Source organism: Phyllostomus discolor, chromosome 5, assembly GCF_004126475.2.
Source record: "Phyllostomus discolor isolate MPI-MPIP mPhyDis1 chromosome 5, mPhyDis1.pri.v3, whole genome shotgun sequence".
Classification (NCBI taxonomy): Eukaryota; Metazoa; Chordata; class Mammalia; order Chiroptera; family Phyllostomidae; genus Phyllostomus; species Phyllostomus discolor.
Window position 1 is genome coordinate 32,900,892 of NC_040907.2, and position 144,179 is coordinate 33,045,070.

At 40.9% G+C, this 144,179-nt stretch overlaps 3 protein-coding genes, 2 long non-coding RNA genes and 2 pseudogenes across 7 annotated transcripts; 3 read left to right on the forward strand and 4 right to left on the reverse strand.

Moving 5' to 3' along the window:
- Positions 1 to 2,181: 2,181 nt before the first annotated feature.
- STIL (STIL centriolar assembly protein) lies at positions 2,182 to 47,221 on the reverse strand. 3 transcript variants are annotated; one of them, XM_036026048.1, is made up of 17 exons: positions 47,028 to 47,221; positions 44,812 to 44,898; positions 41,306 to 41,413; positions 39,516 to 39,628; positions 38,496 to 38,683; positions 37,005 to 37,252; positions 34,504 to 34,587; positions 32,176 to 32,262; positions 28,071 to 28,221; positions 25,832 to 25,941; positions 22,314 to 22,428; positions 19,950 to 20,918; positions 16,018 to 16,183; positions 11,837 to 12,068; positions 8,635 to 8,848; positions 6,620 to 6,870; positions 2,182 to 3,695 (listed from the first exon to the last, which is right to left on the reverse strand). In XM_036026048.1, exons 2-17 carry the CDS (start codon positions 44,820 to 44,822, stop codon positions 2,909 to 2,911), a joined length of 3,834 nt encoding a protein of 1,277 aa, XP_035881941.1. In that variant the 5' UTR covers positions 44,823 to 44,898; positions 47,028 to 47,221; the 3' UTR covers positions 2,182 to 2,908. The 3 variants fall into 3 exon arrangements, with proteins under 3 accessions (XP_035881941.1, XP_028368850.1, XP_028368851.1); XM_028513049.2 differs by having other exon boundaries at positions 46,843 to 47,221; XM_028513050.2 differs by having other exon boundaries at positions 8,635 to 8,845; positions 47,028 to 47,218.
- Positions 38,973 to 39,442, reverse strand: LOC114497341 (annotated as a pseudogene).
- A 5,548-nt stretch (positions 47,222 to 52,769) lies between the features above and the next one.
- LOC114497463 lies at positions 52,770 to 53,433 on the reverse strand (annotated as a pseudogene).
- Positions 53,434 to 60,849: 7,416 nt separating this feature from the next.
- Positions 60,850 to 94,830, forward strand: CMPK1 (cytidine/uridine monophosphate kinase 1). The gene is made up of 6 exons (XM_028512476.2): positions 60,850 to 61,136; positions 86,218 to 86,364; positions 89,545 to 89,697; positions 91,338 to 91,414; positions 91,681 to 91,777; positions 92,673 to 94,830. The coding sequence occupies exons 1-6, from the start codon at positions 60,966 to 60,968 to the stop codon at positions 92,712 to 92,714; spliced, it is 687 nt and encodes a 228-aa protein (XP_028368277.1). The 5' UTR covers positions 60,850 to 60,965; the 3' UTR covers positions 92,715 to 94,830.
- On the forward strand, positions 82,334 to 84,579 carry LOC118500609. Its single transcript, XR_004903183.1, has 2 exons — positions 82,334 to 83,024; positions 83,063 to 84,579. It is a non-coding gene; the product is annotated as an uncharacterized LOC118500609 (long non-coding RNA).
- Positions 94,831 to 95,551: 721 nt separating the features above from the next.
- On the reverse strand, positions 95,552 to 103,974 carry LOC118500610. Its single transcript, XR_004903184.1, has 2 exons — positions 102,874 to 103,974; positions 95,552 to 95,954 (listed from the first exon to the last, which is right to left on the reverse strand). It is a non-coding gene; the product is annotated as an uncharacterized LOC118500610 (long non-coding RNA).
- A 22,944-nt stretch (positions 103,975 to 126,918) lies between these two features.
- Positions 126,919 to 129,410, forward strand: FOXE3 (forkhead box E3). Its single transcript, XM_036027486.1, has one exon. The coding sequence runs from the start codon at positions 126,919 to 126,921 to the stop codon at positions 128,074 to 128,076; it is 1,158 nt and encodes a 385-aa protein (XP_035883379.1). The 3' UTR covers positions 128,077 to 129,410.
- The last annotated feature ends 14,769 nt before the right edge of the window (positions 129,411 to 144,179 follow it).

Genomic DNA, 144,179 nt, shown 5'->3' on the forward strand with positions numbered 1-144,179 from the left:
AGGAGGCTTAAACGAACTAACACCATGTAAGCACATGGTGAGTCCTAAAAAGATGGAAGCTATCATGATTACACTGCTCTGGCCCTTCAAGTCTGAATCACTAGTTTTGTCTTTTCATCATATACTGTTTGTGTAACTGTTTCCAGGATGCATCCCACATCTACTTCTGCAGGGCTCCGGCACAGGCAGCACAAGACAGAGGACAAGCGAGTATAGAGTAATTAGCCAGCAGGGGCTCAGAGGCTGAATGAGGGGACATTAGGTAGGTGGGCATGAGGGGTGCTGCAGTTGGCCAGGACCCAGACTAAGGGGTATGTTTCTAGACAGAAGTTCCATTGTTTCCTTGTTCCATTTGCAGCAGCACACCCATATCTATAAATAGCATCCTGGGGACTGGATGAAAAAAATTTCAGAGAAATGTCACTTGAGAGGCAATCATCTCCAAAGTCTTTTAATCCAATTTTCCCAGCACTAAAGCTTTTTCCAAAGATGCTTAAACACTACCATAGCAATTCGTTTGCCAAGTAACTTTCCATAGTAAAACACTCTTCTCAGAGAACTTTCTAGAGTAGGCTTCAGTGATGGTCTCTCTTCTCTGGATATGTATTTAGTAGAAAGAGAGACATGTTTTGCTGAGTTAATCTGCAGTCCAAATTCATTTCCCAAAACTGCTTAAGTGTTGTATCAGAAGCCTTAATTTAGATGTGGTAAGGGAAGTGATAGAATTAAATTTTGCCTAAAAGGCCTTAGGTTCAGTTTTTACTGTTCAGATAGAGAGCTTATTTGGTGTGGGTTCCCAGTGATAATGGTATAGTTAATGAAGCTGTCACTTAATTTACTAACATTCCTTGTTTTTTTCAATAATGTGCAATATAAATTGTACCTATACTCTCCTGGGTGATACACTGAGGGGTAAAGTTAAACAGACTACACAGTACACTTTGTTAAACGGTGGCAATTGACAATTCTGTTAAAGAATTTACTCCAATGAAATCCATGTTGACTTTTATGCTACTTATTAAAATAACCAAAGCCTCAAACAATGCCCATGAAAACAAAGGGAAACACACCACTGCCATTGTCTCATCCTAATTTTAACCTGAAAGAGCCATGTTGAAGGAAAAGATGCACAAATGGGTCCCCCACTCCAGTGAGGAATAGCAGAATCCATCACGTTGCTGTCCTTTGGCTTGCTAACTAGGAACTAATTTACAGATTTTACCCAAGAAAACCCCCGCTGGCTTGGAGATCCAAAGTCTATTTCTTTCCAGTTTATATACAAACTTTGATATAAGACAATGGCATCTTAATTTAACTTCAGCAGAAGAGCCTTCTCTCTCAAATGAGGGTTTTTTTCCATTTATATTCAGAAATAACAGTTTAAAACAATATTTAAGAAGGTAGGGGGAAGTGGAAGCAACTATTTTTTTTAAAGATTTTATTTATTTATTTTTAGAGAGGGAGGAAGGGAGGGAGAGAAACATCAGTGTGTGGTTGCCTCTAACTGGGTCACACACCCCTTACTGGGGACCTGGCCCACAACTCAGGCATGTGTCCTTACTGGGAACTGAACTGGTGATCCTTTGGTTCGCATGTGGGCACTCAATCTACTGAGCCACACCAGCCAGAGCAAGAAGCAACTATTGATACATTCAACAACTTGGACAGATCTCAAGGATATTATGCAGAGTAAAAACCAATTTCAAAAAGTTATATACAATGATTCCATTCATATTCACATTCTCAAAATAACCAAATTCCAGGGATGGAAAACAGACCATTGGTTGTTAGGAGTTAGGGATGGAAGGTGAGTAGAACTAGAATTTTTTTTGGGGGGGTGATGGAATAGTTCTTTTTGTATGCTGATTGTGGTGCCGATTATGCAAACCTATGATGGTGATGTAATTTTGAGATTTCATACACACCAAAAGGTAAGTCAATGAGTGTGCATAGAACCTTGTGAAACCTGAAAGGGATTTAGTTATTAATACTATATGCAATGTCAATTTTTTGACTTTGATAATTTCTCATGGTTATGTAAGATACTAATTATCATCAGGGTTCACTGGGTGAAGGGTACCCTTGAACTCTGTATTATTTTTGTAACTTTCTGGTGTCTAAATTTTTTTTAAGTGGAAAAGGATATGCTATAGCAGAGGACAAAGGAAAACAGTCAATCTAGACATTTTAATTAAATTTAATACATATTTTAGTTCTATTAAAAACTAAAACATTTGAAAAACTCACAAAGCTTATAAAACACACTCATACCCAATAATTTTATTCTGCAATAGTTAGAGCTATATGTTGAACATGGTACATTACCTCAACCCACTATATTGCTAAAGTTTTACTTCCATAGAATTTAACAAATAGACATCTTAATTTAAGAAGACATATACACTTCTTGTAAGAAAAGATCTCAAATTATTTTTTAAAAACAAAGCTTTCCTGTTAAATTCAGTAAGGGTTGATTTAGCTAATTTAGGCAGGGTCATGATAACTTTGTCCTTTTGGGCGATACTGGGTAGATGCAGAGCTGCAATGTGCTAGGAAAACAGACTTACTTTTCAAAATGCACAGTAGAAAAGAACAGTTCAGATTCAGAGCTGGAGAGTTTCTGTTTACCTAAGTTTGTTGAAATAACTGATTTCAGGGCTTATTTATTTAAAAAAAGGTTTCAGGGACACTGAAAAGCTCTCTAACAGAGGGAACTCAGCTCTCCCACCAGTCAGCCAACTCACAGGCAATTGGGTCACTCCTTCAGGTCTTTGCAGTCAGCTGTTACCAAAACCAGGGTGAGCCTCAGAGTAATTAGGAATCCCCAAACTACCAATAGGCTCTGGCTTCTCTAAGCATCTTCAGAAGACACCCTCTCCTCATATCAGGAGGGAAGGGAGTAAAAGGTTTAAAATAATTTTGGCAACTGCCTGAGACGCTTTACATCTAAGAAGGTGCCTACGGAATTCATACTATTCATTTGCTTTAAAGTTTCAGAAGGTTTCAGACTTTTAGGAAAAACTGGAGTGTCCCTTTCATTTTCTTTTTCAGGATGGTGGGTAAACTCTGCTTTTCCGGTTCGGAGGTTGACTACAGGACTTGATTTAAGGTTCTTTAATAAGACAGCTGGGTTTTCATTCAACTGCTGTGCTGCTTTTGGCGGAACTTCATTTGTAATATTTCTCAATACTGGCATATCTGTGTGGGTGCCCGAGGGTTCACAGTTATTACAACTAATTCTTTCACAGGCATTCCTAGAAGGCTCCTTCTGACAATCAAGTTGTTCAGGTATGGACGTGAGGTTTTGATTCAATAAATGTTCACTCTTGCTATCGGTGTTCTTCAGAGGCTCCTCTTCATCTTCACTATTGTCATTGCCTTGGATGAGTCCGTATCTCTTCATATATTTTTTGGTTGCGAGAGACATGTTGCTTGGTGAAATTAAACTAAGCCCCACTGTGCTCCTGTCTGTATTAATATGCAGAAGGCTAAAAGATGAGTCACAGTTGTTCTGGTTTGATCGAGTGAGAGACAGTTGTGACAGCTGATTTTCATTTAGGTATTTCAGAGCTATAGCATTCGCCTCCATGCTCAGATCCACACCGTTTGGGCTGAAGCCGCTCATGCCAGCATTAGAGAATGACACGTAGTTCAATCCGGAGATCACCGCCTCAGGGCTGATGCAGGCCAGCACACTGCAAGACACAACAGAGCGGCCGTCACGTACCTTATTTGGGGTTCTGAGTAGCGTTATTCTAAATGTGCTCCCATCTATGAGGTAGCTATAGGGCTTCAGCTCTAAGCCTCATGGTGCTCTGTATCTGAGAGCTCAGACTTCTAAGTCTTGATGATCCAGATACATTCAAGGGATAAAACTGATAACTTAGAAGGTAACCCATGACTTACAGACTGAAACTGGAACAGAAATTAATTTTTCTAAACTTAAAGATCACTCATGGTTTTAAAACAAAATATAGGCCCCCAAATGTAAAAGTTATTGGTAAGGTAAATATTTGTAAAGTAAAACAAAAATAAAAAAATAGAAAACACATTTGATAGTATAACATTACAAGCTCTGGTGAGTAGCTCAGAATATTAGCTTGTTCATAGCTGAAGAGATTCTATTTGTAATAAATAAAAAACATCAGCCAGCCTCTGGACACGGACTATGGTGTGTGTGCATACACTGATTTTCTTTGATTAGATACAAGCTTCAACTCACTTTGGCTGGTATTACCTCACTAATGTTAACTAATTGACTTGCCTTTCCCTTTATATCATATATACAATAATAGCTGCTAATTTTGATGGATGCCATATTATATGCCAGGCACTCCGCTATGCATTCATTATCTTATTTAATCCTCACAGAAACCTTTCTCAGAGAGGTCATCCATATCAAATATCTCAACTTGATTGTCCATTACAATTCCTCACATTTCCCATCCCCTACTTTTCTGTTTTCTTCTTGGCACTTAGGGTTATCTATATCTGCTTAACTCACATTTCTTGTTTATTGTTTAGCTCCCTTGTGAAAGCCCATGAATTTTTGTCTATTTCTGTCCCCCACTGCAGTATCCTTGGTGCCTGGGAGCAGGCACTGAATTAATACTCACTGAATGAATAAAAGAAGCAGGTACTATTATTATCTTTATTTTACACTTGGGGGAACTGAGGAATAGAGGTTTTTAACTAATTTCCTTAAGCTGAACAGTAGTAATTGACAAACAGAGGTCAGGTCTGCCTTACTCTCTGGGCCTCTACAATAGTTTTCACTGTACGATGTTCAGCAATGTGTACTTTGCTATCAGTTTTTCTGTTCCCTAAAAATTAGAGTCATGTGTGTACTATTTGTTATGGCAAACAGTATATTCTAGTCAAAGAATGAGCTATGACTTTCCATATCATTCAGTGAAGAAATTCAGCTGTTTTACATGTGCCAGCCACTGGGCGCCCTTACCCCTGCAAAGCCCAAATAACTACCAGGTAGTTTCATTCTCATCATTAATGTTCCCTGAGACCAGCGAAGCCACCACCCAGCAATGGGACAGCGTGCTCCGTAATGATGGTCTTTACAAGGACTTCTTCCTTAACCTTCTTGCTAACTTTAGGAGACTGTTGGAGTAAGATGAGACAGTATCAATTTATCCAGACATTATTCTTTTATGCTATAGTATAGTGATAACATTCTGAATATACAGTCCTTTTCTACTTTCTTTATTTCCTAAAATTATAAGCAGTTTGCATATTGAATCAGAAAGTGTGTGCACACTAAAAATATATCTACAGATAATGTTAATGTAAATAATTTGAAAAAGCAAATAAGAACTTCTAATCCAAGTTCATTATATACTAAAATGTGTTAATTTCAGTGTTTCATACTAGAGACATTACAATAGGGTGGCCACTGTGAAGAAATATAGTACTCCCCAAAGGCAGCCACACTGAAAAGTAAGGGCCCCGCGCAGACCGCAGGCTGCTCTGTGCAGTCCAACAAGTATTGTACAGCCTCTACCTCGCAAGTGCTACCTGCCTCATGCTCCTGCCCTGTGGGAGGAATATAACGCGGTACAAGTACTCTGGTGTGTAATGGCAACATCTGCCAAAACCTCACATGCATACATTCTTTGAGCCTGTCTATCTGTAGGAATTTATCCTGCAAAGATACTTGTACCAGGACTTGTAGAATGATGTTCACTTAGCATTGTTTGAGATAAGAAATAAGAGATTCAGACTAAAAGGCCATTAACAGAGGACTAGGGTTCACTATATTATAGTACATGGGTCCCACAGAATATTATGCAGTTGTTTAAATGCATGAGAAAGAACTGCATATGCCAATAAGGAAAGGTCAGCTATAAATGTTAAGGAAAAAACAACCAAATCACAACACTCATCACACATGTAGATACTTGAACATTTCTAGAAAAACATAAAACAAGAGGAGTAACCTTGGAGGAGTCAGACTGAAAAGTTTGGGGAGTGGGGGCTTTTGTATTTTATCTGGTATTTGTGTATGATTTGATATATATTTTTTAAATAACAAGACTATTACTTTTGTAACTAGAATACAGCAACAAGAATAATTAGCAGAAAACAGGCTAACCTTAACAATATAATTTCCAGATTGTTATCCTCTTTAAAAACAAGCAGGTGCCAAGGTCATCTGTGATGTAGAAGAGTCTGAACAGAAGAACACGGCCAGCTGGAATATTCCTGAGCAGTAGGTAGTGTTCATGTAACTACTTTCTTGCCGTTTAGGTGGCACAACTTCATAATATCCAGACGCTGGCACAGACACTATCACCTCCAGCAAGACTTTCCAGACACCAGAAATGAATCAAAGCTCATTTCTCTTTCCCCAAGACTCCCAGAGCATTTCACTGGCATCTTTACCCAGGAGACATCCCACAATATCTCTGTAATTACTTATATAACCCTCTCTCCTGCTAAAATGGAGAATCTAAAGGGTACAGATGATTTCTTATTCATCACACATATAGCAGGCCCTGAATAAATGATAAATCAATTGAACTGAGTAGCAAGTGTATGCCCTTTCTCATGAGATTGCTGCATACATTTAAAATTTATTCATCCTTTAAACAAATTTTAAAATTACCTAGCATGATCCACTGTATGTGCATTTTTCTTCACTTTAGTGGGAGAATCAATTTTTACTCCAAGGCTTCTTAGTTGCTTAAGGGTTGCATTAAGAACACAATCTTTGTCCACCAGTCCTGAATCATGTTTTTTTTTCTTTGCATGGTAAACGTTTTGGGTTCTGGTACACTCGTGGCTGACAATTACTGCACTGGTAGATGGTTGCTCAGTCTCTTTGGGAGAGTTATTTAATAGGTGGTTCACTTGACCCTGATGAAAAGAAAAGATATATTTTAAAAACCACTATTAACAATTTTAAGAAACAAAAATGTAAATGACAGCATAAGTAAGGCCAGGGAATAGTAAATTAATATCTTCCCAAATCCTACAAAGTATCAAGTACATTTACAGATACAGCCATACCTCGGTACTCATCAGCTTCAGAACTCGCCAAACCCTGTACTAGATGCAATTGGACAAGAAAAAAAAGTTTCAGCACTTGGAGCTTGCTTGGGACTCGTTGCACTTGTATGAGACATGATGCCACCCCACAAGAGAAAATGCTTTATCATTTGTCACTTGAAAAATTCGTTAGGTACTTGTTAGTTCTGGCATTCATCATGAGTTCTGGAGTGAATTAACAGCAAGTATCGAGGCACCACTGTATTATAAGTTTTTTATAAAAGCAGTCCATCCCAATAAATGCTTTGACCAGACCCTAGAGGAAACTTAGAATGTCTGTTCATAGGTGGTAGTCACACAATATGATATACAGATCATGTATCATAGAAATGTACACTGAAACCTATATAATCTTATTAATGAATGTCACCTAATAATTTAATGTAAAAGAAATGATTCAGAGGGAGGGAAATAATAAAAAAACTTCCATTTTGCCTTTCACCAGCATATGTCAAAACTAAATTCTCAAGATTTATGAATAAAGTTTCCATTCTGATTTTTTTAAAAATATATATCTGTTCAGAATTTGTCCATTTTAAAACCAATAGACTTAAAATTGTTTGAGTAGTATTTCAAGTGGTTTCAGGATTTATAGAAAATTCTTTATAAACAAAAGTTTTAAACCATGCTTTCATCTGAAAAATAGTAATGTTTCAGTTATGCATGTCACAGATCTTTGTTCTTCCAGAATTTGACTCCTTTCTTTTCTCATTCTGAGTGAGAGTGAGTACTACCTCTGTCCTCCTGGCATTAAAGCACATGTCATTCCCTGAGCACATGGTCGGGCACACCAGCCTAGGACCTAGCAGGCAAATAACAAATGTGTGTTCACTGAGGAATACTAAGGGCTCTGTGAAGTAAGCTTAATTAGCCCTCAATTTTAAAGGGAAGAATCGAATGTTCCAAAGTCTACAATCTGGATGGAAGTGATAGCTGGAGTTATGTGACCTTCATGTCCCAGTTTACATTCTAGCTTTTCCAAGGCAACTATTTTCTCCAACCAGAATTATGTCTTTTTAATCTGTGCTGCCTTTGCTTACAGCACTTCTCCGCCTGCCCCAACTGTTTGTTACCGGTATCTGTATATTATTTCCCCTAGGTTCTCAATGGTCATATTCACATTTTACAGTATCTACTTAACTTAGCTCACTTTCTTAGACTAGGCTAAGTATTCAATTAAAATGCCACTTACCTAACCTGAAATCGGTAAATATTATCATAAATATTCTACTTCTTTCCAGCACTCAAACTTCCTGCAAACTCTTGCTTGTTTTCTATGGTACCAACTTCAGTTTGGATTTGACCTAATATCAATATTTATATTTTTAAAATAAAGCTTCTTCCCCTTCCCCAGCTATCTAAGTACCTGATAACTGGCATGCTTACAGTTTAATTACTGGATTTGGGTTATCACAATTTATGAAAAGCTAAAAGAAATAAATGATATATCACTAATTTGCATATCTTCTTATACCAAGGTCCCACTCAATTTAAAGATAGGAAAAGCTTGACTAGTATACCCTAAGCTAAATCACCATCACATAGAAGATGAAATGCTTTACATTTTCTTACCAATAAATCCTGGTATATTTTCTGGTTATCTGATGTTTGATGCGGTGAAGGTTGCATTACTTGCTCAATTTTTGGTTCCCCAGAAGTTACAGAGTTGTCACTAGCACCCTCTGTTGGTCTACTCTGTAAGCACATGTTTACGCTCTCTGCCAGCAGGGAATTCGGAAAGAACACAGGCACCTCAGGTTCTTTTCTCACCTCTGGAGAAGAGCTGCTTGAAAGGATGTACATATAATGTAAGTGTTAGTTATCAAAGTGTCCTTAACATATATTTGAAGTGCCGTAACTCAGGAAGAAAGAGGTAAGGTTCAAGCAGCATTCTGGTTTGTAATTTTAGCTCTTAGTGATGAGTATCTCATCTTGATAGGCTGCATATAAGCTGGATCACGACACCTTTTTGAGTTGTTATTTATAATGTATTTAGACAACTTTCTTGAAAAGTTGGAAAACAACCTGCTTATTTCTCCTGAACTTGATGCAATAAAATTTTTTAGTTTAAAGACAGAAAAGACTTAACTAGTATTTTCTAAATACTCTAAAAAATTTTAAATATATCATTTGTTTACTTTAAGGTTTTTTATATTTCATTTATTTATTTTTAGAGAGAGGAGAAAGGACAGAGAAAGAGATGGAGAGACACATCGATCAGGTGCCCTGACCGAGACTGGAACCAGCAACCATTCGGTCTGCAGGCTGACATTCAATCCACGAAGCCACACCAGCCAGTGCTCACTTCAAGTTTTAAAGCTTGTCAAATAAGAGTACCTAAGTTGTCATTTATAATCACATTACATACTTGGTTGTATTTTTCTTCTTTATGCTTGTATTTTTCAAATTTCATACAATGAGTATTTATTATTTCCAAATTTAGGATATGAATACGTATTTTAAAAGTAACCTTGGAAAGCAATATTTAAAAACATTACTTGTAAGAACAGTAATCTATGGCTATTGTAGAAAACAGAGAAAAGTAATAATAAATATTAACTAGCAGAAAGGGCCAGGCACTGTTTCAAATACATCATCTTATACAATCCTTCCCCAAAAGACCTATGAGATAAATACTACATTTTGTCCCTATTTGACAATGAGGAAATTGAGGCACAGAGGTTAGTTAAGTAATTGCTCAAAGTTATACTGAGTATAAAGAAAATAAAAGTCACAGGTAATTGAATACCTAGAGATAACAGCTGTTAACACTGCAGAGGATTTCCATCTATGCTTTTTTTCTACTGATATGAATTTTCTCTGAAGAACTGTACCATATTATATATAGCTTTAGAAGCTGCTTTTAAAAACCAAATATCATGTCATGAATATCTTCCCACTTCATTAAATATTCTTAAAAAAACAAGTTTTAATCTTTACATAGTATTTCATTTTAAAGATATTGTATGATTTTTCTAACCATACCTCTTCTTTAAAACTCAGTTTATTTTCATTTTTTTCCATACTATTTAATTTTTAAAAAGATTTTACTTATTTATTTTAGAGAGCAGGGAAGGAAGGGAGAAAGAGGGGGAAAGAAACATTAATGTGTGGTTGTGTCTCATGCGCCCACACTGGGGACCTAACCTGGCTGGCAACCCAGGCATTTGCCCTGACTGGGAATTGAACCAGGAATCCTTTGGTTCACAGGCCAGCACTCAATCCACTGAGCCACACTAGGTAGAGCCATACTGTTTAATTTTAACTTGATATGAAGTGCCAAGTACTCATTTGGTACATGAAAATATCAAGAAATTATTAGCTAAAATGAATCTTTGTAAAATGCCAGTCAAGAGATAATTTCTAAGAAAAAAAGTCAATAAATCTGACAATCTAAAGTAAAAAATCATTACATGGTAAAAAACATCAAACAAGGTCAAAATACAACTGACAAGCTGGATGAAAATATTTACAACATTTACCACAATCAGCGAACACCTCTGATACATGAAGAACACTTAAAACTTGAGGGGTAAAAGACATAAAACTAATAGAAAAATGGTATAAGAAAGACAAGCACATATTTCACAAATATTTTTATGATCCAACTCACTTATAAGTTTAAAAATGAAAGTTAAAACAATACCAAAATATCAGTTATCACTTAAGAGGCTGGTCAGCAGTGTTTCTGGCATGGCTTTGGGGAAACAGACAACGTCAGATACTGTTGGTGGGAATACAAACTTGCACAGCCCTTTTGCAGGGAAATTTGGCAACATGTAATGAAACTACATAAGCAATTAACTTTGGATGCAGGAATTCCACTTCTAGAATAATTCAAAACTATACATGAACAAAGTAACTCACTGTAGCATTGTTTGTAGTTGGAAAACATTGGAAACAGTCTAAATGCTCATAGATAGGAGAGTATTTTATTAAACTATGGCACATCCAAACAATGGAATATTATATAGCTATTAAAATGAAGATGATCACTAGGAACCAATTTGGAGCGATTTCCAGACTATACTGCCAAATGAAGAGAAAAGTTTAGGAGAGTGCTTATGGCACACTACTTTTCTATACTTTGTTTAAGAAAGAAATAACATAAAATACAGACATATCTGCTCATTTGTACAAAAGAAATACAGGAAGGATAATCTAGTAACTAGAGATTGGGTAGAAGAAGAGGTGGTAAAAGGAGAATTTGGGAACAAAGTAGCAGGGAGGAGAAGGAAACAATCCTTTAAGTGTATACCTTTTTATATAGTTTGGTCTGTTAGAATCACAGTGATGTTTCCCACACCAAAAAAAACAAAGAAAATCAACTAGAATATGGAGGGACTCCAAAATGGAATAGTAACACTTAATGGCATCACAAACAAACAGCATAACCATATAAGGGAATGGGGAAGAAAAAACCTAAATAACAGTGAAAAAAGATATTTTTGTTGGATATTGTAAGGCTAAAGATAAAAAGTATAAATAAACATACTCTAGTAAATTTGTTTCAAAATTCTTAGTCATTCTGAAACTACTTCATGTACACACTGAAGTAGGACTGAACTGCTAATAAAAAAGGGAGTGTAGGACTGGAATCAGAGGATTGGTATGAAGTCAAGGATTTTCAAGTACAGACAGATACTTATAGAAATAAATGTAGATGTAGATGTATTCATAGGTTAGTGTGCACATAGAGTTAGATCACCAAAAGAATCTTAGAATTTAAAAGAGATAAAGAAGTAGGATGAATATTGAATCACGGAGACCTTACTTGGATACAGAAAGTGGCTGATTAAGTTCTTCTTCCACAGCAATGTTGCTCTCTTCAAAACTGGGAATATCAACTGCTTTCAATGAAGATGCACTGCCTGGAGGACTTGTGACTTCATTATTAATATCGACAGAAAAATTCATGTCCTCACTGGAAATCTTGGTATCATCTTGCTTCAGCTGAGAGTTAGGCTCTTGATGATCACCTGCTGCATTCCAAAACAAGCTGGCACCTGGAGATCAAAAGTTTTAACAAACATTGAAACAAATACTCTACTATAAAAACAATTCCCTGACACACCTTTATGAAGTAAGACTAGCTATATTATTTTAACACAATTATCTAGAACTCTTTTCATATTATATTTCCTCAGCAATGCCACGAAGAGTGAAGTGGCAGGAGAAAAGATAGAAAACTGGGGTACAGAGGAAAGGGGGATATTCTGGGCCCTGATTCTTCAAGAGATGTGACTCTCAAATGATGCGTTTTATACATGAAAGTTTTGAATACAGTTCGGTGTGGTGTGTTGAAAACTGCTGTTCTGAAACAGTGGACAAAATATAAGATACAAATCCCTGATTTTGATACTTTAATGAAGCACTTATAAAGCCATATTAGGGATGTATCAGACATATGCAATATCAGGCATGTATTTAAAAATCAAATGTTTCCCAAACTTTATGGATCAATTGCACAATTATTTGCAGAACTATTTGCATGTATTATTTACTCGCTTGCTATTTTTCTTTGTCAACTCACTTTTTTTTACCTAGCATCATCATCTCCAAGAAATCATAGATTTCAAGTGTTAAATTTTTCCAATACTCCTAACAATAAATATATCCACAAAGTATAAAATATTCATCTGTATACTACTCCAAGTCATCTTCTGAACCTCAGTAGTATGCATTCTACAATTTGGGAACTAATGCTTTATAAAATGATTTTTAGCAATAATTAAAGCCAAAAAGTAAATCCAAGTCAAAATGGATTCTACTTTGAAGGCCAACTTGGATGATTTTATGAAAATAAATTAATAAAAGCATGATTTAATCTTGTATTAAACTAAACATTACAATCTTTTTTCTTTATTTTTACTGTAGACACTGTGAGAGATGTCCCCATTCCCCACACTTTGCTGGCTTCCCACCCTCCCCTCCCTCTGGCCACCACCACACTGTCGTCTGTGTCCATGGGTTGTGCATATGTGTTCTCCGGCTGATCCCTTCACCTTTTGCATCCAGCCCCGCTATTCCCACTGACCGCTGTCAGTCTGTTCTGTAGCCCATGTTTCTGTTTTGCCCATCAGTTTATTTTGTTCATTAGATTTCACATATAAGTGAGATCATATTGTATTCGCCTTTCTCTGACTGGCTTATTTCACTTAGCATAATAATCTCTAAGTGCTACTTATCCTGAATACATGATCACTAGATATACTTTTGGGAATTAAGTATTATTATAGAATAAATGTGCTTCTAAGAGCCATTTAATTCAAATGATTAATTCATTTTTCTGCATATAAGTAACAACTCTGAATATGAATCTATGAAGTTTTAAAATATTTGAATTCTATATATCATATTGAAAACTTATTTAAAATAATTTTGGAATATCAGTTCAAGCATGTGAATAACTTCACTCAGTTATCACTTATTCGGCACATATTGTTTTAGGCATCATGCTAGGTAATGAAGATACAATAGTGAATAAGGCAGTGCTCTAGATCCCAAAAGCTTACAGTCTAGTGACATACGGATGTTAAGCAACTATAATACACTTTATATATAGAATTTTATGAGAGAGCCTAGGAGGAAACTGAACTTTTTGGTACGTTTGTTTAGCTCACAATACCCATACTCCTTCCCCACCATCCCTCTACAACATACACATTCACACATGCACACACACACTTTCCCTGGGAACCATCACCCCTGCAATGAACACAGATGGGACTCCAGAAGCTATGTTCTTATTATGTGATTCTTAGCCCCCTTACCACTGAAGCAGGGAGTAAAACCTAACCCAAACTTGGCCATTCAGGTTCTCTGCAATTTGATACTGGGACTGATGGATAATAACCTGGTTTGTGCATAAGGCTAAAACTGTGCACACATAAACTTTGGAACTCTGGGTGAGCTATATTTTAAAATGTAAGGCAGTGAAGACTGTAGATCAATAAAACAGCTATGTAGAATAAGGGGATAGTCCTAATGGTATTCCAGTTTCTAGCTCTGATTTTTCCCTGAAGTCCAGCCCCATTCTTGGCCTTCACTTTCATAAAACATCCCCATATTCTTCCAGTAAATTTCCCGTCCTTGCTTAAATTACTTCAAAGTGGTTTACGTTGTAGACAAAGAATCTTAACTGAGTAATTAATACCCGAACGTGATTTATAAATGTGCGTGAAGTTCTTGCTACCCTCACTCCTTCCTCCCCTCTATATGGATAGTCCAGAAAAAGAACATAAAATTTGTCTTCAACCCACCCCCACTCTTTTGGGCATCATTATCTTCATTTGCAAAAGTAGCTCAGTCTGAACAGATGGGACCGTACTTATACTCTCTCCTTGGCTTCCCTAACTTGCCTTCTTCCGTTCAATCCTACCACCTTTCCCTCCATCATCCAGGCTTAAAATATTGGAATAACTTTTATCTTAATTGTGGAATAATTCTAGATTTATAGAGAAGATAATACAGAGTTCCTGTATACTCCTCTTCCAGGTTCCCTTGGTGTTAACATCTTACACTACCACGATACATTTTTCAAAATCAAGAAACCAACATTGTGCCCTGGCTGGCGTGGCTCAGTGGACTGAGTTTAAAAAAAAAGAATATAGAACACAAAATTAATAGCAATTTTAAGGAATTCTTCTCATGGTAATATATTTTTCTTCTTTTAATTGCCTCATTTTCTGCAGAGTGTATCTTCAAGTTAAAACTTACAGTTCATTCAGTAAAGCTGATTCATTCAATTAAAAACTGAGCCAAGCCTTTAACATGTCATTAGAAAGAAATGTAATTTAGCTCCATCTATTAGTTTTCTTGTTACCCATCCAAATTTCTTGTTTCATAAGTGATTTGATAACTGTGTAGCGGACTTTAAAAAAAAATCAGCCCTGGCTGGTGTGGCTCAGTGGATTGAGTGCTGGCCTAGAAACCAAAGGGTCACCGGTTTGATTCCCGGTCAGGACACATACCTGGGTTGAGGGCCAGGTCCCCACTGGGAGTCTCGCAAGAGACAACCACACATTGATGTTTCCCTCTTATTCTCCCTCCCTTCTCTTCTGTCTAAAAATAAATAAATAAAATCTTAAAAAAAAAAAAAAGAAAGAAACCAACAGTGGTACATTATTAGTAACTAAAACTGTAGACTTTATCTGAATTTCAGCAATTTTCCACTGATGTTCTTTTTCTGTTCTAGGATCCAATCTAAGATATCACATTGCATTTAGCTAGAGTAACTTTTGAATCCTTCTTCCTCAACTGCTATATCCAATTAATTATCAAATCTTATCAGCATCTTACTGACCCTTCCTCTTCATCCTTATCTCTACTACCTTGTGTACTACTCGTCTTGCTAGACCCGGAGGACACAAAGTTGTTCTTGAAGATTTCATGGTCTGGTGATGAATAAACATGTAAATAAATGTCATTTACATTGCTGATTTTTTTTGAGGCCTTTAATGTTGCTTACCAAATAAAGTAGATTGTCCTTTGTTAAAGATGTAGAAACGGCCCTGCATAGCACTGTAGAGTGCTGAACAATGCAGAATCCGGTCTTCTCTGAGCCCACACTATTTTCTCTGCCCAGTCTGTCTGCCATCTCTGAATTCCACCTACTAAAATCCTACATACCCTCCAGGGCCCAGATTCAGTAACAGTGCATAGATGAAACCTCCCCAGATCCCTCAAACCACAGATGATTTCTCTTATTAGAACTGGGTCCAACCTGGGAAAGTGGCAAAAATGATGTATTGTTATGGAGTTTCATACCTGTTTTCAGGTATAGTTTTATTTCATAAAGAGTAAAATTACATAAAGACTTTACATAGTTACACTCTTATTACCTTGGTGTTGGTTCTGTTTGTGTCATGCACCAATTTCAATGTAAAAATATTTCAAAGTAGATATGAAAAGCATTTTTAAAAATTCCTTACAAATAAAAAAAAAAGAAATTACCTGTGCTCACAGCAATGCTTACACTTTTTCTCATGTGTACACCTGGGGACGACTGTGCTTCCATGGAAACCCACTCCGCTTGTGCTGCAGCCTGCCCCGTGTCTCCCACAGTGGTTGTCTTAGGGGAGCAGGGCTGAAGAGCCTGTGCTTCCAACAAACGCTGAATCTGTATCAGTTAAAAACATATGTTAAACTGACAGTGAATCGCAAAAAATGGCTGCTGGGTTTAAATATGAATTAGTTCTCCAGTTATAAATAACTAAACTTTATATTTTCTCACATTTCAACTAGATAATATAAAACTTATTCAATGCAGAAAATCATTATCATTCATTATTAAGAAACTGGGCTATATGTAAATTTAAAAGTAAAAACATACAAGTGTTTAGATTAGCATTCATAAATTGACACTCATGTTGAAAAGCCTGAATGTTAAAAATTCAATCCTATATTTTTTCCTATTTCACTTAAAAACTCAAAAGTATGGTAGGAGGTATATTCTGACTCCACGTACCAAATATTACTCAAATATTTACTCAAGATTCTTTTTTTTTAAAGATTTTATTTATTTATTTTTTAGAGAGAAGGGAAGGGAAGGAGAAAGAGGGGGAGAGAAACATCAACGTGTGGTTGCCCTTCACATCCCACCAACTGGGGACCTGGCCCACAACCTAGGCATGCGCCCTAACTGGGAATCCAACTGGAGACCTTTTGGTTCGAAGGCCCGCGCTCAATCCACTGAGCTACACCAGCCAGGGCTCAAGGTTCTTCTTATAAGGTTAATCAGAATTGCCCATGTTTGACCATGCTGAAACTGGAAATATTAACAATTGATAACAGTTACTGAGTTCCTCCTATTTATATGACACTATACTAAGAGTTTTATGTATAATTTTACAACCCTGTGAAGAATATACTATACATATTAGATACATTTTACAAATAAGAAAACTTCAAGTATTAAAAATTAAGTTACTTGCCTAGGTCACATAACTAACAAGTAGCAAAGCTGAGGCTCAAACACCAAAAATGTCCCCTCCTCCTTTTCAAATTGAGATATAATTCACAAACTATATAATTCATCCTTTTACAGTATACACTTCTGTGGTTTTTAGTACGTTCACAAAGTTTGCATTCATTAATCCCCCAAAATCTCTGTATTCATTAGCGGTTACTCTCCACTGCCTCTCTCCCTAGCCCCTGCCAATGACTAATCTACTTTGTCTATAGATTTGCCTATTCTGGATATTTTATATACACAGAACCATATAATATGTGACTTTATATACTGCTTTTTTCACTTAACACAATGTTTTTGAAGTTCATCCATGCTGCAAAATCTATCAATTCTTTATTCCTTTTAATGACTGAATAATACCCCATTGTATGTATATAACACATTGTGTTCATCCATTCATCAATTGATGGACATTTGGAGTGTTTTCACTTTGGGCTACTATAAATAATGTTGCTATGAACTTCTGTCTACAAATTTTTGTGTGAACATTTATCTTGGATATATACTTAAGACTGGAAAAGTCTCCCTTTTTAAACAATGGGATTTTCTACTTCCCTATAAATTATACTATTGTGTTCATCTCATCTCATTAATTTTAGATTAACTTTATTAATATAGAAAAGTATTATTAATAAATTGTTAAAAAACAATAGAAATTTAACCTGATTAATAATACAGAGTAGCAAATGTACTTAGTGGTTTGGAGTACGGGACTTGTTACCATAAAGACACAGGTTTAATCACAGGTGGCAAACACAAGGCCCGCGGGCTGAATCTGGCCCTCCACTTTGTTTTATCCAGCCCGACACCTTGTTTCTACCTGGCGACAGTGCCCAGCTCTCGCTTAACCGTCAAGGAGTAGTTACATTTACACCGTCCCAAAATTACATTCGGCCCTTTGAAAGCAACCATGAGTCTGATGTGGCCCCTGGTGAAAATGAGTTTGACACCCCTGGTTTAAATCCTTCTCTATTGCCTTTTGGAAAAGTGACTTAACCACTGTGAGCTTCCATATCATGTAAAACTAGTTGTAAGGGTTAGGAGATAAACAAGATAGTTGTAATCTGCTTAATAGTTACTATAGCCAGGTCCTATACTGTGCTTATATATGTATAATACGCATGTCTACATATATGTACCAATACATGTACAAAAATATCTAATTAAGGCCAAACGATGAGGAGCTAGCCATTAGAAACAGAACAATGTTTCAGGCAGAGAAGCACATTTAAGAACTAGAGTGGAAACGCATTCATGTTTTAAAAGAAGAAAAAGCACACTATTGCAGTTGAAATGTAGCGAACATACAGAAAGTGACAAGAGATGAGCTGGGACAGGGGAGACAGGTGACAAATCTAAAGGGCTCTGAGTGCCAAGGTAAGGAGTTTGGATTCTGTTCTAATTGTAATGGTCTGCTATTCAGAGTTTTAAGCAGGAGCCCTATGATCTGACTTGAGCTCTAAAAAGATGGCTGTGGTGTCCCCAGACACAGGAAACATGAGGGGACGGTACTGGAGACAACATGTATGGGTAAGGGAAGACAATCTGAATCAGGGGGTAGTGTGAAAGACGGTAAGGAGAGGTTCAGGGAATATCTAGAAAGTAAAGCCTGGGTTCTTGACACCTGGGATTTTGGCTTGAGTGACAGGCTGAGAAGTGATGTCATTAACTGAGATAATGATAATGAAAAGATACTAACAGTTAACACTTACTGAGCACTAACTATATGCCAGGCACTATTCTAAGCCCTTACCTAGTAACTAATTCAATCCTGAATAATCCACACACATATGTATATCCTCATTTTGTAGATGAGAAAACTGAAGCCAAAAGTAAAATAACTTGCCCAAGGTCACATGAATTTATGTTACCCAGAAACTGGATTAGAACCCAAAGATCTGGTACCAGATACCAGCCATTTAACCATATATCACAGGAAGGGAGGATCTGGGGTAGGTGTGCGGAAGAAGGATGTCAGTAAGGAGAGAAAAAAATACAACACTTAAAGATTCATCAGTACAAGAGTATCATTAAGAGACTAAGAACTCTGCCACAAAGACCAGGGAAAGGAAAACGTTCAAAGTAAAATGAATGAAACAAATCTAGTATAGAAATACTTCTTTTCTAGAAGAGAAGAGGTATTTACCTTCTAAAGAGGTCAACTCTTCTCTAAGGGTTAGTATACATACCATTAGGTTTACAAACTGGAGCTGTATCAGAATCCATTGTGCAGCCCTTATAAAGGGTGGGGCAAAAGTAAGTTGTAGGTACACAAAATAGTTTGTTCTTGTATTATGATTATTTTCCATACGAAAAACTGTAAACCTACTTTTGCCCTACCCTGTATTTTGTTATCTATAATGGTTTAGTAACTTATATCGGCTTTTCATCACAGGCAAAAAATGAAAAGAAAAATACAATTAGGTTGTAAGGTAGGCATGCACAAAACAGAAAACAGAAGGCCTGTTTTCTAGTTTGATTCTACTTCCAATTAGCAATGTGTCATTAGGTAAGTTATTTTCTCTCTCTAATCTTCATTTTACTTATCTGTAAAACAAGGACCAGAATTCAGTTTCTAAGTCTCCTTCTAGTTTGACATTTTACAATTCTACTCCAAAAAATACAATTACTGAAGAGTTGCCTGTTATTTATTTTATTTATTTTTAGAGAGGGGAAGGGAAGGAGAAAGAGAAGGAGAGAAACATCAATGTTGTTGCCTCTCACGTGCACCCCACTGGGGACATGGCCCACAACCCAGGCATGTGCCCTGACTGGGAACTGAATTGGCAACCCTTTGGTTTGTAGGCCCAAGCTCAATCCACTGAGCTACACCAGCCAGGGCAAACTGCTAGTTATTTTTAAGAAACCATTTTAATACCAGGAATTAAACAGAACTAAAAATCTCCCAACAAACCTGAGCCTGAAGTAGTCTCAGCTGTCTGTCTTGCTCTGTGAGGAACCTATATGCATCCGGGGACAGTCCCATCATTCCGTGCTCTGCCCCAGTGTTGGGTGTGTGCATGCACACTGCACAAGGCCGCGGGTTACAGGAGTCCACGTGTGAAGGCAGTCTTGCCACAGGAGACGGTTCTACACTGCTGTGGGGAGAGCAACCGCCCATGCTTCCCTGTGGTCTCAAAGCTATGGGACTGCTTGAAGAATAGAATGCATTATGATACATAGCTGGACATCCAGTTGGGTGAAATAATGAATGTTTCTGAACAGCTTCAGACTGGAGGTCTTGAATGGATCCTACTGTATTCATTCCTTGCCAAGAATTTATGGGACTGTATTGAATATGGCCATGATGTTGACAACAACTGCAAACATTTGTGGAATAGTAAGATGGTGGTGGAGGAGTAGGTATCTGAAATTCCATTGGTTTTCCTGAATTATGAGGTGAAAAAATAAAATTGTGTGGGTGAGACTGTGCAGCAAGAGAAGACTGCCTGGAATTAAATGTGGAAGATCTTACAGGATACTCTTCCTTGGGTACATTTCCAGAAGAAACTGTTTGCAGCTTTTCAGATGCATCAGGAGATGGTCCACTGAGAGAAGATGGTTTAACACTGTTCTTTATATAGGGGTTCTCTTTCTTACAGGTTGATGGCTGTCTTACTTTACAGTGCCCCAAAGGAGCAGCGCCCTGGTTTAACTGAGTTGGTAGCCCTTCCGAGGAAGGCTCTCCAGCTCCAGATGCTGGGCTGTGCTTCCCATCATGAAGCTGGGGTTGTAGTGGTTGCAAGTGTTCAGAATGGCTAATCACTAAAGGAGGATTTTCATTATTCACCACTTCCAAAGTATGAGGCAGAGGGTTTGATTCGATGCAATTGCTATCCAACACAAGTGAAAGTTCTGGAACTGATGGTTGGATCTTAGAGACCTGTAAATGGGAAAGAAATGAAAGAGGGACAAGTATTTTTTAGGAGAAAGACATATGCTTCACTTTCCATAGAACCACTATCTCCCAAATTATATCCAGTCACTTATTTAAGGAGGTTTATTCCTTATCTAACAGTTGGTAAATATTTTCTGGGCACCTTCTATGAGCTAGACACTAGAAATACAATTGTGAACAAAATAAATAAAGTCTTTGCCCTCAAAAAATGAAACTAAGCATCTCACAAGCTTATATAAAGATGGAACTCCTTTTACGGGAACACTTTAATGTTGCTTAGATCAGAGAATACAATATGATAAACTGTTTTACAATAGATTTTTTTTACCCTCCCTGCAAAAACAATTATCACAGGCAAAATGCTTCAGCAGATTTAGTAGCAAATAATGTTTCTGAATCTTAAATAACAAAGAATCTTCCAATAAATATTTTCAAATATTTTCCACTTAGTGGAACTATTTATTCTTGGTACTGATATGAACTAAAAGAGTTGGAAAGCAGCAGAAAAGAGAAAACAAAATACTCACTGTGGCGAATTTGGTTATAATTTGATAATAATCTTAAAAGTCTTTCCCATTCCAGCCCTGGCCAGGTGGCTCAGTTGGTTGGAGCATCACCCCATACACCAAAAGGTTGTGGGTTCGAGTCCCTTCCAATCAGGGCACATACCTAGATTGTGCGTTTGATCCCCACTCAGGGCACATACTAGAGGCAAACAATCCATGTTTCTCTCTTACATCAATGTTTTTCTCTCTCTCTCCTTCTCTCTCTCTCTCAAAAAAAAAAAAGATCAATAAACATATCCTCCAATAAAGATTAAAAAATATCTTTCTTATTCTTTTTTCTTCTAATAAGCCATTAGTCCAATTATGGTATAATAATTCTAAAATAACTAGCTGGCTGGCTATAAAAAATTATGACAGGTTCTTAGCAATTCATCCCCAAAAGCAAGTAGGTTTTCTCAGAATATGGTAATAAGATGTAATGTCAAGCTTTGGTGATAGAGTATAGATGTTGGGTCTATATGGATTAAAAGCACCAGATTCTGAAACTAAACCTCTGCAATCAGAATTCCAGCTTTACTACTTACTAGATGTGTAATCCTGGGCAAATAATTTAACCAATCTGTGCCTCAATTTTTTCTGGGAATAATTATTATATGTCCTTATAATTTGTGTATAATTTGTGGATATCTATTACTACATAAAATAATTATATATACCTGTGAGTATATATGCAAATATCACCATATACATATAGATAGCTACATATATCTTAGAATAAAACTTCAGTAAGTTTTAGTCTATCTTATTGAGTAACATGAAGAGATTTTTAGGTTTCTAGCCATCAAAGATGAGTACTTAATAAGATCAGTGATACCTTCTGACTCACTGGATGAGGACTTGGAATTGGTCTTGGAGAAAAATCTTCATCTTCAACACCAGAATCATGATCATTTATTGGCATTTTCCCTGGAGTTAATTTTTGGGAAGACCTAAAGAGTGGAGGAGGAGACAGGAAAAAGTCTTCAGTAATCTAGTGTTTGTTCATTCTTTTGGAAGTTGAAGAAAGTCCTTTAGTAAGCTACAGTATATTTGGATCATTTAACATAGTATCTGACAATCATAAGTTATTTTATTTTTCATGTCAATGTTAGTCGCCCAGGACAGCTGGCCCAACTGGACCCATGCTTAATAAAACATCCCTTTGCCTGACCATGGCATGTTTAATCCAGTTATTCTTAATGTCACAATAAATCAACAGTTACTGAGCATCTTCTGTTTAACTACTTTGAGGAATGTAGAAATAAGTAAGACATAGCACCTGCCATTAAAAACTAATCATCTGGTGATAAAGATGTATTTTCACTGTATTAAAGAGGAAAATCAAGTAAGGAATTACTTTTCCTATGTACTTATATCTGTGATGGGAAAATATTGAAACATTAATTGAGGTACCTCCTCCCACTTAGTCAGTATCACAAGTGGCCCAGCAGAGAACACAGAGCTGAGATTGAATTTCAAAAGCTGAAATTAGAGTTTAAGATTAAAATTTGGAAGACTATGTACATCAGGTTTTTTGCATCCTAAACCAGAGAGTCGCAATAGGATGGGTTATGAAAGAGGAAAGAAAAGCCAGAATGAAGTTGAGAGAGCTTAGACATTAATGGGTACTGTAAGAAAGGGTCCTATAGCTTACCTCCCTAGCAGGAAGAACAAGAGAAACCCCAGGTAGATCTGGAAGATCTAACAGGAGAGACCTTTGCCCCAAACCCTGGTTGTCTAGAGAGGCAAACACAAAATTCTTTCTGTGTCAAGGTGCCCCAATGAAACAATGCCTGCAAGGTGCATTTAAACAGAAGGGTCTGGGCTGGTCCAGTGGTAGAGGATTATCAGAATTCAACTAAAGTCAGTGTGTCTAACAGAAGGGTCTGTACCAGTCCATACTAGGATCTGTACAAGGTTTTTCAACAACAATGTTAAAGAAATATGTCTCCTTAATTTGGCTTTGTCTTCCATAATATTCAATAAAATCTTGAAGAAAGCCTTACAGGGGTGTCCAACTTTTTGGCATCTCTGGGCCACAATGGAAGAACAGCTGTCTTGGTCCACCCATTAAATACATTGTGACCCGTAATCACAAAAGAAATCTCGTAATGTTTTAAGTAAATTTATGATTTTGTGTTGGGCCACATTCACAGTCATCCTGGGCTGCGTGTGGCCCATGGGCTACAGGTTGGACACCCCTGCAGATAGTAAAGGTGTTCTTCCAAAGCTGTAAGAATATAGCTTTTGGATCAAGACGGCGGTGTAGGTAGATGTGGCTCACCTCTTTGCACACCAACATCAAAATTACAACTAAAATATAGAACAATCATCGCTCAGGAATGTCAGAAATTGAGTTGAATGGGAGTCTGACAACTATGGAATTGAAGAAACCACATCCATCCAGACTGGTAGGAGGGGTACTCCCAAGCCCAAGTGTGGTGAATAAAAATTTGGGAAGGATATCTCAGGAGTGAGGAGTCCCAGCGCCATGTGAGGCCCCCAGCCCAGGGTTTCAGTGCCAGGAATATAAATCCCCACAACTTCTGGCTGCAAAAACCAGGAGGGATTGAGTTGGGGAAGAAACTGTTGCAGCCGGAGGCAGTTCCTTTAAAGAATCCACACTTAGGCTCACCTACTCAGACTCATGCCCTCTGAGCTCCAGCAGTAGGGTAGCAGCTTAAGAGGTACTGGCATACTGGGAGAAACTGAAGTGTCTGGCATCAAGGTCAACAGAGGCCACTGACTCTTTTCTAAACCCTCCCCAGCAAGCTGGTGCCATATCTGAGATTCTATCAACCTGGCTAACACTGTTTGACCCACTTTGGAGATCCCCAGAGACTCCACCCCAACCAATTTACAGGCCTACGGAGAGCAGAAGGTGGTGGTAAGTGGTCACAGCCAATCCTTGCAGCTAACTGGCCTGGGTAAATCCCTCCACTTGACCTGTCAACAGCAACCAAGGCTCAATTACAAGAGGAAGGTGTACTCAGTCCACACGGAGAACACACCTCAAGTACCCAGCTTGGGTGAGAGGGGAGGCTGTATCACTGGACCCTACAGGCCACCTACTACATTAAGACATGGAGTCAAAGCAGCTCTACCTAATACATATAAACAAACACATGGAGGCTGCCAAAACGAGGAGACAAGAAACATGGCCCAAATGAAAGAACAGACCAAAACTCCAGAAAAAGAGCTAAACAAAATGGAGATAAGCAATCTATCAGATGCAGAGTTCATGAGCAAAGGGACCGAGCTTGTATGTGTTTTTAATACCACCATATTCTCAGCCCTTGGCATATTATCTGACATATATGAAAGGGTAACTTTATGTGTCCACTTGGCAAGGTCACAGTATCCAGCTATTTGGTCAAGCATTATTCTAGATATTTCTGTGAAGGTATTTTTTAGATGAGTATCATTTAAATCAGCAGACCCTGAGTGTCGGTGGGCCTCATTCGACCAGGTAAGGGCCTTACCAGAACAAAGAAGACTGACCTCTCCAAGAAGACAGCAATCACCTTCGGGCTCTAACTGCAACTCTTCTCAGCCTGCCAGCCCACCCTGCAGATTTAGGACCTGCCAAGCCTCCACACTGTGTGGGCCAGTTCCTTAAAACCTCCCTCCACACACACAGAGTCAGTTCTATTTCTCTGGACAACCCTGACTAGTACAAAGGGACATCTTCTTTACCACAAAAGGTATACATCGACCCGAAAGGTCACAAGCCATTATGTAATTAATATTCTCCAAGTGTATTTGCTTTAAAAGTTTTAAGTATTTATTTATTTATGTTTCAGAGAGAGGGGAAAGGAGGAAGGAAGAAAGGGAGAGAAACATCAACGTGAGAGAGAAACACGGATTGGTTGCCTCTCGCAAGTACTCTGACAGGGAGTACATCTGACGACCCAGGCATATGCCCTGGGCAGAAATCGAACTGGTGACCTTTCAGTTCATGGGTCAATGCTCAACCAACTTAGCCACAAGTTTTAAAACAATTTCTTTTTTAGGTAGAAGAATTATTTTGTACAATAGTTTATCTGATAGGCTTAGGTTTAAGACTATAAGGAAGGGAAGAACAAACAAAAGGCAAACTAACCAAAACAGATGCTCCTTTATACTTTTTTCTCCTATGTAAAAAAGCAACTCAAATAAGAACCATATTAGAGCTGTCACTTCATTAAAATTCCCATCCAACTTCTGAGTATGAAGGGATGCATTTAAAGCACAGACATCTATGGCACATAAGACACACAAATAGTTTCATCAGAAGTAATTAAATTTAATTACTCATCAAAAACTAATAAAAATAATTTAAAAGTATACAGATAATAAAAATATATCTTTTACCTCTTAATTGAAAGATTCTTAGAAACTCTGTTGAAAAACTCTGTTTCTGCATTTTGGCTTTCAGCACTCAGTTCAAAATGTATTGGATTCTTGTCAGAAGGTTCAACATTCTGAAATGAAGTAGGTCACATTTTTGAGATATGACTTAAAACACCAGAGAATTCTATTTAGATGAAAAACAGCTCTGAAACACTGGGGGATGATGGTGGGGGAGGGAGACTTCTGATTTCTCTACCTGTAACCTTTTTAAAAGAGCTGTTTCATAGAGATACAATTGACATATATTAGTTTCAGGTGTACAACGTAATGGTTCGATGTTTGTATGTATTGTAAAATGGTCACCACAGTGTCTAGTTAACACCCATTGGCATACAGAGTTACAATGTTTTTCTTATGACGTGAACATTTAAGATCTACTCTTTTAGCAACTTTCAAATACAATCAACTCTTAAACAACATGGGGGTCAGAGGTGCTGACCTCCTGAGCAATTGAAAATATGGTACAATGATAGTTGACTTTCTGGCATACATAGATTCCCAATCTCAGAACTGACCCTTGAACAATGTGGGTTTCAACTGCTAAGGTCAACTGAAAAATATCTGCATAGAGGAGGACCCGCCCAGTTCAAACCCATGTTGTTCAACAGCCAACCCTATATAGTCACTATAGCCACCAATCTGTACATTATATCTCCAGGACCTATTTATTCTATAACTGGAAGTTTGTACCTTTATACTACCTTCACCCATTTCTCTTACCACGCCCCCCAAGCTACCAATCGGTACTCTGTATTTATGTGTGTTTGTTTTTTACTTTTAGATTCCAGTATAAACGAAATCATATGTTAGTTGTCTTTCTCTAACTATTTCACTTAGTATAATGCCTTCAAGGTCCACCTGTGTGGCAATTGGCAAAATTTCCTTATTTTTTTCTGGCTGAACAATATTGTATTGTATATACGTTCTACATTTTCTTTATTCACTCATCTATCGATGGACACTTACGGTTGCTTCCATGTCTTGGTTATTGTAAATAGTGTTGCAATGAACGTGGGGGTGCAGATATTCTTTTGCATTAGTGTTTTCATTTCTTTCAGATAAACACCTAGCAGTAAATGCTGCATCATATGGTAGTTCTATTTTTATGTAACCATCTTTTTTATACTGTCCATGTCCCTACTACAAAAGTGAAGTGTTAATCATCTATATTAAGTAACTCATTCAATAACCAGGGATTCAGTTAAAATAGCAACTTTGAACTGAAGATACAACCTAAACAATAAAATCAGTAAATAATATATGTCTCTAAAGTAGAAATAAATTAGACTTCATTTAAGATTATTATATTTATAATTAAAATGCAAGAACTTTATTCATGAATTGATACAACCTACAAGTATAGTGCAAGCAGGCATAAAATAAGATCTGAGTGGAAACACATGGTTATTCAGTTAATATTTTTGAAATAAAGTGCAAAAATTTTAAATTATTGGTCTGAGATATAAGATAACTAACCATTTTACTGAGAAGTGGTCTTGGAATGTTTTTACAAAACAACACATGTATTTTTATATGTTTTATTAGGTATAGCAACAATCTACTCTGATTCCTAGGATTATATATGATTAACACTGACTTTTAAGTATGAGAAACCATTTCTTATACCCCTACATTTTAAAAATAACAATTAGGGAAAGGAAAACACTAAAATTATAAATTAACTCTCAATATCATAAAATGATACAACATATAAATCCCTGATATATATATATATTTTAAGACTTTATTTATTTATTTTTAGAGAGAGGGGAAGTGACAAAGAGAGGGAAAGAAACATCAATGTGTGGTTGTCTCTTGTGCACTCACTACTGGGGACCTGGCCTGCAACCCAGGCATGTGCCCTGACTGGGAATTGAACCAGTGACCCTTTGGTTTGTAGGCTAGCACTCAATCCACTGAACTACACCAACCAGGGAAAAGTCTCTGAACTCCAAGGTTTTAGAAAAAACATTGGCAGGCTATTCTGTGGATAACCTCTGCCCCTGTATCATAATTTGGTTCTAGAGATATGACCTAAAGTTACTGAAACAAAATTAACCATAAATGAATAAAGTAATATTCAATAAGACTGATTATAAATACACAAAGCCTAATAGTTACTGTTTTAAAGTAAAGACCATTGGGCTTAAACTGACAACACAAAGCTTTAAACAGTCATTAGTTAAATCAAATCCCTTACTTTGAAAAGATGTAATGTTTCCTTGCTGGTTAGTAGCTGGAATCGAAGGTCTGGTAAGGTACCATCACAAGGGAGGCATTCATAAAACTCAGGATCCTTATGTGTTACAGAATATAGAACTATAATGAAATTTCCAGATTCTGAGAAAACCCTAGATGAAAAAAAATGCCATTTAATTAAAATTTACTGAAGATAACAAGAATATACTACAAGAACTCTAAGCAAGTTTCTCCATCTAGTTAACAGACTGACTAAATAGTCTAACTTTGGAAGAAAACCTGGAGCAAATTCACGCTTACTTTTTAATGTTACTGATTTTAATTTTTAAGTACATTTTATTAAGAAAAAAATTCCTTGTAGAAACTTTGAACAAGAATATAAAATAAAAAATGAAAACCACCCCAATCTACTCTCTGGTTTAGTATATATATGTATATATATTTCCAGATTTTCTCCTAAGCATACAAAAACATTTTATACAATTTAAGAAAAACAAGGCCATATGCCACACATGATATACATTTGCTATTTCTTATTTAACCATGCTCAGTTTCTTTCCACGTCACTATTCTATATTATACCTCAGATGTCCTAATTCTTTTTTAGAAACTACCAGTATTTTGATTTATAGATATGCCATTATTGATTCTCCTAGACTTCCAGAAATGTATATTCAAATTAACATATTCACAATGTTTCACTATAGAAACATTGATAAAGTGAACATTTATTTTATTATTCATTACATAACAAAAAGCCAGCAAGAGTCTTTAAAATACATACTGAAACCAACTATTTAGCCCTGACTGGTGTGGCCCAGTAGGTTGGGCATTGTCCTGCCAACTAAAAGGTCACCAGTTCAATTTCCAGTCAGGGAACATGCCTGGGTTGCAGGCCAGGTCCCCAGGAGGGGACACTCAAGCTGCAAAAATCCATGTTTCTCTCCCTTTCTTGCTCCCTCCCTTTCATTCTCTCTAAAACAAATAAATGAAAAAAATAATAATAAAACCAACTATTTAAATACTTTCAAATAGTTGTCCCTATTTTGTAAAATGTTGAATGAAAAAATAACTTGGGCCCTGGCTGGCGTAGCTCAGTGGATTGAGCACGGGCTGCGAACCAAAGTGTCGCAGGTTCGATTCCCAGTCAGGGTGCATGCCTGGGTTGCAGGCCATGACCCCCAGCAACCACACATTGATGTTTCTCTCTCTCTCTCTCTTTCTCCCTCCCTTCCCTCTCTAAAAAGTAAATAAATAAAATCTTTTAAAAAAAAGAAAAAATAACTTGGGTATATATTATAACAAAACAAAGCAGTAGAGGCTGAAGAGGCAGAACGTCTATTCTCAACTCCTATCTCTGGGATCAGACAAGGACAGTGCTGAGAATGCAATGAAGTACATACTAACCTAAGCTACATTAAGCAGTGCTGGCTCCTCTCTGGCTCAAACTTCCCTTGAATGGATTGGCAATAATTAAAGAGTTCACTATCAAAGAAATTCCCTAGTGCTTCAGACTGAACACAGAGTGAAAAAGCTCAAAAATAACTTTACTGGGCATTTACTGTCAATAAGAACTTAAAGTAAGACCAATCATTGATAATTAAACAACTATGCAAATACACTAAAATGAACATTTGCTTTATTATAAATAAACCTAATTGTCTTTTAGAGTTGAAATAAAATGTAAAAAGCAAAACTTTAAAAGCATCTGAAGAAAGCACAAGAGATTTTTTGTTTCAATCAACACTCCTGGAGTGGGCAAATACTTTCTAAGCAAGATAGGAAAAAGTTTTATAAATATGACTTCAAAAAAAAGGCTATTTGGGAAAAACACCATTAATCAAGTGACAATCAGGGGAGAAAAAAAGCTTCACCATATATTTTTATAAATATTATTTCTCTCTATATTTTACATATAAAACACACGCATACACACCTGGAGGCATGCACTGCTGAATGACAGGGATATGTCCTGAGAAACACATTGTTAGGCGATTTCATTGCCGTGTGAATGTCACTGAGTGGACTTACACAAACCTAGATGGTATAACCTATTACACACCCAGGCTGTATGGCATACTGTAGTCTATATGTGGTCCGTTGTTTGACCAAAATGTTGTTATGTGGCACATGAATGTATATAGAGAATGAGAAAGAGATAATGACCTATTTCAAAGCAACAGGAAAGGATGCACAATCCAAGAGAATAATGGCAAAAGACATGAATAGAAAGCTCCCAGAAGATGGTTATAACACATGAGAAAAGACCACCACCATTACTTCTCTGAGGTCTTGCTGCTCTCCCTACTTCCCTCACTCCTCTTCAGCCACATTGGCTTCCTAGCTCTTCCTTAAAGATGCAATGTGATATTTTGCCCATGGCCTTTGGACTTAATGTATGCCCTGCCTGGGACTACCTAGACAGCCCCTGTAAGACTTGAGGTGGCTTATTCCTTGAGGTGGCTTATTCCCTCACCTCAAATCTTTGCCTGCCTGATTACCCTATTAAAATTGTTACTATTTACCTGCCACTACCATCCAGACAGACAACATCCTCCTTTCCTGCGTATTTTCCCCCACAATACTCATCACCTTATAAAATATTATTTATTTTACTTATTTGTTCTATTTTCTGCCTATACTGGCAGAGTCTTCATTTTGCTTACTGTTTATCCACAATATCATGAACAGTGCTTGGTATATAGTTGGTGCTCAATAAACATTTGTCCCACAGTTTTAGTGAGGGGACAGAGAAAACTGGTACTCTCAAACACTGTTTGAAAGGGTTATAAACTGGCAGTCTTTTTGAAGGGCAACTTAGTAGTATCTACCAAAGTTTAAAATTACACTTTGATCAGAAAGACCACTTTTAGGAATTTATTCTACCAATAGACTAGGATATGCACACAAAGATATATTCAAAAGAGGACTAGTTTTTAAAGTATAGTATCTATTATTTACTATTCAGTTGTAAAATGTGTGTTAAATCTATAAGGAATAACGATATAGAGAAAAAGAACAATGTACAGAAGAGGAAGAATGGTATGCTCCCACCAGTGATTTAATTTTTACAAGCCATTGGAGGGTAGTATCTGTCTATGCATTGTATATTGCAGGAAGGAAGCACAAGATACTATTTAACAACGATTGTCTCTGGGGATCAAGTCTGAGGAAATGAGGTAGAAGAGAGCCTTATTTTTATTGTATCTTTATTATGTCTGATTTATTACCATGTACTTGCACCATCTTTTCCATAAAGTTTTTCTAAAGTGACTTATACACCCACGGTAGACAGAAACAGACCTTGGAATTTTCATTTAATGGATGGAGAAGGTAAGAGGCAAACAGTGGTATCATGTACAAAGTAACAAAATTAAATGAGCAATTGAAGTTAGAAATCAAGTTTCCCTGTCAGTTCTACTGCTTGTACTTTAGTTCCAGGAGGAAAATTAAACACTTCCTCTCAAAGGTTTCTTTGAGTTGTAATAATATCACTGTGTAACTTAATAAAACACTTGTAACAAATTCAAACTCATTTCAGCCGTTTCAATGACAATGAATCGTTATTTATACAATACTAGAGTACATTATCTCTAGGGTTTTCTCCCCCCTCTTAAAAAGTCTATCTTCTGTGTTACAGTTCTGTGGTTAGGCAAGTAAATTCCTTCATATTTCCAAATTTAGTGCTACCTCATCTTTGTCTGGTGTTATTCCCATTTAATATAAGGTTTATTTTTCTAATGTGCTTGTTCTGGTTTATAAGTATCATAAAATGTTATGGCTTTGCATGAATTTTATTTATTTATATTTTTTAGATTTTATTTATTTTTAAAGAGAAGGGAAGGGAGGGAGAAAGAGAGGGCGAGAAACATGGATTGAATGCCCCTTGCACACCTGCAACTGGGGACCTGATCCACAACCAAGGCGTGTACCCTGACTGGGAATTGAACTGGTGACCTTTTGCTTTGTGGGATGATGCCCAACCAACTAAACCACACCGGTCAGACCACAAAGATTTGTGATCTTTAAAACACAAATTTTAAAGATCAATAAAATATGAATAGAGGAAAAGATCAAAATAAAATATAGGAGAAAATACCACTTGCCTTTCTTGAATAGAAGAACTGAACATGTATCGCAAGCAGCAAGCCCATACCTGAGGACTATAGATATGTATAATGCCAGAGAGCCATCTAAAAGAAAAAAAATAGAAATAAAAACTATAGTCATTTATAAATTGATAATATTCTTTCTTTCTTTTAAAAGTCTTATTGATTTTAGAGAGAGAGGAAGGGAGAGAGGGAAAGAGAGAAAGGGATGGAGGGTGAGAATGAGAGAAGGTGAGAGAGAAAGAGAGAGAGAGAGAAAGTGAGAGAGAGAGTGACAGAGGGAGAGAGAGAAAGACTGATTTGTCGTTCCACTTATTTATGCATTCATTGGTTGATTCTTATATGTGCCTTGACCAGGGATGGAACCTGCAACCTTCGTGTATCAGAAGAACGCATTAATCAGTTGAGCTACCCAGCTAGGGCTGATACTTAATATACTTTAGATTATGTTCTTTTTTAGGGTAAGATTCTTGGTATTCACCAGCACTATACAATAAAAGCTTCATGAATAAGAAATCTATTAACACCAGGCTGTGATAATAATTAAGAGGGAGAATATATACAGATATATAGAGAGGGTCTTTCTCTCTGTCCTCTCCCACCTGAGATGAAGGGAAAATGGTAGGAGAGAAAATAGTTAACCTTAGAGGTAAAAGCAGGAATCAAGTAGAATCAATTAGCCTGGACTTGAAAGAACAGACTAAATTTGGGGAGAATGAAGTCAGCAGCTCACTATAGAGTACTGAAAGGGTTAAACATTGTTTTATTTATACACATACACACACACACACACATATATAGCATGAAACATAGAATGTTCTTAATAGTCACTTAGTGAGAGACAAGTACCATAGGATTTCACTCATAAGTGGAATCTAATGAAAAAATAATAAACAAAACAGTAACAGACTCAGAGAACAGACTGACAACTGTCGGAGGGGAGGGCAGTTGCAGGGCTCAGTTGAAAAGATGAAGGGATTAAGCAAAAAAAAAAAAAATGGGCAAAGAAACTCATAGACACAGACAATAGTATGGTGATAACCAGAGGGAAAGGGGACTGGGGGAGGTAGAAGAAGGTAAAGGGGGGATATATGGTGACAGAAGGAGATTTGACTTGGGGTGGTGAATACATAATACAATATATAGATCGGGTACTATGGAACTGTACAGCTAAAACCAATATAATTTTATTAGCCAATGTCACCCCAATAAATTCAATTAAAAAAAGATAATCACTTAGCATCAAAAGCCCATAGCCAATACCAGAAGCATAGCAAACAGAATGTAAGTAGATTTCATGACTCAGAACATTTGTGCATTCTCACTTTTTAATTTTGCATATACTGTTCCCTCACATGGGTTCCCTATCAATCCTCCCTTCTATGATCCAAATACACTAAAACTTCCAGCTCAAGAGTGCTTTCTCTAAGAAAATGACCCCATCGTTTCTCTTATAAGTACTAATAGTGCTCACTATTGATATTGTACATTTCATAGCAAATCATATACAGTCATACCTCAGTACTCGTTGGCTTTAGAACTCATCAAACCCTGTACTCATTGCATTTTGACAAGAAAAAAATGTTTCAGCACTTGGCACTTGCTCAGGACTGGCCACACTTGCTAGAACATGTATGAGACATGATGCCAGCCCACAAGAGGAAATGCTTCATCATTCAGTACTTGTTGGTTTCACACTACTCTCAAGTTCTGGAATGAATTAACGACAAGTACCAAGGTACCACTGTACTTCCTTATTATTTACCTTTCTATTTGTGAATATTTGAATATTTTATCACCTCACCTTGATTATAAATTTCTTGAGGAGCTTTAAATCTCAACACAATATCAAAATAACACTACACATATGGTAAGCATTCAATAAATATGGAATGAATATGAACAATGTCTAAATGTTATTAACTACTAACTCTAAAGAGAAAGCCATTAATATTTAGGGGAATTTCTGCAAAACTGCCTGATACGGAATTTTAAAGTGTTATCCTCGCCCTGTGTTCCAGGTGACTTAAGGACAGCAAGTAGTGAAGAAAGTTAAAGGCAAAGGGTTCTAATGCTTCAACTTCAACTAGCAGAACTCAACTTTCTGTTTTATACATTGAAATTCTTCCTAAGATTGAGCAAAATCTTGTTTTAACTAATTCTGCTATTCAAATAAGAAAGCTTAAGAATCATTGGTCATGGTGGTTTTGTAAGGTGCTCTAAGTTTCAATCACATTGTCATAGCAAAACTGATTCACATGTTTATCATATACATTTGAACACATACATGGCTAAAAAGGTTTTCATAAATAATGCAACACTTACATTCCCACTAACGGTAGAGAACAAACTTTGGGATCAGATTCTAGCAAAAGTAACAACTTGCGCGTTTCATCCATAGTAAGATACCTAAACAGAAAATATTCATGTAAAAACAAATGGAAGTATACACTTTTGACCTTTAAAAGAGATCAACTGAGTGCTGAAGCACATTTTAGTCAGGGGAGAAAATTCAAATGAATATTTTCTCTCTCACACACATAACACAAAGAAAACAGTTCAAAGTGTAAAAAAAAGACTCCAATAAGAGGAGATTAAAGAGAGTCAGTATCTTAATATTCTATCCATTAAAATGGTCATTGAAAATTACACACCCTTTTAAAAAGTTTTGCTCTAAATGTGTCAACTTACTTTAATCAAAAGCATTAAAATCAAAGCTAACGATTTCAGAGCCATACACATTTCCCCGGAAGAAGTGAATTTCCTTTTACTGCAAGTGTTCCGCCATCCAGGTGACCTGACAAGGCTGCCACAGATACGACTTCCCCCAAAGGAGGCTGGATTAGGAGAGTTACAACATATTCAACTTTCTATGTACTAAGTCCTCCACTACCAAAGAACTTTGGAACCATCATGACAGAACTCAAAAGCTTACTATTCCCTAACAGGATATTATACTATATTTATACTTTGTTATTACGTTTATTACTGACAGTTAAGTTTTGGGGATATGAATAACTACAATAGAATTGTGGAAAGTTAATTTTATTGTTATGGCTTTAAAATACAAAAATAAAACAAAGCCATTTGTAAAATAAAGTCTTGATAGTCCCACTGAGGATATATTTCGTTGCTATAATAACCCTAAAAAACAAAGATAATGAATTTATCAGGCCATGGGACAAGACAATTAAGCCTGGGTTGGCAGGGGATTTATCAATAACACTTACTTACATGTGTTTTGAAAACTCTTCTCCCTTACCTACCTGATAAATTTGTATTCTCTAAAAGCAGTAGCTCAGGCTTTCCATAATTTTCCCAGGCAATTTGGACATAACTTCCTGCCTTCCCTGCACTGTATATAAACCCCTATTATCTTTATCCACATCATGTCTACATGCTTATATGTAAATCATGTTAATAAGTTATGCATTATGTTAATATACTTAGTAGACAGAAGTATGCTTTTTGAAAATCTATTTAACTTCACTGTCTTAACATAATACCTATTCCACAATGGATCCTAATAAATAGTAGGGTAAACAAATGATTGTGGTCAAGGAAAATGGCAAATCTCACGAACTTAATACATAATTATGGGTAAGGGGAATAAACAATTAAAATGTTGCATCTTGGGTGGCATGCCAAGGGATCACAGAAGTATAATTTAGAGAAAGGTAAATTCATATTTCACTAGTAGATGGGCATCGGTACTAAGGAGAACAAATTAATATTTTGGTTAATTTTAACACAAATTCCCATGTCCCAATTGAGAACCACTTTACTACTCCAAGGGCATTAAATGTTACACTTAATTCAAGCATTTTTATCACCATCGCATTTAGCCATTCCATGATTCTGGAGTATACCAACACTTGTTTTTTATGCCACTCCAACCAGAAAGGTCGCCAAGTGGGACTCAAAATGGGATCTTTCTTGCTATTCCAGGGACCCTCTGAAAAGAAAATCCTCCCTTCTCCTTACCCTCTTTTGAAAAGGCATTTTTTAGAGAATGGGACTTGGAGTTGAGTGTACTTTGGCAAACATTTCTAGCTCTAGAGACCTAACAGGAACTAGGGTGGAGTCTAGCGGGAAAGGAAGCCAGAAGTGAACTGCTTAGACTTGAAAGCAGAGGGTGCTTACATTTTCTAACCTGGCTCAGTAGACAATGGATAAAGAAAGTAGATGATTCAGGGAAGCAGCCCCACTGAGGAGCAGAAAGTATGCAGTTTGGCTTATGTTTCCTAAGAAACTAAGAGTGGTGATAGGAAGCTGGAGAGGATGCTGCTCCAGCTACGTGAGGAAACCCCACCCTCCAGTGGTTGACAATCTGGTAAGCTAGAGTACTATAAATTTTTATTTATCTCCTTTCTCTCTAACTGCAGTGCTCATTCTTCATAATTAAAACTGCATATAATAAAGAAATTCTCCAGCCTCTTTTAGGTTTATAATCAGTCAGTTATAATGAAAAAAAAAAAAGACAAAGTTAAAAAAATGATGACCTATAACCAAGGCAAAATACAAGGGGACAAAATGATATAGAGAATAATTTCTCCTTGTATTTTCAAATTACAGAATATAACCAATTTTAATATAATTTTTAGTACCAATTTTTCTTGGGGTGGTAGGCACAACTCTTTGAAAGAAAGCTACATTCAGCAAAAATTAACAACTTCATTTTTCATCTTCCTTGGTTATTTACATAGTACTGCAGACCTCTGGCGTGTAAGCTGGCTGCACAATTATTTCATATTATATGGATATCATAAAAATAGACTAATATGACCAATATTTTAAAAATTGGCTTAATAGACTTTTTTACTTACCCATATTTATAGGTACCTTGAACTTGAGAAATATTCATATTACTGCTTAAGTTTCTTGCCAGAGCTGTTGGAATAATGGGGATGGGCTTCACTGGTGTGCATTTGAAGGTATTTGCTAGAGTTACTGCTGCCCAGTGTAAGTCAAAATCCACAGCATCCAGACTCTCCCTGGAAGTGATATGAGCTCTTACAGAAAGCAGTTTACCACAATCCAAAGAATCCTTGCTACATACATGGTGCTGCAGAGCCTGAGGAATAAATAGTATACAATTATTTTAAAACTTTGTAACATCTCCAAAGGTTTTATTTGATTCTGGCACATGCACTTATATATTGTACACTAACAAAATTAAACAATTTGACTTACAGCATTTTTTTTATTGTTTATATCCATCATTCTTTTATTTTTATTTTTTTAAGATTTTATTTATTTATTTTTTAGAGAGGGAAGGGAGGGAGATAGAGAGAGAGAGAGAAACATCAATGTGTGGTTGCTGGGGGTCAAGGCCTGCAACCCAGGCATGTACCCTGACTGGGAATGGAACCTGCGACACTACAACTTGACTTTACAGCATTTCAATTATCTCATTTCTTTTCTGTGAACAAAAGGTTACATGACTAATTTTGTCAAAGCAATTAAGATTGACTATATTAAGCTCCATCCCATATTTCCAACTTAGATGTTTCCACAGTATTTCCAATTCTTATTGGAGAATGTCACTTCTAATAAATATTTATTGCATGGGGGAAAAATGGCTGCAAATTAACTCTGACTCAGTCCCAGAGAACTGAAGTCCATTCCTCTTTCTTTTATTATCCCAAATTGTCAAGGAGGTTCTTCTGTAGTTGCTCATGCTGTGTCCTTTCTAGTCTGCCACCACTCTACTACAGGCTAATGCGCCCCTCTTTAACAACCAGCTGACTCTGCAGTGGTCTGACTACACTGACTTCCTGGGTCAGCCTGCCCTATCAAGTTAACCACCCCTGATTTAACAGTATTTCCTCTTTTCAGAAACTTTCTATGCTGTTCAAGTCACCCTGAGCCCTGGCTGACATAGCTCAGTGGATTGAGCACGGGCTGCGAACCAAAGGGTCGCAGGTTCGATTCCCAGTCAGGGCACGTGCCTGGGTTGTGAGCCAGGTCCACAATGGGGGCCACACCAAGAGGCAACCACACATTGGTCTCTCTCTCTTCCTCTCCCTCCCTTCCTTCCCCTCTCTAAAAATAAATAAATAAAATCTTAAAAAAATAAATAAATAAAGTCACCCTGAGCTGGTACTGCACTTTGCTACCCTGGACACACTGCTTCTTGTTCTGGAACACTACCTGTATTACCTATCCAGGATTTCTGCCCTTAGAAACCAAGTTTAATTGTAGTTTAGGTCAACAAGTTATTATGAATACTTAGTATATACTGATTCATTAAAATACAACATAGCACACAGTTTGATTCTTATGTTAAGAATAATTAAGTTACCAACAAATCTCACCTTAAAAGCTGAACTGAGGTTATCTGCGTTGTGAACTATTATTTCTCTTGAACAAAGTCCATGAGTATGAACTTTGCATGGAATCACAAAGTCCCCAGGAAGAGAAGCAGTAGGTGTTCTTTCAGAGCACTCAGATACTTCTTGACCAGGATCAAAGCGATCCACTGTCAATTTCACACTTTCTTCATCTGAAGAACAAAAACAGCAATTATTACATAGTATGCCAATTTAAAACATGAAACCAAACATACATTATAGCAAAACACTGTATTCATACTAATTGTAACATTAAGCTCTTTTTTAAAAAATGACTTGCATATATATTCTTCCTCCTGACCAGACTAAAATCTGTGATGGGTAATGCCAAATTTTACTCTTTTTCATAACCTTGGTATATAGCAAAGAAAATCAGCACAAGTACATTACAATAATTGGCTGAATTACTAAATATAAACTTTATTGCAGTCATAAAAATAATTTTTGGTGTATAAACTATTTATTAACAGACAAGGCCTACAGATTTACTTCTTCTTGGACACACCCACAGTGCGACCCCAGTGGGCCATGGTTTGGGTGTGCTGCCCTCAAACACAAAGACCCCAGAACTGCTGCAGCCCTCTGTGGGCCCCAGATTTCTTCAGCCACTCCAGGTCTTCGTGAAGCTTGCTGTCCAGACGATTGGCCAGCACCTGGCTATATTTTCCATTCTTCATATCTTCTGTCTGTTCAAGAACCAGTCTGGAATCTTGTACCGGATGGATCCTGCATACAGTGATCATGCGTTCCATGTCATCCAGTGAGCTCTCCTGCCCTCTTGGTGAGGTTGATGTCTGCCTTCCTCAACACCACACTCTTAACTGTAGTGATGAGAAGGCTATTTTCTCTTGTCCACCAATACTGGTGTTGAGTACTCACAAAATGTGCTAGAATCGCCCAGGAATCACTAAAAACAAGGCAGGAGTGCTGTGTACACCTCCTGAGGAAGAGCTCCTAAAAATAATATTTTAAAAAATATATTACCTTCATCTACTGTGAGAGAACCAAGTAAAAAGCATGGCAAGTTCTTTTTATTCTGCTTGGCATGTCGACAAGCAAGTCGGATGGTCTTTTCAGTTACCACAAGCTTTGGATTTCTGTAAAACAACAAGTGTTTTATGAAGGTAGTGGGTCTAATATCCTCAAAAAACCTCCTGCCATGAAATGCTGCCTAAAATATAACTCGCGTCTTTAAAAATGTACAGAACAATCATTGTGAGGAAATCCTAGGGTCAAAGGCAGGGCACAGAGAGGGCTACCTGGAAGTCGGGACTCCAATAAGCACATGCTGGAGTTACAGTTGTTTTCCAGGCATTTGCCTGACTTATGAACCAGAACAGGGCTTGAGAAACTATGAACCCAACCTCTTGTTTTTGTAAAGTTGGAATTAAATAGTCACATTCATCGGTTTACTTATTGTCTAGCATTAATGAATATAGAATATAAATAAATATTATCTAAATGTTTAAAGAAATATAAAAGGAACCCTAAAATATGAGCAAGAAACAAAATAATATTAAATATACTAGCCAATTTAAAAACGAACCACAAAAAACTTGTAGAATTAAAATATAACCAATTAAACTGTGCGTATATAAAATCTTTCATATATAGGTGTAAGGTTCCACATTTAAAAAAACCTAAATGAACAGGTTAGATGGTAATTAAGCACAGCTAAAAAAGAAAATTAGTAGAGTTGAAGAACAAAAGAGATTACTCAAAAAGTAGCACAGAAAGAAAATAGAAAATATAAAAGATAAGAGACATGGAGAAAAGAATGAACAAGTCTAACAAATTGTACTTCAACAAGACTTTTTCTGTTAATGATACCCCCTTCCTCTGCCAACTGGTTTAGAACTTAAATACTTTTTGATTTGTATCTTCCCTTTAGTTCCTCTGTTCAGTATGTCATCAAATGCTAGAAATGGTTTCTTTAAAAACACCTTGTTTCATTCTTTCCTCTTAATCTCACTACTGCTCCAAACCCTTGTAATAGCTACCATTTACTGAATACTTCCTATGTTACAGGCACTGTGCCAACTGACGCTTTTCAGAGTCTGTCTCATTTAACCCTTACAAGAGTGCTATGAAACGAGTATCATCTCCATTTTATAAATAAGAAAACTGGCCCTTAGCCTTTTTACCGAGGTCACAGAAATAAGAAATGGTAGAATCAGAACATGACCATCTAAGCTATCTAACTTCAATTATAGCACCTTAAACCACTATTGCATAAATCTATGCTTCTTATATTACAGAAAACCCTCTCATAGCTAGGCTGACTCTAGGCTCTTCCCATTATGATACAGCCTTAGAATTCTGCTTTTAACAAGTAACTCCCTTATATTAAAAAACTCAATTAATCTCTGTTTTCTATTACTTTAAGCCTAAGTTTCTGTGTCTTTCTTTCAAGATTCTGGCCATAACCATAATATTTTATATTCCTTCTAATATGGTCTACTCACTCAAACTCAGGTCAATCTTTTCAATGCTCTACAAAGACATCATGCTGAAGCATTAAGAAAAAAACTTTCAGTGATTATTATTTTGTCTGTTGAGTTTTTATAATACTTAGAACTGTAGGTTGGCAGACTATGTTAACTGTAAAATGAAAATCATTTCTCAAAAGCATGAAGAAAGATTTTTTTCAAAAAGCAGAGAGAAGATTATAAATAGAAAAGTAAAAAAAAAAGTCATAGTAATCAATTTTGCCTTAGACATCTTTCTGACTCCTGTTCATACTGGTTTGATCTGAAAAGAGAAACGTCTCATACCTGTAGTAATTAAGATGTAAATAGATGAAATCTCCAATTGGCACTGGGTTCCAAAGTGCACACTTTGATGGAGGAAAGTAAAAAGGTACCATCCTGCTTGAAGAAAACCTTAAAAAAATAGTTTCAAGTCAAAGAACAATGAAAAGCAAACTGAGTAGAAAGTTTAAAAGAAACAGTTTAAATGATGAAGCTTTTCTTACTACTTTTGTTATTTTAGAAGAGTTGAAAATATTTTTTAAAAATGAAAGAAAAATCACTTATAACTACTAACTACCATCAAGAGAATAAGCACTCAAACTTTAGGTAAAGCTTTTTGTCCTTTTTTTTCTTATGATACCTAAATTTATACACACACAAGCTTTAAAAAAAACAACCCAGTAGCACTAATCCTATAAAATCCTATTTAAGAAAAAAACGTATATAAGCCATGAATTTACATTGAAATTTAAAATCAATTCTGTCCCTTAGAACTAATTTCTAGTTTATACCTATAAAATTATGAAAAACACAGAAACTTAATACTCTTTATTTTTCAGTTTCCAAATTTGGTATATTGGGCCCTATCACATAAGTTAATTATTGAAGCATCAAAAGCACCTTACAAGTAATTCCTTGACACAGATCCTAGGGGTCAAATAAAGGTACCCTAAATCATATAGGGTACCATCACAAAGATTTTATTTATGTAAGTGAGTAATGTAAGAAAACCGCTATAAGAAAAAGACAATGGAAAGAAAGGACAAGAGTTGCATGTAGTTAAAGCAAGAAAGCTTTGACAGTGAGTTACGGACAACGTGCCTTTGCCTGGCAGTAGACTGTTAAGTAGTTGAACTGAAAGAATATTTATCGTATCATAAACCCTCTTACTTTCTTGGATCATTTGATGAAGCTTCTCAACTAGTGCCAGTTTACTAATCACCTACTAGGTATATCAGGCATCCTACCGGGCACTTCACCTACACAGTATTTCTAAACTGTTCCAGAAACACTTTATTGTCTACTCTATTGATAACAAACTGTAACTTTCCTAGCTTCATGCAGCAATTAGGTAGCAGAGCTAGGATTTGAAACTAAGTGTAGTTGATTTCAAAGCTTATTCTTCTAGAAGTTCAGCGGTATAATACTTTAGAGCCCAGGTGTGAACTCTGGCTCCACCACATTCTAGCTGTATGCTTTCAAATCCTGGCTTAATTTGAGTGCATAATATCTATAGGAAGGGTGTTTAATCTGCCTGTTTTGTAATGAGAACATAATCTGAGACTAAGAAATTTGTTCATGGTCACAAAGCTAGTAAGTGACAAACTGTCAGTGTATCTATGTCTCTATATCTAACATATAGGGTCCAGCAGAAGGCACACCTGCTTGAGTGTGGTTGGTAGGGTAATAATATGGATGTAATAATTTATAGTTTTAATTTAAACTTGCCACCTAAAATGTCATACGGTATGCTTAAGTGTGACATTATTATGTTACAGAATTATATGCTTATGGTTTTATGATAAAAATGGGGGGCGTTACTTGTGCCAGACCCCGTATTTATCATTTACCAATGGATGAAAGGCAGTAGGATGCAAGGGCTAAAAGCCAAAAGTCTGGACATCAGCTGGATGGGTCTGAATCCTGGCTTTAAAATTTGCTAGTTGTGTTAACTTGATCAAGTTATTTAATGTCTCTGTGCCTCAGTTTCCTCACCAATGAAACAGAATTAATATAAGCATCTCTTGGCAGTTATATTGAATATTAAATGAGTCAATATATGTAAAGCGCTTAGAAAAATTCCTGGCTAATTGCAAGTATTAATGTTAGGTATTTCTTTTGCTCTCAGCAGTCCATAATCCCTTTAAAGGCCAACCTACACTACTTCAGGTTTACTTTACTGCAATATAGAATAGAAATAATATCAGGTTTAAATCCTGGCTATACCACTTACCAATTGTATAACTTTGGGTTTGTTAATCTCTCTAGGGTACAAGTTTCCTCATTTAAGAAAAATAGAAGGGAATAATAATGGTATTTACAACTCATAGGTTTGTTGTGAAGATTAATTAAGAATAATGTATACAAAGCACCTGGCACTACAAGATTTTAATAAATGCTGTTTAGTCTTTTTCTTAAGGTATAAACATAGATATTGGAGGGAGGTGAAATAAAAACACCCTTAAATTGCACACAAAACTTTGCATGTATGTATATAAGTACTTTTTCTTAGGAAATGATATTCATGGCTATCAGATATTCAAAGCAGTGTGTAACCCCAAAATATTTCAAAATTGCTAAAGCCCATAGGTTACTAAAAACCAGAGGTTTCAATAAAACAAACCCCCCCCCCAAAACTAGAGATGAATATGATTTTTTAAAACACTAGAATTAAGTATACCAGGAGTAATCAGTTTAAATCACATGGGTATATTATTTTACTTAGAATATAAGGAATAAATTTGACCCAATAATAAGTTAAAAAAGAAAAAAACTTGTTGACAAATTTTCAAAGAATAAGAGGTGGCAGTAGAACAAAAAGGTCAAAATTAAGCAAAAGAAATAAGATAGCCTCTTTGGGTCATGTTTCCCATTGTCTTGATCAAAAGACATCTGGTACAAAGAAAAGCAATACGAAGAATAAAGGTAACTCATGGATGCAATCCTAATTTAGATGAAAAAATTCATATGTCAGCACTAATTGTTCTTCCCTAGAGGAAAAAAAGAACAATAAAGGATCCAAAGAAGCAAATAACACAGATAATTTAACGGTCCCCTTCGTATTGACAGACTGAGAAATCAGGAAACAGGTGGCAAGCTCCTCCTTCCTATCCCACGAGTGGGAAAAGGCTTAGGGATATCTAAGGAAACTAGGTATATCCAATCTGAAATTTTTACCAGCAAGGAATTAGGGTTTAGAAGAGGAAGAGAATCCAACCACTTTTCCACTTGTATAAAAATTTATATGAATAAATTTTTAGCCTTAATAGTTCAGGTACTATTTCCATCAATAAAACGATCCTTGCCCTGGCCAGGCAGCTCATCCCAATACAGCAAGGTTGTAGGTTCCATCCCCCATCAGGGTACATAGAAGAAATCAATCAATGTATGCATAAATAAGTAGAGCAACAAATTGATGTCTCTCTCTCCTTTCCTCTCTAAAAATCAATACATAATTTTTTAAATATGCAAAATAGGCAACAACCTAATTTTAAAAAATCTTCTGTGAAACTAAAATAAGGAAAGGAGGGAATGAAATGAAATGAAAATTTACCAAGTGCCTATATTTAACCCTTCACAAAAATCTTCTGTTGGATAGAAATTACTATCCCCAACTTACAGATGAAGAAACTGAGGGTTAGAGAAGTTAATTAACTTGATCAATGTCACCCACCTAATAATTGGCAGAGCTGGGATATGAACCCAGATTTTTCTGATTCTAAAGTTTTTTCTCCTTCTATTCCAATATACCTTCCCAAGTTATGTGAGTGATTGTGGGGAAAAAAATTATATAAAAAATATTTCTATACCTGGTATTCATCTGGGACACTGCAAGAGGATATGGAGGCTCTATGATAGTTGGTGAATGATTTATTCAATTTCAAATGCTCAGTATCCTAAAAAAGAGGATATTACTAATGAGTGACACAAATAAAAAATAAGAAACATGATTTAACCACTTATTAACAGACAAAATTAAATTACAGACAAAATTAGGTTACTTATATAAAGTGTCTTCATCTATAGATTAATAAGATAAAATCCTTGTGGGTTCCAATTATTTTCATGCTTTATAGTCATTCTGCCTACAAATTAATATTAATATTTATCCTAGGCATCAAACCCTACCAATGTATCTATTCATTAAGGAAAGCACAGATTCTGCCCCAAGATCATTATATCAACTAAGTGAGCTGGATATGTCAGGTAGTATTTAATATATAAGATTTTGACCAAAAGCTGCAAAATATTTTTTAAAAACCCACAAGGCATAATTTGGGTTAGATGTTTATTGGGTCTATAATGAAGTCAATGAACCTTCATCCTTGTGCATATGGAAGGTAAATACTGCATCCCCACAAACTGATTTGAATCACTTCAAAATCAGTGGTCTCTTTTGGTTCCACCAGCCCTCTATGGGTAGTCTCATCACTCCATACCCATCATTGTTTCCATACCCATCTGTGTACAGCAAACTTGCAGCTTTCACCTCTCTTCTGAGTTTCAAACCCATTTTTCTAATTACATACTGGGTATCTACCTTTAAATATTATTGAAGCAAAATATAGACCTCAAAGTCTTTTCTTTACAGTTCAGTATTTCTTATATTCTTTTATTTTTGCCTTAAGAATTTTTTTGGCCCTATACCTTCTATTTCAATTCTAGCAAAAAGGAATTGTCAAAATTAAGATAAGTGTGGAAAGAGTTAATAATGCAGGTACAGAAGTCATTTAGAAGAGATTTTTTAAAAAGATAAAGTCAGAGGCTGAAAATATTTACAAGAATAAAATCCTATTGAAAGCACCCTTGTAAGGCTGACTAAAAAGTCCTTCTTGGAGGTATGTGGACTTCATGAAGAGCTCTATGGATGCAGGTTTTAAAATATAAAGCCTTTCTGTGCTGCTTGGTTGTCATGGGTAACAGTATTCAGCTCCTTGATCCCTGTAACCCCAAGAAGTATACAGAGTGCCATTTTTCTTCATTAAACAGAGGAGGTTTAAAACTCCATATATGTCTCTTCTTTCTTTATGACTTAGGGTAAAAAATATAATGTTGATCCTCTCTCATTTAAAATGATACACATGAGACAGTTTGTTCTGACAGCATCATGCAAGCAATTAAAGCCAATGAAACCAAAACCACATAACACCTATACCTGGAAAAGCTAGGAGGTATCATGTATCAAATAGAAACCATCAAATCATCCTTACCTCTCCTTCCTCTTTCTTCCCCCATAAAATGTCTGTGTTTCCATCTCCACTTAGTTCCTGACTTCATCGACTAACCAGATTTACTCTAAGTCCCCACAGTTTGCTAAGTTACTTCTATATAAATCTGATTTAATTATTCTCTTGCTTAAAATGTTGATGGCTCTTCCATACATACAGAATAAAAAACAATCACAATCTGGTCCATTCTGTTCCAACTTTATCCCTTATCCACTCATCCTACATCTCAATCAAACTGAACTACTTGCATTTCCCCGAGTTTGAGTATCTGCACAGGCTGTCCCCTTTATTAACAATGCTTGGTAAACCCCCATCATCCTTCGCAATCCAACTCTAATATCACTTCCTCTGTGAAACCATATCCTGGACACCATGGTAATGTTATTTCTGCCTGTGTTCACACACATCGCATTTTCAGACTTGCTTGTTTACACATTACTTACAGTAGAACTCTAACTTCAAACATTAACCGATCCTTTACTATGTAGCTGACTGAGCTAGATAATGTGAAGAATGCAAGATCGAGCATAGAAGGGTTCAGTCCTCCAGAAATTTTCACAGTGAAAACAAATACAAATGGCATGTTGTCGACTGAAAACCTCTTTCACATACCTAAGCAAAGATGATTCTCAAGGAATTCGTGGTCCACTTATTTCTCCCATTAGTTCCCCTTCGCGCCATCAGTCCAGGCTCCTGGAGGGCTGAACCCACTACGGGGCCTTGAACGTTACCCACCGTCCTTTCCCGGTCCCCACTGCAGCCTCTTACTGAAAGCCAAAGCATAAAGTGCAACTCACCGCAACCTCCGCCAAGCCCAGGTCTGTTTGTTAAGCCGGAACAGAGGTAAGCTCCAAGGAGCACCTCCACCGACCCCGCCCTGGGACGTTGGGGTCGCGGGAACCCAGGCGGCAAACACTAGCTAGTGAAACCGAAGCCCGCGCCGCGCCTGCTGAGTGGTCAAAAATCCGACCCATCAGGGTGCAGGGTGAATACTGGAGGTTTTACCGGACGTCTCTCGACGGGCTGGTACGCCAGCCAATCAGTGCCCCGCACACGGGCAACGCTAGGCCAATCCCAAGCCTCCTTGGAGAAACGAAGGTGACGCCGGCGCTCCGGGATCAGGTTCCGGAGGATTTAAACACTTAGTTTTTTTGTCAACGGTTAAGTTCCGGGATGGGGCGGGCCTTGCCTACGCACTATGAGAACCTCAGCTTGCCAGAAATACGCGAAGCAAAGGAAGCGATTGCTCCTTTTTGTGATCGCCCGGTCGTCCCTCCGAGAATAGAAGAGAGTGAAATTCTTGACTTGAATGGGCAAAAGAGAGGGCAAGTTAGACTTCTTCCAGTTTCTTTCCTAAGAAGCGTCCTCTCTTCTCGATAACAAACGTTTTTAAAAACATTTCTTTGTATATAGCCGTGACTGATGTTGGTTGTTGGGCCTCCCCCTGCAAATCGAAAGACCCTCCAGGTTCTGTTCTGGTCGGGGCACCTGCCTGGGTTGCGGTGGGGCGCATCCCCTCCCCATGTGTATGAGCGGCAACTGATGGATGTTTTTCTCTCACATCATGTTTCTGGCCCTCTCTCTAAAAGTAAATAAATATTTTTAAAATTTCTTTGTACATAGCCCTGGCTGGTGTAGCTCAGTGGATTGAACAAGGCCTGTGAAGCAAAGGGTCGCAGGCTGGATTGCCAGTCAGGGCACATGCCTGGGTTGCAGGCCAGCTGCCTGTTTAGGGGGCGTGTGCGAGGCAACCACACATTGATGTTTCTCTGCCTTTGTCTCTTTACTTTCTCCTCTCTCTAAAAAGAGAAAAATAAAATCTTTAAATTTTTTCTTCGTACATAAAGGGCATATGGTATAAATATATATGGCACATGTATATATGTGGCATATGGTATTAATATTGGTGTAATAACTTGTAACCTCCACAACTATTGTTGGTAACTGGGCCTTCTCCGCTCCTGTCTATTACAGTCCTGTCAAAGTAGAGAGGAATAATCCCTAATCAACAAGGGAGGAAACAAGATACTACACAGCTAGCGAGTACAGAGTCAAGATTTGAAATGCCACTTACTTTCCTCTAGAGTCTACTTTTGTTAGTTTACTGAGTAATATGGGAGTGCCTTGAAGTCTGAACTGCATTTGTAGACTGTCTTGTTCTGAATGTGTCCATGGTTTTGACAGAGTGTAAATGTATCAAACTAGCCATGAAATATATGCTCCACAGAATGTCATTCTCTACTTTCCTGCAAAGATTTCCTGGGCACACATTTTCAGGGAAATGATGGGCAGTTCCTCAGCTCTGGTTTGAGAGCAGGAAAAGCCTCAGACAGCAATGCACGTGTGACAAAGTGTTGGCCAACTCAGTGGGGAGCTCTGGACATTAGAGGAGCCCCACAGTAGTTAGAAATGGCTAGAACTCTTGCTGTGCTCAATAGTAGCCTGAGGTTTCCTGAAAGAGCAAGCACCAAAGCTAAGGCAGATCCTAAAGGCCAGCAAGAGGCAGTCAGGCAAGTGTACTCTTTGCAGCTGATTGGCAAGTTCTTTCAGGAGAGAGGTACAAGTCACACACCCTTGATGGATGCAAAGACCCTGGGATGGGAGCCTCTTGGCATTTTTAAGAAAAATCATGAAGACTAGTATGTGCTGGGCAGAGTGAGTGAGGAGAGGATTATCAAGAGTTGAAGGGCTCCTATTTGTTTTGTTTTGTTTTGTTTTGGAATAAATGGAATTAGTCATTTAAAAAGAAGAGTTGAAGAGGGGAGGAGGTGTTGGTAGATCATTCGGGTTCTTCTAGGCCATGATAAGGACTTGGCTGCATTCTTGAGTGTGATAGGAAGCCATTTGAAGATTTTAAACAGGGAACCGATGAGATCTGATTTTTGGTTTTAAAAAGACTACTGTAGTTGCCCCACTGAGAATAAACTGGAGAGGCAAGGGCAGAAGTAAGGAGACTAGTTAGAAGGCTACTGCAAAAACCTAAGGGAGAGATTTATGGTGGCTTGAACCAGAATGGTAGCAATGAAAGTTGCTGAATTCTGGATGTATATTGCAGGTAGAATCAGCAGGATTTGATTAAAGATTAAATTTAGAATGTAAAAGAAAAAGACCTTGTGTGGGCCTTCTCTGTCATTATATGAAGGTCCTAATCGTCAAAGCAGAGAGGTATTGTATTATCCCTATTCAACAAGGGAGGAAATTTAAAAGATCATGCAGCTAGTTCATGTAGAGTCAGGATTTGAAATGCCACTTACTTTCCCCTAGTTTTATTTAGAACCACTTTAAGATATCTGAAAGGGAAATTAAGATGATACAAATTAGACAAAAAAGAAGGGATGAGCATAAAACATAAGTCCCTATTCCTTGGGTGTGGGCTGGGCATAGTGACATTCTTCCAAAGCAAACAGTATGGAAGGGTGGGAGCAGGAAGAATAACTTTACATTGGGGAAGTCTGTCCAACAGTGCTTCAGCCACGTAATCAAGGCCAACATTAATAGTCATGAGTCATGTTGATAGTATGTATACTCATTGCTGTGATGAAAATGGCATATTATCTCTATAGTCTTCTTTCCAATAACCTATAACCTCAGTCCTAAGAAAAACATCAGACCAATCCCAGTAGTGGGGAATCCTATAAAATACCTGACCTATACTCAAAATTGTCAAAGTTATCAAACCAAGGAAAGTCTGAGAAACTAGCCAAGAGGCACCTGAAGTGATAGGACAACTAAATGTAATGTGGTATCATGGGTGGAATTGTGGAACAGAAAAATGACACTAGGTTAAAAACTAAGAAAATCTAATAATTCAAGGACTTTAATTAATAATATTGTACCAATATTGGTTTGTTAATTGTAACAAATGTACCATACTAAATATGTTAATAGGAAAAGCTGTATGTATATGGGGTGTATGGGAACTTTGTATTACAATCTCATTTTTTCTATAAATCTCAAACTTTTCTAAACAATAAAGTCTGTTAAAAACAAAAAAAGGAAGCCCTGGCTGGTGTAGCTCAGTTGATTGAGCACAGGCTGCAAACCAAAGGGTCACCGGTTTGATTCCCAGTCAGGGCACATGCCTGGGTCAGGCTAGGTCCCCATTAGGGGGATGTGAGAGGCAATCACACATTGATGTTTCCCTCCCTCTCTTTCTCCTTCCATTTCCCTCTCCCTAAAAATAAATAATAAGTGAAATATTTTAAAAACATATTAAAAAGAAAGAAAGAAGAGGCAAGAGGAGAGTTGAAGCATATGCTATATTTTTAACAACACAATAAAATATCTTATTGTTGTTTAATAATAATAACTCACATACCAAAAAAGAACTTTAATTAAACATATCACTACTATTGGACTTCTAGACAGGATATACACTTAGTGCTATGCATAGAGTAAATGCTTTTTTAATTGAATGAAGATAAAAGTAGTCTTCATTTTAGGATTGGAATGACTCAGCCTTATATTTAGTACAGCCTAGAGATGCCTAAAGGGATTATTTTCTAGATATTAAACATTTTTAAAATTATGGTATAGTGTAACTAGCACTGGCTTTGGGGATCTGGCCCCAAATTCTGCCATTAAATCTAAGATTGATTTTTTTCCTTCACATATTATACATTATCATAAAAAAGATTGAATGCATAAAGAATATAAAAGTTAATTAAAAGCTGCCCATATATTATTAGTGCAGATGTACTAACGATTGGCATTGTTAATAAATGAGCAACACATTGCTGTAAATTCACAGAGATTAAGGGAATTAATTTGTTAATTACAAAGAGAATAACCTTAGTGAAATAAAATCTACAAATGCTATACCAAGGACCTGCTACACACTAAGTTTTGTGCTAGATGGAAAGGAGAATTGGAAGGATATAGCAAGCACAGAAGAAGGAAGGAACAACTTTATAGACAGGGTAATAAGAGGCAATTATCCAAAGCAAATATGAATTATTGTTAGATTGCTGGCCACTTTAAATAGATCGACTATATGCTATGCTATTCTTTGCTCCCTGTTTATATATATTCATGTCAGTTCAGGACACTGGAATTGTTATGGCTGTTGGCCCTAACAGTGAAAAGCTACCAGTCTTATTTTTCAAATTTGCAAGTGTTTTAATTTTCTTCAGAATGAACCATTTCCAGTGTGTTATACTTTTTAAAGTACGAATTTGTTGCACAAACAATGCTATAAGAAAATATTGCAAATGGAAAAATGCACCCAAAATTCTACATCCTAACACATCAACTGTCTTCATTTTTTTTTTCATTTTCCTTTTTAGTCACTAAGTGACATGATCTTTATGATTAGACCAGATTAATGTTCAGTGTTATAAATGCTGATGTGCCTTTTAATAGGCTGACTGTGGGAATTAAAGAGCTATTGTTATCACCGGGAACAGGGAAGTTGGAATTAGTTATCAGTTTTGCTACTCATTTACTGAATTTCTCCAAACACTCAACTTTCCCTCCCTCTATTTACACTTTTGAGCTAAGCTGGACTATTGCTTTGTAAACACAAGTACAACTTCACTTTGTTGCACATCGCTTTGATGTTCATCTTGTTGAACATCATTATTTTTAAGGGTGGTTGCCAGTCTTTCAATTTATGCAAAATTCCTTTGAGATTCTTAAGCCTCTCATTAGAGATAACAATAACAATTTATGAATTAAGTAATGTTGACTTATTTTATTTTTTAAAGCTTGGATTGTTTGGAATAAAAACTAGAATAAGTAAATAACACACACCAGTAAATTCTCTGATAGTATTTGCTAATCTGAGTTAACATACTATCATCCTGATTTTTCATTCAGGGAACTAGCTCCTCTGTTGTAAATTAACTGTCCATATACGCAAGGGTTTATTTCTAGCCTATTTACTCTGTTTCATTGTTCTATGTGTCTATTTTTATAACACTGCTATAATGTTTTAATTACTATAGCTTTGTAATATAGTTTGAAATCAGGCAGCATAATGCCTCCAGCTTTGTTCTTCTTTCTTAAGATTGCTTTGTCTATTTGAGGTCTTTTGTGGTTCCATACAAATTTTAAGATTGTTTATTCTATCTTGTGAAAAATACCATTGGGATTTTGACAGGGATTGCAATGAATCTGTATAGTGCCTTGGATAATGGACATTGTAACATTATTAATTCTTGCAGTTTATGAGCACAGAATATCTTTACATTTGTGTCTCCCTTAATATCTTTCTTTAATGTCTTGTAGTTTTCAATATATAGGTCTTTCAACTCCTTGGTGAAATTTATTCCTATGTATTTTATTATTTTTGATGCAATGGGATTGTTTTCTTTCTTTTTTTTAAACAAGTTTATTTAAACAACAAAATGCTGGATTTGAAGGGAAAACTAGGATTCATTTCTTTTCATTTATCCCTACTTAGAGGCAGATTGCCCTACGTGTAACAGCTACATACAAAAAAGTTATGAAATTGTCCTTGGTTTTACAATGATGAATGAGAAACATTAAAATCTCCAGTCAAACAAGATATGCAAGGATTTTTATGTTTTGTTTTTGTCTTTGTTAAACAGTGAGAGCAAAATAATTTACTGGAATATAAAGATAAGAGCTGAATGAGCATGCCACTAATGGAGAAAGGGGGTATTTTCACAGAACCAGTATTTTTCCCCATCTCATTTCCATTTGATGTTGATCAAAACATACCATCGGCTATTCAGTTAAAAAAAATGCAAGTGCTTGTGCACATACATCAGTTACGTTATGCACAATTAAAGGAATGGGGAAAGAGAAAATGAAAGAATAGAGAAAACTAGACTGTAGTAGTCAGAATGTGGTGGAACCAAATTACAGTTTACTAATTGAGAATGGCTTCTTGGTCTGGAGGGACAGAGTTCTGAAGTAAAGTAGCAGCTTCCCTTTTTAGCAGACACCTCCTGTCTGCTGCTGGAACACATCAATTATGTCTTCATCCTCCATTTCCAACTGTGCAGGTGTGTCTATTTCATTGATTGGCTGCCCGTCAAATCAGAATCTGATCTGCCTCACTAACAAGCCCTATGTTTTACAATAGGCTTTCACTAGTTTACTAAGTGGTGTATGCCTCTTAATCTTAAACTGCACCACACAACCATCCTGCTCTACCACCTTCAAATTAATATGATCGTTATTCTCAGTCTTGACCCCTTCCTTGGGCTTTACGTCTGCCATGGTGAGCACTGGTGTCTCTTCAAGTGCCGCTTCACAAAAGAGGTACCAGGTCTGTACCGAATGAGCACACAAGCAACACCAGGAGCAGCAGAAGCAGCAGATTGTTTTATTTCTGATAGTTTGCCACACATTTATATGTATTGATTTTGTATCATGCAACTTATTTACTGAATTTGCCTATTCTAACAGTTTTTTGATGGAGTCTTTAGGGTTTTCTATATATATAATATCATGTCATCTGCAAATAGTGACAGTTTTACTTCTTCCTTTTCAGTTTGGATAACTACTTCTTTTTCTTGTCTAATTGCTCTGGCTAGAACTTCCAATGCTATGTTGAATAAAAGTAGATGATGGTATATGATCCTTTTTATGTATTGTTGAATTTGGTTTGCTAATATCTTGTTGAAAATTTTTGCATCTATGTTCACTAGGAATATTGGCCTGTAATTCTTGTGTGTGGCATTGTCTGGTTATCAGGGTAATGCTGGCTTCATAAACTGTGTTTAAAAGAGCCCTCCCTTTTTTATTTTTTGGATAAAGATTGGTATTAATTCTTTTTTAAATGGTTGGTAGTTTTCACCAGTGAAGATACCTGGTCCTGGAATTTTGTTTGTTAGGATGTTTTTCAATACTGATTCCATCTCCTTGCTAGTACTCTATCTGTTCACATTTTTTATTTCATCATAATTTAGTTTTTGTAGGTATGTTTCTAGAAATTTACCAACTTCTTCTAGGATGTCCACTTTGTTGGCGTATAATTGTTTGTAATTGTCTCTTATGATCTTTTGTATTTCTGTGGTATTAGTTGTAACATCTCTTTGATTTCTAGTCTGATTCTTCCAGGAAACTTGGAGTTCCCTTAAAAGAGTGAATCATGTTATAACAATAAATACATTGCCATATTGTGTAAAGAGTGATGGGACACGGTCCCTTCCTTCAAGGAACTCTAAATCTAGTGTGGAGATACACAATACATCACCCAGTGTTACAACAGAAGTAAACAAGGGACAGAGTGAGTGGAGAGGTGGTATGTGTAGAAGCACAAAAGAGGAGCATCTAACCCAGTCTTGGGTTAGAGAAAGCTTCCTGGAGGAGGTAAAATATGAGCTGAATCCTGAAAAATGAATAGCATATACCACCAAAGAGGTGTGGTCAAGAATGGGAAAGTAAAAGTATGCAAACAGATGACCTATCTCTAATGGGCAATTATGACCAACAGGACAAATAAATGGTGACAAGGTCCAATTTCTGAAGCTCCTAGAGACTTCACTAGGAACCTAACTATATCCTGGGAATAGTATGTATTCACTGAATATATGTAAAAGACGTAATGTACTTGATGATAAATAAACACATATGGGTAGGAGTGGGTCTAGAGGATAGCTCTTGTTACACATCATTCTGAGCTCAGTCTTCTCATATGTAATAAAACTTGCTTCATCGGGATTTTGTGACTATGGAACTTTTTATGAGGCGTCAGAATTCTAGAGAAAGAATGCAGCTTTTGAATCCCAACATGCTGAGTTTGAAATTTACTTTGCTATCTACTGTTTATGTGGTCTTGAACAAAATATTTCCACTTCCTGGCTTTGTTTTTCCATCTACAAAATGGCAGCACTAACTTCAGAGCATTATGAGGATTTTATAAGGCAAGGCTGATTTTTTTAAAGATTTTATGTTTATTTTTTAGGGAAAGGAGAAAGGAGGGAGAGAGAGGGAGAGAAACATCTATGTGAGAGAGAAACACTGATCAGTTACCTCTTGTATGCATCCCCACTGGGGGCCAAACCTGCAACCCAGGCATGTGCCCTGTCCAGGATTGAACTGGCAGCCTTTTGCTTTGTGGGACAACACATAACCAACTAAGCCACACCAATCAGGGCAGGGCAAGGCTGATGTTTAGCCAACACACAACTGGTAAGACTCTGCTGGCAGATAAAATATTGAATTACTTCCATATGAGTTGGTATATAGCTACTCCCCTGAGCACTTGAGTACCGTTCATCCCTCTTCTGGGATACCAAGGACCTACCCATGGTCCACAATTAGAGGGTTGATGCCCAGCATAGCAAATCCTGGTACAGAAATCTCTACAGATATTCTGATTGTACTGATTATTGAAAAGTTTGAACATTATCACAAAATATAGGTTATATAAGTGAAGTGCCTGGTACATAGTGGATATTCCACAGATACTCATCCAATTTATTTAAGCTATGGATTCAATCTATGGGTTTAGATAAGGAATGGACCCCTAATGGGTAACATCCACTTACTCAATATATATTTATTGAGGCATATTATTATTGAAGGTCTGTTGTTTGCATCTAGATGGAACTCACTGCTTCTCTGCCATCTCCACAGACTAGGAGCACTGATATAAGGCTAAGACAAAATGACTATGGTGGGGAGAAAATAGGATTAAAGTGCTAATTGACCTTTGTCTGTGGACAGCAGAGGGGTTCAAAGTTCAAGCATCGGAGTAACATGGTGTCTTATATGAATCCTGGTCTCCTTGGCTTGGCTCCACGTGACTGCCTGGTGTAGTAAGGTATTTTGGAAAAACTCTTCCATGTGTCTCCTGTCTCTGTTCACAACACTACTCATACTAAACATTTCTGGTTACCAAATGTACGTGTGCCTTAGAGGCAGGGGACAAGGTTCCCACACAAATCATCTTTTGTTGTAAGCCATTTTGTTTTGGGTTTGGGTTGTTATATAGCAATAGATAACCAGGACAGGTCCAAAGAGCCAATAAATAATAAACTGTTCTTTGGCCTAGCTTTGTTCTTCCTGGAAATAACTCCCTGGAAAACCCTTGGCAGAGATAGATATCTGTGTTTAACTTTTTCTTTTCACATTAGATTTTCCTAGCATGGTTGGCAGAAAGAGATGGACAAGGTACAGGACTGTAAGTACTCAACGTACTGTGGTCATAGTTTTCCAGGGAGGCACAGAGGAAAAAGTCACTACAAAGTGCTATGTGTAGGTATACCATGAAGTTTTGGACCCAAATTCTTGTGTGGAATCCTTAGTTCTGGTAGACTCTATCATCAGAGCAAGAAAGACTTTATTTATGGCCTTAACTAAAAACATGTGAACAGGGCCTAGGGACTTCATTAAAAGCAAGTTTCCTAGACCCCTTTTCCACAGACCCATACCTTAATATCTTTCAAGTCTAATTGCCAGCAGAACCACAGAAAAGTTGCTTAAAAGAATGTACACAAAGGAAAAGAGAAGGCATATTTGCTTTGCTGTGCCCTTCTATTGTATTCCTAATTCTTTTAGTAAAATGACTGGCTGTTCTTGTTTTCAGCTGACCTGTGTCCTAACTTCTCCTCCCCAGAACATGAAGGTTTGGAGGCTTCCTTTGAGCTTGGATCGAACTTCTCACACTAGGTATTTTGCCAGGTCAGGGTTTAGCAAACTATAGCCTGTGAGTGCCTGTTTTGTTATAGCCTGCAAGTTAAAATGATTTTTGCATTTTTAAATAGATAAAAACATAAAAGAAAGTATATTTTTGGACACATGCAAATTATATGAAATTCAAATTCTAGGGTCCATATAAAAAGTTTTATATAACCATACTTATTATTAATTTATGTATTGTCTGGGTCTGCTTTTGTACCTACAGTGGCAAAGTTGAGTAGTTGCATCAGAGATGATATGACCCACAAATCCCAAAATATTTATTACCTAGGTCTTTATAAAAAATTTTCAAATCCCTGTGCTAGTTACCAGGGACATGTCCTTAAGAGGATTAGTATGAGCAATTGGATAACTGTCCTTTTTTTCATCAAAGAACATGAACATGGTAGGACCTTATAGATCATCCACACCAAGGCTTTCATTTTACCTTTCCATTTCCCAGTTTGAAGATGAAAATCTGAAGTTCAAAGATTCATAGGTGTTTCCTAAGTTTACTCTGAGTTATTAGTAGCATAGGGACTTTGCCTTACTCTTGGTAGGATACCCCTGTCTATTCATCCTTCCTGAGTCCTAATATCTAAAGTGTGGCAAGATCTTGGACAAGTTACTTACTTTCTCTGTATCTCTGTTTCCATGCTGTAACATGAAGATTCTGAACTTAGTTTTGCTCCTTTCAACCCTGATGTACACTGCTGTTTAACAAGATGATACCTAGTTCTATAACAATAACAACAAGAACATGAGACTTGGATTCAGAAGCCCAGAATTCCAGCTCCTGCTGCTTAATATCCTTGGATAACATATGGCTTCAAGTTTCCTTCACAAAATGAGCATAATAGTAACATCTAGGTCAATAAGATGGGAGTTATGATAGGGCTCAATAAACAACAAAAAAGGAATTCATGAAGGAATATGAATAAATATTAATAAGATTTCTTCACCTGTGATAATCTGAGATATTCTATTCCATCTTCTGTGGTGGGAAGGAAAAGGTATAAATTGGAAAAGAAGGAAGTAGGAACTGAAGAGGGAAGGGATAAGAGGGGCAAAGAAAAATAAGAGGGTAGACAGAAGGAGAGGAAAAGAGAAGTAGTTGGGGAGGAGAGGAAGTTAGAAATGGAAAAAGATGGGGAGAAAAGATGGAAAATTTAAAAAAGAGGAGGAAAAGGTAGAATGAGATTGGGAGGAAGCTGGAAATAGGGGAGAGACATAGTAGAGGGAAAAGACTGAGGATAGCCAGACAGAAGGCTATGTCACCATCTTCCCCTGCTGTTTGCCATCATTTCCCAGCCTTCTGTTCACTCTGCCCTCAGCAACTTAGTTCCTCTTTCATAGTCTCTTTCTTCACTCTAATATTCCCTGACTTAAGCTTCTACTCAGATGATAAACTCAGCACCCTGTCTTCTCAGTTCTAACAACAGGGCATTCATTCTGCCTCAACCTTCCACTTCCTATGTCTTACCCAGCATGGGCTCACCTTGGACCTTAGCATTACCAGAAACTCACCACCTCTAAAATCTCAATTCTAAATATCCTGTTCAGACCACCAGCATCTGTAATGCCAGCTCACTTGCTTAAGTATGGTACTGCAACCATTCTTTGACAGCAACACTTCTAATTCTTTGACCCCTTTCCAGGCTCATGACACATGCCAAAAATTGCTTTCTGTATGGTTTTGAGCCCACATACATCATCATAAACATTCTATTACCAATATCCTCTTGGCTCACTCTCCCTCTCTACTTGTTTGGCAAAACTCCTACCCTGGATAAACTCAACCACCTGTCTTCTCTCTGCCTGCACCTGAACAAACATCTTCAAATACTTTTAAATCCATAATCTTCATAAAATTTATGACAGAGACCTTAACCTGCACAAAATCAATAGGTAGGGCCTCTGGAGGAGCTAGGACCTATGGGAGGAGCCCTAAAGCAGTGCAATCTCTTACCATGGTCAGATGTTAACCTGAAGGTCAGGGAGGAGCTCTTGGGGGATGATGCTGAAGTTGAGTTCTGAACTGGCTTATGGTAGTTCATGTATATTGCTCGTGATGTTTGTACTACTGGATTACAATACTTCCCTCTTCCTGAATAAATCATTTTTGGTGACAGAATACCTAGCTGATTTTGTTTTATGGTCGACAAACTCAAACACCAAATGAGTTCCTAATATTGCTCAGAAGTCCTACTGATTAGTTTTCTTTAGAAAGCCAGTTTTCCACCCTCAAAGATGTCTACTTTATACCTTCCCTTTTCTCAAACACCCTAATCCCTTCCTTTTGCCCTTGGCTGAATGCTTCCTTATCTTCAAACTTTCCTGTAATGTACTCTTCTTGTAACTATTATAAATGAACTTCTTTATCTCTAAAACCTTTTTATTATCTAAGGCTGCTCGTGTGCCCTTTGGAATCCATCTGATTTTCTTTTCAAGGGGATGCCCCTCTTCCTTTCTTTCACATCGATCTTAGTAGCTTAAATATAAGTTCTAACACAGCATTTGCCCCATAGAACACTTAGTGATGATGGAAATGTTCTGTATGTGCACTGTTCAGTACAATTGCCTCTAGACACGTGATTATTGAGCACTTGAGATTTTGTTAGTATGACTGAGGAACTGAATTTTTTATTGTATTTAATGTAATTAATTTAAATAGCCATAAATGGCTGGTGGCTACCATATTAGACATTATCATTCCTAGTGTCATCCTAAGTAAACTAAGGGTTGACCCCTTATTCTCTCAATTGTCTTCAGCTCCTCATTTCCTATCCATTCCTCTTTCAATCTAGCTTCAAATTAAATATGTGTGATCTGCTTTGGGCAGAACTGTAGAATTCATAAGTCTAAAGTCTTCCTGTTGCCAAAGTCAATTGATCTATCCTTATCTGCTTTATTTATTTATTTATTTATTTATTTATTTGTTTGTTTATAGAGAGGGAAGGGAGGGATAAAGAGAGAGAGATAGAAACATCAATGTGCGGTTGCTGGGGGTCATGGCCTGCAACCCAGCCATGCACCCTGGCTGGGAATCGAACCTGTGACACTATGGTTCACAGCCCGAGCTCAATCCATTGAGCTACCCCAGCCAGGGCCCTTATCTGCTTTTAACACAGTGTTCACTGCTGCATTACCAAAATCCCACTCGAAATACTTTTTGCTGGAACACCACATTAATATGTTTTTTCTCTTACTTTTCTGGCTCTTCCTTTTTAGGCTCCTCCTCCTCCCTCCAACTTTCATTAAAGGTCTGTGATCACCAAGACTCACTCCTTAGACTCCTTTTCTCCTTTAAGATTGTTCTCTTTCATGCAGGGGGCAGAGAAACGGAGTTAGAGTTAAAGAGCTTCCCAGTGCAATTAGAGTATAAACCCAAATTCCTTTCCTCAACTAAAGCGCCTGAATGACCTGCCCCCAGTCTAACTCTCGCACCTTCTGTTATTCCCGTCATTCATATAGCTCAGGTCTTACTTGTCTTCTCTAACACAAGCCGTTTCAGGGATTTTGCACACGCTTTTCTGTTTTCGTGGGACACTGTATTCTAGTCTTTGCTTGGTTTTGCTCTTTCCTATCCTTATGTCTTTGCCCAAATGTCACCTCTTCAGAAGTCTTTTCTGACTGCCTTTCCCAAATTACATTCACCCCTGTTATTCTTCCGTTTTTCCCCATTCAAAGCTCATATTGCTATTTTATTTGTTCTTTGTTTGTTGCTATTTGCATTTATTTACTTATTCGTGTGTTGGCTTGTTCAGGTCGGCTGCCTCCCCACTGGAATTTAAACTCCTTGTGAATAGAGACAATAGGCTCTGCTCTCGCGTCACAGAATTCAACACAGATCGACCCTAGGATGCCTAGGATAAAGAACCGACGGTTTGAACCAATGAACGAGCGGGCAGAGGCGGAGGGAGGGGAGGGGGCGCGGCCCCGTCGGCCGGGCCCCGGCGCCACCGCCGGGGAGTAGTGGAAGACCCTCCTCTTCCGGCCCCCGCGAGGACGCCCCGGCAGCCCAGGCGGCTGGGCTGCTGCGGGCGCCGGCTCGGCCCGCCCTCTTCCCGCCGCCCCGCCCCGCGTCTCCGCCGGCCGGCTGCTGTCAGCTCCTTCAGCGTCCGGCCGAGACGCTGTGTATGCTGAGCCGCTGCGGCCGCAGGCTACTGCACGTCCTGGGCCTTAGTTTCCCGCTGCTGACCCGTCGGCCGCTTTTCCTTGGCCCTCACCGCCTCATGAAACCGCTGGTTGTGTTCGTCCTCGGCGGTCCGGGCGCCGGCAAAGGAACCCAGTGCACTCGCATCGTCGAGGTGAGGCCCGGGCAGCTGGCGGTCTCCTGGACTTGACCGGACGCTGGGCCGGCTTGTCCCGTCGCGCCCGCCGTCTGCGCCCCCCAGAGCCGCGGCGCCGCAGACTACGCGTCCCGGCGACCATCGCGCCACCCGCGTGATGGTGGTCGGGGGTCCCCAGGCGCACGGCATGTCGGGACTAGTAGTCCACGTCTGTCCGCCTCTGGGGGCCCCGGGAGTGGAGGGAGAGTGCTTGGACTTGCTTTCTTCCTGCGCCCCTCTTTGCATTTTGGGACAAAGTTCGTCTTGAGAGTAGGCACGGAGAGGAATTACGGGAGGTTCAGCATCCGGGGACTTCCTAGCGCGCAGAGTTCATTGTGGCAAAGTTCAACGTGTCGCTGGGTGTGGAATAATCACTGGCAGCAGGAGCGCGGATTTTGGTTAGAGGCAGTGTCGGTTTACAGCTGCTTGTCTGAAGGGCACGCCAATTTTTCTTTCTGTTCTTTTTTTAATCCTTACTCGAGGATTCGTTTATTGCTTTTAGAAAGGAAAAGGGGGAGTGAGAGTGCGGGGGCGGGGAGGAAGGAGAGAGAAACTTCGATTGGTTGCCTCCCATACTCGCTCCAACCTGGGGAACGGGCAACCTAGGCAAGTGCCCTGACCTGGAATGGAACCCTCAACCTTTTGATGTAGAGGACCACGCTGCAACCAACTGAGCCACCCGGCCAGGGCGAGACAGATTTTTCAACTCTGTCGTTTCCTGTGGGCTCTCTAAACTACGAACCTTCAACTAACCAGCTTTAACTCTAACTAACCAGCCTTAACCCTAGAAAGAAGTCCCAGCTGACAAACTGTTACTTTAGGTGTTCTGTGATCTGCCGGTAGCGCCTCTGGCCTCTACAATGGTCAGTGCCAATCCTGACGCAGTTCCTGTGGTTGGAAAAGCCGTGGAGCTCAGTGCTGAGATCACGCTGCAACCTCAGGCCTGCCCAGCCAACTCACGCTTTGTTCGTTTACTTCCTCTCTCTGAGTCTCAGTTGCCACCTCCGGAACGTAGCAGACCGTACACCCAGTTTAGTTTAGAGTCAGTGTAAACTACCTCCCAATTCTGATATTGTGGTATTTTTTCCCCCAAATTGTGATAAGGTTACCACTTCAATCCTGTTAAAAATTCTAGAACTGATACGTGGTTACTTGCAATAACACTGAAGAGAAATGCTTATTGGACAGTCTGGGGAATATTTCGGAGTGAAGGAAAACAAAATGTGTAGAAACAGAAGAGGTGACATGGGTGCTTAAAACACCACGAGAGTCCCTGTGAAACTCGGTGACCAACGAAAGTTTTGACCCCGAACTTTTAAAATAATTCCCTCTGTTGCATGATGTGGCTTATTTTAGCTTTGGGCTTCTACTTTTCTTCTGTGTTCACATGGTTCACTCCTGTCCTACATTTAAGAGCATGCAGAGGAAGTCGGATGGTAACATCTACTTCATTATGTGTTCTACAGCTGTTTTTATCTTTATCGATCATTTTTTGGAATAAAAGTGAAACTAATTCAACCAAAAAATATATAAATATTTTTCTTCAGTTTTATTGGTTCTTTTTTAGAAGCCAAGTGACAATGGAATGATTTCGAGTTTCTGTTTTATGTGTGAAATGATTCGTGTAAATAGCATGGTAGAGGAAAGAGCAGAGACTTTAGAGTCAAATGAATAGGAAGTCAAACCCTAACTGCCATTTACTTTTTCTTTAGTTCCAGGGAAGTTGTTATTTTTAGCTTGAGTTTCTCTGTAAAAAGGGTAAAATAATACCTATCTTGTATGGTATTTGTGAATATTAAATGAAGTAAAATCTCTGGCACACATATGCAAATATTTTTCTCAATTTTAGACATCCTGTTCTTAATTTCTGAGATTGGTTATTTTTACTTTGTAGTAGTGTTACTTTTTAAAAATTAGTTTATGACCGTTACATTGGAATGCACTTAAGTATTTTGTTTCTGAATTGTGAAGTGGCTTTTTTTTTCTTCATAAAGTGGCTTTAAATGTCCACGACCAAACTAATAATACCTGTGTTACTGCACTGGATTAAAAATAATCTACATATTCTGAAACTATTATTTATTCTGATCTCTGGGCAGTAAGGGCTGATAATATTTTATACCTGTTAATTATCTATTTTAAGATTTCCATAATGAGGTATGTTTTTTTTAACTTTTTTCCAAAATTCCATATATACTTTACGTTTTTTAATTCATTTTATTGTATTTTTCCATTACCATTTAGTCCCCCTTACACCTCTCTTGCCCCGCAGTCACCACACTGTTGTCCATGTCCATGAGTTCTTTTTCCTTTTTGCTTGATCCCGCCACCCACTTATAATTTATCGTCTTACTCCTTAAGATTTCAGCAGTTATATAAGCTTAAACTGTTTTAAGCTGTCATCTGTCATGAAAATAGTTACTGTTGATTCCAATTGCCTTAAACATTAAGTTGATATTTGCAAATTCCAAATAGTTTATAATTTAGTAATTGCTATCATCCAGTTGACTATTAAACAATGGAATGTCTATGGTCAGTTAAATCAGAGATTTTTTTTTTCTTTATAAGTCCCTTGTACTTTCAGTATTTCACTATCAGGCAAACATTAATTGAATTCCAAAAGATTGTAATTTTTGGAACTGATTTTTTTCCCTGTAGGGAAAAAGCTATATAAACAAGGCTAAATTTCCAAACTATCATGCCAATGCTAATCTAGCTCACAGGAACCCTGAAATGTGGTTGAAATAGAATTGTTTCTCTGTGGAAAGTACACTGATTTACAGATCAGTCTGCCTGCCTAAGTGCATTTTAGGAACCTGGCTATAGAACCTGCCACTATCTGGCTGTCGGATGTCCTGAGGCATTGCTTTTAGGGATGAGGGTATAGGTGGAGGGAAGATAGTACTTATTTTTCTTTCTGGAGAGGAAGGCTACCTCTGTGGCTTGCTCTCCCAAATCTTGAGGAAGAAAAGGCAAATCTAAAAGTGTTCTAAACTAAGAAAGAAAGGTTTGAGGGGTCTTAGTTTTGACTTTGCCTACTTATTTGTACTGGTCTTTTTCAGTTTTGTTTTATTTTCTAATTAATTGTTTCTATTTTCTGTCTCCTCTCATACTCAATTTGTTTTTGAAAATTAGCCATTTTTAAGATCAGTGCAGTCCTCTTAGAGCTAGTGTTCAGAGTAGAGTTGTTGTGGGATAACTTGTTACTAAAAAATCATGATGGGAATACTGCCTTATTTATGGATTATTAAAATTAAACTTTATATTGTTTTCACCCAAGAAAAATTGTGCCATATCCCAAACTTGTATTTGAAAATAACAACTACAATTTTGCATGTGTTAGCTGGAAGGGATGTTTAAATCTTTCTTTTAAAAATGGTGAATATTTTGCTTACATAAACAAATTATGCTTAAGCCATGCCAAATTGGTTTCTGTAGAACCAAAAACGCATTCTTATCTTTTGTGTCGTAACTTCCAAGTTTTGTGGGTAACTCATACTTTGGCCATCTTACCTGCTGTCCTTAGAAAGGTTTGGTTGATACTGACTTTAAGCATGTAAAAATCAGAAACTTGATTTTACTTATCGTTGTGTCTTTAGTGTTGAACATTGTGCCTGGCAAATAGTAGGTGCTTAATAAGTATTCTTTAAATAGTTTTAGAGGATACTAGTTTGTCCTAAAGACATAAAAATATTTTTACCCTGGCTGGTGTGGCTCTGTTGGTTGGAGCTTTGTCCTATAAACTGAAAGTTCTCAGCCTGCAGGTTCAATCCCCAATAATAACACATACCTAGGTTGCAGGTTCCATCCCTGGTCAGGGCACATATGACAAACAACCTGTGGATGTTTGTCTCTCACATCAATGTTTCTCTCGCTCTCTCTCCCTCCCCTCCCCTCTCTTGCAAGTCAATAAGCTTGTCTTATAGTGAGCATTACAAAAAATTTTTAAAGATGTAAACAAATTTAAAATTTGATCCCCAGGGGGCGCCCAAGTAGCAGTTAGTTCTCCCAATTTCAGGATAGAGGGATTTGAAGGAGACCAACCTCTGTCTTGCTGAAGTTTCTTATGTAACATTTCTGTTTACTCTCAGTGAATAAATGGTATGGTTGTGAAAATCTGACCATTCTAAAATTTCCAAGCTCCTGATTACAAATCCCTGAAGCAGATTACCATTCATAGATGAAACTAGATAGGAAGATCCACTGGACATTAAACTACTTTAAGAATAGGTTTCTCTCTCCTTTTGGTGGGATAGGGTAGAGTAAGAGATAGGTTGTTGGGTTTTTTTAAAAAGACAATTTAAATCATTGTAAAAGAGAGTTCACAGGATTCTTGACTCTTCTGAAGCACCACCGTTTCATTAAAAGTGGTTGTAGCATAGGATTTCTTTTGTTAAGAACATGGAGGAAAGACTATATTTTGATATTACTATCGTTTTTAAAACTTTCTTTTATTTTTGGCCTATTTTAGGTTACAAAAGTTACATACTATTTGGGAAAAGTTACCGTCCTCTAATCTGAGGTCACTGGTATTAACTGTCTGGTGTTAACTGCTTCCTTGTCTCTTTCTTAATATTCTTATAAATAAAAATGCATATGTTTATTGTTTTTATGCCCAGTTGGGAATATTCTGTTTTCTACGGAATGTATCATGGATTTTTTAAGGTCTTTACATGTAGATTTAATTCATTCTTATTAGCAGCTTCAGAATATTCTATAAAATGGATATTACATAGCACGGTTGTACCATTCCCCTATTGATAAACATTCATGTTTCCAGGAATTATTTTGCTACTGCAAACAGTGCTTAAGTAAACTTCCTTTTAAAAAAATTTATGTATTTATGTTTAGAGAGAGGGAAAGGGAGGGAGAAAGAGGGAGAGAAACATCAGAGTGTGGTTGCCTTTCACACGCCCCTACTGGGGACCTGGATGGCAACCCAGGCATGTGCCCTGACTGGGAATCAAATGGGCCAGCACTCAATCCACAGAGCCACACTAGCCAGGTCAGTAAACTTCCTTGTAAACATAATACTGCATATTATTTTTGTCAGTAAGGTTCCTAAAAGTAGGTCTTGGTTGCTTTTAACTCAAAATAGTCCACATACCACAGAGGTACATCTTGAAGTGATTCATTCTGAACTCCTACATAGGACCGTTGAGTCAGGATAGGTGCATTTCAAATTTTAATAGATAATTAATTGTCAGATTACTTTTCTTTTTTAAAATTTATATTTATTATATTTTTTCCATTACCATTTATCCCCCTTGTACCCTCTTCCACTGTCAGATTGCTTTTCAAAAACACTATAATTGTTATATTTATATAAAGTATTGATTCTTTGCCAGCACTGGATGATTATCAATCATTTCATTTTTGCATATTTGTAAATTTTCTTTATGAAGTTTTTGAGTAAACTTCCTTGTTTTTTTGTTTTTTTTCCAAAAAGCCCATTAAGGTGAAATGGCATAAGTAGTCTTTTTTTTTTTTTTTAATTCTCTGTACTTGTCATTTATTCAGAAAACATTTTTGAGAGCTAGACACCGTGGTAGTTGCTGAGATAAATAAGGCACAGACCCTGCTATCACAAGTTTACGGTGAGTGGGGAGACAATGAATTTAATCAGTGACTACTGTAGGATAAAGTGGGAAGTCCTGTGATAGAAATATACAATATATACTTTTTAAGTAAGGAACATACAGATTTCAGTCTAGTGGGTCAGGGAAGTCTTCCCAGGGCAGTTAATATGCATGGCCTCAATTTTGAAGGTTAGTGGAAAAGCAGCACTTGGGAGATGTGAGAGAGTAGAGAATACTTAAAGCAGAGTTACCCTTGCATAGGGTAATTGGAGCTTTCATTTCTGAGAAAAGCCTAAGGAGAATAAAACTATAAAAGTGCAGTTGACCCAGAAACACTTCCTGAGTGCAAACTGTGCTGTATTTGTGTGCTGGAATATAGGCTTTTAGGGGCTCTCGGTTTAGAGTGGGAATAGACACACACTTAGTAGACTCTTAATGAGAAAAGATATGAAAGATTTTTGCAAGTATTCAAGTTTTAAAACATTTTATCTTTTATCTTTGCCTCCTTAGCTAAATGTAACACCTTCAAGGATGGGGACCCTGTCTTTGCTGTCTTTTGCTCTTGCTACTACATGGTGTTTGAAATGCCTATTCATCCTTCAGATCTTAGCTTAATACAGAGATTCCCAAATACCAGAGATTTCCTTAGCATCTCAGTAAATTTTTTCACAACCACTCTAGTTGAAAAGAAATATCTAATAGTTCTATTAATTAAATAATTAGGTCAAAACAATACTTAATACGTATTCTCTAACAATTTTTGTAGCTGTTTGAAGAAATAATACCTATAATTTAAAAGAAGTAGCAATTGCCTTTCCACAATTACTTAACTAATAGGATGTAAATGCCTTTTGGGCACTGTAGTTTCTCGTATCTTGGAATCAGATTGTACACTTCCATCCTCATTTCCTTTTCCACATTACTTTTCATGTGGTACTTATTATCACAACAAGCACCTACCAAAACATTGGCATCACAAAGATATGTCTTCAAAAAGAAAGTGCCATGATCTAAAGTTGAAACTGAACTACCCTGAGCTGCTAGTTCACATGATATATAACAGACATCAAGTATTGCTATTTTCTTTAGAAATTTAAACCCAGGATACTCTGGTGAATTAGCTGCTGTACTCCAGGCACTTTGGCTTATAGTTTGGGAACCATGAGCTTAAATGTTTCCTCTGAAACCTGCCCTCCCAGGTTTAGACAAGGTCAGATTTCTGTACTGTATGTTCTCAGAGTACCTCATCACATCTGTTGGCTTGTAATTCTGTTGTCCTTTATTAATAGTTACCAGTTTTTAGATTTGTTGTTCTTTATAACATTTATCTGTACGTGCCTTTATTTTTATGATTATTTGATTGTCTTACTGTGATTTATAAGAAAAATACATATTTGGTCATGTAGATGACCAAATATATATTCCTGGTATATACAGTCATACGCCACATAATGATGTTTTGGTCAACAACAGCAGACATATATGATGGTGGTCCCCTAATATTACAGTGGAGCTGAAAAATTTCTATTGCCTGATGGTGTAGCCATCATGTTTGTGGTGATGCTGGTCTAAACAAACCTGTGCTGCCAGTTGTATGAAAATACAGCACAGTTATGTACAGTTCATAATACTTGGCAATGAAAATAAACTACTAGACTTATGTATTCACTATACTTTTTATTGTTACTTTAAAGTATATCCTTTATACTTATGTAAGAGAAAGTTTGCTGTAAAACAGTATGCTGTGGTCCTGGCCGGGTGGCTATGTTGGTTGGAGTGTAATCTCATGCACTAAACCGTTGTGGGTTCGATCCTCTGTCAGGGCACATACCTAGGCTGTGGTTTTGATCCCTGGTCGAGGTGCGTACAGGAGGTAACCATTTGATGTTTCTCTCTTTCTCCTTCTCTCCCCCTTTCTCTTTCTGTAAAATCAGTAAATATATTCTCTGATGAGGATTAAAAAAAACCCCAGTATGTATTCTATGTTATGCCATCAGTGGCCTCCCAACATTTCATGTTCACCTCATCTCTTGATATGTCATTTTCTCTTGTGCTTGATTTAATCTCATGTTTTGCAAATTTAGTGTAGCCTAAATGTACAGTGTTCACACTCACTCACCACTCACTCACTGACTCACCTTGAGCAACTTCCTGTATTTTAATGATTGTCCTTCTGAATTGAAATTAAGAGCATTTCAGAGACATTGCTCTAGTAATGGGACTTTTAGATCAGGTTAGAGAGAAAGGGTGGAGATAGTGAGAACTGTCTTATTCTTTGTATCATGTTGGTGTGATTACCCTGACTCTGTTAACCTTAAAGCTAATATGTTTAGCCCAGTTGCCATATGAAAATGTATTTGCTCTAACAATTCAGTTGCTTTAACCTGACAAATCAGAAACAATGTGATAAGAGCATTTAGGACTTAATAGAGAACTTGTGTAACTTGACATGCTCTCGAATTTATTGTTTGCCAACGGTGTTAGGCTGCATGGTGAACAAAGGTCCTCATCTGGAAAGTGAGGAAAAAGCACCATTTGTTACCTATCATTCTCAGAAACTTTCACTTTGAGGGAGTGGCTCCATGAGACAGTATGTTCCATGCCTGGGTTCCATCAGTCTTCTCCAGAAGACCCATAAGTTGGTTCCATTCATCATTAGCCTATATTCTATATCAACAAGCCCTAACTTGGGGCAGAGAAAAGACTGCTTCCTCAGCCACTTTCTGTTTGGAATTTCCATAATGTAGTAGTCATTGATGTTTGCAGTTGGGAAGTATTATGTTTAATTTGATCTGTAGGACTTACTTTTATGATTTAGGTTTAGGTAGATAACATGAATTTTTGTTTTCTTGGTATCTATGGGAGTAGAAAGACAACCCGGATAGTGTTTTGATTATGTAATTGGGAATTGACATAATGGTTAATTTAGGTTTTTAAAGAATGGAAAATTTTATTTGCTACTTCATTAGTGATAATTGGGTGAGACAAGTGGAAAGTGGAATGGTGTCAGAAGTGGAGAATGGCAAGAATGAAGCAAATGAAGCTAGGATGGTTGGAATCTGGCTGAGTGGTGGGTCAAATATGCCTGCTCTTGTATGTGGATAAAGTTCCTGATCTCATCTCCATTCTAGGATACAATAAAATGATCAAGTCCATCAACTCTGAGTCTCCTTTTTAATTTCTACCAATGGAATCTGTATTCAAAGACCATAGTAGCTTGAAGGCAAAAGAGTCCATCTCCATATCTGTCACGTAGGAATTACCTCAGGGACCCACTGTAGAGTAATGAGTCACTGAGAGTCAGGAGACCTGGTTTCAAGTGCCAGTTTCCTTTCCACTAACTGGCAAATCAGCTTATCTCAGTTTCCCCTTTTGTAAAATTCAGGGTATGGAAGTCTGGTAGGTGGTCTTGCTAACTCTAAAATAGATCTGTATCCTAGGTGTCAGAATAAGATAGTATATAATCCAATATAGTCACTCAAGAAGCAAATTTTCCAATCACTATGAATATGTACCTTCTTTGCCATTCTGTGTTGTATGAATGAGAGCGACAAAGTATTGTATTTATAAATTCTTGCTGTATTTCATGTTTACATAGAACTTCAGAATGGTAACAAAGAATGTGTAAAGGCAGGGAAAGAAACAGCTTTTTGAAATAGAACAATTATGTACATAATGTATTTTTTCCATTAAAAAGACTTAAGAAATGGGAGAGTAGAGCCAACTTTTATACAATATAGCATAGTATTAGAAATAATGAAGACTTTTGAAGTCAGATGTTTGTTATGTCAGATTTTGTTTAATCTGCTCATCTTATTGGACATGAGCTAACCTTTTGGCTTTTGTGCATAATGTTGCAATGAATGTTGACATACAAGCATCTGTTTGAGTCCCTGTTTTCGTTCTTTTGGGTATATAGCTGGGAGTGGAATTGCTGGGTCATATAATCTGTTTACCTTGTTGAGGAGCTAACAAACTTTTCCACAGCAGCTGAACAATTCTGCATTCCCAGTAGCAATGTGCAGGGAGGGTTCCAGCTTCTCCACATCCTCACCAACACCATTTCCTTAACACCATTGGCTTAATTTTAACCATCATAGCAGGTGTAAAATGGTATGTCATTGTGGCTTTGACTTGCATTTTCTAATGATGTGAGCATCTTTTATTTACTTTTTTGGCTTTTTGTATTATGTTCTTCGGAGAAATGTCTGTTCAAGCCCTTGACCCATTTAACAATTTTGTTTGTCTTTTTGTTGTTGAGTTACAGGAGTTCTTTATGTATTTTGAATATTACATAATGTGCAAATATTTTATGTTTAACCTTTCAAGGAACTGCCTGGCTTCCAAAGTGGCCATGCCATCTTACATACATTCCCACCTGCAGGGTATGAGAGTCCCAGTCAACACTTACCTGTTTTCTTTTTTTCAGTCATCCTAGTGGGTGTGAAGTGGAATTTTATTATGGTTTTGATTTGCATTTCCCTGATGACTAGTGATGTTGAGTAACTTTCCTGTATTACTCATAGTTTGTGTGTGTTCTTTGGAGAAATGTCTTTTTGGATCTTTTGTCCTTACCAATGCCCCCCACCCCCATAATACTACATTTTAAACCTTGTCTTTGCCCATTTTTAATTGAGCTATTCCTATTTTTATTGTTGAGTTGTAAAGTTGTTTATGTATTTTAGATAGAAGTCTCTTATTCAGATATATGACTGACAAATAATTTCTCCCATTTTGTGGATTGTGTGTTAATTTTCTTGGTAGTATCCTTGGAAGCCCTGAAGTTTTTAATTTTAATGAGATCTTCTATCTTGTGCATTAGGACATGGTGTGCTGTTGTCCTGTGCCAATTCAGTGCCAACAGGAGTCCCCAGTTTGGGGTGTGGTGAAGAAAGAAAGTTTATTCAATGCAAACAGCTCAATTATGATACAGCAGGGCTGTGAGAACAGTATGGTTATGGAACAGCTAAATAGTGTTACAGCTTAATTATGCAGCAGCACAGCTGAGGAGCAATACTGTTGTGAAGCCACCATGGGACTGGGCTCCTCTCCAACTAGACAGCTCTGGTCTGCTCTGATGTGCTATGACAGACATCTTTGCTGGTCCAGCTGGGGAAAACACTGTCCTGAGTCTTCAGTGGAAAGGGAAAGTAGCTTTCCAAGCCACAGGGGACTTGACTTGTATAGACAGAAGTCCCTGCCCCTAGTCCCTGATTGGTCTGTCCTCATGCAAATGAGGACTCCAATCTTTGCATTTTGGTCCAAAAGGCACTCTTCTGATTGGTGAGAATGGGGCTGCTCTGATTGGTTGGTGAGGGTGGTCAGATGGCAGAGACTCAGTGCTGGAAGTAGTTCAGTACGGGAGGCAAGCAGCTTAGTGCAGGGTTCTCCCTGAAATGAGGTTTGTGTGAGAGCCCCCTGTATAAAAATGGCTGCTAGGTTCTGTTGGTTTTTTTTTTTTTTTTTTTTTTTTTTTTAGCTCAGCCACTGCAGCCCTTCTTAGTAGTTATCTTGATTCTCATGGTCCACACTCTGTTGCCTATGGTGTAGAGATTAAAAGGTTGATAAGTGAATCAAAAACTACAGGAGAGGTGTAACTTGAAGTATCTGTGAGTTGAGAGTAGAAGAGAGAGGGGGTAATGGTGGACTGAAAGGAAGAGTGTGAGTAACATTCTTATTACTTCCTTGACTGATTCTAGAGCATAATTGGTCCAAGTTAAGTTAGATTACTGGTGCAGAAGAAGTTGCCTATTTTGCAGAGTGGTTTCCAGCATTCTTCCTGTTGTGTAGTTATAGCAGGAACATTTTTGCCCCCATAGCATTTTCTTATAAACTTGGGACTTTTTAGGACATTTCCCTTATCTGAAAAAGGTGAGGCTCTAATCAAGAACCAAGAGTCCCTTATAGTATTCTGCTCCATATTACATGAATGGGTACAGTTATCTATGGTCAACATTAAATCCTAGGCTGGGCTAGGACTTGATGGCTATGCCATCAAAAATGTATCTTTTTATAGATTGAAAAAAATGCATTCATGAATGTAAATTTTATACCACCATTTAAATATGTAGTACCAAATAATGGTCTTGCTCACACTTCCATTAGTACAGATTGATGAACTAAATATGAGGATAATTCTTTGTTGTCCAAGCAAGATTCATTTTCTCTAAAATATCAATTGAGAGAGGTTGCTTAGCACAAGAAAGTTCTGAAAGTGCTCCAAGGGGTTATTCTGGACATTAGAAGTAGTGTGGAGATATTGTCTTTGCCAGAGATGTCATTTCCAGAATATCTTACGTATAATTTTGAATTCTAGTGTCTAGAGTAGGGCTTCATTGAAATATGTTTCCTTTTAAACCTTTGCTGCAGTGCCTTTTGGATCCTCCCAACTTAGTGTGTCTCTAAATTCCCATCTGTGTCTAGGCTGTAAAACTGGACTGTTTTCTGTCTGCTATAATTCTTGACTTCATGCCCATGCAGTGTGTTTTTGTGTTGCTGTATTGTACTTTTGTTTCTCCTTTGTTTCAGGAATAGATCACATTCCAGGAAATTTTTATCCAGACATCTGAATTGATATTTTGCTGCTATTCTCTGTATTTAGTTTTAAATAAGATTTTGATTGTGCAAGTACTGTTTCCCTTTCTTCTTGAAGTTAGATGATGCTTTTTATATAGGGATTTGTATCCTTAATGTTAAGTTACTTTGGATTTCATTTTGCTGTTCTCTTAGGATTTGATATTAATAAAACATTTAAATCATTATTCTTTGTGGTATTTGCCACTTAGAGATGTGTGGATAATATAAATGCTTTCAGAAAAAAATTAAAGCTTTAAGAAGTTCATATGTGTGTGATAAAAGATTCAGTTTGAAAGTACATGAGGTCAAAAGTGAAAGTACTCCATAGTCATAATCACATCAGTTTTTTTGTGTGTGTACATTTCTGATCCATTTTTGATGCATTTATACACAGACATACTACATGTGTGCACACACGTTTCCTATTGTTTTGTGACTTGCTTGTCTTTTGTTGTTTTTTTTTTTTTTTTTTTTTGCTTAACAGTAGATCTTGGATAGCCTTCTATGTCAGAACATACAGATCGCTCTGCTTCATTCCTGACATATACAGTCATCTATTTAGCCATTCATATATTGGCGGACAGTTTGATATCTTATTTACAAATGATGCTGATGTGAACATTGATATACATTTATCTGTGTACATGTGCAATTATTTCAGTAAATACAACTCTTAGAAATGGAATTACTGAGCCAAAGGGTGTGCAAACTTTAATTTTGATAGACACTGCTAAATGACTCTTTAAAAAGGCTGAACCAAATTACACTCCCGCAAAGTGTGAGAAGGCTGGTTTTCCCCCAACCCCACCCCAACCCCTATCCTTGCCATAGCTAGATGTAACAGTCTCTTTTATTTTAACCAATCTGATGGGTGGGAAATGGAATCATATTGCTTTAATTTGCATTTTTATTACTACCCAGGTTGAGCATCTGCCTTTTTAAAAAAATTATGTTTTATTAATTATACTATTAAAGCTGTCCTGATTTTTCCCCCTTTGCACTGCTCCACCAGCAACTCCCACTCCCTCAGGCAATCCCCACACCTTTGTTCATATCCCTGGGTCATGTGTATAAGTTCTTTGGCTATTCCATTTCCTATGCTGTACTTTACATCCCCATGGCTTTTGTGTAACTACTTATTTGTACTTAATCCTCTCACTTCACCTATTCCCTCTCACTCTCCTGTCATCTGGCAACCATCAAAATGTTCTCGGTATCTATGATTCTGTCTGTTACTCTTGTTTGCTTAGTTTCTTTTTTAGATTCAATTGTTGATAGATATGTATGCATTGCCATTTTATTGTTCATAGTATTGACCTTCTTTTTCTTAAATAAGTCCCTTTCACTTTTCATATAATAATGGTCTGGTAATGATGAACTCCTTTAGTTTTTTCTTGTTTGGGAAGCTCTTTATCTGTTCTTCAAGTCTAAATGATATCTTTGCTGGGTAGAGCAATCTTGGCTGTAGGTCCCTACTTTCCATGACTTTGAATATTTCTTGCCAATCCCTTTGAGCCTGCCAAGTTTCTTTTGTGAAATCAGCTGACAGTCTTACAGGAACTCCCCTGTAGGTAACTAACTGCTTTTCTCTTGCTGCTCTTAAGATTCTCTTTATCTTTAACCTTTGGCATTTTAATAATGATGTTTCTTGGAGTGGGCTTCTTTGCATCCATCTTATTTGGGACTTGGGTGTTTATTTCCTTCACCAAATTAAGGAAGTTTTCTTTCATTATTTTTTTCAAATAGATTTCCAATTTCTTGCTCTTTCTCTTCTCCCTCTGGCACCCCTATGATGTAAATGTTGGGCCTCTTGAAGTTGTCCCAGAGGCTGCTTATACTATCCTTATTTTTTTTGGTAGATTCTTTTTTCTTCTTGCTGTTCTGGTTGGTTGTTTTTTTTGCTTCCTTATGTTCCAAATTATTGATTGATTCTTGGCTTCATCCACTCTACTGTTTTTTCCCCTGTAAATTGTTCTTTATTTCAATTAGCATATCCTTCATTTTGGATCTTTTTTATGCTGTTGAGGTCCTCATGAAGTTCCTTGAACATCCTTATAACTAGTGTTTTGAACTGCATCTGATAGGTTCGATATCTCCATTTTGTTCAGTTCTTTTTTCTGGAGTTTTGACTTGTTTTGTTTGGGCCATGTTTCCTTGTCTGCTCATTTTGGCAGCCTCTGTGTGTTTGTTTCTATGTATTAGGTAGAGCTGCTTTGACTCCATGTCTTGGTAGTGTGGCCTAATGTAGTAGGTGTCCTGTAGAGTCCAGTGGAAAATTTATCCACAGTTTTGAATCTTTCTCCTCAGAAACATATAATGCTTTCTTTCCTTTCCTTTCCTTTCCTTTCCTTTCCTTTCCTTTCCTTTCCTTTCCTTTCCTTTCCTTTCCTTTCCTTTCTTTCTTTCCTTTCCCTTCCTTCCTTTCCTTCCTTCCTTCCTTCCTTCCTTCCTTCCTTCCTTCCTTCCTTCCTTCCTTCCCTCCCTCCCTCCCTCCATCCCTTACCTGAGGACATGTCTATTGATTCTAGAGAGAAGGGAAGGAAGGGAGAGAGGAGAGAAACATGTATCTATTACCTTGTGTATCTGCCCTGATCAGGGATTGAACCCATGACCTGTGACCCTTTGGTTTACAGGATGACCTTCCAACTAACTGAGCCACACCAGCCTGAGCTTGTCCTTTTTTGATACTGGCTTTTAAGTGTTTCTAGTACTTCATATAGTTCTTATACATTAGTTTTCAGTTTATTCCTAAATTTAAGTTTTTTATTGCTGTGTAGAATAGGATCTTTAAAAAATTTATGTATAATTAATTTGAATAGGATCTTTTAAAATTTTATTTTCTAATTAGTCAGTTGGAAGTTACTAGTTTATTCCCAACTAAGTTACTTTATAAGAAGAGAGTAGGTGAATAGTTATTGGTTCTCATAAACTTTTTAATGTACTCAAATACATTTTTATGCCAATTTTGGGAGTCTCTGTGTTTGAGACTATTCACATAGTGAATTGGATTTTCATATATTATAACTCTACTTGCTCTATGGTTATTCTTTGACATTGCTTTTTCCTTGTATATATTTCATTTGCTCTTGAGCCAGTAAGGTAGTTCTGTACCTTTATTGGTATGTAATATGTAATTTAGTCACCGATTATTTTGGATTTTGCTTTAGGGCTAGCCTGTATGAGTTTGTCGGACTCCTCCCTGACCTGTCTCAGTACTCTGACAGTAGGTCTTGAATCTACTAGCACAGAGCACATTTTTAGGAGTATGTTCTTTGGGAGATGCTTCTAATAGCTAATAATATTAACTGTAATGTAGATATTATTTTTGGTTATATAGTGTATATTTTTACTTTACAAATAAGAAACTGGGATCTTAAGAAAGGTTAAATAAATTTCCCCATGTCACACTAAGTTGTGGCAAAATTTAGTTATTAAAGCTTATCTCTTAGCTTCTTTTAGTGTTATGAGTATATGACTGTATACAAGGCTGTGTACTTGTGATTCTTGCTGAATTCTATGTGTTTCTCTAAATGCACTTCTGTATTCATTTGATAACTTTGCAGATGCTCAAATGTCATGTTTGCATGTATTATTGAATTCAGAGTTTGGTGTCCTTTGTACAGTTTTCTCAAGTGCTGATTCATAAATCCAAATTTTAGTTCTCAAAGAGAACCTGAGCTATTAACATGTTGTGGTATTTTGTGATGAAGCTCTTTACAAATTGCATTCTCAAGTAGTTATTTTTCTTTATTTTTTTAAGATTTTATTTATTTATTTTTAGAGAGGGAAGGGAAGAAGAGAGAGAGAGAAACATCAATGTGCGGTTGCTGGGGGCCTTGGCCTGCAACCTAGGCATTTGTCCTGACTGGGAATCGAACCTGCGATGCTTTGGTTCACAGCCCGAGCTCAATCCACTGAGCTACACCTGCCAGGGCTTCAAGTAGTTATTTTTCTTAGAGTGACTTTCTTTTCATATTCCCAGGGTAAATGATATTCTCATTTTAATGTTAATTACCTTTTTAAAGTGAGAAAAAAAAGTACAGTAGGGCCTGCTTACTATTCAAAAAACCCTTTGTCATAAGGTGAAAGTGCAGAGGCTAGGGCTGCAGCTGAGTGGTTGGATGTCTGTCCTTTGAGTGTTCTTACAGTAACTGAATTAACTGATTTCCAGGCTCTTAGGCCACCTGCAACAATATTTGGGTTGTGGTGAAGTGAGTGTGTAGCTTGTGGGCTCTACAGTGACTTCAAGAGTTGATCATTTAGTTAACAAGATCAGATTAGTGTTTCCTAAGAGGAACAAGACCTCAGTGCCTATCCATTAATGTTGAAGTTTCCAAATCATTGCCTCTAAGTTCCTGGAATCCCTGGAGGTTCTGGGCCTGGTCTTTATCTTTGGCCATTTTCTATCCCCCTCTGGTATAGGAATGCAGATTGATTCAGAAGGGCTGAGATAAATTAAAAGAAATAAAAATACTGGAAATGACACACTGGGATGAAATTGGAATGTTAAATTCCAGTTCATAGCTGCTGTAGGGGCCATTTGATATATAAATCAGATACCTGAGTCCTCAATTATCTGAGAAGCTTTCTGTAAAATGTTAGAGATATCCAGGCCTATGCAAATGAGGAAACCACCTGTTTGGTGGCTTCTAACTCATCCTTTCTCTAAGTTTTATTTATTGTTCTATCTTCTTTCGACTGCCTTTGAAGAATCAACTTCTTCCTCAGGCAGACAGGGCTGGTGAAGACTGGATTCCTTGGCAGTATTACACATATATGAAGACTTGCCTTTATTAATTAATAGTAGGACTCAAGTCACTTGTATTTGCAAGTCACTATTACATCCTTTTGAATATAACCTTTTTACCTTCTCTGAAAGAGCACGTTGCCTGACACCTTGTAGACATTCAATACATATTTATAGATTTAAAATAAGTTCCATATATTGCCTGAATTAAGGTTTTCTTTTATGAAGAGCAAAGCATTGAGGAACATGAAATAGAGCTGTAATTGTCTGTAGTTGAATTCATTTATATTCCTCCTCTTTTCTGGTTTACAGGATGTAAGCTTTTAAAATATTACTCTTTAATTAGAGAAAGAAGTAAGCTTTGTGTTAATTTGGAGTCTGTCTGCTAAAGCTTTTTGCTTAAGAAAAGATTTAGCTGGGTTTGTAACTTCCATAGTTTATATTAATATGTAGATTTGCAATTAAATACACATGGTCAAATGCAGTGCACACATTTGGAAATCCAATGATGACAGACTAAAAATGAGATTGAAAATATGCCAGCAATTTAAGTTAAATATTACAGTTAAGCTTTTCTCCCACTGGATAGTGTTTTTTTTTTATGTTAATCTTTCTTTAATAGTGATTATAGGAAAAATCTTTTTCTAACCCTCTGAACAGTTGACCAGTTCGAAGTGCTATGTGTGCACTGAGTAGCTAGCTGTTCTTGCAGCAGAGAAAAGTAGGTTCCCCAAGACTGGCAGATACTGATCCTGGAAAGTCCTCACCAGACACTTCATTTAGCGTTATTGGAAAAAGTTCTGTTGGGAATGCCTTTGAAATAACGATAGCCTTGCATGAAGTGTTGCTGGGATGCTGTAGGCTCTATAGCCATTGTTTGCAACAAGTACCAGACTGGTGAGTGAGAATGGCTCTGAATAGTACCTGCAGCAGGTCCAGGTGTTCTGCTGATGCTGCATTGTTGATAGTACATAACCAGAATTTAGATTTTAAGGTTCGCCAATCTTCCAGGGAATGCAAACTAAACTTAGTCTTAAATGTTTCATAGATGTGTCAGCTATTTAAAGGACACCTAGTAGTTTTAACTCAGTCCGTTGTTATTTATTTATTTTAATTTATTTTAAAATTTTCATTGAACTTGTGTTATATTGGTTAATAAAATTATATAGATTTCAGGTGTATAATTCTCTAATACATCATCTGTACATTGTATTGTGTGTTTACGACCTTAAGTCAAGTTTCCTTCCACGATTATTTATCCTCCATTTACCCTCTTCTATCGCCCCTCACCCATCCCCTTTCCCTCTGGTAATCACCATACTGTTGTCTGTGTCTATGAGTTTTTGTTTTTCTTTGTTCAGTCCCTTTACCTTTTTTACCCAGCCCCTCAGCCTCCCCTCCCCACCTCCCGGCAGCTCTCAGCCTGTTCTCTATATCTATGAGTCTGTTTCTGTTTTGTTTATTTGTTTATGTTATTCATTAGATTCTACATTTAAGTGAAATCATATGGTACTTGTCTTTCTCTGACTGACTTATTCCACCTAGCATAATACTCTCCAGGTTCATCTATGCTGTCACAAAAGGTAAGATTTCCTTCTTTTATGGCTGCATAGTATTCCATTGTGTAAATGTACCACAGCTTTTTTATCCACTCATCTACTGACAGACACTTGGGCTGTTTACAGATCTTGGCTATTGTAAATAATGCTGCAATGAATATAGTGGTACATATCTTTTTTCAAATTGGTATTTCAGGTTTTTTCAGGTATATTCCCAGAAGTGGAATTGCTGGGTCAAAAGGCAGCTCCATTTTTAATTTTTTGAGGTAACTCCATACTGCTTTCCACAGTGGCTGTAACAATCTGCATTCCCACCAATAGTGCATGAGGGTTTGGTTTACTCTATATCCTTGTCAACATCTGATGTTTGTTGACTTATTAATGATAGGCATTTTGACAGGTGTGAGGTGATAGTTTTAATTTGCATTTCCCTGATGATTAGTGACGTTGAGCATTTTTTCAAATGTCTGCTGGTCATCTGTATGTCCTCTTTTGAGAAGTGTCTATTCAGGTCCTCTGCACATTTTCTAATTGGATTGTTTGGTTTTTGGTGTTGAGTTTTATAAGTTCTTTATATATTTTGTATTACTGGCAAATACATTCTCCTCTTCAATGGGTTGTCTTTGTTGATGGTTTTCTTTGCTGTGAAAACACTTTCAGATTGATGTAGTCCCATTTGTTTGTTTTTTCTTTTTGTTTCCCTTGCCTAAGCAGATATATCAGAAAAATACTGCTATGAAAAATGCCTGAGATTTTACTGCCATGTTTTCTTCTGGGATTTTTAGTTTCATGTCTATCATGTAAGTCTTCAATCTGCTTTGACTTAATTCTTGTGTATGATGTAAGAAAGTAGTCTAGTTTTATTTTCTACATGTATCTGTCCAATTTTCCCAGTATCATTTATTGAATAGACTGTCTTTACCCACTTGTATGTTTTTGCCTCTTTTGTCAAATATTAATTGACCATAAAGGTGTAGGTTTATTTCCGGGCTCTCTATTCTGTTCCATTACCTATTTATCTGTTTTCATGCCAGTACTGTGCTGATTTGATGACTATGGCCTTGTAGTATAGTTTGTTATCAGGTAGTGTGATTTCTCCAACTTTGTTTTTTCTCAAGATTGCTGTGGCTATTTGAGGTCTTTTGTGATTCTTTTGCAGAGGGGAGGGACCCTCCCCCCCTCAAGGAGATATCAGGAAGTGCCAGAGGTAGTGGGACCAAAACTACATGATAGATTTCCATACCCCCAGGTAAGGATAAACAAACCAGCCCCCATGGCAAGTGACATGCCAAGCTGCAACGGGACTAGAAACCCTCTCCTCCCTTTGGATCATGGTGGCAGGAGAAGGCCCCTGCAGAGGGCATGTGCCAGGCTAGTGAAATGTTTGGACAGAGAAAAAGACCCTCCTATTTACTTTAGGAGCACATAGGATTTGGGGCCCGGTCTTTTAAATGAAATTGCACATGGAGACTCATTGTTTTTTTTTTTCCTTGCCCTTGCTTGTTGGGTCAGGAATCGACTCATGAAGGCTGTCCCACACTGGCCTGTGTGCCTCGCTAGTGGTAGCCCATGGGACACTGTGGCTCCATGCTGCACAGCCCAGGTCCTGGACTGAGCCCCTTCTCAGCTCACGGACACACAGGCCGGAAAGCTTGCTGGCCTCAGGAGTGCGAGCAGCCCCAGGCACTGGGGGGACCCCCTGGGCACAGCCAGTGCACAACCAGCTGTGGTGATGTGGCAGTGGCCCAGGCAAGGGGAAGAAGCTTTGGCAAAGCAATGGCAATGCTGGCCCCATAAGTATGCACCCCAGGGAGAGAGAGTCTGATGGAGAGCCGTCGCCATTCATGTAACAGTCTTGGGCCCCAGGAGGACAAATAAGAATGGAGCAGAGTGTCTGGACACTGACTCTGGTTCTGGGGTGGCTGGCTTCTTTCTGTGTTTTATGGAAGAACTTGGCCTGGATCCAGGAAGTTCCCAGCTTCCTCCAAAATCAGGCAACATTTTAATAAAGACCTTTTTCTCCCCCCATTAATCTTTGTGTTATGCATGTGTACAGTGGCAGGCAGCCATATCCCACTTTGTTCAGTAACAGTTCCATATAAATTTTTGTAACATTTGTTTTAGTCTGTGAAATAAGTCATTGGTATCTTGATAGGAATTGGATTCTGTAGATTGCTTTGGGTAATGTGGACATCTTAATGATGTTAATTCTTCCAATCCATGAACATGGTGTACGCGTCCCCTTATTTGTATCTTCTTCATTTTCTTTCCTCAATGTCTTATAATTTTCCAAGTATAAGTCTTACATCCTTGGTTAAATTTATTCCTCGGTATTTTTTAAAATATTTTATTTCTTTATTTTCAGAGAGAGGGGAAGGGAAGGAGAAAGAGAGGGAGAGAAGCATCAATGTGTGGTTGCCTCTCACATGGCCCCCACTGGGGACCTGGCCCACAACCCAGGCATATGCCCTGGCTGGGAATCGAACCAGTGACCCTTTGGTTCACAACCCAAGCTCAATCCACTGAGCTACACCAGCCAGGGCTATTCCTTGGTATTTTTTTATGTAATTGAAATGGGATTGTTTTCTTAGCTTCCCTTTCTGATAGTTCATTATTGGTGTATAAAAATGCAACTGATTTCTGGATATTTATTTTATATCTGGCTACTTTACTGAATTCATTTATCTGTTCTAGTAGTTTTTTTTGGGGGGTGGAATCTTTAGGGTTTTCTATATACAATATCTTGTCATATGCAAATATTGACAGTTCCCCTTCCTTTCTGGTTTATTTAAAAAATATATTTGTATCTCATGTCTCTGCTGTATTCCCTCTATGTAATGCAAGACTCAGTAGCAGTACAGTGGCACTTTCTAATTGCCACCCTAGCAGGAAGAGGTGCCTGGCATTTGGATCTCGTCTTGCCTCCCAGGACTTGCCATTTACCTTGAACTCTTTATTTGTTGTTGTTTTTGTTTGATTGTTTTTCTTTATACATGACCACATCTACCTAAATTTAGAAAGAAGGAAAGACAAATTGCTAGGAGGTGAGAGAAATTGATCAAGGTGATTTGAGATTTGATATCATAATATTGTCAACATTTGCCTGGTAGTAGTAATGTAGAATGCCATTTTGTACTTGTTGAGAACATTGTGCTTTTTTCCTCCCTCCAAATCTTTGTGGGGGAAAAAGTTAGAGTTGTTTTTTAACTTCTTAAGAAAGAAAATGAAAATAAAACATTAGGACAGCTACTGTAAATGAACTGTTTATACATTCGTCACTAGAAAACTATTTTTCATTGAATAGTAGCTTGAAATTGTAATTATTATAGTTTATGATATTTATAACCTACTGTGGTTTTGAATATTGCTCTTAACACTGTAGTTAGTGACCCACTAGATTTTAATTGTTAGGACATTTCAGAGAATGTGAAAGTTTTGATTAAGCCTAGGACATACCCATTCTTGCTTTCCTCAAAATTGCAATCAGTGACTACTTAATGACAGCAAAATGCTTGAAAACAAGCTTTTAAAGCGTAGCTGTTACTAAAATACCATAATAACTACTATGTAAGTGATGGTTGCTTTTTTGCTGTAGAAACTTTGTGGTAAGAAGCTTCCACAAAATCCTTAAGAAAAATATAGTATAAAAAAGTAATTGATAAATGGAAGATATATTTTAAAGTGGAATGTGGATGAGAAGTAGACACATGTAAAGGTTTGATGTGGTTATATTTATTTAAATTTCTTGGGTTGTTTTTGGGCTTTGCAGATCAGGTGGTTTTCTTTCTTGACAAATGAATTATTTTTTAAAATATCATTTGTATACCTCTACAGTTTGCAAAGTAGTTTCTCTTTAAAAAAGTGGTATACCAAAACCCATTTAACTGCAAAATAAAGTTTGCACATTTGAGATCTGCAGTGTCAGGAAACAAACTGTGTATTCTAATTTCTAAATTACTAAGATGTGCTTCCAGCTGTCTCTGTTCATGTACAGCAAAGGCAGTCCCTGCAGAGCATTTGTACTGTTGGTGTTTCACAGAGCATTTGCCATTGTTTAGTACCATTTGTCTCTGCATTTATTCATTATTACCATCTTCTGTGATTTCTAGACCAGTGAGAGCATCCAGCAAGCTTAGACTTCCAAGCAGGAGCCCAAGTAAGCAGTGGGAAATGAAGCTGCTATAAAATTTTGTGGACAGTATATATGCAACATGCTTTTTAAAAATTATACATAATAAATGGGAAACCAGGTCACACCTTATTTTTTATGAAGTCTTTTCTACATCCATCTTTCAAAAATGTGCTTATAACTTGGTGATCAAAGTAGGCATTTAAAAATGGTGTGGTGTGGAAATAATTTTAACATAACAGTTTAAATAATTAAACACTCATATTTATTTCCATTTTCTATAAATGATAGGGATTTTTTAAAGGCCTATTAACAACTAAATATACTTTTGGTGATTTCTCCTAATGGAAGGAACTATATGATTGAGAGACATATATGATACTATAGTTTTTGTTTATTCTCACCAACCTTTATGCCCAATTTTAGTTACCAGATAAACTGTTTAGAGTTTGTTTTCCTTTGCTGACTACCTTACTGGTAACTTACTTTAGGGAGCAGGAACACGTTTAGTTAACAATTTTTGGAAATAGAAAAAGGGGTAGAGAATGTATGGCTTCTGAAATCTAAAAGAGAGAGAAATTCACTGTAGCTTAGGTAATTGAAAGAGTTTTTGTAAAATGTGTAATTGAAATGCTACCTTAAAAGGGGGCATGTGTATGGGCTGCCTCAAAACTTAACATTGAAATTAAAGATAAGATTTAAGTTATCAAATATTTATTGTACACTTACTATAGATAAGAAAAAAACCCACTTAGGGAGTCTTAAGAATTTGGGATGAGATGATTGTTGTAACTGAACATTGGATATGGTTCTGAGAATGTCCTCATGTTTGATAGTAAAAACATTTAAAAAATAGATTTTATGATTCTTTTTATTCAAACAAAGAGAATGTACAAGTTTGTGTAGAGGAAGCTTTTCAATATTCAGAATTATTTCTTAGATCTATAGTGTATTCTCATTCTGACCTTGGGGAAATGGCAGAACAATACCATAGCATCTTACATGACTTAGCTCAACTACCCTATACTGTGACCTATGACCTAAAACATCATATGTAAGTCCTTAATGATTATCACAGTCATAATATACTTATTGATCTTTCATAGGATATTCATATCTATTATCTCACTTAAGCCCCTTCATTAGTCTTTCTATCATAAATCATTAAAGTGAATATATACATATACATATTAAAATATAAAAACGGCATATATAAAATGTAAAAATGCTTCTGGATTATTTAAGATAAATATTTTCATGATGGCAAAGAGGTAATTGATGGCTTTTATCCCCTACTATGTGTCAGGCTCTCTGGAATGCAGTTGTCATGTATTACCTCATTTAATCATTCCACTAACTTATAAAATAGGTAACTGTATTCCCATTCTAATGTGAGACCTCACTAGAGAAGTATGAAATGGACTTTGGAGAGTAGGAAGGAAGATGCTCGTTTATTAGGTGGAGAGACAGTAGTACTTGGTAAGATACTTTTTGATTGTGTGCTGTTTACTGAGAAAGGTAACAAAACAGAAGAATGAGGGTTATGTAAATGCTGATGAGTTCAGTTTAGACATGTTGAATTTAAGGAAGGGAAACAGACTTTAAAGAAGGTGGGTACAGCCAACAGTGGTGAATTTTGTGTTTTGTATGTTTTTTTGCCTTGAATTTCTTTTTAAGATTTTATTTATTTATTTTTAGACAGAGGCGTAGGGAGAGAGAAAGAGAGGGAGAGAAACATTGTGTGGTTGCCTTTCACGCGCCCCACCCCTACCCCTACTGGGGACCTGGCCTGCAACCCAGACATGTGCCCTGACCAGGAATTGAACCAAAGACCCTTTGGTTCACAGGCTGGCACTCAGTCCACTGAGCTACACTGGCTAGGACTGCCTTGAATCTTACAGATATTTGTTAGGCACTTCTTTAAATGTTAATAACATTTAAATGTTGATTGTGTTTGTGACAGAATATAAAGAAATGTTGATGCTTTCAATAATTAGATAAATTTTGGGAGAATTTCACAGTGTGTGAACGTTACAGTTACCATGCCCTATGTAGGTAAAAGATGTGTTTTAAGCAAACTGAGAGATTGCATGAAACCTCTCTTACATTTTTATTATTTTTTGAAGATTATATTTATTTATTTTTAGAGAGGGGGGAAAGAAGGGAGAAAGAAGGAGATAAACATCAGTGTGTGGTTGCCTTTCGTGCACCCCGGACTGGGGACCTGGCCCACAACCCAGGCATGTGTCCCGACTGGGAGTTGAACCAGTAACCCTCTGATTTGCAGGCTGGCACTCAATCTACTGGGCCACACCAGCCAGTGCTAAATTTTTAAATTATTTATTATATAAGCAAAGCTTTTTATTGTAAGAAAAAATAGAGTATAAAAATTAAAATGAAGAGATAAAACCAATAGTCCTACTGGGTTAACTATATTCTAATTTTTTTCCCTATTTGTTGTTTCTTTCAGAAATATGGCTACACACACCTTTCTGCAGGAGAACTTCTTCGTGATGAAAGGAAAAACCCAGATTCACAGTATGGTGAACTCATTGAAAAATACATTAAAGATGGAAAGATTGTGCCAGTTGAGATAACCATCAGTTTGTTAAAGAGGGTAAGGACTGTGAATGCCAACCAGTTTAAACCAGCAAGGAAATGAGAATTTAAATCTACCTTTAGAGTAATGAAAAAAATCAGAGTATTGAATTTTTCTATAGAAGATGATCATGGTGTTTAAGAGTGGGAACTCCACTTCCACATGGGAAGAAATTGGACAGTAACAAGCATTCTTTGCTTTGGTCTAGGATCAACTCAACATTCATATGTGTGCACTTGATTATCTCTTTTCCATTTTTTTCTTCTTTTTCTTCTTCCCCTCTTTTTCCTCCCCCTCCTCCTTTCCCTTTTCTGTTCTTTTGTAAACTCCCTTCCTTCCTCCCACCTCCTTCCCTCCCTTTATCCCTGTCTTCCATGACCTTCCTACTGTTGCCATTCTCTTAGTCTTGGGAATCTCCTTTTCTGGTGGTTGCATCACCATCTTCAAAATGAAATGCAAAGATTAACAGCTATCAAAGTGAAATATGTCCCAGCTAAAAAAAAGATGCATTTTCATAACTTTCCACTTCTAGTCATTAATGAGTATTTGCACATGTAAGAAAAAGTTAAGGAGAAATGCAAGAATGGGCATAGCAAGGAATAGTTTATTGATGGGAAACTTGATGGGAAAGAGAGATATGAGCATCTGGATGGAATCAGAGAAACTTGAGGATGAAGAGTAGCTTATTCACACATACTCTTACCTCTTGTCTCAGAGACTGGAGTAATCTTCTTCTATTCCAGGGTAATAAATCTCCTTATTCTCTGGATGTAATGCCCTTTCTCCACTTTATAGCTAAGCATCATGAAAGACCCGTCTACACTTCTTACTTTTTCACTTTCTACTTGTAACCCTTTGCAGTCAGGTTCTATGTCCATCTTCATTGAAACTATTCTTGCCGTTGTTACCAATAATTTATATCAAACACAGGGGATATTTTTGTCATTTTTCTTGTAGCATTTAACTCTGCTCACTGTCTTTTTGAAACTCATTCCTTGTTTGTTCTCTGTGACACCATTTTTCTTGGTTCTCTTCTGTTTCAATAACTACTATTTCTTGAGTCTTCTTTGATAAAATAAATCTTCTTCTTCAGGTTTCCTAAACCATATATTTCTCAGGGTTTTATCCTGGGTTCTCCTATTATTTTATATATTTCTTGCTGGATGGTTTTAGTCATGCCTAAGGCTTTCCATGTGCTAATGGTGCCAAAATCTGTAGCTATAGTATGCTTTTGTTTTCTGAACTGCAGACCTACATTTCTAACCAACTACTAGGCATCCATCGGTATGTCTTACAAGTGTCCCAGAATCACCATGTCAGAGACTGAATGTATCATCTAAAATGTGATCACCATTATTTTCTGTCCTGCTTAATGGGTCTACCATCTCATCTACCCAGCTGCCCGGGCCAGAAATCTGGGTTTTATGCTGTATTTTTCAAGTCTGCCTCACTTTCCCACATTCATTCAGTGAGCAGATCCTTCCATTTATCTTTCTCTTAATCCTCTTCTATTTCATCTCTTTTCTTTATTATAACTGTCACCTTAGTTTAGACCCCCTTTTCTTCTTGACTATCACTAGAACCTCCTCCTAGTCTTTTTGCCTATATCATTCTTGTTCCTTTCGAATACATCCTTCATGGTGCAGTCAGGAGGACTTTTTTTTCCCTGAAAGGTGACATGAGCATATTCTTCTTTGCTTAAAGTTCCTTAGTGATCCTGTATAGCTTCTAGAATAAAAACCAGATCCTCTGTGTGGCATGACAAGTTCTTCATTATCTTGCCCCTCATACTTTCTGGTCACATCTCCCACCACTTTATATACATATCCTAAGATTCAGCTGTACCAGCTTACTTCAGATTCATCAGAGCTGTACACCTTCTCATTTCCGAGCCTTTATACATATGCAGTTTACACTCTCTGAAGTACTTGGGCCCCTGTCTGCCCACCACTTCACTATTCAGGATTCAGTTCTGCTGCCACCTCTTAGATAAAGCATCCAAGTTTCCCAGGTAGTTTGTGCGTGCTTCTTTGCTTTATCATAGCAACCTTTTATGCCTCATCATAGAATTTAGCACATTTAATTACATATTTGTTATCCACTGGACTGTGAGCTCCCCAGGGGCCATGTCCTTGCTCTTCATGTCCCCTGTGAGTTAGCCTTGAATAAATGTATGTTGAGTGAGTAAAATATTGACGAATCTCTTCGTATATCTTCCACTATCATAATTGGTATAAAAATGTTATAGCAGGGGCACAAGAGCATGCTGTGGAACTTTTGTGACTGTTGGAGAAGCTAGATGCTGGAATAAAGCCAGCCCTCAGATAAAGGAATCAGGAGTCCTGATGGCCGTTGTTCTTGAGAAACTAGAAAACAGTTTGAGCATTTACGGGACCAGATATTGATTTGTGACAGAATAGAGGCTCCTCTGGACTTTCTCAAAGTCGCACATCTGTGCTTATCCCATGGTGACTGGTATGGTAAGAATTTGGAGATTAGACATCTGCATCTCCCATTCACATATTCCCATGTTCTACTTAAATTCAGACTTGAGAAGAGGATGGTGAAATGTGCCCTTCTTGCTGTCTTTCTGAAGGTAGTGTTTTCTATGCTCCCTGTGTTTGGGGGTAGCCAGTGAGTGGCATTTAGGTTTAATTAGCTTCAATTAAAAGAAAAAAAAAAGAATATTGACTCCTTCACTTACAATTAATGCTAGCAATTGTTATAATTTTCCAGAGCTTTTTGCAATTGGACTTGAATTATTGCAGAGAATCTGAGTGCCTGTAGATGCAGCATACATACTTCCCACCACAGCAGAATGCCTTGGGAAGAGGAGAGGGAAGGGTCTCTAGTGGCTGAAGCAAAGATATTGGTTAATACTTATTTTTCTCTTTTGCTGTTTGTAACTTTGTGGATGTATATGTTAAAGCAATATATGCTTACTATAGAAAATGTAGAAACTACAAAAAATGTGTATGCCCATAAAGTCGGGGAACGGTACACATCCATAATTCGACCAGCAACCATGTTAATACATTGGATCATTTTCTTTTAAGTCTTTTTTTCCTATTCATCCTTCACACTTTACTTAGGATTTAAAGAATAGCAATAAAACAAGCACCAGTATATCCACTAACCTGCTTAAGAAATTGAATTTTGTTAATGTAGTATTGACCCTAAATCTTCCTTTTCTTCTAGGAAATGGATCAGATGATGGCTGCCAATGCTCAGAAGAATAAATTCTTGATTGATGGGTTTCCAAGAAATCAAGAGAACCTTCAAGGTTGGAACAAGACCATGGATGGGAAGGCAGATGTAGCTTTCGTTCTGTTTTTTGATTGTAATAATGAGGTAATGCATATGGTCATCTGTCCACATGGGTTTTAAGCAACTTGATTGTCAGCTATACAGAAATACAAAGTGGTTTTTTGAAAATATATAGTTTATTGATTTTGGAGAGAGAGGAGAGAGAGGAACATTAATGTGAGAGAGAAACATCAGTTGGTTGCCTCCCATTTGTGCCCCAACCTTTTAGAATACAGGACGATGCTCCAACCAGCCTAGCCTCACCAGCCAGGGCCAGAGTGACTCTTTGCTGATACTCACATTCTCTGTTGGCAACAGTGTCTTTTTGAATTGGAACATTGGATGGATGGAACAGCACTGTCTTGCCGTTGGAGTGCTACACACTTAATGGCATCAGCAACGTGGACCTAAAATTTGCTTTTTTTTTTTTCCCAGAAGAACAATTTGTCTTGTATTGTTTTTAAGTAGGAATTGACTTGTACAATAATGTTAGCTGATAAAGCTGCCCCCCATTACTTCTTAGGTATGAGCTGTTATCTTGCCTTAGGACGGTTGTTTACCGGAAAAGAATCACACATTTCTGGGAAGTTGAGAAAACTTCCTGTTTTACAGAAACATTTAAGTTGGTGATTTGTCCTCTCAGAGTAAAATGATCTTGGGGAAAAAAAGCAGGAAAGCATTCTTTATCTTGATGGCACTTTCAATAACATACTTAGATATACCTTTGAATAATGAAATTAATTTCTTGGAATCATTCAATTAAAAGGCCTGTTTCACACCTGTAAACTTCATTAAATTAATGCCAGCAGCCTTAAGGAGTAAGCATCTGAAGTGCTGCCCTGACCATCGTGGCTCATTTGGCTGGGCGTCACCCGCAGGGTGAAAGGTCACCGCTGATTGATTCCAGCCAGGGCACCTGCCCAGGTTGCTGGTGGTTGGGCGTGTAAGAGAGGCAGCCCTTCAATCTCTCTCTCTCACATCAATGTTCTCTCCTTTTTCTTCCTCCTTTCCCCTCTCTCTCTTATAAAAAAAAATCTGAAGTACTGCCTTGAAGGAAATTGGCTGGTTGAATTGCAAATGTCCTCTGGTGGAAGGACTCGCTGAAGCCTTTGAGTTGTTTTAAAATGTAACTGTCTTCTTCCAGCCCCCAAAAATATGTTTTCACTTATTCTTCAAAGTTAACTTTAGAATGTTACCATAGCTTTATAACCAAGGAATGTTTATTCACAATTAAAAAGGGGTACTTTATTACAATGCAAATATGTTGATTTTTAAATATTTGGATATTTATGGAATTATTGAAAAGTAAGCAGAAATAGAACAAAGTTTGAGGCCTGTAATTCATACCTAATAAGTTAATAATAATATATCCTAGCTGGAACCATACACATACAGATCTTTTTATTGCGGTTTGAAAACTAATACACAGGAAAAACTGAGTCATGAATGAATTCTTATTATGCTCTGCACTTATTTAACCTAGTTTATATAAATTGAACCACATGTTTAAATTTAAAAGGACTTTATATATTGATTAATGAATTAGACACATTTGGTTTAATGCAGGTTTTTTCTTTAACTCTTAAAACTTTATTCTCTTTTCAGGTTAAAAGAATGGCAGATTCATATCTCTCCTTTTTATTTTGTCCTTTTCAAAAGAACTTTTAATTTATTGATCTTTTCAGATCTGTATTGAACGGTGTCTTGAGAGGGGAAAGAGCAGTGGGAGGAGTGATGACAACAGAGAGAGCCTGGAGAAGAGGTACTTTGCCGTTTTTGTACAATAGCCACCTTAGCCTCAGTTTGCAACTTGAGTAGCAGGCTAAACACCTGCCTCGTTTGGTCCAGAGAACGAGAAAATGCCATGCTTAAATATGTGAAATGGCTTTACCTAAGATTATGGTGAGGGAATCGGTTGAGTCAGACCCAGTGTTTTCCCCTAAGCTTTCCTATAACATGCAGGAGGATGGAGAGATACTTAGAATCTTGCAATATTTCCTTTTTTTTTTTTTTTTTTTTTTTTTTCAGAATTCAAACCTACCTTCAGTCTACAAAGCCAATTATTGACTTATATGAAGAAATGGGGAAAGTCAAGAAAATAGATGCTTCTAAATCTATTGATGAAGTGAGTATCACTAGCCTGCCTTAAAAAAAAAAGTCAAGTAAAAATGTGATGGAGGGGTTAGGCAGGAGAAAAGAAAATACTATGACAGAATAGTTTGCTTTTCAAGACACTGGAGACTAAATGAAAAATTAGACTTTTTCTCTTTTTTGAGTAGTCTAAAATGGATTTTACAACTTCAGACTTGTTCTTCCTAAGAAGTGGATGATTTATTAATTCCAAAACTCATTCCTTAAACACTGGAAAATGGACACTTTGAGACTGTGATTTGGACCATGATCATTTTTTAAAAGTCTATAATGTGAATGGCAAGCCTTGTAGGTCAGGAGCCCCAGGCTGCCTTCATCTCTTCTATTGCAGAGCACACGGCTCCAGAGGTACAGGGTTTCTGTGACTCAGCACTGCTCTCTCCCTCATGAGTCAACTGTGGTTTGCAGGCCCTCAGTGCCCAGCAACTATTTCTAGTGCCTTTTAATTCACCCAGTCTTTTCCTGATTCTTGAATCTTCTTCCTATGGACCTTTCTTTTTTATTACATAGTCATTTCTGGTTTTTTATCCATTGCCGCTTTCTATAGTGGTGAGGTAATACATCAGAAAACTTACTGTTTCAGAATCAGAACTAGGAAGATAAGCCACTTATATCAGTTTTTGGTAGCTGATCAAGAAGTTTTATCCTAAGAACACTAATAAAATTGAATGCATCTTTTTCATAATTTCATATGTATTATTTATGGTGTTATGTTACTATCTAAAGTAAAATAGATGAAACTAAGAAATCCTAATATGTTTTTTAATTATCTATTTTGGAAATGAATATAAAATTGATACATTTTAAGGTTATATGGTATTTTAACAATATCTACTTTTTAAAATTGTTACTCTCTTTTTCCTTTACAGGTTTTTGATGAAGTCGTGAAGATTTTCGACAAAGAAGGCTAACTCTAGACCTGAAAGCATCCTTGAAATCATGCTTGAAATATTGCTTGGATAGCTGCTATCACAATCCCTTTTTAAGTCAATTTTAATGTTTCATAATTACATCACAATTACTGGCCACAAAGTATATAAGACAAATTAAATTTTTTTATCTTCTTTTCTTTTTTTTGTCACAGGAATAGAGAGTGAATTTGGATCTAATTTTGTCTTAGCTATGGTGCTCACAAAACAAAGAAGGGCATTAGCTAGTTCTTTGTTTTTATTCAATAAGAAAATCCCTTTTATAGTTTGTGCCTTCTGTGAGCCAAAGTTTTTGGTATGTGTATATCCCTTTAGTAATCCCTTTAGTAATTACAATGTGTCAGGACTAGGGATTCCTCATTTCCTCTTTTTCTTGCAGGTTTTAAATTTCCAACCTGTTAAGTAAATTTGTGGACCAAATTCCAAAGGAACTCTTTGTGTAGTCAGTTCTTGCATAATGTGTTTGGTAAACAAATTCATAAAATGAATTGCTAGGAGTATTTTAGTATTTGTCAAATAATTGGCCATATCCTATAGAAAGGTAAGGAAACTTAGGCTACATTTCCCTACAGCTTGTACAGAGTTGTGTGACAGGGCGTAGTTTCTGCTTCCAGGGATTGGGGTGGGGGCACCGGGGGGTTCAGAGCCTGACAGAATCGTCAGCTTTATTCTGACATAAATCTGAGGATAAGGGGCAAGGATCACTTCTAATGACGTGTGTTCCTTATGCTCTATTATATAGTGTTATTAGTGATTAAGTTGATCTCAACAAAATTTCTAGCAGTGGAATCTTGAAATGCATGTACTAGATTTATGGTAAAATGAGTTTTTTTGGTTTGCTTTCTAGACTAAATATAACATTAGAATAAAGTAGAAGAAATATAAAGGTTATATTTCCCATTTGTATTTTATTTTTTTGATTTTTTTCATAGTTATTGTTTAAGAAGATTTAAAAAATCACTGCACTTTGGTCAGAAGAATAATAAATATATCTTATAAATGTTTGATTCCCTTCCTGGCTACTTTTATTCAGTAAATTCTTTTTTCTGGCATCATGTTGAAGCGTGGAAAAGTGTAGAATAAAAGGGGCTATAGAGTCCAAAGAAATTTCTTCTTAAATCTATTCTTCCTTTAAAAATTTTTGAGAAATGTATTTTCTCCATTTTTTCTGCCATCACCAATGCAAAGTGGTATTTAAGTTTCTTATTATGAGACTTTTTAAAATGCTTCTCATCTTCAGCACATACACTGTTTGGTATACAGGGTTAAATTAGGCAAAATTTTTTACTTTATATAATTATTAATATAATTAATTTTTATATTTAAAGCCATTGGGAATAATAAGGACAATTTATAGATATTCTTATACAGCGGTGGGGCTTAAGTGGGTTTACACTTGTTTGTATGGAAAAAGACATGCAGGTCATGATTCTTACAGTAGCTTTATTAGCTCACAACTGTAAACCCACTTTTGCCCACCCCTGTGTTATAACAGATTTATTTATTTGTATGTTATGAAATTCACTTATTAATGATGGATTTTCAAACATACTTGCTGTTATAAAAACAAAGTGTTCATAAGTGCCACAACACATTAGCCACCAAAATTTGTATTGACCTTATCTTGGTTTCTTGGAAGAGATTGTAATGAATTCTTATCTAGTGTTTCGGTCCAGCCAATACAGCCTTCTGCACTGGGTAATTTAATTAAGCAGCTGTAGTATGGAGCAAGAGTAAAGGCTTAAGGTTGTGAGTGCATTCCTACTCACATAAGTGAAGAAACGCATGAGATGGGGATCTAAATATTTATGTTGGTATTGTGAAAGCAGCCTTAATTTAAGGATTTTAAGAAGACTGTTGAGACTAGGTGCTTTGCTTACTTCCATCAAATATCTTTCTGTAGCATAATTACTAAATTATGAAGCTCTGCTTTTTGTTTGCTTTTTAAGTAGAAAAACATGTTAGCAATATTGAGTTTAGGAGCTGATTTGATTGAGACACATCTAACTTTACTAGTTAGGTCATTCCATTTGTTAAAGATACAGTCACCAAGAAGTTTTTGACTTTCTTGAAAGACCCCAGTGGAAGCTTTGCCATTTAAAAAAATTACGTTATTTCCATTCAGTGACGCTGGATATATATGAATATTTAGTAAATAATCCCAATAAATTTTGTGCTATGGCCTTTGCTGTTTGCTGGTTCAGATTTCTGTCCTCTCAAGTATATTGAACATTTAGCATGTGGGTCCTCACATAGCAAAAGCAGAATTCATGATCCAGGAGGATTTTCTGCTCTGTGTGTTATGTTTGGGTGTCTTGAATTAAGCAGAAAGCATGACTTGATCCCAGTCCTCCAAGAGTAATCCGGAGTGAGGTACAAGTAGCCCGTTCCATTACCAGCCTGCAGCATCAATTCCTTGTCTCTCTGAGGGGAAATTGGCAGCAGGAAAGCAGCGTGTCTGTCTCAGGATGCGGTGGTGTCTTTTGTGGCTTTGTGGCTTTGCCCATGTAATTTAAGTGGTTGTCTGACATTTCAGTGGTCCCTGTAGATAATAGTGGCTGAAAGTATTGGCCATCTTTTCCCTGGAGGTTTCGTCTTTCATCTTCAAACATATTAACTGCACTGGCCGTAGAGCTGCAAACACATTCTCTGCCTTTCAGGAAATTTCTATCAAAATCTAACACTCTGATGCAGACAGACCTTCAGATGTCTTATGTTGGCTAATCTCAGTCATTCTTATGTAGTCTCCTTCACTTCTCCCTAGCCTACATGCATACTTCAGCTAAAGTAAGTAGTCCTTCAGTCTCAGTATTTTTTTTAATGAAAGAAAGAAATGAAGCTTATTTATTATGTAAAAAAGGAAAAAGCTAAAAATGGTTCTAATCTCCTATCCCTTCTTTCCCTCATCACAGATTCCAGTGTAAGAACTCTCTTGGATCCAGGCCTGCTTTCCTTTGAATGGGTGTGGTGGTTGTGATTGTGACGGTAGTCTGCACCTCGGTCAGGTTCTGCAGGTCACCATCTTTCCCACTGAGAGCCGAAGGACAAAGCTGAATTTTTGGCTACCACCCTATACCCAGTGTCAGCCATACTGACTGCAGGCTGTTCTGCTCAAACCTGATGGGATCCCTGCTGTCCCCATTCATTAGAGCAGAGCCTGCTTCTCTTGAGTCCCTCTTTTCCAAAGAAGCTTTTCTTCCATGACTGCGTCCTCATAAGGCCCTGGTGTAGGAGAAGAGGGCTTAATTACTTTCTCCTATTTAGGGAGATAAGGTTACAGATCAACCCTTCCCCAAGTGTGGTTCTTTCTGTCACAGAAAATTGTTTGCTACTTATGATACATTTTCAGGTAACTATGCAACTTCCTAACACTGGCCTTTGGTGCCTTAACCAACCAGAGGGAAAGCATCTGCAGGGGTACCACTGCATTCCACCCTACAGGTAGATCATGGAAGCAAACTTTAAGAGCTGTCTTCTGCATGGCAGAATCAAGCAGCTAAGCAGCATACTATATAAATAGCATATGTATTCCCATTTGGTTGAGTAACCACATTTAAAAACAAAGTAAAATTCAAATAAAGCCATGTATATGAGCTTTAAGGAATGCTCATATATCAATACTATGTGTTAGAAGGTTTCCTGGAAGAAATGTACTCTCAATAGCTGCTTCTAAGAAATTAAGGGAGCCCTGGTTAGTGTGGCTCAGTGGATTTGAGCACTGGAGTGCAAACCAAAGGGTCACTGGTTTGATTCCCCATGGGGGCACATGCCTGGGTTGCAGTTACTGGGTTTCAGGTTGAGAGTGCCTGGAGTGACTCTCATACAGACCCCAGCCATTGGGGGTGCATGAGAGTCAACCGATGCATCTCTCACACATCAATGTTTCCCTCTCTCCCTCCTTTCCTGTCTCTCTAGAAATAATTAAGGGTAGGGGGGAGAATTGATACAGTGGACTGAAGATGGACTTTCAAGAAAAGCCCTCAATTGAATAAGTTTCCTTGCTAGCTTGTAGACACTTGTAGTCCTTTGAAGACTCCAGGTGGAACTGGCCCTCTCATAGCCACCTGGCTCCAAGGGCTTCCAGAGCCAGAGGTGAAAGGCATTGAGTGAGTGTAGCAGTTCATACCTGGAAGCACAGGGAAGCACGGGGCTGTTGCGCATGGCTCACCCTAGGTTTTTCATTAGTTCTAAACAGTAAGTCCTCACATAACTTTAAGTGAAATGATATATAATGAAATCAATTTTAACATAGGCTAAGTGATAAAAACAAGAGTCATGTTCCAGCATTATAAATAAATGATACTGAATGAAACGTTTTTCAAGGACCAGAGTATCTATGGTGATGAGGCTGCATCCCAATGCACTTGTCAAAATGGAGACCTTTTTGCTTTTTAATTACCAGGTAACGTGCATAGTAGGCAATACCGCTATCCTGTCCTCTACTGGGACAGTGGTCAAGGTGGACACATTATTTGGAGGGAAATGCTCAAGTTTAATGGCTTTCAGATTGGGTCAAAATGTTTCCACATCAAAACAACCAAGTTAAAATAGCTGCATTGAAATACCACTGGTGTCAAATGTGTCAGAAAGCAGAGACTCTCTATTTCTTCCTCTGTTGAGGGTCTTCACTTTGGTCTGGATCAGTGCTGGCAGCTGCTGCTACTGTGTGCCCGTGGAAGCTTCAGAAGTTTAGGGGATGGGATGGGACAGGATGAGGGTAGAGAAAGTAAAGGCATTTGAATAGAAAAGCAAGAGTTGGTTCAGTCCAGTTCTACTTCATACATAGGGCTTTTGGAAGAGCTTACTTTAATTCTACCCATAATCACTCCCACCAAACACCATTTCTTAACCTGCCCGAAAGTCTTCATGATCATAGACCACATTCCCATTTCACCCCATAAGTATTTAGTTGGTGAAAATAGATTTCAGGAATGTGACTCCTTAACACCATCTACTTTCATTGGTCCTTATGGTTTGAGTTATTCAATAGCTATTTCTGAGTTTAGGATAGTGTATTTGACTTAAGGAAGTAGCTGTTTAATTTACAGTCATCGACTAAATCATTGTTTTATATGACAATACACAGATTTTGGCCAATTGCCGAAATAATAGCTAGATGCATAATAGGTAGAGGAGGCATTATTACAGTCTGTAATTACATTCATGCAAGATCAGCATCTTAATTTAGCTGACTGGTCACCCTAGCAAGCGAATTTCAGAGGTGCTAACCCTGTGACTGAGACCAGAGAGTTTGTTACAAGAAATCTGTGTATTCCTTTGGCAATATGTCTGTCACTAGATCGGGAGATGGCACTAGCACTGAAATAATGCAGTCACACAAAAAATTGGCTGGCCTTTCATTCAAAGTGTGAGTGATTTATTAGGGATTCAACAATCAGTCATATACAACCCTTGCCCTCAACGTGCTTACCAGCTCAAATCTAATGGTTTCTTAACTGTATTGTGTTTCTATATAGTACTTGTAATGCTTTTATGCAGACTCTTTTACCTCTGTAATCTGTTAGTTTCCCCAACAAGGTGGGTTAATATGGTAATTCTCCTGTTTCGTGGATGATTAAACTGAGGTCCAAGGAATTCAAGTCAGTTGGCCTATCTGCATACTCCAGCCAAATGAAGTACGCCTTGATTCTAAGCATTCTGTGTTTAAATTAAAGGCCTTGACTGCTAGTTAGTTGCAAATCTAGAACTGGAACCCAGGTCTGTCTCCTGCTTTTCTAACAGCCCTTGCTGACTGCCTGTAATAAAGGCCAATTTTAGGTGACTTCTAATGTCCCATCATGCTGGCCTATTAACTCACCTATTTTCTGTTCCACATGTGTGCAATTTGTGAAGTTACTTTGCTTGCTTATTGCTTTCCCTGCTAGATTATAAGTGCCAGGGCAGCAAAAACGTCTTTATTTCTTTTTCCCAGTGCCTGCATGTAATAGGCAATCAGTACATATTTGTTGAAAAAGTAAACAAAAGAAAAACTATTTTTTGGCTGTCACTGCAGTAGCTATAATTTGTGTCACTGAACTTTGGGTCCCAGTTGGGTCCATTTGCAGTCCCCTTAGGATTCTGTTTCCATTCACCCTGAAGATTGGAAGCTGATAATCATAAAGTACTGGGGTTGGGAGGAGAGATGAGTTTTTGACCCTGTCAGCCTCCTCCTCCTTTTTTTTTTTTTTTTTTGTCCTCAACCAAGGACATTTTTTTTTTCATTGCTTTTTAGAGAGAGAAGAAGGGAGAGAGAGGCGTGTGAGAGGGAAGCATGGACTGGTTGCCTCCCATACGTGCCCGGACCAACCAGGATCCAACTGGCTATCTAGGCACATGCCCTGACCGGAAATCAAACCCACAACCTTTCAGTTACAGGCCGATGCTCCAACCAGCTGAGCCACATCAGCCAAGGGCTCTCCCTCTACTTTAGCACACAAGTCGTAGAAAGTTGAAGTGTGAGTATCTTGGAAGCAAGGGAAGACGGACCAGAAAATAAAGTTTTGGTGAAAATCTCGTCCAGCCATCCATAGTTCAATCTAGCTGATCGATTTTTGACTTATTGTGCTTCCTCTATTTTAATGTTACTGTGTTATGACATGGAAAATCTCTGCTTTGTGCAGACAGTTTCTGGTCCATGTTACAGATCTGAAACCCCTTAGTGTACATTTCTACTGGAAGCCTTCTAAGACCACAGTGCATGCTCAGCACTTTCCCTGACTGTATTTATTGAATTGGGGAAGAATAAAGTGAGGTTAGCATTGCAGTTCTTGATCAATAAGAGTCTTTGGGAGAAAGGTTTTAGAGATCGTCGTTGCAGATCTGTATTCTGTTAATGACCTGGCACAGAATAGACTATTAATACATTTTATTGCTAATACATTGTCTATACATTTTATTGGATCTTAAAAGAAGGAGCGTGTCCTCAAAGCCCTTCAGGTAATTAGTAAGAGAACGAGGCTTAGCATCAGCGCTCCTGTCTCCCAGCTCTATTCCTCACACCAGCATGCTTCTACCTCCGTCATTCCTAACAAGGACTTGGAAAGCAAAGGGAGATCTTGCGAGGCTCCAGGGACAGTGCATTCAGTATGCCGAGCATGTATTTTAAACCATATTAAGAAAAAAATAGACCAATGCCCCACCCCCAGAAATTCTAACTTAAAGGTTCCCCAGGTGAATCTAAAACAGTGATTCCCAAGCTTTCCAGTATATACAAGTCATTTGAAGGGCTTGTTAAACCCAGGTTGCTGCACTCAACCCCAGAGTTTCTGGCTCTGTAGATCCTGGGTGTGGCCCAAGAATTTACATCTTAGAAAATTCCAGGTGATGCTGATATTGATACTTTGAAGACCACTGTACTAAACAAAGTAACCAGAGCAGGTACTTGGAGACTTGTAGCCTCACATCTTTGTGGGCAAAGGACTGAGTCTTCTTGCCTAGAGTTAATAGGTCCTTAGTGTTTGATGACTTGGTAACAACACACAGGAAAGCTCACTAACCAGACTTCTTGCCTAGTCTGCCATCCTGGAAGCTCATGGGTTGAGCAGGGAGAACTACTGCAAGGAGATCACAAATGTTCTCGCACTCAAGAAGTTGTCAGTGAGTACCCATGTGACATAGTAGGGCTGACTTCATCTAACTTAGCAGTTGCCATGGCCTTAAAAGAGGAGGAGAGTCCACCATTGGTCTCCAGACCTCTGATGGGAGATGGAGTAGATGTGGTCTGTGTTGGCCGGGGGGCAGAGCCAGGGCAGGGGAAACAATGCAAGGAAGACCTTTTAAAGTTAGAGCTGCCCAGCAGCCACCTGGGCTGCTTGAGGACATGATGAGCTCCCTGTCACGAGGTGTGCCAGCAGAGCCTGGGTACCTACTTGGCAGGGTGCTTTGGAGTCTTCGAGCCCCGAGATTCCGTGGTTTGGGACCATCCTGTTCAAGTTGTTGCTCTCCAAGTCTGAAGTCCACCTGGATCCCTAGCCACATTCTTGGGGTGTCCAACCTTTTGTATCTCTGGGCCACACTGAAAGAAGAGTTGTCTTGGGCCACACATTAAATACACAAACACTGATGAGAACTGATGAACAAAAAAAAGGTTTTAAGTAAATTTAAGTGATTTTGTGTTGGGCCACATTCATAGCCATCCTGGGCTATGGGTTGGGCACCCTGCTGGGTCTAGGCCCTCTTATAAGTCAGGATGCAGAATAGTGGGAGGAAAGGCTAAGGAACATTGTGAGAGTCTGTGCCTTCCCATAGGGACCCAAACACTGAGAACTTTCCTTAAGCTTCTGCTTTTGCTTCCCGGGTGCCCTCCCCAGTGCCTGGGACAGGTACTCTGAACAAAGTTTGCCGGTGGTCAGGGGGTGCCTGGTTTGTACTGGCTGAGAGGAGCAGTGTATTCTGGGAGAGGAAAATAGCACTGGCAAAAGGAGGGCAGTGAGGATGAGTGACAGACAGGGAGACCCAGGTATGTGGAGGGGATCCATGTTCAGTGCTGTCCATGTACTGAACAGTGGGAGTAGGAGCATGCAAAGAAAAGGTGGGAACATAGATTTAATAACAGGTAAAGGACTGGGGGTTTATCGTGTCTGTTTAGCTGGGTCCAGACTAGAATGCTGGGTAACTGCAAGGCTGGATGAGTCAGTTGGACAAAGGCGTCTCAGATTTTGGAGGCTGCTCTGCCTCCCCCTCTTTATTCTCTGTCTCTTCTTCATTGTAAGCTATCCCTTGAGTTCTATTCTGAACCCTTAATGTTTTTTCCATCCCACTGAGGACAGTTTGCAAACCGTCCCTGGCTTGGCCTGGGTGGGACTGGGCCCAGGGCCGGCTCGGGCAAGCTGGGGAAAGGAGGTGGCTCCCAGCAATAAGCAACCCACAGAATTGTGTCTGTTATTTAAGAAAAGTTTTGGGGTTTTCGGCTAATTGCAAAAATACATAATGGATGCTTTTCGCATCTGCTAGTTATTCTGGAACAGGCCAGCATCCAAGAGCAAACTTTAAACAAACAATAAGATTATGATGCTTAACTATTTCAATATGTAACAGAAAAGAAAGCCAAGGCCCCAAAAGTTACATGAGCACACATGCACTCAGACACAAGCAATCACACCAGTAGATACATAACACATGTAAACATACAGATGCACATTTTGGCACCAGTGCTCACAATCCCATCCTTGCATACTAACACCTAGTACACACATGCACGTGTGCATACTAACACCTCGTACACGTGTGCCCAATCACTGGCAACAACATGCATACTCTCATACACACCCAAATTCACATTCATACACTCGCATACATGTGTACTTACACAGTTGGGTAACACACCCCACGGCCACAGGCACATGCATTCTCAAAAATCATTTTTACTGCAACAAGTGGGTCTCCTGGGTGGGAGAGGGGATCCTCCAGCCCTGAGGTAAGTGAAGCATTCAAGTCAGCTGGGCACTGTTTGTCTGTGTGGTTCAGGTGTAGTTACTCATTGTGGCCACCAAGGGGCGCCCAGGATCCACCCTGCATTCACCTTTCGCTGCCTCTGCAGGCGGGTGGATTGTTTTCACACACAAAAGTGCACTTTCCGGTCCGAGATCCCTGCACAGAACCGGAAGGCTCTTTTCTCCCAGCCCCAGCCTTCTAGCACCCACTGTACTCATTCTCACCTCTTCTCTCTCCCAAACCACTGAAACAACAACTCCGCATCCCTCCTCCCTCCTAGCTGAATGCATAATTCAAAGCCCCTGCTCAGTCTTGAGACATCTCCTTGTAAAACTGGATCTGTCAGGTCTTGATCCTAATGTGGCTCCTGCACGAAGCTTTTCTTCCAGGAGCAGCTGTCAAAATCCCACCTATTTTTCAATTCTCTTTCAGCACCTCCCAATGATGGACTGCAAAAGTTAACAACTTTAAAACTACTGAGTGAACAAATCAGTGCCCAGCTGAGCACTGGACTCTGCCTTCCCCACTAACCCCAGCTGGACAGGCCTCTCGCCTTCAGCCCCTGCCTCCCAGCTTTTTCCTGTGTGGTCCTGTGAAGCAAATCCTGGCTTCAGAACACAAGCTTGGGGCTAGAAAGACCCAAGATGTCACAAAGTTGATCTCTTTCAGCATCCTTGACAGGTAGCTACCCTAGGAACAGAGAACTCACCCTCCCTGAGCAGTCTTCACTGGGTGGCTCAGACTTCTAGAAGGTTCCTCTGTGCTCCTTCCTCATAAACATTCTCCGAGCTTCTTCATGACAGGGGCCATGGCAGGCTCTGAGCAGACAAGGCTTCTGCCCTTCGACAAGCTAGCAGTCTGGTGAGGGCATTTAACCAGGACAGCATGCACTAGCACAGCAAGCACAAAGTACAGGGGAGGGCGTGATGAAATTTCCAGAGGGGAGAGACAGGGAGGCGGGGAAACATGTACTGAGGGAATGAGTGCAGAACAGAGACTCAAGGAATGAATAAGAGCAATAATTACAGTTCTGTTTGTTGGATGTTTGCTGTGTTCGTGACTGCTAATCCTCACAGGAAAAATTCTGAGCCAGGTCTGCCTGTCTGCAGTCCGAGAGATTAACCACTAGGCCAGAACACTTCTTGTGACCTAAACAAAATAAGAGTTTGGGGGCAGACTGGGAGGGGAAAGACATGCCAGGTGTATTAGTTTTCTGTTGTATAACAAGTCATCGCAAACTTTGCGACTTTAAACAACATCCACGTGTTAGTTACCTCACAGTTGTGTAGGTCAGAAGTCTTGAGTTCTCTGCTCCCAGCATCACAAAGCTGAAATGCAGATATCAGCTCGGCCTGGCTCTCATCTGGAGGCTTAGGAAAGAATCTACTTCCAGCTTCATCCACACTGTTGGCTTCCTTGGGATTGCAGAGCTGATGATCCCGCTGCTGGTGGTGTCTGTTCATACTGAAGGAGGGGAGCCATGTGTCCCAGGCCACTGAAGTGACTGGGGCACTCTTGGCAGTAGAGGTGGGGCTCAGGTCCTTTCCGCGTGTCCCCTCCACTTTCCAGATAACAAAGGCAGATAGAATTTTCCTCCTGCTTGGAATGTCTGACTTCCTTTTTGTCACCAGCTGGACAATCAAGTCGTCTGTGCTTTGTCTGTAGATGAACCCAAAAAGTTAGAAACTAATACATCGTGTTTTTTGTGTAATTGTGTTAGTATCATCCACTATAGAGATGATAGATAATAGATTGCATTTCCTTTCTTACACCATTTTTTCTTTCCTTCAGTTCCTAAGTGCGTTTATCCTTCCCCCGTGTTTATTCGGTTTTTCCTTAATGCTGTCCCCTTTCTCTCCAGAGACCTCCTTCCTGGCCCGCTGACCCACTGCCATCTGGCCTGCTGCTATCCAAGCCTGCCGGACCCCTGTCATCCTGACTTCCTTTCACAGGTTTCTGCACGGGGTTCTCTCTTTTGTTAGCTCAGGTTTTTTGCTCTTTCATGCTTTGTTTCCATATCTGTCCAGAGCATCCCCTCCACGTAACCACCTAAAGAAGGGTGCATGGGCCGTGAACCTTCTGAGCTTGTACGTCTCCCACGTCTTTATTATATCCTCGTAATGGATGGCTCAGCCTACGTGGAAGTCTGGGTTGAAAGCCATGTGCCCTCAGCACCTTGAAGCATTTCTCCAGTGACTTCTAGTGTCCAGCGTCGCTGCTGAGAATTCTGAAGACATTCCACTCCCCTCTGAAAGATTTTAGATCTTTTCTTTGCCCCCGAGTTCAAAAATCTCAGGATAATTGTGCTTGAGTGGGGGTCATATTTTCATTCATTTTGGGGGCACATATTGAACTCTTTTAATATGGAGACTTTATAAATTTTGTTCACGGGGAATTTCTTATGTGACATTTAAATCTCCATGTTAATCTGTTTTTGCTGGAATTCCTATCTGTTGGATTTTTAGCTTCCTTTATGTCTTTTACATTGTCTCTTACATTTTCTGCCTCACCATCATTTTTTCACTCTCCAAGAAATTTTCTTAACTTGAAAACATTCTATTATTTTTAAAGTAATTATTTTTATGTTTTAAACCTCTATTATTTTTAAAGCATGCGTACACACACACACACACACACACACACACGAGGTCTGTCTGGAAAAAGTCCAGCCATCATTAATATAACTAAGAAGAGTTTGCACTGCATCCATGTAACCTGGTAGCCCAGGAGAGTGGCCTGGAATGCACATGTGTGAAAAATGACGTTCATTGTCCTAGTCAGTGGGGACAGTAGATGCCGATGAGTGAGCATGTGTACTGCGTGGCCACCACATTCAAAATGACTGAGTGAGTAGAGCAACAAATCCATGTCAGATTTTGCATTAAGCTTGAACATTCCTCTGCAGAAACTATTCAGATGATTCAGAAGGCCGCAGCTGTGGGCAACTGGTGATTGATTGGCAGCTTCATCACAACATACCCACTCATGTGTCATGTCTTGTTGCAGAGTTTTTTGGCAAAACATCACATCACCCAGATGACTCAGCCTCCCTACAGCCCAGATTTGGTGCCCTGAGACTTCTGGCTTTTCCCAAAATGAAAATCACCTTTGAAAGGGAAGAGATTTCAGACTGTCGAAAAGATTCAGGAAAATATGACAGGGCAGCTGGTGACAATTGGGAGAGCTGTGAGGTCCCAAGGTGCCTACTTTTAAGGGCACTGAGGCATCATTGTCCTATGTACAATGTTTCTTGTATCTTGTATCTTCTTCAATAAATGTCTCTCTTTTTCATAATACATGACTGAATACCTTCTGGACAGACCACACACACACACACACGTGTGTGTATATAAACATTTTCAAGAGCCCTTTCTTGTTTTGTGGTTGTTTCTTTTTTTCTTGATAGCATCCAGTTTTTATTGATACAATACCTCCTCGAATCACTGTGAGGATACTATTAGAATATAAAAAAAATTTTTTTAGTTCTTTTTGGGGTTGGGGTGGTTTTTTTTTTTTGCACTTTTTCTATTTCCTCTGAGGTCATTTTATTTGTTTGTCTTACTTTCTTTCAGTTGGAGGCTTTCCTCAAGTGTTTGGTAGTCTTTGTCCATTCATACCTAAGAATGGAGAACTCTAAAGCTTGTTAATTAGCTAGTATGCCTCAGGTTGACAAGGCTTCACTCTAGCACAGAACTTCCTTCCCCCTCCCACCCCAATGCCAGAACATGAAGGTCTTCCTTCTGAGGACATTCGATTTCTCCAGAAAACCCTTGATCTCTCACTTGGACAGCAGACCCTGGGCTCTTGGTGCTCTGTGGCCAGGGGAGCGACTGTCCAGCAGACAGATTTTTGGTTATCCCTGTGTTTAAGCTCTGTGTATGGCTGGTTCTCCCCAGCTTCCTCTCTTGGCTCTGCCTTCCTCCCTATGCACACACTACGTGGGGCTTTCTCTGCCCACTGCATCTGTCACCACAGCCCCATCTGCTTTCAATTGTCCTGAAATTTGTTGTAACATCTTGCCTACTGAGGTTATTTCACCCATTATCTTGATGGTTGTGAGTTTATGATCCCTTTAATTCCTCAACAGTCATTTTGGAAGGCTCCCAATTTATCATCTCCTGTGACATGTCCGCCTAAGCTCCTTCCTCTGTCCCTCTCATTACCACAGTGGCCCGGTTGTGACATCCTCAAAGTGTGTCTCAGGACTGCTGTGTTTGCTCCCTCCTCCCCTAGCCCCAGGCCCCTCTTCTTCACCTGTCACGGCTCTCGTCTCCTCCAGAAAGGGCTGGAGACTCCTTAACTCTGGGGCTGCATGTCATACGAGGACTTCTGTGAACCTAGTCCCTGTTGGTTAAAAACTGAGAAGTAAAGAATAAATAGTGAAATTTCAGTTCTAGGACTTGGTTTGGGAAAGCTATATCTCAGGAATGAGCATGGTCCTTACATGTTTTAAGCCCTTAGAATGATCCCTTGTTATTCATTGGTGGTAGTCACACAAGAGTGGCTCTCCTGGCTGAGACAGGCCAGCCGAGGATGGAGAGAGGCTGCTGCTACCCCATACTATACCCTCTGTCCCCAGACCTGGACCCGAAGCCTTTGATTGCTGGAGGGGTGTGGTTGTCCCTGGCCTATGATACTGTAAGCACTGTTTACCCTGGATGTGGCTCTGCATCCCAGGCCTCTATGGGACGGACCTACTGGACCTGGGTGATAGTTCTGAGATGGGCTCACCTGGTGTCCCAGAGTCCTGAAGAGCTCCACTGAGAAGATCCCCAGTCAACAGGATCTGACCAACCATCCTGGTGTGCGCACTACTGAGGGTCTTCCCAGAATGTGAGATTTTTTTCAGTGCCAACACTGGAAAGTCCTGGGGGAAATGGTAAGAATTAATCACCCTCCCTGCAGAGGACTGTTCCCCTGTCCCCACCCACCCCGCCCCACCCCCTCCCAACCTCGGTCAGGTTTCCATAGGAGAAGGTTTGGAGCCTCACTGACTGCTCTAAGCTGATTGCCCCAAGTCCCAACTAGGCTCCTCTCATCAGCTCTCAAATTCCAGGCTCGCTTTTCTCCCATTGCTGAGCTGTAAAGAACAGTCCAGCTCCTCCCAGGGCCAAAGCTCCTCTGTAGCCTCTCTCATGGGGCCCCTCAGGTCTGCGTGTGACCCCAGAAATGAATGTGGGCCCAACCAGAGGCAGCTGTGTCCCTCTCAAAATGCCCTCCTGACACTTCTCCTTGATGGTTCCAGCCACGACCTTGGGAATCAGACAGATCAAGGTGGGTTCCTCTTCCTTATCTCAATAATGTGATAGAACAATGGTGATAAACAAGATTACAGACCACTTATATGTTTTAGGTCTCATGCTAAACTCATCTCATTTAATCCTCAGAACAACCTTAGAGGCAGGTATTATTATTCCTATTTGGTAAATGAGGAAAGTGAAGCTCAGAGAGGCCAGCTTGTTCAGAGTCACACAGCTAGCAGTAACTGCTGAGCCAGAACTCAAACCTAGGCTAGGTGCAGCTGATGCCACAGTCTAGGAATTTTAAGTGGTCTTGAAATGTTCAGTTTAAGTCCTATCTCCTCCAGAAAGTCTTTGACAGAAAGTCCAACTCATAATTGTTTAACCCTTTAGAACATTATGTATTTACTTAAGAAGTCCAGACGGAGCAGTCCTAGAACTGCACAGTGGCCCATAGATAACAAGGTCCATGTCACCTCATCATCACCCTCAGGGTGTGGGTATGGCGGAGTGCCTTTTCCAGAGATGGATGGAACAGTGTTTCCCTTGCTACTTGCTCTTTTACAATGTGACCTTCCCATTGAGTCATCAAGAGGCAGAGCTTGATTCCCTTTCCCTTGAATCTGGGCTGGCCTTGGTGACTTGTGTAACCAATAAAATGTGATGGAAATGACATTTTGAACTTTCAAGGTTAAGTCATAAGCCTGGTAGCATTTGTCTGGACATTTTCAAATGCTCAGTGCCTATGCATGTGCTCTGAAAAACCTACTACCATGCTGTAGGACACCCAGGCCACAGGGACAGGCCACGTGAGGTATCCTGATCAGGAGCCCTAGCTGAGCTCCTCTGGCCATCTGACACCCACTGCCAGCTCTGTGAGTGAGCCACCCAGAACGCCCAGCCCAGTCAAGCCTTTAGATGACTTCTGCCCCAGCCTCTATCACACTATAACCATATAAGAGACCTTAAGAAAGAATCATCAAGTTGAGCCCAGCCAACCTACAGAATGGTGACAGATAGTAATAAGTTGTTGTTTTATGATACTGAATTTTGGGGGCAATTTGTTACATTGCAATAGATAATTGGAACAGGTGGCTTTCTTCCTCTGGTATGTTGCTTCAAGTTACAAAATGACTACCTCAGCACCAAGCATCATTATAAATGACCACATCTAAAAGCAGAAGTGAGATGCCCTGATTGATGTGGCTCAGTGGGTTGGGTGTTGTCCTGCAGACCAAAAGGTCACCAGTTCAATTCCCAGTCAGGGCGCATGCTTGGGTTGCATGCTAGTTTCCTAGTTAGGGATCTGCAAGAGGCAACCTATCGATTGATATTTTTCCTCAATGTTTCTCTCCTTCTTTTTCTCTCTCCCATTTCCTCTCTCTAAAAATAAATAAATAAAGTCTTCTAAAAAGCATTTAAAAGCATAAGTGAGGGAGTAGGTTTGAAGCAAAGGCTCTCCCCTTGAGTAACTTGAAAGGGGAGGAAAATCTTACCCAGAAGTCTTTCAGCAGAATCCCCCATGTATTTCATTGGCCAGACTGGGGTCAGGCAGCCTCTCCTGGGTACAATCTCTTTAGAGAGAGGAACGCCAAAGGAAAGGAGGCTGGGAATGACTGTTGGGTGGACAACAAACAATGTCTGCTATACATTGCACTTGTTGCTATGGTAGCTGTCCTAAGAGAAAGAAGAATCAGGTGAAAAATAATTCTGTGCTAAAGAAGGAGTCTTCACTGCTCCTTCCAGAAGCCAAGGGGCCTCAGTGGGAACAAGTTTATTGGAAGCTCCCTCTTTCCATAGGAAGCATAGTGTAATGGCTGGCATCTTGCTCTGAGAGGCAGAACCTGGTGCTACTGCTTGCTAGTGACGCAGTATTGGCGACCATTTCCCCATTGTGTACTTCAGTTTCATCATCTGTACAATGAAAGGATTCCTCCCAATTCCTTCAGGCTAGGAGAAGGCAGGGAAGAAGGGAAGTGCTGGATGCTTAATGTGTATAGAGGCTATGCATTGCCCAAGTCAAACTCAGCAGAGCTCGCCTCCAGCCACAGATGTTGGGATTTGCCAAACAAACCCTAATCACTTAATGAGAAATGAAAATGGTGTCTGGTTTCTCCACTTAATTGCCCCTTTGAAAACAACATATAGTAATCACCATAATCGCCTCATAAAAACCCGAGAATGTGATGGCTGACACGCCTCATTTCTGGGAGGAATTAGAGGCAAAATTAAAGTGAGGAATTCCTGGCCTTCCTTGGCTCTGGCTCCCTGGAATCCAGGACTTTGCCCACAGAGAGTCTGCCACTCTGGACAGCCTCCTGGCCCCCGCCAAACAGTGCTCCAAACGCTCCACTGACAGTGTTTCCTAGCAGGCCTGCATCCCTGGGCCTCTTCTGTCATTGGTGCTGCCTAAGGAGGTGGACCAGATATATCAGGAAGGCCTGCCATTTCTGAGGGTAGGATGGAGGACCTACAGGAGGACACAGGAGTGCAATGCCTGAGCTAAAGTCCAGGAGGAGAGGTAAGGGGACACCGGCTTTCCCTGGCCTATGGAAAGCCACAGCTCATAGGTTCTCCTGAAGCCATCCAGTGTTGGCCTACAAGAGGTGTTCTGACCTCTGGAACATTTACTGAGATAGCCAAAAGGTTCACACTCAGCTCATCAGACATCTATTACCTTTCACTTCCTTATAACTGGACTTAGAATCACTGAATGTCAAGGTTAGAAGTGTCCTCTGGGTTTGCCTCTCCAGCTTCTCCCCTCGATAGTGACTCCTTTCTCTCTTCCCCCTCACTCTTGCTCTATTAATTCATTCAAAAATACCTCTTAATTCTCTAATGTGTGTCAGAAACATCAATTCTTACCACAGTAGCCAGAGTGGTCCTTTTCAAACCTAAATCAGATCATGTTCCTGCCTCATCCCTCTCCAGTGGCCTCCCAGATCAAAGGGAAGGCCAAGCCTCTCCAGTATCCTGTGTGACTCTGTGCTGCCCTTTCCTCACTCCGCCCCAGCACACTGGCCTCCTTGCTGTTCCTGAAAAGTGCCAGGGACCCCCCTGCCTCTGCACTTTATATTTACTGTTCCCTCTGCCTGGAATGTACTTCCCACATGTACCTAAATTGTCCCCTCCCATTCTTTCAGGCCCCTTCCTGTCCTCTCTATATAAAATTGTACCCCAACCTTCTCTATTATCTTCCCCTACTTGTTTCTATTCATCATACTTATTATCCTCAAAGACTATAAGATTTTCTTATTGCCTGTCTTTCCATGCTAGGAGGTAAGCTCGAAGAAAGGGCAGGAATTTTTGCCATTCCTATACTCTTTGTATCCCTAACACCTACTAGTGGCTGTCATGTAGTGGGCACTCAATAAATATTTGTTGAGTGAATGAGCAAGTGGGGATAGAACAGTGAAAAAGATAAAACCCCTACCCTCAGGGAACTTAGGGTAGAGGCAGGCCTTAGGTAGACAGTCCCCCCCAGAACTGAGAACTGCACTGTGATAAAGGCTGAAAAGAAAGTGAAGGCATGATGAGGGTGATCTGACTGTGGAGCCTTGGAGAGCTCTTTGAGAGGATGGGGCATGTAAGGTGATGAGGGTTTGTGGCCGTGAAGCTTGGGGAGGAAAAGGTACCCAAAACCCTTTAAAGGTAATGGGACTCCATGATGAGAGGGCAGCCATCTGCACATTGGGTTCAAGCTACTTCCCAGTCGTGCACCCTGGGGCAAGCCACCTCAGTGCTGGAGTACCTGTTTCCTTATCTATGAGATAGAGAAGGGATGAGGAGCTCTTCAGCTATTGAGAGAAACTCCAAAGTTGCCTCTTCCATATCTACAATGTCCTGTGGCTAAATGCTCTTGAATTCCAGTTCCAGACTATCTACTGACCTATTCTGTGGCCTCAGGCAAGTCCATACCCTCTTGGTGATGCAGTTTCTTCATTTGTACAGAGAGGAGGGTGGGACTAAGTAGTATATTGGGCTCTCTAACTCTCTGGGACTTTGGGGCTATTACTTACCCTCTTTGAAGCTCAGTTTACTCATCTGCACAATGGGAGTAATGAGATCCACCTCATAGAGTTATTCTAGGACTGTGGGCATGAAAATATCTAACATGGGTTGGGTACGGAGATGCTCCGGAAATGCTAGTGACTTTAGTAGATGTAAATTAGGGTGGGTTCCCAGCTCACAGTGCTTTCTCCCAAGAGTCATGCTGTGATACCCTCATATATTGGGAAGAGTTGTTTCCCCTCTAATTGGGAGCTGCCATCTCCCGACAGCAATTTGTCAAGGGGTGAGCATGGGTTCAAACGGGATCACTCAGAGTGCTTCTCTAGAGCTTTTTTTCTAACTGCAGCTCTTTTGTCTCCATTTGCAGAACTGTAAGGATAGGAACATGAAGCTGCCAACAGCCAGGTCCCTAACCTCGTGGAGAATGTGATCTGTGGAAGTGAATCTGACATGAAGAGGATGTATGAGCGGTATGTTTTTTTAAATTATATTTTATTGATTACGCTGTTACAGTTGTCCCAATTTTTCCTCCTTTGTCGCCTTCTACCCAGCACCCCCCACTCCCTCAGGCAGTCCCCCCACCATTGTTCATGTCCATGGGTCATGTGTATAAGTTCTTTGGCCACTCCATTTCCTATACTGTATATCCTCATGGTTATTCCATAACTACCTATTTGTACTTCTTAATCCTCTAACCTCTACACATATTCCCCAAATCCTCCTCCCACCTGGCAACCATAAAAACATTCTTCAGATCCATGATTCTGTCTCTGTTCTTGTTTGCTTAGTTTATTTTTTAAATTCAATTGTTGATAGATATATATTTATTGCCACTTTATTGTCCATAGTTTTGATCTTTTTCTTTTCTTAAATAAACCCCTTTAACATTTCAGATAATAATGGTTTGGTGATGGTGAACTCTTTTAGTTTATTTTTGTATGGGAAGCTCTTTATCTGCCCTTCAATTCTAAATGATAGCTTTACTGGGTAGAGCAATCTTGGCTGTAGGTCCCTGCTTTTCACAACTTTGAATATTTTTTGCCAATCCCTTCTAGCCTGCAAAATTTCTTTTGTGAAATCAGCTGACAGTCTTATGGGAACTCCCCTGTAGGTAACTAACTGCTTTTCTCTTGCTGCTTTTAAGATTCTCTCTTTACCTTGAAACTTTGGCATTTTAATTATGATGTGTCTTAGGGTGGGCCTCTTTGCATCCATCTTATTTGGGACTCTCTGTGCTTCCTGGACTTGCATGTCTATTCACTTCACCAAATTAGGGAAGTTTTTTCCATTATTTTTTCAAACAGATTTCCAACTTCTTGCTCTTTCTCTTCTTTTGGCACCCCTAAGATATGAATTTTGGAACACACACTTGAAGTTCTCCCAGAGACTCCTTACACAATCCTAAAATTCCTTTTTTTCTCATTATTCTGATTATTTATTTTTTGCTTCCTTTATGTTCCAAATCATTGATTTGATTTTCTGCTTCATCCACTCTACTGTTGTTTCTCTGTAAATTGTTCTTTATTTAAATTAGTGAATTCTTTATTTCTGACTGGACCTTTTTTATGCTGTTGAGGTCCTCAGTAAGTTCCCTGAGCATCCTAATAACCAGTATTTTGAACTGCATCTGATAGACTGCTTATCTCCATTTTGTTTAGTTCTTTTTCTGGAGTTTTGATCTGTTCTTTCACTTGGGCTATATTTCTTTGTCTGCTCATTTTGGCAGCCTCCCTGTGTTTGTTCCTATGTATTAGAGCTATTATGACTGCATGTCTTGGTAGTGTGGCCTAATGCAGTAGGTGTCCTGTAGGGTCCAGTGGCATAGCCTTCCCTATTACCCAAGCTCAAGGTGCATCCTTCATGTGGGCAGAGTATACCTTCTTCATGTAGTTGAAACTTGATTGCTGTTGGCAGGGCAATAGGAGGGATTTACCCAGGCCAGTCAGCTGCAAAGACTGGCTGTGACTACTGGCCACCAAACTCCACCCTCCATGGAAGATCAGCTGTGCAGGGGCAGGGTGGTGGTGCTCTGACATGATCTGTAGCTATCTATTGTGTGCACAGGTTCTGGGGTTTCCTAGGTGGTGCAGGCCTAGGTCAGCCCCCACCTGTGTTGTACCCAGGGCCACTATGCCTGAGCTATAAATCAATCTGAGATGGTTGCTACTTGTGCTGGGCTTGGAGATTCCCAGGTGAAGCTAAGCTGTGACTCTAGGCTGGATGCTGCTAGTGCCGGGCCTGGGACCATTTAGCAAGAGGAATGGGGGCTGGGGGCTCACTGAGGCAGGCTGTTGCTTGTTTGAGAGGATTTAGAAAGTTGTAAAGCATGAGCCAAGACCAGCCATTCATGTGGAAAAGTCACTGTTAACAGTTTGGATGGGCCTGTAAGTTGAGTGGCACAGAGTCTCAGGGTATCTCCAAGGTGGGTCAAACAGTGTTAGCCAGGTTGATGGCGTCTCAGATATGGCATCTGCCTGCTGGCTCTGTGGCTCTGTGCAGAAAAGGGACAATGCCTTCTGCCTGTCTTTCTGTCTGGGAAAAAACTGTCCCCTAGCTCTTGCCTTGATGCCAGACAGTTCAGTTCCTCCCTGTATGCCACTGATGCCTTTCAAGCTGCTACACAGTGCTGGAGCTCAGAGGGAGTAAGTCTGGGCAAGCCTATGTGTAGCTTCTTTAAGAGAAACTGCTTGGGACTCCAGAAATTTCTCCACCAATCCCATCCCCATTGGTGTTTGCCACCAGAAGTTCTGGGGACTTATATTCCTGGCATTGGAACCCTCGGCTCAGGGGACTGGTATGGAACTGGGACTCCTTACTCCTAAGATAGCCCCTGAATTTTTACCCACCACACATGTTTATGGGACCAGCTCATTCTGTGTCTCCACTCCTCCTACCTTTAGATGTATGTGGTTTCTTTAATTCCATAGTTGTCAGACTTCTGTTCAACTCTGAGTGATGGTTGTCCAATAGTTGAGTTGTAATTCTGATGTGCTTGTGTGAGGAGGCGAGCCATGTTTACCAACGCTGCCATCTTGACCAGAAGTTGGTTCCAGATATTTCTAAACCCAGTTTCATTCTTGCCATGATTTATGAGCCAACATCCTCTCCCATTTTTCTTAAGTTAGTTTGAGTTGGCATTCTGTCATTTGCAGGCAAATATTCCTGATAATACCCTCTCCTTTCCTTCACTAAACCTCTGCAACCTGCTCACTTCATCTCTGATGATTTATTACTATTGTCACCAATTTATTCATTCAATCAATCAGTTAGTCAGTAACGATTGGGTATCTATTGCATTCCTGACCCTAGGTTGGACACTGGGACTTCTGCTAAAGAAATAATTCACATTCCCATGTCTCAAGACTCACAGAGTTAGGTAGGGTTGGGAACTAAGTAAGGGGTACTTACTCAGTACTGAGTGTGGTAAATAGGTGTGAATGAGGGAAGCACAGGAGCTGTGGGGAAGTCAGAGATGTATCCCTATTTGGAGGGCTTCCTGGAGGAGGTCACCCAAGCCGAGTTTTTCAGATGGAAGTGCGTATGCAGGAAGTGGAGGAACAGCATTTCAGGCAGAAGGATTTACCTTAGTAAGGGCCCAAAGGAGAATGAGAGAAAGAGGCAGCCTGGAACCAGAGGAGAGGGACACCAGAGATGAACTTACTTGTATTTTCCACCCATGTAACTTCTGGAAAAACAAACACACAAAAAACAAAGCACTCCATTTTTTAAGCTTGGAAAGTCCCCAGGGTGGAGTCTTTGAACAGGGATGAAAAGAAGTGACTCTTGACCACAGTAAAGCACTGGCACGACTGATTCTCTTCCCTCAGTAGGCTGCCCCACTGGTCCTGGTGAGCCATGCTTGCAGTCGCATCCAGCTGCCTGCTCCTAAGTCTGTGGGACCCATCTAAAAATAGGAAGGCAGGGAGTCTAACACCAAGCAGACGGCAGAAAAGCAGCCCAGGCAGGCCTGGGATGAGCATAAATATCCCCCCCTCACAGAAAACATACTCATTACATTCTGAGCAAAGGCAGTTCACAATGCACCCTGGAGAAAATATGCAGTTATTGCCCCCAAACACGCCAAAGCCCTACTAATGACTGCACGCCTGCACTGAAGGCTAAACTGTTCCAGATGCTGCTTCCTGCCGCTGGGAGAGCTCTTCCCTTTTCCCTCCTGAAGAGTTCTGGGCTCTTCCTTGGGTCCTAGTCCCTCGGGAGACCTGTGGTCAGCTTGGGGTCTTGGGGTAAGTGATTGCTCTCTCTGGGCCCTCTAGGGATCTTTGCCTCAACTGACTGTTGGGAGGAGGGTGGCAGGCAGGAAGCCGTGTTTTAGGCAACTTGGGGGTGAGGGAGGTGGGCTCTAAACCTGAGTGTTTTCCATTTCTGTATCTATCAAGTGATAAGGAGTCTGTAGGGAAGCAGTAATCTGCAAACTCAAACAAAGCCCCGAACACACTCAGGGATTGGACAAGTGCCAGAGCTTGGAATGGCCTTCTGGCTGGGTGACTCTGGGCAGCTCCCTCCACCTCTGGGAAGCTCCATTCTCTCATCCGCAAATTTGGGATAGTTTCTGAAGTTAGCATTTCCCTCCTCTGATTAAAGAACTATGTATTCTTATTGTCTATTTTTTTACAGTTTAATCAACCCATCTTTGACTAGGTGACACACTCACATGATTCCAAGTTCAAAAGATGCAAATGGCACAAAGTTAAAGTCTCCCTCTCGCTCTTATGCCATAACCACACCATTTTCTTCCACCAAGGCAACCATTGTTATTGGTTTACAGTGTATTAAATATGTATAAAACTTTAAAACTTTTTATTGAAGTGTTAACACAGATGTATACAGCAAAGTGCATATGTCTCAAGAACACATCTTGGTGAATAATGTTCATAGTTTCAATTCCTAAAAAAATAAGAAAAAGCTCTGACTGGTGTGGCTCAGTCGGTTGAGTGTCATCCTGCAGGGTGGAAGGTCACTAGTTCAATTCCTGGTTGGGGTGTGTGCCTGGGTTTCAGGTTTAGTCCCCGGTCAGGGAGTGTGTGGGAGGCAGTCGATCCATGTTTCTCTCACACATCGATGTTTCTCTACCTCTTTCTCCCTACCTTCCCCTCTCTCTAGAGATAAAGAAATAAAATCTTTTAATAAGTTATAAAATAAATAAGAAAAAAGAAAAATCACCCCAAATCCTTGCCCAGCAGATAAAAGCTATTGCTGTTTTGGTGATTTTCTTCCCATTTTATACATGTATAATCTATAAAAATATGTAATATATACATCATCTGTATAATATTGTACTCTGTTTTTTATATTTAACACTTTAACATGAATATTTTCTCATCTCATTAAAAATTCCAAAAAGAAAAAAGAAAAAAATTCCTCAAAAAATTCTTTCAGTGTTTGCCTATTGTTTCAAAGGAATGGACCCAACCTTACTATGGGACCTTCAGTTCCACCTTCCCCCTGTTGTAAACAGCACAGTGGTGTCCATCCTTGAACATGCATCACTGAGCCTCACAAGAGGAATCCCTCACATGGGGATTACTGAATCAAATAGTGTGGACCATAGCCACATACTACGCAACAATGTTTTAGTCAATGACAGACTGCATATACGACAGTGACCCCATAACATTATAACAAAGCTGAATTTCCTGTAAGAAATGGAAGGATATGTGGTTCAGGAGGAATTTTTTTCTCCGACAGGAGCAATACCTGGGAGGTGTGGCAGTAGACTCCCTCTCACTCACAGCACCTCAATTTTGAGCGCACACATTGCGCCCCAGTCAGTCAGTCAGCCACTGACCTTTCAGCACAGAGGAGCCCGTCCCCCAGCACGACATATGCAGAGGGTGCGGCAGCCCTGGCAGATCTAGCTTGATGGTCTTCTGAGTACATTGCCGTACATTCTTTGTGGAGGACCTAAGGCCCTGTACAAGGACACAGGTCCCAGGAATTACCGTAACAGGTAGTAGGTGCCACTGCCACTTTGGTTAAAGCTGTCTGTGGTCCTGTGGGCCCAGCCTGTCTGTGTACTTTGGAAATATTTTCAGGTTGTAATGATGTAAAGCACAGATAAATTGTATTTCTTCCATCGGTTCAATGCCAGAGAAAGCCCTTTGTGCTAGACAGGGTCAATGGAACCAAAAACAAATTTCCAATGTCAAAATATTGAGTCATCAGCTCCATACCCTCATGTTCAACACCCTCTTTTCTTTATGGATACAACAAACTTTCTTAATCTCATGACTGTTCCAACATGTACTAGCTAAAACCATATTGCATGACAATCCCCTGTGATCCTTCATCTCTCCATCCTGACTCCTTATTCCTACTGGCCCCAGGCCTCTGTTCACTCCCTCCCGACAGTCACTACTATGGGGGTCTATGCCTCACTCAGCCCATTTCTCCTCATTATTTCCAATCAGTCCGGCCCGCGTCCCTGTTCATGGAGCAGCACTGACAGCTTCGATGCTCTATTTCTGACCCTGTCAGAAGCTGGGAAACAGCTTGTGGGACACTGTTTACGAAATCTGCAGTAGTGTACCGTGATGTGCTTGGCCTTCCCATTCACTCACCACTCCCTCAACAACTCACCCAGACAACTTCCAGTCCTACAAGCTCCACTCATCATAAGTGCCCTATACAGGTGTGCCATTTTTTGTATTTCACACTGCATTTTACTTTAACTTTTCTATGTTTAGATATGTTTAGACATATAAACACGATTGTGTTAAAATTGCACACAGTAGTCAGTGCAGTAGCAGCACGCTACTTCACGCTGTGAAGGTTTGTAGCCTGGGAGCTCCAGGCCATGCCATTACAGCCCCGTGTGTAGCAGGCTATTCAACCTGGGTTTGTGTAAGTGTGCTCTATGAAGTTCACATAACGATGAAAATGCCTAATGACTCATTTCTCTAAGTGACACACGACTGTATGAGAACTCAGAATGAAAAGGCCTCACAGAGCCATGGTGTCTGAGATGGTGTGCAAGGCTCTGGTCTAGACATGGTGCTCCACCAGTGTGGGGCTGAGGGGTCCCAGAGAGAGGACAGACACCGACCTGCTGCTCCTCCCTCCAGGCCCGTCCTCCCTGGAGCCTCCTGACAGCCACAGGGGAGAGTCTTGGTCTTGTCTGAGCTTAATTATTTTAATCATTGGATTCTTGCCCAGTGGTGGGCTGGTGAATATTTAACAGCTGGATCTCTGGGGTGGGGAGGGTTAGGTTCTGATCTGTAGTGTTTTTCAATTTCTGTGGTGTGAAAACTCCCACTATGGCCATTTTCAAATTACCAACAACATGTCTCTGAAAGCAGAGTTGGGAGGAGAAGCACTTAATCTCACGAGCTGGTTGGAGCTGGCTTCAGCACCCTAGCTCTTGCCTTTCGACCTGTCCAAATCTCTCTCTTCTTAACCCCTCCCCTTTGTCCCCCACCCTGAGACCCATCCAAGGTGACAGAACATAAATTGAACATTTTGCAGGAGGACTGTTCCCAAAGAACAAAAACATCCTCTCTCTGTTCGCTAAGGGGGAACCTGAGGCTAGAGTTGGTCAGGATGATTGCCCAGGTCAGCTGGCCAGATGACCTTTCACAGCATGTCATTCCCTGGTCTCTGCTTGAGGAACTGCCCAGATGGGAACCCGTGCTTCCCACTATAGAAATACACTGTCTTTTCTAACTGCTCCTCTACTTCTCGGGGACTCCTGTGCCTGGATCCACAAGTGATGAGCCCTAGGCCTTGCAGTCAAAGAACTGAGAGCCCAGAGAGGAGGCAGACACCTGTGAGTGGTTTATACAAAGCAGAGACCTGGGCACTCTACAGAAGCTGCCCTGTTCAGTCACCTGCAGTCTGGGCTGCCAGCCTCCTTTCTTCTCTCTGTGTATCAGACATTGCTGAGGGTCCTTTTCCTCCTTTGTAAGGGGAGCCATTTTTTCCACTATCCACTCTCTTCCACATAGTAACCTGCATGATGAAAAAGTGACCCACCACCAGCTCCTGGAATAAGCAGCTGATTAGCCCTGGTCAAACCTGTAATAACTTTACTTCTTGCCAGTGATTGGTTTAAGAACGGGGGAAGTGATCGCATTCTGGCCAATGAGAGCTGAGGAGACTTTGGGGAAGGGGAGTTTTTCTCTCCTAAGAAATTTAGGCATAGAGTGAGACACCTGTCCTCTGGATACCTAGAACTCAGGCATTGTCGTTCTGGGTGCTGTAAGTATCTTGTCACTAGCTTGAAGATGAAGCTGACTAGTAAGGGGAACACAGCCAGGAGAATCACTGAAAAAGGAAGCCAGAACCCTAACCACATCCTGCCTCTGAACTTGTTAGGGAGAAAATATATTTCCCTACATCCTAACTCACTTTGAGTTGAGGTTTTCTGTTACTTGAAGCCAAAAACAGCCTGAATGATAAAACCCTTCTGGCCCATCATCCACATTGCAAATGTAGTGGTTATTATACAACAGGCATCTTATCACATCACTTCCTGATTCTGGTCCTTCAGTGGCTACTTTTAGCAGTTAAGATAAAGGCTTTGTTGAAAGTCTTCTCTGCCTACATAATACCTACACCCTCCTAGGCACCCATCAGGCTCTGAGACTAGGACTGAGAGTCTGCCACAAAGCAGGTGCTTAGAAATACTGTGGAACAAATGTAGAGAAAAGGAGGCTGGGGAGACAATGTCCTAGACTCCATTTCGGGTTTTGCACTGACTTGCTTGGGCACTTTAGGTAAATCACTCCCCTTTCTGGACCTCAATATCCAAAATTGTAAGAAGTCATATTAAACTAAAGCAGTAGTTGAAGAGCAAGATTAAAAACACTTCTCAGCTACTCTGTGGGATAGTATTTGGGCTTTTGGTATCCACTAATGGGTTAAAAATCAGAAGGTCTGCAAAGCTTTCAAATGTGGGCACTTAGCAGTCACAGCAGCATCAACAACCATTTGAAAGACATCCGTTCTTGTGTGTATGAGACACATTGTGCATCTTCTTTACAGGCAGCCCTGTGGCACGTGGTTTCCAGACGCCTGGCTTTTGCTAAGGGGCCTGACCATTGGGATTCACTGACCTAGATCATCTCAGGGTTCTTCAGACACTAGGGACTGATGTGTCTAACATGGGCCACAGAAGTTGGACAACTTGCTCAAGATCACACAGCAAATGCGCGGTGTATTCCAATGCACTCTCCTCCATCCAGGCTGGGCTCTCTTGGCTCAGCCAGCCTGGCTGACAGCACTACTTCCCCTCAGCCTCTCTGGAAATGAAAAGCAGGGAGGTCCGAGAGCCCTGAGATTGCATAGAGTGCAGGCAGAGGTAGATGGCAGAATGCAGTATGCTGACAGCCCGAAATGACATGGAACATACTTCAGATACCAGTGTGTGGTTTAGGATCGGCTGGAGTTACACCCTCAGGGCTGAGCCAACATTGTCTGAGTCTGAACCTGAGCTGAGTGTGGGCCCTGCTAAGGCAAGGGTTGCATGGGGGGTCTCAGTCCTGGGCCACACAGCAGAGCAGAGAGACAGTGAGGGCGCGAGGCAGACTCCTAGCCAGAAATCAGGCACAGGGTCCTTTTGTCTTTCCAGACACATGTGGGCATTTATTAGCTGGTTCAATAATTAGTTAATTTATTCATTCATTCATTCAGCAAGGTAGTCCATTAGTCACTCAACAAATGCTCAAAAGTGTGCAGCTCTGCAGCCTGGCACAGGGTCTAAGGATGAACTGGGCACAGAGGAAGGCAAACCAGAGCATGTGCTGAGTCTCTCTGGGTATGGTTGGGTCAGAGGTCAGAGGCCAGAGGGCCTTTTGTCTGGGGAAGGAGAAAGTGGGAAATGCTTTTTAAAAGATAAAGTAGTTATTTTCTGTGAGCGGTTCTCAAAGGACAAGGGGCAGGCACACCAAGCAGGTTGTGGAAGACTGGAGCTCCTGGCAGAGGGTCAGGTGGGAGAAGGGGTGAGCTCCTTCTCTGCATTTGGATGGAAAACTCTCAGGGTTTTTGTTCACTTGCTTGTTATCTGTCTGACATTCTGGAGGAGCAGTCTTCCAGAGGGACAGATGGATTTCTTGTTACAAGATCATAGGAAATCAAGGAGCCGGTAGGAAAAATAAATGAGACTGTATGTGTATGTAAAGCTGGCAAAGAGGGTTGTGCTGATTTGGGTTAGCAAAGGCTCAGAGAGGGAGAGGACCTGGCCTTTGGCTACAAGCAGCTCCACATGGACCTTGTGTGTGTTTCAGGGGAAGTGGACACAGGAGGGGGGTGATAAATGAGGCAGTAGGGTCTGCGGGTCAGGTCGTGTGGCACTTGCCAGCCATGATAATGACTTGGTCTGACTCCTGAGATAATGGGGAGTCACTAAAGGTATTTAAGTGGCCCTAACATCATTCTAGCTGCTAAGTGTAGAAGAAATCAGAGAGGGAGGCGGTGAGCTCAACCAGGAGGTAGCTGCAGCTGGCAGTGTGAGTACAAATATTGGCCTGAACAAGGACCCAGACAGGGGACAAGAAAAGAGAATGGACTTGAGAGAAATTTCTGAGGACACGTAAGTCTCGGTGGCTGGAGGTGGTTGGAGAGAGAGAAAGGAGTAGAAAATGATGGCCAGTTCCTGGACTTGTGACAAACTTCCATGTTTAAGCCATTCTGTGAGATGGGCGGTGGGAGCTTCGCTCTTTGTTCTGGTCTGGAGGGAATGTGACCGAAGGGTCCGGTGAGGGCCCCAGAAGCAGAGCCTCTTCCCTCTCTAGCCTGTCTGCTGCCACACTGACCTAAACAATGGATGTGATTGTATCATTCCCATGCTGAAGAATTTCAAAGGCTCCCTGTTGTTTCTAGAAAGATCTGAGCTCCTTAGGCTAGCAAATAAAGTCTCCTACAATCTGGCCCCATCTACCTTCTTTGTCCAGGTTCCTTGACCCTCTACATTAGCCAGTGTGAATAATAATAGTGCAACAACAACAACAGCCTACACTTACATGCTGTTGACACATGCCTGGCAGTGTCCTAAGAGCTTTATACATATATAATTAGCTCATTCTTAATGCACTGAAAGTCTTACACTTCCCAGAATGGACTATATCCTCTCTTGCCTTCAGAACACTCCACTCACAGTTTTCTTGTCCTGGTATCCAACTGTCCTGCCAGCCATCTGATACATATTTATTGATCATCAACTTGTGTCAGGCACTATACTAAGTGACACATAGCACCTGGGTCTAGTGCAGGAGACAGACACACAAAGAGTCGATAAGGTAAGTGCAGTGACAGAGATGTGATGGGCGCACAGAGAAGGAGCCTTTGATGTAGCCCGGCATCTGCCCCACCTGACCAGCCGGAGCTTTACTCTTCCAAGAAGCCTTCCTGATTTTACCAGGCTGGGTGAGGTCCCTCTTCTGAGCTTCTGCAAGTCCCTTCTCTGCCCGTGTTACACAGTGACCAGTGTGTATGGGAAGTGACTACATGGCTGTCCCCTCCTTAGTACAGTGAAGGCAGAGAACAGTCTGACTCATCACTGACCAACACCCAGAATGGTCTGCACACAGATCTTTAGGATTTGCTGAATGGAAGCTCTTGAGGAATGAAGAGTCACAAGGAGGGCTATCCTTCTTCTGGGTCGTTCCCTGATGCTCTTCCCAGAGTCAGGCGATGTCTTCCTTTTGAAGCTGGCTGGACTGCTCGGCCCAGAAGGCTTGCCTCCGCAGGAGTCAGGCCCTTCAGATAAGGTTGGGGCTGCTGTTGCCATCCCTAGTTCAGGAGCAGCCTGGTTAGAAAGGCCATACCAGAGTGCTCCCCAGCCAGTTTGGAACTGTCTACCCCAGGCTTCTGAGGAAGGGGCAGTATCTGGGGGAGCTCTAGTTGTGGGGGTAAGAAGAAGGGGTCCTGCAGCAGCCCTTAGAGTCCCTGGGTGGCAGAGGTGGGGTGGGGGTATCTCTGAGATTTCCTTTGGTCCCTCAGCCCTTTCTGCAGCCTTTGGGCTATGAGATAAGTGGATGATGTGATGGAGGACTTTGGGAATAAACGATGATGCAGCAGTGTCAGACTAGAGGTGTTTGAGAAATATTCCAGAAAGCCTTAAGGGGTCTGGCATCAGCTCAGTCTGGCCCCTTGTTGGACCCTTGCTGGATTAACATAGTCCTTTTGTCCCAGAGCTCCGGAGGGACTACAAATCTCAGGGTAAGGAGCTGAACCGACTTTCAGACTAAGACCCCACTCCCTGGCACAGTGGCTGAGGAGCTCTGGCCCCAACCCTCTGCTCCTTGCCATGATGTGCATCTTGGCTGTGGTGCCTTTGTGGGGGTGGGGCTGGGGGTAGGGAACCTTGGGGGCTGATGCTAACAGCTTTGCACAGGGTGGGAATTTCCAGCCCTATCTAGGGAGCCATCAGTGCTGTGTGCCCTGACCTGGGCCTTTGGCCTCCAAAGGGCAGTGGGAAGGCCAGCCCCAGGGCCAATCCCTGGCCATTAATCCCTCCTGCCAGTCCAAATATCCACCCAGCATGGTCAGACAAAGGACTGCCCAGTCCAGCCTCTGTGTTCCTCCTGCCCCAGGGGCTCCACTCAGACACTGGGCCGCCTGGAATTCGGGCCCATGAGAAAGGGGCTGCCTTCACTGGTCGTCTTATGCCCGGATGCTCAGCCACATCCCGTCCGGCCCAGGGCCTATGAAAAGAGGGCCCAGCCACGCTGAAAACACGGATTAGCCCTTGGGCTACCCCTGACACTGGCCTGCTCGGCTCTGGGAAGCAGGCCCATTGGAAGGGGCCAGGCAGGCACCGAGAATTGATAAAGTCTGGGTTCCCACCCCTCTGGCCCAGCTCCCTGCCTCCACTCACCCCAGGATTAGCACAGTCAAATGCACGCTCAGTATCATTTATTGACCATATACTATGCCCCAGGCTTTGTCCATGAAACAGAAAATTAAGAGTACAAGAAAATTGAAGTCTGATATGGAGATAAGAAGAGCTGTTGTCCCCCCACTCCTAATTTGGAGGTGTGAGACAGGCTGCAGTAGGGGGCCTCGGAGGGGACTTCAGCCCTGGGGAAGGTGGGAAAGGTTGTAGCTCCTGTTCTGTGCCTGAGTCTAACTGCAGCATTACGCTGCACCCATGCGACAATATGCAGGCTCTGAAATCACGTCTCTGGCTCTGCCTCTCTCCTTCATCCCCTGGTTTAATTCTGGATTTCCTATTACCAAGTGCAGTGTGGGCCAGGCCCTTTCATACATGATCTCGTGTAAACCTCGTAACAATGCTGAGGGTTCATTACTGTCCCCATTTGGCAGGTGAGGAAACTGAGGCTCAGAAGAACAACTAGTGCCTGGTCACTCAGCTCTGGGAGCAGCATCCCATTGCTGCAGTTGCTTGTCTTGCCTTCTTTGGTGAGCTGTTTGTTGTAACAGCACTGCCTTGTGTTCCATACGACCTGTGCTCAGGCAGCGGTATGCAAGGTGGGGAGGGTGTGGGGTAGGACCTGTTCATGTATAAGCCAGCTGACTCTTCACAGTTGTGGCATGGGGGATTGTCTTTAGATCTTTGAGTTTCATTTCCTTCCTCTGCTTCTACAGTTCCCTCTACCCACTCCACCCACTTGTCTCATAGCCGTAACTGTCTGTGTCCCTCTCTCTACCAGACTGTATCTTCATCTCTGTCTTTCCTGAATGCTGGCAAAGGGACTGGTGCAGAAGTGCTTGAGGAATGATGTGGGCTAAGCTGAGGCAGGAGAACTGAAGGAGGGATGGATTTGGAATCCATGTGGTTGATGGGACTTGCAGATTGCTTGGATATAGGAGTGACTGGGGAAGGAGGAGCCCAAGATGATGGCCGTATTTCTGATCTGGGTGGTGAGGGGCAAGGAGTCCATTTGTTGAGATCTGGATGCAGGAAGGAGAGCAGGTTGAGGGTGGGGGTTATGCGAGATTGAGAGTGATGTGCAGTGGACACTTGGAATATGCTGACCTGGAGGTCAGGACGGAGGCTAGGCATCAACTTGGCAACTAAAATTGTGAGGGCTGGAAGAACTCTATAGTGAATTATTTCTAAAGTCTCAGATTTAAAATATGATGTTTTTACAAGAGCCATGGTGCTGGGCTCTGGGGTTCCTGCCAGCTCTACTACTAGCTGTATGAGGACAGGTAAGACACTCAACCTCTCAGGGGTAACAGTGCCTACCACACAAGGTGTTCACACTTCAGTGAGATAATGGGTATAATGTGTTTACCACATACAAAATGCTCAGTGATGATGGCTGTTAGATTATCAGCTGAGACTGGAGCTGAGAGGGTGGGGGCCTTGAACTTCAAGTGTGAATACTGAAGCCCTAGACCACAGGCCCACTATACCTGGGGGCCAGAACTAGGATGAGGCACCTAGGGGTCCAAATTTAAGGAGACTGGCTCTCAAGTACTGACCTGGTGCTCACACCACCCTGAGAGTGAGTGCCCCCCTTAAATTTGCCTTGGGAATGCCACTTGCCTGTCCTGCCCCCGGCCCTGCTCCCTTGATCTTGCCTGTACCCAAGACAAAAACCTCCTTAAGACAAGAGGTTTTATCCTCCTTTATCCTTTGGTTTCCTCCAAGCCAGAGCTGTCTCTCCTGTCACTTTAGAGGGCTTTCCTGAAATAAGCTCTGGGTAGTGGTGGTGGTAGCACTTCCCAGAGTGAGTTTTTAATAAAAACTTCTAAGACACCCCTCCCTCCAGCCCTACTGAGATTGAGAGTAGCAATTCTGTGCCAGTAAGCAGCTCTCTCAGACCTCCAGTCTGTGGAAGCACTTGGGGGTCTTTCCCTGAGCAGTAACTGCCCCTTGGAACTTTGGGCTGTGCAGGCCTGTGTTCTGTGCAACTTCCCAGTGTGCAAACTGTGTGTGCCAGCAAGGGAGCCCTTTTTCTGGAACTGAAGGGACACGGAGAAGAGGCAGCCAGAAAGGCAACTCCAAGTTAAGGATTTTCTGGATTCTTAATTTAAAGCAGTCAATCTTCCGCCACTTTTCAAAGGACACTCACAAATGTCCTGGATGGGGCCAGGGTTGTGGGGGAGACGGGGGAGAGAGGAGATGGTGACTGTGGACCCACCAAACATCCTCCCCTGAGACAAAGCCAGCTTCTTCGCTCTGCCCTCCCCCCCCCCCCACTCTACCCTTCTCCATTGCCAAATGTCTGAGTGTGGGCCTCACACTGCCCTGGCCAGCACTGCGTTAAGACGGTGAAGGCTGGCAGGGTGGCATGGGGGGGCTCTCATCTCTAGCCCAGTGGGGGCTGGAGGACACGGAGGAGGCTAGAAGGATGGTGGGGACAGGTTTCAACTGGAAAAAGTGTAATGGGGCCCAGCGAGTGGGCTGAATGGGTGGATTTGTGATTGGCACTGACTCAAAAAGGGAGGTTTAGAGAGATGGTGGGAAAGGAAAGGGAGCTGATGAATTCGGTGGAACTGACGAGTCGCCAGGGCCAGGGACTGATCCGTGGGATATGGGAAGGGATGAGGCTGGGTCTGGTAAAGAATGACCCAAAATGAGGAAACCAAAGGAGGGGCAAAATGTAGCACAGGGGACTGGGAGCCTGGCAAGCAGACAGGGAAAGCAAAGTAGGGAGGGAGACGCGGGCCGGGGGACTGTGGAGACTTTAGGTCAGGGGGCGGGGGAGGGGAGCTGTGTCCATATAAGGCGGGCTTGCGGCCCCTGCTCTCCCGGAGCAGCGCAGCGCCGGCAGGGGCTGCCCGTCCCGAAGACCGGGCGCGGCGAGATGGAGTCCCCCACCGCCTTCTCGGGCTTCCCGGCCCTGCCCTCTGTCGCGCCGTCGGGGCCACCGCCGTCGCCGCTCGCCGGAGCCGAGCCCGGGCTGGAGCCCGAGGAGGGGGCCGCGGGCCGCGGGGAGCCGGAGCCCCCGCCCGGCGCGGGGCGGCGGCGCCGGCGGCCCCTGCAGCGCGGGAAGCCGCCCTACTCGTACATCGCGCTCATCGCCATGGCCCTGGCGCACGCCCCAGGCCGCCGCCTCACGCTGGCCGCCATCTACCGCTTCATCACCGAGCGCTTCGCCTTCTACCGCGACAGCCCGCGCAAGTGGCAGAACAGCATCCGCCACAACCTCACGCTCAACGACTGCTTCGTCAAGGTGCCCCGCGAGCCGGGCAACCCGGGCAAGGGCAACTACTGGACGCTGGACCCGGCGGCCGCCGACATGTTCGACAACGGCAGCTTCCTGCGGCGCCGCAAGCGCTTCAAGCGCGCGGAGCCGCCCGCGCCCGCGCTCGACCCCCCGGGACCCGCCGCGGGCGCGCCGCCCGGCCCCTTCGCGCCCTTCCCGCCCGGCCCCGGGCTGCTCGCGCCGCTCCCCGTCGCCCCCGGGCCCGCGCCGCCCGCGCGCCTCTTCAGCGTCGACAGCCTGGTGAGCCTGCCGCCCGAGCTGGCGGGGCTGGCGGCCCCCGAGCCGCCCTGCTGCGCCGCGCTCGACGCCGCCTTCCCGCTCTGCGCGGCCGCCGCCTCCCCGCCGCTCTACGAGCCAGCCCCCGACCGCCTGGGGCTGCCCCCGGGCGCCCCCGGCCCCGGCCCGCTTCCCGCCGAGCCGCTGCTGGCCTTGGGGGTGCCGCCGGGCGCGCTCGGCCCGCTCGGCCCGGGGGAGGCCTACCTGAAGCAGCCTGGCTACACGCCCGGGCTGGAGCGCTACTTGTGAGCCCTTCCCCACCGACTGGGGCCGCCTGGAGGTCCTCTCACCCCCAGGACTGGGGTGCTGCCTGGGAGGGGCCCCCTTCCCCTCTTGGCTTGGGTCCACCTCTGAGCTCCCCATCTTTGCCTCTTGGACCGAGCACACCTGTTACCTCTTAATCTGTATCCCATCTATGGGGAGAATCCTACAATCGGACTGACTGCCCCTCACATCCCCCCAATATGTGAGCCCCTCCTTTCTTCTTACACTGTGAGTCCCACTAAGCGCCCCCGCCCGCGCCGCGCGCTGTTGTTGGTGCCGGGTCCCTAAGCTGGATCACTACCCACGAACCTCCGCCGCAGGTTTCTGGCGAATTCCAAGCGTTCAGAAGCCAGGCCTTCCTTCCATCTCAAGCTGCCTCCAGGACTGGCTCCTTATCTAAACATTCCCTCCAGTTTTTATACTACATTAGAGGTCAAACTCCTGGGTTCGCGACTCCCTGGCTCTCTTCCTTCGTTTCCCACAAGTTTATCCCCAACGCCGCTTACCTGCCTGTCCTCAGTTTCTTACTGGGAGAGTGCTGCCCCCTTCTACACAGACACACCTGGCTGCGTGGTTTCTGGCCCTGAGGCCAGTTCTGAGACAAGCAGCACCAGGGGCTCCTGACTGAAAAGGAGTTAGTAGGCTACCCACTATCTGGAAGATTTAGGACTGACTCATTAGGTTATTATTTTTTTAAAATTAAAGCCGGTCTGATTAAAAAGAAGGAAAGGTTTCTCTGGGCTCAGTGTGCTGGCTGGTGCCTGGGCGGGGAGTGGTCTGGGGAGATAGTGGGTGAGGTTTGTTCAGGGTCTTTGGTTGTCACACAGCGTGAGCCCCTTGTGGGTCATCAGCTCATGAAGTAAGGTTAGGATGGGATGGACCATAGCTGTGCCCATAGTAAGCCCAGAAAATACTACCACTTGCTGCACCCCCAGAGGCTGGCAGAGATGAAATGTGTGTGCACGTGAGAGTATTTGGGCCTGTGGGTTTTTGGCTGTGTGTGATTATTTCCAGCTTCCACGGGTAAGGGAGCAGTGACCACTCCTACAACTACTTATTGAATGTGCTAGGCTTTGGGAACAGAGGCATCACGAAACAAATGGGCAAGATCCCTGGCTTATGGTGGCTAGGGACCAAATAGGAAGAGACATTGCCAGTCACTCAGAGAAATGAGATAAGTGCTCCATAGCCTTGGACTCGAAGTGCCGTCCATGGACCTTCACCTTATTAGATATGCACAGTCTCAGGCTCCCCTTCAGACCCATGGAATCATCAGATTCTGCATCTGAACAGAATTTGCTGGTGATTAGCATACAGTATTCTGGAGAAATGGCACTGGGCATAAAGCCCCCTATTTAAAGAGTTGGGGCCAGTCTGCAGAACCACGCACACACCCTTCTGCACTTGTGGAGTTAGGCACTGCACCATCAGCTATGCCCCTCGTCTTTAAGTTGGGAGCTGGGACAGCACAGACGGACCTGAGCTGATTCACGACTGTCCCCAGCACCAAGGACAGGGCAGCCAGTGAGCGGAGACTCAGGTTGCTGTGTGAGGGAGGATAGGGCTCTTGATCCTATCCAGCTCTCTCTGGTGCTGATCCAAATGCTAAGCATAAGGCTTTCCCAAACTCCTGTGCCCCAGGCCCCCTAGTCTAGTAGGCTCTAGGTTAGATGTGGAAAAGGCGGGGAGGGGATCAGTGTGCCCTGAGCCCTGAATAAGTGTGATTTGCACATTGGGCATGTCTGATGCACATCTCTTAGATATGAGTTTAAAGCTCTGGGTGGTGAGGCAGGTGAGGGTGGAAAGCTGGCCGCTCATGGAAAGGAAGGGTGCAGGACACCTGAGAAGGTGGGGAGGCTGTCTTTGGAGGTGGGACAGTAGGTCTGCACAGTCTGGTATGAAACACCCTGGTTAGACTCCCCAGCTGTTAACCCCTTTGAACAAGAGTCAGAATGCATTTGCCTGATGCATACCAGCCCATCCCTTAATGTTTGTTGAATGATTGGCTGACTGAGTGAATCCCTAGTGTCTATTGTGTCTGACTTACTGAATAATGGCTGGGTTGACAGTACTTTGGCACATTCTTATCCATTCTCACTTGTGACTGGCAAAAGAGGCGGAGGTGGAGGCTATTTCCCCATTGGTCTGATGAGAAAATTGCCCCTCTCTGGGGCCCAGCAAGTAGCAAAGATTCCATCTGGTTCTCTAAGGGGTACAGCTCCACAAAGATCAAAATGCAAACTTTTTTCTGCTTCGAATGGTGTCACAGCCTCTCCTCCTGCGTCAAAGCACCTCTTGATAAATTTCCAAATTCAACAAATTTCCAGGGAAGGAGAGGATGCTTCACACTCTACTGAAGCCAGGAAGTACTCCTTGAGCTCTAAATTTCATTCTTCCCACCACCCTGGAGGTCTCTGTCCCTGGAATCCTGGAACAAGGAGATGGTGGTGGGAAGTGTCTGCATGGAAATACTAGGGAGGTCACTGCTGAACTGCAAAGTCAGAAAGATTTTATTTTGAAATGCCTCTTTAATTTTCCTTCATTCAGCAGCATGGAGGGCTTGCTGTGTGCCCTTCCCTGTGCTGGGCTCTGCGGCCCATACACATACAAATAAGAGACTGCTGTTATTGTCAGAGTTCATTATCTGGAAACATACATGAGGAAGGACCAAAAAAAAAAAAAAAAAGAAACCACACCAAAAAATCTGGAATAATCTTCTGGAGGGCAGGCCCCTTAGAGTACAGGCTTCCCCCACTAGGTGAGTGTTCTAGGAACCCATCTATATCAGTGCACCACTGACATTGTTGTGAGGGGATGCGTTTGGCTTCAGTGACTTTTTTTTGGAAGACTCTTTCAGTGCGTTTGCCCATTTCATGGTGGGTGATTTACCAGTGCACCTGCCCACACTCTGCTGAGTGTTCAGCTGTTTTTGACCAAAAATGGCATGACCACCATGCCCCACCCTCCCTATTCACCTGATCGTGCCTCAAGTAACTGTTTTCTGGTTTGTTTCCCTGATGAAAAAAGTCCTCAAAGGGAAGCATTTTGCCGATATGAAAGAGGAGAAACAAAAACTGGTAGGAGCACCAAAAGATAACAAAATTGATGAGTTCAAAAACTGTTTTGAGCAGTGGAAAAAAAAGTCTCAACAGGTGTATTGCATCAAATGGAGAGAACTTTGAAGGTGACTGAAGTTTAAACATGTAAGACTAAATACACAATTTTTTATAAATGAATTCCGTTTTGGGGGAGGCCCCCCCTAATATGTCATAGTGCCCTAAGAATTTTGACACTTGGGTAGATGTTGAAAACACAAAACAAGGCTCTACCCCTACTCTGTTTATACAAAGCACTGAAGCACTTTTTATCTAGAAGCAAGATTTCAATATAGAAGTAATATTTTCCTAAAAAGAAAGACATGATTAACAAGTAATTTTTGTTTTATTGCATTGAAACAAGCAAATAACCTGACAGGTCAAAGGGCAATGACAGGGTTTTAATGGTGCTTCACCCCCTTCTCAGGACCCTGCTGTGTTCTCTAGAAGCATCTACTTTCAATTCCTATCTGTCTCTTTTAGAATATGCTTCTGTATTTCCATGCGCACACTCCTCTCTTGAAATAGTAGTGATTAACTTTCTATCATTTGCCTCTAAAATCTCTGTCTCTTCCAATTCCCACCCAAATTGCCAAATTTTAGTTAAATTAGTGTCTATCATTTACATGTTAATACTATATAAATATTGTTCTCTGATAGCCACTAGTGTACAATGACCACAATTCCTTTGGATGGAGGGCTGCAATGTTTTATTTTTCCCGGAGTTTCATGCCTTATTTTTTTCTTTTGCTTACCTTTCTCTGTACCCATGGCTAAATCTTCCCTAATTTTCACAAGGTCAAACTTATCAGGAAATCTATCATTGCTTTTGGTGGTTGTGTTTCCTTTCCTGGGGGCACCTCTCCCCCAGCCCTCTGTCCTCCAGCTCCATGTCTGCTGCCCAGATGTGGACCTGTTTCCCGTCACTGTTTTCCTTGGAATTCCCTTCATCTCCATTCTGTGTTGGATGCTCTGCTTCCTGGATTCCATATCTTCTCTTTTCTTGGTTTATTTCTTTATTTCAGTCAAGGTCAATCTGGGGGGAAATTTTGCACATCTGAAATTAAGATGATTATTTTAGCATGAGAAACTAAGTGTGCACTTTGCAATGAAATGGTTGAGTTAAAGCTGTGTTTTTGTAGTCTTCTCTTCTTTGGGGGGGGGGGTTGGGGGCTGAGGAAGAGGAGAACAGGAGGTTGTTTTCTGGGTTCAGTGCACAGTAACTCCTGGGAAGGTGGGAAGGTGGCTTGGTGTTATGGAAACGAGCGGTACATGTTTTGGTTAGAGGATGGAGGCAGGGGAATGGTTCTGAGTTCCTTGTAGGAGTAGGTGAGCTGAGGGGACTGCTTTCTGATTTAGGGGGCCTTGGAGCACAGGAAGGATGATTTGGGGCCCAGGATGGTGCTGAGCTGGTTAGAGGGCCTGTTGGAAAGAGGTCAAATCACTCTGGCATGTGGAAAATCAAGTCTGTAGGAAAGTGACATCCTTGGCAGAAACACTGGATGCATCGCAACAGAGAGGCTCCTTCAGGCAATTTTGAGAGCTGTGAGCCTCACTTGAAGGCAGAAGGGAAAATAAACAACACGGAGAACTCTCCACTACAGTGACTGGGTCGGCTGTAAGCCCATGTGAAGTACTTCTGTGGACGATCCTAGAAGGATGGGGTGGGGGTGGAGGGCGATTTGACAAGATACAGGAGGCTACAGTAGTCTCTTTTTAAAGGAAAAAGATTCTGTAGACCCCTAGTACTGACTTTAATTTTTTAAGTTATAATGTCATTTAGTATGGGCCGACATAAAATCCTTAGACTTGTATGTCTTATGCAACTATAAAACAGAATTTTTAATAAATTAAATTCAAACAGCTACAAAGTAAAAATTCAAACTCGTAACACTAATAAAATGCAAAATAAGACATTGTTTTACTGAAACTAAGTCACTTGCACCTTGAATGTGACCCTGATGGCTCCATCTTGGATCTTTGGGGTTTGGTGTGCTCTGAGCCATGTGATGAGTAAATTCACCCACCATTTTTTTCTTTGGAAGAAACTATCAACAGCTGGCCCAGACATAACAGTTACTTATAAAATCCACATTGTTTTTTTGCCTTACCTGAAGATTAAAGTAGCACTACTTGCCCTGGCAGGTGTGGCTCAGTCGATTGAGCACCAGCCTGCAAACCAAAAGGGCACAGATTCGATTCCCAGTCAGGGCACATGCCTGGGTTGGGAGTGTGTGAGAGGCAACCAATCAATGATTCTCTCTCACATTGAGGCTTCTCTCCCTCTCTTTTTCTCTCCCTTCCCCTCTCTCTAAAAATAAATAAATAAAATATTTTTTAAAAAACCTGACAGAGGGGCTGAACAAACAAAACCTAGACATTCTCACATATAAAAGAAGATGCAGGGTTGCTTAATGAAATATTAGCAAGTTGAACCTGGTGATATATATATATATATTACAAAGATGCATGATTAAATACAGTTTATTCCTGGAATGCAGGGTTGCATCAGAATTATTGGCTCCATTTTATCAGACCAAGCTGAAAAGTGACAGATTCAGAACGTGATCCACACCCACCTGACTCTAGTCATTCCTCTCTGAGGAAGGGGCCAGTGGAGGTAGAAACTTGTTTGCAGAGCTCCCGGCACCAGTGGAAGTCCTCAGCTCACTCCAATATTCCCCACCATTCACATCCACAGTCTGGATCTTCCAAGCCAAGTGACAGGTTTTGGTTTCCTTTTTCTTTCAGTTTTCCTCTTCCTCCCTGTTCTTGCTTCCCCTGTCCCTCTCCTCTCCCTATACCCCTGTCCTCCTCCCTTTCTCGCCCCTCAACAATTTTGTGGAGACAAACACACCACCTATTGCCCACCTTGTATGCACCTGATTTAAGCAGGAAATCAGTTGAATAAAGCCAGGATCCATTTGGATGGTGTTTGGAGCTAGAGTGATTTCTGGTGAATGAAAGACACTTGCTCTAGTAGGGAACTTAAATGTTTCATGTGGGAGAGGAAAACCAGCTGCAGTTATCACCTCCCACTGGAAGCCCTCCCAGATCTTCAGTCCTCCCCACCCTACCCCCTTCCCTCACATTCTTCTTGGAAGCCCTTGGTAGCCTTCCACTGTAGAGGGACTGAAATGGGGATGGGTGGGTGGTCCTAGGAGATCTACCCTGTAAAAGGGGAGTAGAAGAAAGCATGCTGGACTGGAGTCAGGAAACCTGAGGTCTAGTCCCTGGTCAAATGTGTAGGCAAGGCCTCTCCTTTCTCTGTTCTTCACAGTTCTGTCCAAGCTTCTTGACTGTGTCCCCCTCCACAGCCGAGGACTTGGAGATGTATTAGACCCTTCCCTGCTAAGAAGAGTCAAATAAGGGTGACAATATAGTGTGCACAGTTCTCACAACATGAGGGAGTTATTAGGTCACCTTAGTCACTCACTAGTTCAGGCCACTGCCTCAGGCTTCTCTGAAACAGAGAGAATGTGACCTGTCCTCTCTGCTTGGGTAGAGTGGCCTGTGTTACTGCTAACGGCATCATGATGGTGGGTGAGGATATCCTGCCTTGCCTGGCGGGGGTCATCCCTGAACAAGGCCTGTGTCAGCTCTGCCCACTGTCTCCCTCACTGGGCAGCCTGGCTAGGGCTGGGCATGCCAGGCTTTGGCCTGAGCTACCTCTCGTCTGGAGGGTGGACTTGGGGTTTAGAGGGTGGAGCAGAATTAGAGATGCCTGGATGCTTCTTGAGGGAGACACAGGTCCCACCTTAGACATCAGATTGTCTTCCTGAGTGGCAGAGGGGCTGGGGCATTTATGGGCTTCATGAGGAAGGCTTCCTGGAGGAGGTGAGCTCTGGTTTGGTTTTTGAAGGAAGAGAGCAGAGGGCCTGTTGCTCCAGTTCCTGTGAAAACCCCTTTCCTCCATTGTAACCCCTGTCTGGCCTGGCAGACTGAGAGCGTCTGACTATTTTCAAAGCAGTTTAGATAGGACCAAGAGAAGAGCCAAAGACAGGGATAGAAACAGAAGAGAAGAAATGCAAGGTAGGAAATCTGGGGTCCTGACTAGCAGCCTCGCCTACTTCCCTGTCTGAAGGGCAGCAAGCCAATGCTCACGGACACCCACCAGGTCAGGCTGTCCTGCCCCTGCCTTCAACACCATAGCCACCACCTGTATTTTCAGGTTGAAATCCTTAGAGTGTGTTCAGCACATAGTAGTGTTTTTTATTTTATGTTCTGCATACTTAGCCTTATTTATTTGAATGATTCCATTGTTTCTTTTAAAGTGTTTATTTAGTTGTTGAATAGGTAATATATTTACTTGACTTTAAAAGTATAAGGAAGTAGATCTGGCTGGTGTGGCACAGCTGGTTGGAGTGGAGCCACATAAACCGAAAGGTTGAGGGTTCGATTCCTGGTCAGGGCACGTGCCTAGGTTTCCGGCTCATTGTATACAAGAGGCAACCTAATCACATTTCTCTCCCTTTCTCTCTCTCACTCGCTTCCCCTCTCTCCAAAATCAATAAGCATGTCCTCTGGTGAGGATGAAAAAAAAGTATAAGGAAGTTGCCTTGGCTGGGTGGCTCAGTTGGTTGGAGTGGCATCCCATAAGTGGAAAGGTTGAGGGTTCTATACCTCGTCAGGGCACATACCTAGCTTTTGAGTTCAGTCCCCAGAGTTCAATCCCCCATCAGGGCATGTGGGAGGCATCCAGTTGATTTCTCTACACCCCCCCCCACCCCGTGCCACCTCTCTCCCCCTCTCTCTTTCTTCAATATATCCTCAGGTGAGGATTAAAAAAATACATAATTAAATAACAAGATCCCTACTTATCCTAATAGATAAACAGTTATTAGTTTTTTAGTCATCCTATTTTTGTTGCATATATAAACCAAAACAAATATACATTATTTTCTCCTTTAAAAACCCACACACAATTAGAAACATAATGTTTACAGTGTTATATGCCTTGATTTTTTTTTTCAGTCAACAATATATGTTGGAGCTCTGACCAGATAAATACATAAAGACCTTCTTTATTATATTTTACACAGCATGCTATTCTCTTATGTAGAGGTGCCATTGCTTAACCAGCCCCCATTGGTAGACATTTTATATCATTTCCAACCTTTTGACATTCCCAAGCCAGCTGCAATGAGACCTGGTACATATGTTATGCATGCAGGGATGCCTGCAGGAAAAATTCCAAAAGTGCATTTCCACACAGCCCTTGTCAGGGCACCAAGCTCCATGTGTCCACAATGGCTCTTTTGGAAGCTGTTCTCTTTCATTTCTCAAATGGGACCCTTGGTGACAGTGGTCAGAATTTCACCTTTTCTTTCTTTTTACTTCTTTTTTTAAAGATTGTATATATTTATTTTAGAGAGACAGGAAGGGAGAAAGAGAGGGAGAGAATCATTGATGCTTGAGAGATGCATCGACTGGTTGCCTCTCACAAGCCCCCTGCTGGGGACCTGGCCTGTAACCCAGGCACATGCCCTGAACTGGTGATGTTTCCATCTGCAGGCTGATGCTCAGTCCACTGAGCCACACCATCCAGGGCTAGAATTTCACCTTTTTGAACCTCACTGCCCTCCTGCCCAGTGACCTTCCCATCAGAGTCTCTCACCAGCTCCCCTCACTAGGTGTTTTGGCCCTGGATCTGGGAAGCCTGGGCACTTGCCACCTCCATCCTAGGTGGGGTCTGTGCCCTGGCCACCCACCTGTCCAGGGTGGTGGCTCCTTTCCCCTTCTCCTTCAAAGTCCTGGGAATCAGTGGCAGGTGTTGGGAGCTAGCTCTTCGAATCTTGACCTTCACATCTCCAGACTTCCTGCCAAATGCTGCCATCTCCCCTTTTCTTCCCTCCCCACATGGGGCTCCAAGTGCGACTCCCTTCTAGTCATAGGATCATGCCCTAAGATTTGCTCCTCTCTGGCCTCAGATTTCCTATTTTATTGCCTCCAATCCCCCAAGTCTGAATGGCCCCAGCTGTGTGGGAGGAAGTGGACTAGGGAAGATCAAGCAGAGCCCTCTGAGAAAGGCATGCCCACAACTAAGCAGGGGTGGGGTGGGGCCAAATTCCATGGCTGCAAACAAGGCTCTCAGCAGCCAGGGAACCTCTGGACTGGCCCAGACCTTTGACGTCAGCCCATGTAGCAGGTGGCATGGTTTAGGGCTGACGTAGGCTAGGATGACCAGGAACCTAGGCAGGGCAAGGCCTTGCAGATACATGATCATCATATATGCTGTGAGTAGCAATTGCTTCTATGTGGAATTGTAGGTAGGGCACAGTAGTTAAGAGCCCTGATTTTGGAGACATATCGTCAAGAACGGGGTGTACAGGGGATGTACTTCTCACAGGTCAGATGAGGAAACTGAGTACTCTGAGAGGGGCAGAAGCATATCTGAGGTTGCACAGGAAGGCAGGGCAGGAATGGGAGTAGATCCTGGGCCCCTCACCTCAGGCTCCACTGCTCCTTTCCAGCTGCATGAACAAACCAGGGGAGGTGCATTATCCTGGCAGGTTGAGCAGTCATCTTCAAAAATGTCAAGGTAGGAGAGGAGAGCAAGGAACCTCACTGAGGTATCTTGACCCATAATTGGCTCCAACTAGAGTACGAGGTTTTAAGAGTCTCTGCAAGGAAGCAGGCTAGGAAATTTCCTTGGTCTCTGTCTCCAAATCAGCTATCTGAATACTTTACAGTGAGGAAACTGGGGCTTAGAAAGATCGTTTGTGTAAGACTAATGGTAGTGGGAGCATAATTTGAACTCAGCTCTAAGGTTTGTACTCTTTCCTGCTGCCTCCAAGATTTCTACCCAGTGATTACCTTGCCTACTCAAGCATTGCCAGCAATGGTACCATCCAAGTAGCCTGTCACTTATCTGAAGGACAGCCCTATGGGAATGTTTTCCTCCCGTGGAGTCACAGAAATTGAGTCTCTATAACACCGAGGCCCCTTTAGCCCTGGTCTGTCTGCTCCAGGTCAGCCCTATAGAGATCTGAAAGTGAACACGTCAACCCCAAGCCCTTTACTCTCCAGGCTAACAAACCCAGACAATTCCTTTGTGTCTGTGAGACACTTTCCCATCCCTTTCTGTATTAATTAGGGTTAAGTTCAGTTATAAGTAACAGGCTCCATCTTCCCCCCAAAGACAATTCAGTTATAACAGTGGCTTCGCCAAGATTGAAGTTTATCTCCATTTCAGATAAAGGTCTACTCGGGCTGTTCAAAGTGGAACAGCATCTCAGGGCTTCTGGGGGCCCAGGACCATTCTATTTTATGGCTCTGCTGTTTGTGAAATTCAACTCAAACCAGCAGAAATTCAGTTTAACCTAGCTCAAGCAAAAAGAATATCTTTAGAATATCTGGAAATTCTAAGGGTCCTAGTTTCATGCAAAACTAGAACCAACAACAGGGGAAAGCAACACTGTTACTAAGCTCTGCCTCTTTCTTTAGGCTGTTCCCCTCTGTGGCTGGGCTTCCATGTCAAACAGCACTCTGCATGGCAGCTAAGCCTGTGTGTTTATCTTCTGATCCCAAAGGAGAAGCATCCCTCCAGGGTCCCTGAGTCCCTCGGTCCCACAGCCCCACAGTCCGTATGCCCTGGAGTCCCAGAGTCCATACATCAAATTGTGTAGAAGGAGTGATTGGCTCAGCTTAGGTCACTTACTGCCACTTGGACCACTCACTGGGCCTTGGACTTGGAATGCTATGTTTGATCCAGCTGGGTTGCCTGTCTGCTCCTGGAGGTATGTGCAAGGGGACAGAGATTGGACAGTCCCAACAGGCCACATGGAATATGGGAGGGGAAGTCTTACCCAAAACAGAACTGGGATACCCCAAAACTAGCTCGCCATGCTAAGGAGAATGAGTTTTATATTATAAGCAATGGGGAGCCTGTGGAAGATTTTGGCAGGGTTTGGCTGGTATGATTGGTCAAAACCATTTCATTTTGGTTATTTTAAAATTATAATTGAAAATACATTATTATATTAGTTTCAGGTATAGAGCATAGTGATTCAACATTTATATAACTCACAGAGTGATCACAATAAATCTAGTAACCATCTGTCACCATATAGTTATTACAAATATAATAATTATGCTGTACATTACATTCACATGAGTGTATAACTGGAAGTTTTTTGTAACCATTTCAAAGAAGGAAACTGAGACAGAGTGCACAAAAGAGGCACCCAGTGACTGCTAGGTCAGGGACCACAGAGAAACTCTGATGGGGGATATGTTTTTCTCCCTTTTGGGATGGGACCTGGAGGGGGAGAAACAATACCTGTTCTGGAATGCACATATTTATATTGATGAGGTAAGCTAGCTTTCTTGAAAATCTCAGACAAAAGGAAGAGATATGCCACACCATTCATTCATTGTGTCTACATAGCTAACATTAATTGAGTACCTACTATGCGTTAGATTTTGTGCCTGGCAGAAGGTAGAGTGTAATAATGATGTGATGATAAGGACTGTTTATTGAGCTGTTTCTTTCTTTTTTTTTTTTAAAGATTTATTTATTTTTAGAGAGGGAAGGGGGGAGAGAGAGAGAGAGAGAGAGAGAGAGAGAGAGAGAGAGAGAGAGAGAGAGGGACATCAATGTGCAGTTGCTGGGGGTTATGGCCTGCAACCCAGGCATGTACCCTGACTGGGAATTGAACCTGTGACACTTTGGTTCGCAGCCTGCGCTCAATCCACTGAGCTACGCCAGCCAGGTATTGAGCTCTTTCAGAGTATCAGGCACTGGGCTAAGTGCTTTACATGCATTATCTCATTTAATACTCACAACAACTCAGTGTGGTGGGTACAATTCTTATCCCCATTTTGTGGAGAAAGATGAAGATACAAACAATATAGTGCCTGTTTTCAAGGAGCTTACAGTGAACAGAAGGCGACAGACTGGAAAACCAATCATGACAACCGAATTATGTCTTTGGGAGCACAGGGGCAGGAGTCTCTCACAGCCTGGCCAGTGTGGGGTGTTGTTAGGGGAAGCAGCTCATAAAGCTTGACTTTTGAAATGGACAAAGGATTAGGAGTGAGCCAGGCAGGAGTGAGGCCAAGTGCAAAGATGAAGAGGAGAGAAAGAGCAGATCAGGTGTGAATGGAGTGCAGGGGATAGAGGTGAGGCTTGACATGCAGATGAGCACCAGCAGCATCTCTGAGAAGGCCTCAAACTGCAGGGCAGGAATTGCTGGGGTCTTATTCAAATCACATGCAAATCACCCTCCCAGTTTCTCCCTTAACTTTATAATTTCAAGCACCAGAAGGACTCCTACTGCTGATCTAACATCTCAGCAGCACCCTCTGGGTGTGTATTAGCAGCAGTTTCTCAGCCCCTCCTTCCCTTCCCAGGGCAGAGAAGAGGATGGCATTTGCCTGAGTTGAGTCTGTTCCCAGCATCCAGCTGACCTAGCTGTTGATGTAAGACCCCTGAAATCTGGAGCCTTTCAAGTAGCTTGATCTGGAGCTGGGGTTGAGGGAAGAAATAGTCTGATCTTTCAGTGAAGTTTTGTCCTCCCTTCCTTCCTTACTACTCCATCCTGGAGCAGTGACCCACTACCCAGTACCCTCCTGCATTTCCCCTCTTCTATGTCAAAACCCCTCCAACCAGTCCTCACCCCTTAAAATGAGCCCTCCCCCACATCACCTGCTCCCCCTACGGGTGACGGAGAAAGGGGTTTGGTCTGGGAGAAAGGTGACTAGGGATCTAGTTCCACCTCTGCTACCGATGTACTGTATGACCTTGGGAAAGTCAGCCCACTCTTTGGATCTCAATTTCCCCATATGGGAAATAAACTTTGGAAACCTACGGCCCAATTTTGGGATAAATGACTTCACTCCTACTTTACTGGAGGGAAGAGGGGGGAGGGAAGGGTAGAAAAACAGTACACCCAGCATGCAATGCAAAGGGGGAATGGAGGGGATGGATTAACAGTCTCTGGAGAAAGGCCAGGCTGGAAGCAGGTCAGCTGCGCAGTGCCAGGTGCGAGCACTGAAGTTGAGGGTTCAGGTTTTAGGTTCTGAGGATCTCAGAATAGGAAGAGGAGATGAGCTGGGCTCTGGAGAAGGCTTCCTCCTGGAGGAAGCGGCATTTAAGGAGGGTTTTGAAGCCTAAGTATAAGTTGGGAAAGGAAGCAAGCATTTACAAAGAGGAGTCTAGAGGTTGTGGGTCTTGGGATGACTTTGTCAAAGGTGTGGTGTGGGACGTGGGAAAGGGGAACTCCAGGTCCAGACCTCGTCGTCCAGTTCTTGACTGCGTGGATGCGCGGCTCCTCCAGAGGGCGCTGTTCCCCAGGAATCCGTAACTAGCGTCTGTGAGGCAAGGCCAGGACTCGCGCTGATCTCTCACTCTGCTTCCACGGGACTGACTGGATTTGGCATCCACTAGAGACCTTGGGCACCCGGCCGGCGAGGCCTACGAGTTCCACCTCTCTGCTTAGGAATCGGGAAGGCTAAACACACGCGCGCTGGTGTTGCGTAAAGGGCCGAGTTCGGACGGCTCTACCCTTCTGCCTCCAGCCCTACACCAACTCTGGACTCCGGAAGGGCGTGGGGCTCCTGAGGCTTGCTACTCCAGCAGGCAACGTGCAATTGGTTAGAAGGAGGCTGTCGCTACAACCCCCCTGGCTCTTCGCAGTGTGGTCCTTGTATGCTCTTTCCCTTACCTTTGCCATTGTCCCAGACCCTATCCAGGCTCGCACCGTACACGTCCTCCCTCCCTGCCCAGGTCTCGCTGTGGGCATGGAGCAGGTTTGCAGTCCCCTGACCAGATGACGCCGCTTCAGGACCTGGGTTAAAGGCAAGCCATCCAGGGCAGTCACCCGCACAGATTGTGCTTTCGGGAAGGGAGGACTCGGGACACACGATGGATCGGTTCAGCTGCTCAGGAAAGTACTTGGACTGCGAGAGCCACTGTTGCACGGAGGGGCACACTGACCACACACACGGACAGAGAAACAGATCCTCCGACTCAGGAACCCTGGACGCACTTAGATATCAGGGGCATTAGACCTGACGTTCGCGCTCCGACATACCTGGAAGCGTCTGCTACGCCCCTGCAGGTCTCCCACGCGCGTGGAGCCTGCCTTACCACGGTCGCTACGAAACCAGCCCCCAGGTCGGGCGTTTTGGGAGCACCGTTGTTTTCGCCTTCTCCTGGGCTTGCAACCCTCTTCCTACGAAAAATAGTCGACAGGCCCCGCAGCTCACTCTGGTCTCAACCGCTGAGCAGTCCTAGGGCTATAGGGTGCCCGAGCGAGCCCCCCCACCACGTAGCCCCGGGATAGGTAAGGCTGGGAGGGGACTGTGGCCAGGCATAATGGAAGGAAATATGGGCATTTCCTCCTAAAAGTGGAGGGTCAACATGTGTGGGGTGTGCCCGACCCCGAGCCAGCACTGGGGGTGGCAGGCGGGCTTCCGCAGTGAAGGAGCGTACGCTAGAGGCCCTGTTCGTGCTGTGCTTGCAGAGGGCCCGGCCTATCCCTCAACTCCGATCCGGAGTCCCGCTCCTTGAGTGTAGGGAACCCCGCCGCCTAAGGTTCATCCTGCAGGTCACAGATCTGGAGTCTCCAGCCTCCCAGCTGGGCAGAGGGTGCTGACCACTCTGGAGAAGGCGAAGATCTGGGGTCAGAAGCTCTACAGGCTGCGCCCAAACATCGTCTCATTCCAGAGCTGCGGCCTCGTAAGGGGGCGGGAAGAGCGGGCGACCGCGCGAGTCTCAACACTTTCCCCGAAGCTAGCCAGGTTTGTGAATAAAATGAGAGAAGTGTGAAGGCGTTGTGTACCTTTGCCCAGCCCAGGCCGTGCTTTGCAACCTGGCCACTCCGAGGCGCAGACCTCTGCGCTCCCGGAACCTTGGAAGGCCGCGGGCAATCGGTCTGTGCAGCCACCCGCCTCCAGTTAGCTCAGCGCCGTCTTCGCGAGCTCCTCTATTGACTTCATTATATTCCCATCATCTTCTGCTACCTCTCGTTTTTCCGGGGCTCGAAGAGCACCGCTACGTGGACCACAAGAAGGGAAGGGAGGTGACACACGGGGAGAGACGCTACTGATAGCAACACAGCTCAATAAACACATAACAATTTCTCCTGGTAATCCGAACGTTGTGGAGTGGAAAACTCCCGAAAGGGCCCTCCCCAAACACTTCCTTCCAATTGTTTCTGGGCTGCTCAAGAGAGGGGACCAAATAGTGAAGCAGACGAAGAAAGAGGCTGGGCACGCTGTCTTGTAAGAAGTCCCCCAGAGCCTGTCGCCTCCAGCTTCTTGGAGGCTGCAGCCATGGGTGCTGGAGCACAAGCTTCTGGAAGAGCACCCAGGTTTTCCCGGCGGTGGGTGAGGGAAGGGGTCGCAGAGGCGGGAAAGGCTGGAGCCACAGGAGAAAGGTAGAAACGAAAGGAATCCCTAATCCCCCGGTAGCCCTTCTTCCAGCCCCCAGTGCACTTACTCCTGACATTATTCAAAACAGATGGACTCAGAACCTTGGGAAGGATGAGAAGCTCCCCAAAACACCCTTCCTCAGACAAGAGTGGAGCCAGGTCGGGGACTAAGCAGTTATTTGGATAAACAGATCAGGTCTGGGCTGGGAGTCCAGACACCTGGGTCCAAAGCAACTGCCTCGCCCCCACTCCCCACCCCTGGCAAAAAGCCTGGCAAATCACATGATCTCCTGGGCCTCCCTGATTCCCACTTCTGTAAAAGTTGTGTGTGGTTGAAGATCATGTGACACTCACACTTCGCAGAACTGGGGCTGGGGTCCTGTGTCCCAGTTTCCCAACCTGAGTCTCAGCAGCAGTCGGTGAGAAGCAGGGCCAGGCAGAGGCAGGGGCCTGCAACTGCAGCTGCTCTGTGGAGCTCTGCCTGTAGCATCAGAATCAGGATATCTGGAGCCAACGCCTCAGCCAGTCTTCCCTGAAGCTGGCCAGGGGGCTGGAGCACGGGGAACCAGGAGAGCTCTGGCAATGAAGGAAGCTACTTATTTACATTTGCCATTCT

Coding starts and splice junctions, on each gene's coding strand:
- FOXE3 (XM_036027486.1), top strand. CDS start 126,919: ATGAGGAAACCAAAGGAGGGGCAAAATGTAGCACAGGGGACTGGGAGC.
- CMPK1 (XM_028512476.2), top strand. CDS start 60,966: ATGCTGAGCCGCTGCGGCCGCAGGCTACTGCACGTCCTGGGCCTTAGT. Junction 61,137..86,217: donor AGTGCACTCGCATCGTCGAG/GTGAGGCCCGGG, acceptor TGTTTCTTTCAG/AAATATGGCTACACACACCT. Junction 91,778..92,672: donor CTTCTAAATCTATTGATGAA/GTGAGTATCACT, acceptor TTTCCTTTACAG/GTTTTTGATGAAGTCGTGAA.
- STIL (XM_036026048.1), bottom strand. Junction 25,942..28,070: donor AAACATTACATCTTTTCAAA/GTAAGGGATTTG, acceptor ACTTCATTTCAG/AATGTTGAACCTTCTGACAA. Junction 16,184..19,949: donor TGAGACTACTTCAGGCTCAG/GTTTGTTGGGAG, acceptor TAACTGATACAG/ATTCAGCGTTTGTTGGAAGC.